We start from the raw sequence: 144,179 nt of genomic DNA, 5'->3' as shown, positions 1-144,179 counted from the left end.
AAGCGACCAGCAAGCAGAGAGAAACGGCGCTACGAATTCTGTGGAGTCCTGCCGGCTGTGCCCTCACTGAGCTCTGGGCTGAGTTCGGGGTAAGGAAGCGGTCCAGTTCTATCCCCCACAACGGAAAGTCCACCAAGGAAGCCAGCGGCCACCATCTTGGAGAGCTGACGTCACCATCGCCAGGTTCCTACAGATTGCAACAATAAAACAGCATGAACAACCAGACTACATATAACTTACTAAATGCAAATAGATGAATACTACGAATAAGTCTATACTCCGCCTAAGCCCTTAAATACCCCAAGTACTCCTGTCTATTTTCTTGTTAATATCCGCCTGCATTTGAGTAACCCCCCAAGGAAGCTAACATATACTAAACTCCATACAATCAAATCACCCGACCTTAACATAAAATCCTAAGTCCAAACCTCAGTTCTCTATATGCCATCAAAATCTGAAGGCCTTTAATGAAACCAATGAATTTACCTTAAATGACAATTAAATCCAACATCTCTAAACATTGTCTCCTAACACAAAGGAGAGATAGTGGAACTATAAAAACCAAAACAAATTTAAAGGAGAAAACAGAAACACAGCAGTCAAACAGAGTTGGAAAGTATCTTGAGCACCATGAAAAAACAAGGGAAAAAAGGAGTACAAACAATGCAGGACAACTTAAATACAAAGGAGAACCTATAGGCACCAGAAAAATGGACCGAGAAAGAAGTCAAGGCATACCTAATTCCGATGGATTGGAATCTTAGAGAAGACTTTAGACAGCAAGTTCAAACAATGAAAGTATATTTTGAGAGTTCCGGCAGAGAGCGTGGTGAGAAACGGGAGTGCGGCCTGCTCCCCCGGGCCCTCTGGGACCCCCGGCCCCAGGCCGGTGGGTGCGCTGGGGGGCCCGAGGACAGGACACGGCCTCTCCTGCAGATCCCCGGAGCTCCTGCTGCGAGTGCCCACTGGCTGGCCCTGGCTGTGAAGGACTGGTGAACCTGCCATCCAGATGGATGACCTGATGGTGGCGGCGACCTGTCGGGCCCCGGACCCCGAGGGCTGCCGGGTCTCCTGGCTCAATCGTGCCCGTCCCAGCTGAAGCCGCCACCTGGGACGTGGCGCCTTTGGGTGGCGGCGGGCGTGGCATGGCGAGAAGAATGGCGGCCGCCCAAACGCCGCGGAGGCCGGCAGGGGCTTCAAGGTCCCAAGAAGGAGGATGGACGCCTGAAAGCTCGACCACGCATTGGACAGCGGAGCCGCACAGACCAGGGCTCTCCGTGAGCGCTCAGTGCCGGCTCCTCGAGACCGCACCTTGTCTCGGCCAACAAAGACCGGAACCGTCCTGGAAGGTGAGCGAAGCCCCGGAAGACGACGACGGGTGGAACGGTTAGCGGCCTCGGGCGGTTGGTGTTCGTTTTACCAAAGAGAGAAACGGTAGTCACAAGCTGCATCTACCCAGTTGGAAACGCCCGCCACCCTTTGGGGAGATTTCCTGGCCCTTTGTAAAAGGCCTGTGTATATAATATGAAAAAGCTGCTCTCAACTTGCCCCCCAACCTTTTAAAACCTGTGCTGCATCTGGACATTCTAAATGTAAAGAGGATGCCTGACGCATGATAGAGTTAGAAAATAACGTCTTGTAAATGTCCCTTTGTTTGAAAAAATCAGAAATGTTTTCTGGAAGTGACTTTGAAATGAATTTGTTAGACCACCTCTAGGAGCGACACTTGTCCACGTTTGTTCAGTGGGTTGTTGGACATGGAGAAGACTGACCATGAGAAGGAGGTCCTGTGCCAGACTGGTTTTACGTAAAAGACATTTTTCATATAATAACCATTGTTTTGCGTGTGCATTTTATTACTCATTAGTGTATATATATTTGAAAATGCTAAATATTTTTTTTTAATATCTAGGTTTTCTAGATGTTCTAAAGTGCCTGATATATGTTAAAAGTAGAAGTGGTAAAATATATGACACATTTTGTAAATTTATTTTGTTAAAATTCTTATGAAATGGTTTCTTTTTTTTTTGGGGGGGGGGTGCAATAGCCAAACCCCTGTTGAATAGTACAGTTGTGCGCTGGTCCTGGGGAGCACCGTGCCAGTGTGCTTACCGAGAGCCAAGAGTTGTCTGGGTTTTGTTTTACTTTGCTGTGTACATAGTGTATATAAAGGACAAATGAGTCCTCCTAATCTACATCTAGCCTTTCTAGATGTTAAAGAGGTTGCCAGTGTATGACAAAGTAGAATTAGTAAACCAGTTTTGAATATTTTGTGTTAAAATTCCTAGGAAAGATTGTCTTCTGAAAATTTTGAGCATTATAGCCCACTGGGTCAGTGAAGGGCCAGAATGCTCATATTTTGAAGACATTTTCAAATTAGAACTATTGTTACATGTGTGCAGTGTATTCAAGACTGTCATGTACATAGTGGACAAATTGAGTCCTTACTTGAAACATCTAGTCTTGTCTAGATGTTTAGAAGTGCCCGATGTATGTTAAACGTAGAGGTAGTAAAATATCACTTTGTAAATATCTTTTTGCTAAAATTCATATGAAATAGTCTTTTGGGAATGGAACTATTAAACCACCTCTGTGAGCGGTATAGTACTGTCTGTATTTGCTCAGTGATTTGGAGGAGGTGGGAGGGAAGCAATTGCAAAAGGTTAGTGTGTTCATATTTGGACATTTTCAGACATCAGTTTTCTATGTTTTGTGCATTTTGTTTTTGCTGTGTATATAGTGTATATAATGGACAAATAAGTCCCAATTTTGTAACATCTAGTCTCTAGATGTTAAAGAGGTTGCCAGTGTATGACCAAGTAGTTAGTAAAATTAGAACATTTTGTACATTTTTTTGTTGAAATTCATAGGAAAGCTTGTCCTCTGTAAAAAGACTTTTGGATATGGATTTGTTCGACCATCTCTAAGTGTTACATATGCCTGTACTTGTCCACTGGACTGAAAACAGAAGGAAATGAGGAGGGAGAGGTTCAAGGACAAAATGGTCATATTAGAAGATACCTCATATTTAACCATTGCTACGCGTGCAATTTTATTTACCAGTGCTGTGTGAATAGTGGACAGGGTCTTATGTGGAATATCTAGTCCTTCTATATATTTAGAAGTGCTTGATATATTTAAAAGTAAAAGTAGTAGAATTGAAACTTTTTGTAAATAGCTTTTAAAAACTGATGAGAAATTTTGTGTTTGGATTTGTTAAACCACCACTTAACAGAATACTGTCTGTTGTACTTGTTGATTGGGTTGAGGGAGGTGGGAGGGAAGAAGTTGCAAAAGGTGTTTAACATTGTTAGAGTGTGCTAGAAAACTTCAGCTTACCCATTGCCTTGTACCGTGCATTTCATTTAACTTTGCTGTACTGTATATATTGTATATATATTGGACAAAGGAGTCCTAATTTTATAATATCTAGTCTCTAGATATTAAAGAGGTTGCCAATGTATGACAAAAGTAGAGTTAGTAAACTCACACATTTTTTACACTTTGTGTTAAAATTCATAGAAAGGCAGTCTTCTGAAAAGGACTTTTGGAAATGAAATTGTAACATCATATCATGTGACACTCAGATGTGATACATGTGACAAAAGGAGAAAGAAGTAGAAGAAATGAAGGATTCTAGGCCAGAATGATCCTACTTAGAAGACACTTTCAGATATAACCATTGTTACATGTGTGTAGTTTATTTAACACTACTATGTACATAGTGGACAAACTTAAGTCCTTATTTGAAACATCTAGTCTTTCTAGATGTTTAGAAGTGCACAAAGTATGTTAAAAGTAGAGGTAGTAAATAAAACATTTTGTTATATATCTTTTTTTAAAATTCATGAGGAAATAACTGTCTTTTGGAAATGGAATGATCAAAACACTTCTCTGAACAGTACATATTATATCTGTGCTGGTTCAGGGAGGAAGAAGGAAAAGAAAATATAAAGGGCTTTATACCAGTGTATTTTCTGTGAAGCAGAATTGACCATTGTCCCTTATATTTGTGGGTTTTGTTTTACTATTCTGTGTAAATAGTGTATATAAAGGACAAATGAGTCCTAATTTACATCTAGTCTATCTAGATGCTAAAGAGGTTGCCAGTGTATGACAAAAGTAGAGTTAGTAAACACACTGAGTACATGTTGTTATATTCATAGGAAAGACTATAATTAAAACCAGTTAGAAAGTGAAATTTGTTAAAAGTCATCTCTAAGCATTACAGATGCATATACTGACCCATTGGTTGATAAGACTAGAAGGGGAAGGGTTCTAGGCCAGAATGTTACTGTTTGGAAGACACTTTCAAATTCTAGCCTTTAAAAAAAGGGGTGGGGGGAGTTTTGCTTGAAAGTATAGCCTTTGTTAAGTAAGTGTTGCAGTTTATTCAGTGCTACTGTATGTAGAGTTGGAAACTTAAGTCCTTGTTGGGAACATCTAGTGTTTCTAGATGTTGAAAAGTGCACAACACATGGGAAAAGTAGAGAGCTAAAGTAATGCCCTTTAAGTATGTTTTGTTGCTACTTAGGAATGGTTGCCATTTAGGGGAATGGAATTGTTGAACTTGATGTCTTGGAGGGTAGGTTGAAGGTTCACTGGGTCGGGGGTAGGGGAAGGAGAAAGTATGCATAGAGAAGCAATGGGTGCCCTTTAGATTAGTTCAGATTGTCTAGCCATTGTTATATGTGCATTTTAGTTAATATTGCTGGGTATTAAAGGATAAGTCCTAATGCCCAAAGTTTGTTAACAATAGCAAAATAATCCCTATATAAATGTCCTTTTGTTAGTTTTTAGAAAGAACTGTCTTCTGAGAGTGACCCTTGTTAATCCAGCTCTTGGAGCTAGGGATAGTCCTGAATTTAGTCACTGGAGTGGTGAAGAGGGAGAAGAGGAAGGGGGAGGGGAAGTGCTCTTTGCTAAAGTCTCCATATTTGGAAGACAGGTTTAGATTATAACCATATATCTATATGTACATTTTTGGTAAATTGTGTTTTTGTGCACAAAGTTCATACTTCATTTCACAATATCTAAGCTTTCTAGATGCTTGAGGTGACAGTGAATCATAAAAAGTAGTGCTAGTGAATTAGCCAACTTGTAAATATCTTTTTGTTATAATTGATAGAAAAGATGCATCTTGGACATGGAATTGTTTTATCTGTGAGCATTGTGTATCAGGACTTGTTCATTAGGCTGGCAGCAGAGGGGCACAGGGAAACACAGAAAGATGGAAGCAAGTGCTCAAAGATTTACATTTTGATGTAAGCCACTGGTGTGTGTGCATCTTCTGGCTGTACTATAGGAATATTTTAATTCACTGGGAACATGCATTATTGCTAATATTTTAGTAGTAGAAATCTGTTAATGAAACAAGCTTGGTGTATTCTGTTGCTGTTTCATTTTAAATTGAGCATTAAGGGAATGAATTGTTTTAGTTGTAACTCTGCCAATATGTCTATCTAGAGGCCTGTTGCCATTTCTGTCTTCAGTGAAATTTTTGTCCCCAAGAAAGGATAACAGATTGAGTTGGTGTAGTGTATTCTTGGTTATCAAAAAATACTCATGTAGCTTCGGGATTTTGAATTGGTGAATATTCATGATGTGTGGAAAAGCACACACCACAATCTCAATCACACAAAATGGGATATTGTGTATATATGCATACAACCTAGAGGGACACGTCCAACTAAGCTTCTTGTGACTGGATGACTTTGTTCTTTGCTTGTGTGTGTGTGTGTGTTTTTTTTTCCTGTAATGTACAATTTACTTTTAAAAAATAAAAATTATTTTAAAAACCTGTAAAAAAAAAAGAAAGTATATTTTGAAATCAAAATAAATAAGCAAATTCAAATGTCAAAGAACGAGCTCTATCAGGAAATAGAGATTTAAAAACAAACCAAACAGTAATCCTAGAAATGCAGGAAACCATAAACCAAATTAAAAACTCAAACGAGAATATTACAAATAGACTAGATCAAGTAGAAGCCTGAACATCAGATAATGAAGACAAAGTTTATCAACTTGAAAAGAATATAGTCAACACAGAAAGGATGCTTAAAAGATGAGCAATTTTTTCAAGAGATATGGGATGTCATAAAAAAAAAAAAAAAAAAAAAAACCTGAGAGTCATTGGGATAGAAGAAGGCATAGAGGTTCCAACCAAAGGAATGAACAATCTATTGAATGAAATAATCCTAGAAAACTTCCCAGATATGAAAGATGGGGAATGGATTGCCAAATCCTGGAAGCCTACAGGACCCCAAACATTCAAAACCGTGATAGACCAACTCCAAGACACATAATTATGAAGATATCCAACATACAGAACAAGGAGAGAATATTAAAAGCTATGAGAGAAAGGAGGCAGATTACATTCAGGGGTAAACCAATTAGGTTAACAGCTGATTTTTCATCACAGACGTTGAAAGCGAGAAGATCCTGGAACAACGTATTTCCAACGCTAAAAAATAATGAATTCCAACCAAGAATACTGTATCCAGCAAAATTAAGCTTCAGATTTGACAATGATATTAAAATATTTCATGATAAACAAAAGTTAAAAGAATTCACAGCCAGAAAACCAGCACTGCATGGCATCTTGAGCAAAACACTACAAGAAGAGGAATTGAAAAACAGCACCCCAAACTAACAGTGGGGGGTAACTCAGTAAAGGGAAGGAAAAAAAAATAACCAAAAAGGAAAAACTAGCCATATTAAATAAAATAAATAAACAAGCATGTCGGGTAGTACTAACCATATTTCAATAGTAACCTTAAACATTAATGGTTTAAATTCACCAATTAAGAGACATAGGCTAATAACCTGGATTAAAAAAACAAATCCAAAATCATGCTGCCTTCAGGAGACTCATATGATAGGAAAAGACATACACAGACTGAAGGTGAAAGGTTGGGGAAAATCATACCACTCACATGGTCCCCCGAAGCAAGCAGGAGTGGCCATACTCATATCGAATAAAATCAACTTCAAACCTAAGTTAATCAAAAGGGATAAAAAGGACACTACATACTATTAAAAGGAACCATCCACCAACAAGACATAACAATTATCAATATATATGCACCAAACAATGGTGCTGCAACATTCATAAAACAAACTCTCCTCAAGTTCAAGAGTCAAATAGATCACAACACAATAATTATGGGTGACTTCAACACACCGCTCTCTCCATTGGACAGATCCTCCAGACAAAAGCTGAATAAAGAAACTATAGAACTCAATAACACAATCAATAACCTAGACTTAACCGACATATATAGAATATATCAACCATCATCAAGTGGATACACGTTCTTCTCAGCAGCACATGGATCCTTCTCAAAGATAGACCATATATTATGCCATAGGACAACTATTAGTAAATATAAATGTGTGGAGATAATATCATGCAACTTATCTGATTACAATGGAATGAAACTGGAAATCAATGATAAAAGAAGGAAGGAAAAATCATACATCTCATGGAAAATGAACAATATGTTAATGAATGATCAATGGGTTACAAAAGACATAAAGGAGGAAATCAAAAAATTCTTGGAGATGAATGAAAATATAGACACAACATATCGGAATCTATGGGACACAATGAAAGCAGTTTGAAGAGGGAAATTCATTTTCTGGAGGTCATTCCTCAAAAAATGAAAAAAATCAACAAATAAATGAGCTCACACTTCATCTCAAAGCCCTAGAAAAGGAAGAGCAAAACAACAGCAAATGTAGTAGAAGGCAAGAAATAATTAAAATCAGAGCGGAAATCAACGAAATTGAAACAACAACAAAAAACACTAAAAACACAGTTTTCCAGAAGCCGAGGGGACACAGAATAGGAGGTATTGCCCAGGCCCAGTGTGGGATGCCCTCGCTCACCCCAGACAGTCCCTAGGAATGTGGGGCTCCCCATACAGGGCCAGAGAGGTGGCCTCCTTCTCCCAGAAACCACCCAAAGGCCCACAGCTGGACCTCAGTCAGCCTGTGGGATGGATTGTCACCTGGGAGGACAGCACTGATTTTCTGCTTACTATTCCTAATTCTTTCTAATGTGTTGGTTAGTGGGGTGTCCTCGGGTGTCACAGGTCCTCCAGGACCCCTTTCTTTTCTTTTTCTCCCATACTTTCTCTCTCCTTGTCTCCCTCCTCTTCCTCTCTGACATTTGGGTCCTGCTCAGACCTGCCCTGTGGAGGCAGCTCCTTCCTTGGAACCAGGCTTTATGGCCACTTAACAACTGGTACAGCCGCTGAGGACCATGTCCCGCCCAGCTTTCTGTCAGCCAGGCCACACCCAGCAGGAAGCAGGGAGGGAATGAGCCGGGTGCATCGTTGCTTTGTTGCTTAAGGACTTTAAAAAAAAATAAGATAAAATTCACATAATACAGAATTAAAATAGGGTTTTATCACATTCACAGAGTGATGCAAACACTGCCTCTATCAAGTTCCAAAACTGTGGCGCTTGGCCCTGGCAACCTCTGATCTATGTTATTTTTCTCTAGATTTCCCAATTCTTGTATATTTTGCAGAAATGGAATCATGTCATATCTGACCTCCTGTGTGGTTTATTTCACTTAGCATAATGTTTTCAAGGTTTATCTAATCATAGGATGTGTTAGTACTTCATTCATATTCATGGTTGAGTAATATTCCATTGTATGGATATACCACAATTGTTTATCCATTTGATTGTTTTTGAACTTTTGGATTATTTCCCCCTTTTCAGTGAACATTTGTGAAAAATAATTTTTTGAGGGGGAAAGTTCCTATTTTTATTATTTATTCATATGATAATTTTGTGGTTAGCTTTTTGGGGGGATTTCTAGACTTCCTTACCATATTGCTGTGCAGAAATTGATCATGTGTTTAAAGGACTCAAGTTGCATCCTGAAGTCTTCTGCCTATAGTCCTGCCAGGTATTATCTGAGTGAAAGCATTTAGAGTCTTGAAATGTGCCCTAACTGTTCAGCAGTGAAACCCTGGATGGACCATGAAGGAGAGTTTGGTGCAGCATAGGACAGGGGTGGAAAGTCAAGCCTCAGCCACCCCTCCATCCACTGATTCACCGTCCACTGATTCACCATCCATTGATTCACCATCCACTGATTTACCATCCACTGATTCACTGTCCACTGATTCACCATCCACTGATTCATTGGTAGAATGTCTATCACATAACTACCTCACACCAGTCCCTTTACTGGACATGGGAAGAGGTGCATAAGGTATAGGTGATTCCTGAAGAGGCTTATGACCTTGGGATGGGGGAAACAGACACACAAATGACAATCAGCCCATGCGTGGTGGCCTCCACCTGTAATCCCAGCTCCTCAGGAGGCTGAGGCAGAGATCATCTAGCTCATTTCTGGGAAGGTAAACCAAGGGACAGTGAACAAGGGTCTCTTCTGGGGACAGGGCTGGGTCAGGGATGTGGTTCTGCTCGCCTCTGTAACTTGAGAGCCCAGCACATAGTAGGTGCTTAGTTTTGCCTGGCACATAGTAGTCACTTAGTAAACGACTGTCAGTTGTGTGGATTCATGTTTCCAGGGAGGGACCTGACCTTTAGTTTTCTGCCCTTCTCTGTGGTGGTGATTGGTTCTCATCATGGGTGAATACAAAACAAAGGTGATTCTCAGTTTTTGAGTGTGATCCTTCATCTTCTGACCTTCCTCCCCCATCACTGTGCCAAGGAGGATTCCAGCTCCCGTTCACATGACAATGCACAGCCATCAGTACATAAGTGTTGCTCTGAAAAACGGGGAGAGAACTGGCCGGCCAGCTGCAGGTCTGTTTATTTAAAAGGGAAAACTCCCCGGCAGGTGAGCGAGGGCCTCCCGGCCTCCCTTCCTCCCATCTTCGCTCTGGGTTCTGCACCAGGATCTGGTGCCCAGGGCTCTCCCAGGCCCCGGGTCGCCTCACAGAATGAGCCTGGCAGGGGATGGGGAGCTCCTGGCAGGGACGGGTGCTCCCCACTGGCCCAGGCAGGACCTCTGCTATGTGCGAGGAGGCCATGTGTGTACCCCAGCCTCAGCCCGGTTGGCTTTTCTCGGCCTATTTCGTCCCTGCCGCAGTACCACGGACGGGACCTTGGCTTCCCCAGGGGTGGGTGTGACCAGAGTTGGGGACTGACTGCTGGGGACAGGGGCCCTGGCAGCCTGGGTTCCTTTCCGGCCCTGTGGGGACCCTGGACAGCAGACTCCCTCACTGGCCTTGATTTTCTCTTCTGAAAAATGGGGCCACTGCAGTGCGAAGGAGAGACGGCCTTGGGGGGAACTCACTGCAGCCTTCATGCACCCACCCCCAGGTCACCCAGTCCCACTCACCACCATGCAGACCCAGCCACCGCCCCTCAGCTGTCCTCCTGTCCGTCCCCAGGTCCACCCTTTCACCCCACCCACATGGACCCAGTCACACACCCACTGCTTCACCCACTCACGCCCATCCATCTGGCCATCCATCAGTCCATCTGTCTGTCCATCCACCCATCCATCCGTCTACCCACCCATTTGTCCACTCAGCCGTCCACCTTCTCCCTTCTCTCATCCGCCCGCCATGCCATCCCCAACCTTCTTCCCCGCCCACCCCCGGGGTTTGTAAGGTGACCCCAGCCCTGGCTGTCCCATTTTACAGATGGAGGAGCCTCCATCGCAGGAGAAATGACAAAGAGCTCAGGGTCACTGTCAGGACCCCCGTTGGCTGTCCTGCCTCGGGTGACCAGTGCCTCTGAGGGGCCTGCTCTCTGGGAGACGATCTCTCTGGGCACCTGTGGTCAGGGGGAATGACAGGCTACAAACGACGAACAACGTAGCGCTCAAGGTGGGTCTGGCCTGTGGCACCGTTTGGTGAGCACCTACTGTGTGTTCTCCAGGTCTGATGGGACTGTCCCCATTCTACAGAGGAGGGGATCAAGTCTCTGAGAGGCCAAGTGATGGGACAGAGCCCGGGCCCCAGACCAGAGGGTGGGACTCTAAATTCCTCTTGTCTCGGCTCTGCCACTTGGGTCCTGGTTTCTGCCCTGCCACTGCACACAGTGTGGCCTCAGGACACGTGAAACCTCAGTGTCCCCGTATGTCCTGAGAGTTGCCTGCACGGTTTCTGGGGTTGACCGCAGAAGAAGAGGGGAGAACAGGAGCCAGGGGTCGCCACAGCCCTCGGTGACCCCGCTCACTCACTCGTTCAAGAAACACAATGTGCCCTGCACTCCTACTGTGTGCCTGCCTGAAGCTCAGCATTGGGAACACAGAGGTGACAAAGAGGGACAAAGGCTTCCATTCTCTGGGGAGGAAACAGTAGCCAAGCCCACACTTATGTTCAGCGATGGGATGGTGACAAGACTTCTATGAGAAGGGGACAGCGTCAGGAGGGCGGAGGAGACAGCCCTCCAGGAGGACATGCTGCTTGGTCTCAGGACTGACCCCATCAGGAGAAGAGCCTGGTGTCAGGGCTGCAGGGAACAGAGGACCAGGCAGAGGGAACAGTGAGTTCCAAGGGCTGGTGTGGAGTCAGCCTGCTGGGGACATGGAACTGGGGTTGGGGACCTTGCCAGCCTCTGCTTGGGACTTCTCCACGTGGCTCCTGTGACACCACATTGACTCTGGTCATTAATGACAGTGGCATCCCTCCTGCTCTCTGGGAGAGTTGAGCTGCAACTCTGCCTTATAGTTCTCCTTTCCTCCAACGACCTGTGTTTCAAAATTATGTCCCCAAATCCAGAGGCCTCTGGGGACCAGGTATATTTCTCCAAATCCCAATAAATAAACATAGTCAATCCATGGACTCCAGGGGGTTATGGGCCACTCTGCCAGGGAACTCGGCGGGTCACCCCGCAGGGCCGGGCTGAGTTATGGGGGCACTTGAAGCCTCATGATGGGTAATGGCTCCATGGTAGATTGCTCGACTAGCACGTGCAATGCCCTGGGTTCAAGTCTAAGTACCACATAAAAATAAATAAGTAGAATAAAGGTATTGTGTCTGACTACAACTAAAAACAGAATATTTTAGAAAGTCTCCTTTTAAGGTGTTCACGCTGTTGATTCTTGTCCATTTTCTCTAAAGCCGGGACTCTCTCCTGACGGTCTGGCTCCTGACTGTCTTGTCCGCACCTGGCACACAGCCTGGCCCACACAGGGTGCTCCGTGGATGGGGTGGGACCAACCTGATGTCCTCACTCCTGTCCTTCCAAGGGTTGTGCAGGTGGGTCCTGATCATTGTCACACAGGGACAGCAGTGACAGTGCCGTTGGGTCCCCTCCAAGCTCAGAGATAGTTAGTAATGAACTGATTCATTTCAGGAGGGGTGGAATTGGGCTGGGGACAGAGACGTGAATCAGGGCATCAGGCCTGGGAAGGCTGACCTGGACCCAGGTGCCCATTTTGCCCAAAGCACAGGGTCGACGGACTGGAGGGACCAGGACCCCTCTCCAGGCTGACCTCTGTGCTGCAAGGGGCTTCATGTTGGGGGGCATCATAATTTCTTACAAAGAATAGAAAATGGGGGTGGGTGGGGGAGAGGAGCCACAGACCGAAGCCAACGGAACCCTTCATTTCCGTTTCCACCCGAGTCCCTGGAGGGTGTGTGTTCCCTTTCTATTTTCTTTTGCACCTGACCTGGCCTACATAGGGCTGGGGATGTGGCTCAAGCAGTAGCGTGCTCGCCTGGCATGCGTGAGGCCCGGGTTCGATCCTCAGCACCACCTACAAACAAAGATGTTGTGTCTGCCGAAAAATAAATAAATAAATAAATATTAAAAAATTCTCTGTCTCTCTCTCTCTCACTCTCTCTCTCTTAAAAAAAAAAAGAATTGGCCTACATTGCACATGTCCTTAGAATTCATGGGAGGCTTATTTAAAGGTAAGAGACGGTCATACTTTAGATATGAGTTGTCTCTGGAAAGCTCAGGTATAAGACAATGCAGGAAAGTTTTGAGGTGAAATGATTGGGTTTTGAGAGCTTAATCCTAATGAGTGCATTAATCCACTGGTATGGACTAACTGGATGGTAACTGTAGCAAGTAGGGTAGACCTAGAAGTAGTCAATCAGAGGGGGCATGCCTTTGGGGTTCATAGTTTGTCGCTGCTGAGCAGAGTTCTCTCTCTGCTTCCTCATTGTCGTATGCTGAGCTGCTTTCCCACTCCCTACACTTCCCCCACTCTGTTCTGCCTCACCTTGGCCCCAGAGCTATGGAGTTGGTGGTCATTGCAGTGAGACCTGAAACTATGAGCTACATAAACTTGTCCTGCTCTAATTGTTGTTAGATTTTTTTGGTCACAGTGATGTAAAAGGCAACTAAAACACAGACTAATTTATCCAGCAGGGAATATTCATGGCAGTACAGCATTTGAGATATGGCCTGGGTATTTCTAGCTGCTTTTAGCCTGATATACCATGGGGCTCAGGAGCAAAAGCCAGCATAGAAAGATTTAAAATACTTGCAGGTTCTCCAGAAAAGAAAACTTTGTAATGTTGGGGCCAAGGATGGTGTGGTTGGTAAAGAGATTAGTTCCATTACACAGAAGCCACCTTTAGGCATCTCAGGAATGGGAAGGACACCACCCTTAGCAGGCTCAATGACTTGTGGAGAGATTATCAGGGTGCCCTGCTTGCAAAAGGCAGCCTCAGAATCCTATGTCCAGATTCTTTTTGCTGTGTAACTAACATCATATGGGCTCACAGAGGCCATGGTCTAGGTGGGTCTGGCTACTGTCCTCATTCCCAGCTGACCTTGGTATTGTCCATGTGATGCTGGTTATCAGGCTTACAGAGTGAAGAGTTGAGGAGTTGTGAAAGTTTGCATTCATACTTCAGAGGAAAGGCTGGCGACCAGGATGTGCATATCACATTCAGAGTGCAACCCAGTAACCCCAGAAAAAGTGATTTATCAAACTATGAGAGTGGAGCCAGTGTTGTGGTGGAGAGCTCAGTAGGTGAGCAGTGGCAGGCCTATGAACACCTGCTCAGGTAAGTGAAAGTGAGTGAGCACAGAAGCTCTGGGGAGTGGTCCCACATCAGACCAGGCTGGAGGGTAAGGAGGCTCAAGCTCTAGGGGAGCCATATTACACCACCAGGTGCCCTAGTTTCCCACCTGGAGCACTAGACTTAATGGAGCACTAGACTTAACGTGTGCCCTGCTGTGCTTTTTCAGTTTCCTCCTTACTACTGTCCTCTTCTTCCCTTTGGGGCTAGTTGTGTTTCCCCTGCGTAGTTGTATCTTTGAAATGTGTTAACTTTCTTTTTGATTATTAATGAGGATTGCAGCCAATGCAGCTACAAAAGGTTTGATTCTGCTGCTTTGCTTCCACTCATGATAGTCAGCAACTGAAGAGGCAGAGAGGAGGGAGAGGAAAAGGCTTCATTGGGAACAATTCAGCATTTCAGAGATGAATGGCTAGCTCCTGGTTTCATCTTGCTTAGTACTTCTGAGTGAAAGTGTATACAGTGTGTTATGTGGAATCGTCCTCTCAGTCTTGGGCAGGTGGACACAAGCACAGTTTACTAGTGTTGACAGACTGTCCTTTAGAGGGGTCTGGGGTCATGGCTCAGTGGTAGAGAGCTTGCCTGGAATGTGTGAGGCACAGGGGTCAATTCTTAGAACCATATATAAATCAATAAATATTCATAGACAACTAAAAATATATATTAAAAAATGTCACTAAGGAGTTGGGGATGTGGCTCAAGTGGTAGCGCACTCGCCTGGCATGTGTGCAGCGCTAGGTTCGATCCTCAGCACCACATAAAAATAAAGATGTTGTGTCTGCCCAAAACTAATAAATAAATATTAGAAAATTCTCTCTCTCTCTCTCTCTCTCTCTCTCTCTCTCTCTCTCTCTCTCTCTCTCTCTCAAAAAACTTATTTAAAGAAGTTGGGATTCTGTGGGTTATATCTGAGTCCAGTGGACCCTGACACATCCCAGACCTGTGAATCTAAGATAATGTGATTTTTTATATGCTTGCAATTCTGAAGGTGTGTGTGTCTGGTTTCCCTCCTAGCCAGTGTCTTCTGTACACTTCTGCCAATACCTTTTAATTTGGACATTTCCTGTGATATAGTAAGGTGGAGTGCCCAGTGCAAGGGCCCTTTTAACTGACTTTAGTGCTTTTGACTGACTCTATGGTTAGTCATTAAGATAGGGTTGAGGGTGTGGGGAGAAAAGAAAGCTATACTCATGAATTAAAAAGAAGAGAATGGCAGAAAAAAAAAAAAAAAAACGTTCAATTCAGGGTTCAGCGTCACTGTGTTCCCTTGAGTCTCAGAAGAGACTTTGGAAAAAAAACTATTGAGAATGCACTGTTGATATTTGTGGACTCTTGGAGTCCAAATGCTTGTTTATTTATTTATTTTTAATTATTTATTGCTGTGAGACAGACATGAGCTTTTGGGGACAAGGGATAGATGTTCTGGTTAACATTTGGTGTTCCTCAAAGGCTCACCTCTTAAACATCTGGTTCCCAGCTGAAGTCATTATTGGGAGGTGTTGGAAGCTTGTGGAAAGTGGGGCCCATTTGATGAAAATTACCTCATTGAGGATGTGCCACTGATGGGGTACTGGGGCCCTAATGCACTTCTGTCTCTGTCTCTCTCTGCCTCCTAGCAGCCATGAGGTGGTCAGTTTTCCTATGCCATACACTCTTGGCCAGATGTTCTGCTTTGCTACAGGTCCAGAGGTAAGAGGGCCAAGTGACCATGGACTCTAATCTCTGAAATCATGAGCCAAAATAAATCTCTGCTCCTTTGAATGTGGTGATCTCAGGTATATTATCACAGGTTTGGAAAGTGATTAGGACAGCTGCTGTCCAAAATATAAGAGGCCCCAGACCTTCCTCTAACCAGATTCACCTCTTCTGTCTGAATGTAACACAGAAAAGCTGACAATTTACTCACTAATTTTTTGAGCAACAAACATGCCAATAATATCTTCAAGTTAGAATTTGGGCATGTAAGGATGCCAAAGGCCTCTTGTGTGAGAACACTGCAGACCTCATTCAGAAATTGGAGCTGATGTGGCTTAGGGGGGAGCCCAGGTGAACAAGCCCAGCCCTGGCATGGGAACACACATCGCACAATGGTCTGGCTTTCCAGCTAGAAGACATCCATCTGGGCTGACGGTGGATACTCAAAAGAATCTATTTGGGGTGATTCTCTCTTTTAGAAACCCCTTAAATGTCCCAGAGTACCTTCATCTCCAGAAGCATTATCAGAGAGTACTCTCTTATTATTTGAAGGGTTTTTCTCTATATTGAGCAGTTATTGAGTGGCTGGCAAGTATCTTTCAGTTTTATAGGATGGAATGTGCTCTTTCCTTTGCACTTTTATATTTTCTTACATTTTCACCAACAAGGTATGTGCCTGAAATCTGCATCTTTACCCCTCTACCTCTGTGTGCAGGGCCCACAAGATAATATCCTTGAACTGGGTGTGTCAGTGTTCAGATTATGTATGTAATGTTCTGTGTGTGTGTGTGTGTGTGTGTGTGTGTGTGTGTGAGAGAGAGAGAGAGAGAGAGAGAGAGAGACAGAGAGGGAGAGAGAGAGAGAGAGAGAGAGAGAGAGAGAGAGAGAGAGAGAGAGAGAACACAAGAACTTGTCCCTCTAGCACCAGGACTTTGTGCTTTCATGTGTTTCATGTGTATAGGTATGGAAAGGATATGAAACAAGACACCATAAATTCTCTTGTGTGGGACTGTTTGGTTGTCATGTGTAAATATTTTCTGAGTGATTTCTTTGGTCAGTGTTGGCTGAGTACCTTTCTGGCAGGACATGTGTTTAGGGTTTTAGTGGTGCGTCTGTAGGTGTTGTTGGCATTGTGGACTATTGTGAACATGACTATTGTGAATGCATTTGAGAGGAGTTAGGATGTTGTCTTACTATTATGTGTTGGATCTGTGCATTTTCAGATTTTAGAATGTATGTGTATGTTCATGATGTCTACGTCAGAATTTAGGGTCATAATCTTTGGTGTTCAGAGATTTGGAGAGAATGGAATCATGGGGTATGTTGGGGTGTTTGGAATTATGTATGTGTGGCCCATAGATGTGTATAGATTCTGTTGATAATGTCTCAAGTGGACTGCTGTGTATTTTTTTGTTTAGGGCTTTGAGGTGATCATGTTATTCTTGGGAATGGAGGGGTATCCTTTGTGAGTATGTAGGAAGAGTTAGCAGTGTCTGTACATCTGAGATTTGTTGTTGAACTTCATATTCTGAGGCATTCTGTGTATGTGCAACATAGAGGTGATTGTATATGTTTTCATTTGAGAATACAAATTGTTGTCATGTTAATAAGTAATTTGTTTGCTCCATTCAGTTACTGAGGGAGTGTTTGTGTGATTGCTTTTTGGGTGATACTGATTGATGTGTGGTCTAAAGATATGTGTATCTGAAGCACACCAGATACTCTCAACCAAAAGACCCTTGCCATAATTAAGCTTCTTCTCTTGTCAGATCAGCAGCAAGTATGCAAAGGTTACTGTGGTTGGTAGCTTCCTCTTTCTTGTAAATGCCAGATTTTTTTTTTTTTTTTTTTTTGTAAATACATGTGAAACCTCTGTCTGGCCTAGAGAATGGAATGAAAAACACTTGTCAAGTGAATCTTCAAGCCCTTTTCCCCCATGGGACATAAAAGTCAAAATATTTTGAAATTATCTGTCCATAGAATGTTTCAGGCATGAAACACACTCTGGACTGGTTGGCAATAGCCAATAAACCTGCTTTCTGAAAATCCCTCTGGTATCCAGCCTCTTCAGTCCTACTTCATATCTATTTTAAGTGTTTCTTGGAGGCGACTGGAATATGCATGAGACTTTGTAAGGAAGGTTATTGATTGGAATTGTTTGGATTTTGCTGTGTATTTGTTTTAATTTGGGCATGAGAAACTCTGGGTTTACATTCAGGCATCTGGAAGATAGGAAGTTTATGCTATTGAGGATTTTCAGAGCTCCACAGTGTTGTATGCTGTTGACTGAGTATGTCAGAAAGTATGAGCAGTTTTGTACATTAATAGTGAGTTCTGTGCCCTTTAATAGTGAGAGAGTGGCTGCATGTACTTTGGGTCTGTGGGAGTACTGTGGATTTGTAGATTCAGATGGACACGTGTGTTCCCAGACTTGTATAATCTAGGACTGTGAATGTATTTAGGAAGTGTGATGGCTGAGTATTCATTCTCAAACTGTAGATGGGTAGTGTGTGTTTCCACTGGGAGAATATAGGAGTTATATTTATATGGGAATACAAGTTAGGAGGATTGGGTACTGACAGTGTATATGGGTTATTATGACATGGTGGGACTTGTGAATAATTATTAAGAAGAGTGTTTGAATGGAGTATTTTGGTGAATACATTTGATATTCACAAAATATTGATTTTTAATTGAATTTAATTTTTTGTTTAGGGAAGGGTGTGACATTAGAGTGCAGGGTAAAATATGTGTATTAAGGCCACACATGTGTTATGTATGTATTTGGGAAATGACAATGAGTAGATTGTAGGTGACATCATTGTTGTGTACATTTGGAAAGGGTTGGGAAACTTTATGTGTTTTGGGGAGTTAGTGTTTGCATATAAAGTGATTCTGGGAATATGGACTCATGTTTATGTGTGTATGTTGGTGGTTGTACCTGTGTCATTTAGGGTTAAGGATGTTACATTTTTGTAATCAGGGTATTTCTGGTTGCACTCAATCTTGTAGAAGTTCAAAGAGATTTTTGTGTATATTGTATTTCTGATGAGAGGATCAAGTCTGTGAGATTTTCCAGAGTACTTAGGGTTTTGTTTATGTGACTTCTGGTAACAAATAGGGTTTATTTTGTGTGTGTGTGTGTGTGTAGGGGGGTTGTATGTTGTATTTCAGTGTGCATGTATACTCAGTGTTTGGTTATATCATGTGCATGCCTTCAGGAAGTGTAGAGTATATAGAAATGTATAAGCCTGCATTTGGAAAAGTATTCATTATAGTTGCATGTCCGTCAGTACGTGGGTGATAACAGGCATGTGTATTTGTGGGTATGTATAGAGTATATATTTTTTTTTTTTAGAAAGGAAGTGGTGGTGTGTGTATTCAGGGAAAGAAGGGATAAAGGTGATTTATGCATCTGTGTTTTCGGTGGGATGGCAGTGAGTTGTGGGTCATGCACCTGTTTCTAAATGTGAGGTGTTTAATGATATCTGTGGTGGAAGGGGTTGTAATGAGTGTGCATCTTTACATGTACGTGCCTCAGCAAGAGGTGTTCACAGGTCCCTGTGGCTGGGAGGCATGTGTGCATCTGTGGCTAAAGGGGATGGCAGGAACACATTGGTGATGGCAAGCCTTTCCCAAGTGCACTGATGCTTGTTCCTGTTGATCTGGAGCTCCAACAGTGATTTCTGTGTTCTCATTATTATCTGACATCTGTCTACATTAGTTGTGGTGGTGGGTGGATGTGCCTCTTGGATCCTGGGCTGGTGGATGGGAGCTGATCAGGGATGGTCCCTCAGGAGTGGTGGGGGGAGCTTTTCCTCCAAGATGTGAGGTATGGCCATTGTGGTTCAAAGGGACTGACTCTGGAAGGAAACTGCCAGGAGTTTCACAGATCCAAGGACAATTGTTGAGGGAGATGTTTGTTTGTTCACCTGTTTCATCCCCCCTTGCATTTTTCCCTCTGCCAAGACAAAGACAGAGACCCTAAGCACAAGTCTCCACAGGGCCCTCCCAGCTTGTTGGTGTCCTTGGCCCATATGTGCACATGACTGGCCTCATGGTGTGCATGCTCTGGCAATATCATGAGCTCTATAATTATTACACCACTGCAACTCAGTCAGATTAGGAGAGGAGTTAAAAACTGTCTGTACAATGATACTTGCTTTAAATTTTCCTGAGGAGCTACCTTCTTTGTATTCTTTATTTCTTGGCATGACCAAGTGAGTGATCCATCTTTTCAACCTGAATGATCCTTTCACATTTCTACTCATAGAGAACTTCCTTCTGATCAGTTTCTACTAGTGGAGAATTTACTTGGTTTTTATTTGTGTGGAAATAAGCAGAATGAGTTTAATTTTATATACATTTTCAAATATTCACAGCAAAGTTTTGCCATGTCAGCTATTTGGGAAGGCACATCAGTGGTGTCCATTACACTTATTTTTCCATTCTTTTGAAAGCAGCATGCAGCCACAGAACTTTTCTCATCTTGCAAAATCGAAGCTCATTTGTTAGACAGTAATCATCAATTTCCCTCATGCTCTAAGAAGTCACCATTCTCCTTTCTGTATTATTTTAATTACTCTGTGTACTGTACTTCATATAAGTAGGATCGTACAGTCTGTATTCTCAAGGTCCATCCTTACTCTACTATCAGCCAGGATTTTCTTTGTTTTTTAGACCAAATAATACTTCATCATGTACTACACGTAAAAAAATCTTCCTTGGGATAGGAAAAAGGCAAAATTGTAGAATGAAATTGACCATACTATCCTATATACATATATGAAGAGACCACAGTAAGTTTTATTTTTATGTATATCTGTAAAGCACGAGTTAAGAAAACTATAAATACATGGATGGAAGACCAGTATAGAAGAAGAAATGAAACTGGGTCAGGGAGGAAGGGAGGGAAAGGGCAAGTTCTCGAGACTGACTTGGAACAAACTATATTCCATGCTTATGTATAACTATAATGCACAGCTAAAAATAAAAATATTCTTCCTCAATGTACCCTTGAGTATAATAAATAATCCTGTAGTAATTAAAAGCATATAAATATCTCTTCAAAAGAAATAGAATTGAAGGGTCATTTGAATGATCCTTTTGATAATTTGGGGAACCACCAATTAGTTTCCCATAGAGCCTGCACTACTTTGCATTCTAACCCACTAGGGTTCTGGCTCCATCACATTCTCAGCAGCACTGGTGATTTCTGTTTTATTTGTGGTGGTGGGTGGATGTGCCTCTTTTTTTCTGGACTGGAGAATGGGAGCTGATCAGGGATTTTTCTGTTTTCTGTTTCTTTCTGTTTCATCATGTGTTTGAAGCTGGATCTCATTGTGATTTTGATTTCTCCACTTATTATTGATATTGAACATCTTCCCATGTGCTTCTCAGCCATTTGCATATCTTCTTTGGAGAAACATCTGTGGAAGTCATTTGCCCATTTTAATATTGGTTTGTTGTTTTCTTCTTATTGAGGTATAAGGGCTCTTTATATCATAGATCTTAAATTCTAATCACAAATATAATTTTCAAATGCTTTCTTGCAATTAGTGAGTCATGTTTTCACGAATGACTGTGTCGATTGATGAATCAAAGTTTTGGGGGTTGATGTAGTTCAGTTTGATTCTTCCTTTTGGTGCCTGTGCTTTTGATGAGCTGTTCAAAAAGTCCCTGTCAAAATCCCTTGTCATGGTCTTTTTCTCTTGTGTGTTATGAGTTTTATATTTCGGATCTTACATTTAGGTCCTCTATTTATGTTGAGTTAATTTTAGTCCATGGTGTCAGATAAGGGCCCAACTTCCTTGTTTGATGTGTTGCTATCTATTCAGTTTTCTCAACAGTATTTGTGGAAAATACTGTCCATTTCCATGGAATGCTGTTGTCAGAAATCACTTGAGAACTTTTTTTTTTTCATTTCTGAATTTCTTACCATGTTTTATTAATCAACATTTCTATCTTTTGTGTTTGTATGACTGGTAACTTTATAACATGGAGTTTTGAAATTATGACAGGTTAGACCACCAATTTTGTTCTTGTTCAAAATGTTTCTGAACTTGGTTGTTTTCACATTCCCTATCATTATAGGAGGGAATTTTAAATTTTTGCAATGAATAATCTCTGCATCATGTACAACAAGACTGGGATCTTAATTAGAATAAGATGTATTCCATGTTTTTATGAATAAATCAAAATATTCTCCACTTTCATGTAAAATGAATAAGAGTAAATAAAAATATGAAATAAAAATGGTATTCATAAAAAAAAAGAAGTTAGGAATTTTTTTAGGGATGGAACAGAAACTGTAGATTTCTTTGGATAGTGTTGATATGTTAACAAGTTTAAGTGTTCCTGCCTATGATCATTTGATATCTTTCACTTTTTGGTGTTATTCTAAGTTTCATTGCTTGTTTTAAAGTCTTCACGTTTGATCTACTTGATTGGGTAGTATTACATTGGGTCTAGTATTACATTTTATTTTACTTGTCAGATGAAATTGTTTTCTTGATTTTCTTTCCATATATTTTTTATTATTAGTGTATAGAAACACAGTTTAGGTGTGTGGGGTTTTGTATTGGCACCTTTGCTGAATTTATTCATTGTGGTGATTATTTTCTTGGAATCTTGAGATTCTCCAGATATAACTTTATCTCACTTATGAACAGAGGTTATTATACTTCTACCATTCCATTTGGCATGTCCTCTGCCTGTACTTCTTGCAGATTGATCTGGCCAGGATTTCCAATATGTTAAAAATAACAAGTGAAAGCATGTAAATTTGTCTTCTTTCCATTTTGGGAGGAAAATATTTTGTTTTTTGATTATTTAATGTATTAGAAGGTCATTTCTTATGTGTGATCTTTATTTTGTTGTTGTTTGCATTTTTCTTTTTTTTCAGTATCAAGAATTGCATTCATGGTCTTACATATGCTAGGCTTGCATTCTCCCAACCACAGAACTAAATCCTGACCCTTTTAAAAATGTTGAGACAGAATCTGGTCAAGGGGTTCAGGGTGGTTTAGAACTTATGTGTTTTCTGCCTTGGACTTTGAATAGCTGGGATTACAGGTATACACCATATCATCCAGCTGTTTTTTTTTTCTTCTATTTCTAGTTGTTTTCAACTTCTAATCATGAAAGCTTTTCTTGCAAGATGGATGCAATGACAAGGTTTGTAGTTCAAGGTTCTTTGTGAACAGATAATTGAAGGAGACACTCACTAGACAGAGCATGAGGAGTTACTGAAGTGAGAGTACACTGCTTTAGACAAGGGCAGTGGGCTCACCCATGGGAATGGGAGGCCTTGAGGCAGAGAAGGAACTGGGAAGCTGGCTTTGACAAATAAAGAGACCAGATCTGGGATGCTAAAGTTAGTGATAGGATATGACTATCACTCCATAGGATATGACTACAACTGACTTTGGCAAATAAAAATTTCTATCAACAGAGAATGCTGATAGAAATTTTGTTTCTGTAGCTTCATTGGGAACTTGACTAATTTTACATGAGATTAAGTAGAAGACATTGTTTAATACTGCCCTACTTCTCAAATTAGAAGCCTACTGACTGCTGGGGGTAGATTTTTTATGTGTTATGATATGGTGTATACCTGTTATCCCAGCTATTCAAAGTCCAAGGCAGAAAACACAACCACTTATATGCTAGCTACTGCAGGGCTTGGAACACCTCATTTGACCAAAGAATCCCTTTTCGAACTAAATGGAGGTCAGGAGCCTTACCAGAAATAGGTGAGAGACTTAATCCAAAATTACTGTTCTTTTCTGTAATTTTAGTTTTGGATGGACATATGGGATCTTTATTTAGTTTCATGGGGTGCTGAGAATCTAATCCACAGCCTCACACAGTGCCAAGAGGTTGATTCAGACACATCCCTTCACAAAGCATTTTACCAAAGAGCCACAGGCGAGGCCCCTTCATTTCCATTTTGAAACTGTTTTCTTGAGGCTTCACAAAGGGGTGGTCTGAGGCGAAGACCTTTCTGTCATGCAGGGGAATTGAACAATAGGTAAGAAAACAGCCTGGGGACAGACTTTTCCACAAGATGAACACTAGGGCATTGACAGCTCCTGATCATGCTACTTAGGTTGCTATGTAGCCAAGTAGGGATTCTCCACTGAGACCCTTACCGGTCACACTGATTTCTGAGTTTTCTGAGATGCTTGGCTTTCCTTTCAACAATCCAGGACATGGCCATTTCACAGAGCTTGGAGCTGGTGCATATTTTGGACACAAAACCACGAGCCCCTTCTGGAGAGTGGCCAAAATTCAGGAAAAATACAGGAACTTAGGAACATAGTAGGTGTTGCCCATCTGCAAAGCAAGCAGCAATCTATTCATATATTCACCAGGATGAGTGCTGGGAAGCTTTCCACTGATGCATTCTGTTTCTCAATTCTTTGTTTCCAGAGACTCAGTAAAAACTACCTGAGATCAGTCTTTGGAAGGGCACAGCCAAGAGTAGGAGAGATTAAAGGCTCAGTCACTGTAATCTCCTCTGCCACCTACAAGGTTGTGAACTGCTGAGCATTTTCCATTCCAGTATGTATTCACAGATATTCTTCTTCTTCTCCCTCTAATTGTGTATAACTTGGGGCGATGGTAATGTCAAGGCATTGTTCTGGATGACAGTGGGAAGTGATATTGTGTAGCACATGTTCATATACACATTGGATTGATTTTAATATTTTCTCTTTGAAGTATTGAATCTCTGACCATAACCCATACCCTACTAGACTCTGAGTACTAATCCTCACATATGCATAAGAGCAAACCTAAAATTAAAAAAATGCAGGCAGTTCATAGGAGGAATTGTGTATACTTTGATTTTCCTTTTGCTTTATCAAGGGTGTGTGTTATAACACTAGTCACATTTTCATTCTAATACTTCTGCATGGATCGTCAAATTTAACAAATATATAACTTATGGATTCCCTTTCTCTGTAGGCTGGGTCAGAACATGTATAGTTATATACATATATATTGCCCTTCCTGCTATCACAGGTAAATTCATGTGTGTACTCTGACTTTGGCAAATACAAATTCCATGAACAGATCACTCCCCCCAAACCCCAGGGCAACTGAAAGTTCAACCAATGGTGAGCTCCATAGTTGAACAAGTTTATACATAACCCCATGTAGAGTCAAATGAATATTTTTGTGATCTTTGAATGATATATGTTCCATTTAGAATTTGGATTTGCATATCTATTGCTACTTTTACTTGTATTTAATATATATATATATATATATATATATATATATATATATATATATATATATATATATATATATAATTCTTTGAAATATATATAATTCTTTGAAAGGAGTTTTCTCACCCCTTAATGGTTCCTGAAAGAATCGAGACCCACAGTGCCACCTACTTCATCCTTGGATGGTGGCTAGACCGACACAGTGAAATATTTGAAATTCTCATGACCAGGAAGCACTGGAGATCCATCGGATCTCCTGTTGCTCATCATGAATGAACCAGATAGTGCCTTTATTGACTGGAATTCATGAAAATGGTGTAGAACAGAGATGCCATTGATTTGGAGTCTGCTGGGAACTGGGCCTGGAGCAGTGGAGTGCAGGTGTATGATAAAACACCTGTGGTGGAGCCATGTGGATCTGTCATTGGCTTCCAAATGACATGTGACTGACATGGGGCAGTCAGCAGACCCTTATATGTAAAGGCCTCTTGTTGTGGGGAGAGGCTTTGGGGTGATAATCAGAATCAGATTGCTACTCTAAGTGGGAAAGATGTATGGCATAGCAGCCCAGTTGGTGTTTTCTCTTGCAGAACCTGACTCACCACCTGTGACAGAACTCCCTCCAGTGCTGTGTCCCAGTTTGTTGTAGGGACAAATGAAGCAAGGCACTGAAGATAGCAGGAAACAGTTTTATTTGGCTGCAGCCAGGTTCAGAGAGCACAGCTTTTGCTGTTATCAATCAATCTCTCCAAGTTCAGGGAGTTTCAGAGTTTTATACCCAGCATGTAAATAGAGGGGCTCAGAGGTTTACAGTCTGCAGAAGTTCACATAAAACCAGATTTTTCTTTCACTGTTCTGGGCAAGTTAACCCTTCAAGGACAATACTTGAGAAGAGGAGAACTTCTTCTTCCCTTTCTTCCTCCCTCTGCCAGCTGTTACCATGGAGCCCATTTGTAACTTTTCTTAAAAATGTAGACATCTCTGTGAAGCCCAGATCACAGCCAGAGGCCTTGTTTGCACTTTTCTTCAAAGTACTACACTGGATATATTTGTGAAAATAGTAAGGGGGTGTCCAGCCCCTGGAGTGCTGGTATCTTCCTGGCCAGTGGCCAAGTAAACAGGGCAACACAAAAATAGAAAGTTTATCTACATTGAACTCTTTTGCAGAGACTCTTTGGCTGACAGTCCCTAAATCAGCCATGGTGAAGCGGACTTTTCTGTGGAGAATGGGGGTTCCACTTCATTGGGTCCCCCTCTTCCTCCAGGGAGAAATCTTTTCTGCTGTCCTTTAATAAAGCTTCAACTTTCCACTCTAAACTTGCCTTGACGTGCTTCTCTGGTGGTATACTTCAGCATTGGGAAAGCAAGGCCTCATTACCAGTAAACAGCAGTAACAATAACAGTCAAGGGACAGAGATAATGCCAAAAGTAAAGTCAACATTTAGAATTGAAGATAATAATAATCTTTAGCGATAAGAATTCCTTAATTTAATACTTTAAAAATAATAACAATATGTTGCCAGGGAGCAAATTTGTGACATATGCAGTCAAGGGGAGAAATAAAGAATGTCTATGCATTTCTGCCCCTTTCAATTCTTTATTCACTCAAATTCTTAATACAACTTTACTCTACAGGTTCCTAATGAAGAAAACAACAATCCTTAATGATAGGCACTGCAGTGGAGATAATCAAATAACACCAAGCAATTCTAGATTAATTAATTCCCTGAAAACAATTTTAGATTAATTCTGAACATTGCAAAACAGATTTAATCATGACAGGCTAGTGACAGACATTTCCTCTGAATGCTAAGTTCAAAACTCTCAAGCCTTAGGCTTTATGTCCTGTAGATGCACACTCACTCAGACAGCAGTGGTCAGGTCCCAAATCAAAACAGGCTTTTTCTGGTGGGGAGTGGACGACCAGTTGAGGAGAGGGTCACAGAGAGAAGTTGCAGCTCTCACAAAGGTCCAGACAAGGCAGTAGAGTTTGAGAGCAGGGAGGATCACACAGAGAATAGGAAAATGATGGCAAGTGATGGGATGTCAGTGTAGGTCCTCATCAGGCTCTCCAGCTGGAGTACATACTTGTTTAGGCTGGCTGAATCCCTGTTTATTAGCTCTATTTTTTTATACTATTTTTTTTTACCACACCTTGTAATTATCAGGTGCCATCAGATTTCTCATTTACCCTGAGGTCAGAAATATCTGGTCTGGTGGTCTCCATCCTGATATTCTCACCTTTCACTCTTATCAGGAGAGGAAAGCCTGCCAGAGGCTTTACTCAGTTTATCAGGGTGAGGGGAAGTAATTTGTCTGAGGCCATATTAGAGGGCTCTGTGGGTGTGCCTGGTGATAAATGACCTCTAATAATGACCTCAGGTTTCAAAATGGAGTTTTTTTTAAAGGGAGTGAGAAACTGATGTGACTCCATTTTTGAGAAACCAGCCTCTACCTCAGAGCAAAGCCTGTCCAAAGGGGGGAGTTACCCTTGTCCATGGAAAAACTCAGAGTGTTCCTAGGCATATACCCACCCTGCTGAGTTGTTTGTCTGTGAATAACTGGAGAGATCTTCCATGCCAAGTGATCCTTACTCAGTTGCACTAGGTTAGGACCCATAGCAACCCCCTAGCTACCACAAAAAGCATGAGACACAGAAAATACCTGAAACACCAGGTGACCTTCCCAGTTGTTTTGTTGATTGGTAACATGATTAGGCAAGTTTATCATATACACTCTTGCAACCTCTCATGGCCTAAACCAATCAGTTCAAATGTATCCACAACTTGAACTAACCAATCACCCTTACACAACTTGTTCCTGCCAATGAATGTGCTAATCAATGTTAAGAGTTGTTGTTTGACTTTTCTGTGATGTGAAATGATTGGCTGTGTGATGTTGTGATGCATACAATATCCCCAAAAATCTATTAATCCTCAATGAATTAAGGGTCAAGACTCATTCTTTGGGACCACTGTATCTGAAATGGTTGTGAGTCCAGGCTTGAGCTTACAATGAACACTCTTGTGTGACTGCATCAAAATCAGCTCCTGGAGGTCTATTGGGGACCCATGAATCTGGCATTACAGGAGTTGCTTAGGCTCAGGCCTAAGGCCATTCTCACACAACCCCTTTCACCTTGACAGCTCTTCTGCAGATAAACAGAAGCCATAACACATAACTCCTGTCTTCATAAACTTGATCTCTTGAGTACAGTGTCATTTCAAGTTCTGGGTTTAAAAAGACATATTCATTTTCTTTGATGTTTTCAATAAATCACACAGAATTCTTAGAAATGCCTTGGAAGGATAACAATGTTATATTGCAAAACTTCATGAACTTCCAAATTGCTTGCTGTGTGTGACTGACCAGTATGTGAAAGGCCTTGGGAATATATGAATATATTATGAATATAATAGAGAGAACTCTTGAGACTTTTTTTCTTACTGTACACACATCCTGAGGCCAAATGAGGCTGTTTACCAGAGGTCATTTCTCAAAGAAGAGATAATGATCATAAAGGAATAAATTAACCAATATATTATAAATAAATCTAATATGTATTTGATTAAAATTGAGGACATATATGGTCATGCCAAATGGTTTGCTGAATCATTTCAATTACAGTTATTTAGATATTTTAATGTTTTGCTTACTATCTGCATTAGAGACATCGTTGACCTGCAATTCAGGAAAACTGTTAATTCTAGCACTGAATTTATCAGGTTTTCACACTTTGATATATTACTTATTGCCATAGGATCTCTTGTTTCTCAATGTGTATATTTATAAATTTACACATTCTAGAAGGTTTTAGAAAGATAAAAGAAATTATGTATTAAAAGAGTAGTTTAAAAAGCTCTTTAATATACCCTTGCTATGGTTATTAAATAGCATTTTCTTTTTAAGAATGTATTAACCTGGGGCTGGGAATGTGGCTCAAGCAGTAGCGCACTTGCCTGGCATGCATGCAGCCCGGGTTCGATCCTCAGCACCACATACAAACAAAGATGTTGTGTCCACCGAAAACTAAAAAATAAATATTAAAATTCTCTCTCTCTCCCTCTCTCTTTTTAAAAAAAAGAATGTATTAACCAGCAATATGTATACAACAATAACATAATAAATAAATATGGTACAAACAAATAAACATAAATTAATAAATGTTATATGATTTATTTTATAATAATATTGGTAAAATATACCCAGAGGTGAAAATAAACATTTGAATAATGATACATGTACATGTCCATTTTTATTATGGTATAGTGAAATACATCTATTTTTGTAATATACTTTTGTTCATGAAAGCATCATAAACATTATTATCAAATATTATTGTAGCTGCACAAAATTAAAAATCCAAATTGTACATGTATCAGTAAATAAATGGCTTTTAGTGACTGAAATTTCTGAGTCTGTTATTGTGAAACACAAATATTCAGTAAAATATGCTCTGAAGAAAACCTCAATTTGAAAGTGTATAAAACATAGAAAGGAGTATTTAGAGTTGTTTTACCATGAGATTAATTTAAAATACTTTTGATACCCAAACAAATACTCTGAAGTTTTTACTCTTAAGAAATACATATGAAAGAGTACAGCAATTCTGTCTCTGAGTAATGCAAGCATAAGAGAAAGATGATAAGAATATTAAGTAAGCCTCAAAAATCTGAGGATCATGAAATAAATAAATTCTTGGCAAGAAAATACCAGAATCAATTTTGATGTAAATTCAAAACTAATTTGCATTCTAATTTACCAAATCTTAATGATTTTATATATTAGAGAAAAGAAGTCAGAATTTTAAGCAAATACTTGAGAAATGGGTGTGCACAACAAGGTTTAACCTCAGAAAATTTTATACATCCCCTGTATCTGTCCATGTGTCTCTCTCACGTCTTTCCATTGTGATATCAAAAAAAAAAAAAAAAAAAAAAATGAAGAACAAGTTTTTGAGTAATTATATTTAGGTCTTAAAAAAGTTAAAGAAAATAATTAGCTCTCTTTATCTATTTTTAGAAGTAATTTGCCTTCGTATTTCTTCAATAATTAATGATTACCCTGTGCTTGTTGCTCATAATACAGAATGTGTAGAACCACCCAGAATGAGAGCACTATTTAAATAATGTCAGAACAAAAAGTGCTACAGAACAGTAGGAACTGAAAAACAAGGCCAAAGCCAGTGCAGGACCACACAGCATTTAGGGCTATATCAAAGTGGAATGGAGTTGGTCTTAAGAGGTCTGACTTCCCTTAGCCAAGACAAAGGACTAGTACATACTGTCTTAAAACATATTTTTCTTCAAATCTTATATTTTTATGGATACATGGTAAGAATCCAGAAGTTAAATGTAAACTAGCAAATTTACATTCATTTCTGGGACACTTTTACTTCTAGTTCTCTAGATTAATTAATTTTAATGCCTTTCACCATGTCCTAATTGATATTCTAGCTATGGTAGATAACTTTTTCTTATTCAACAATTATCAGGTAATTTACAAAGGACTCCATTACAGAATACAGTCATTTTTAAAAATTCATAAAGCAACAGATGAAATTGTTTAAAACACAGACACAGTCATATCACAGGATATAAAGTCTGTGTAGACACCATGGTCTTTATGTTTAGCTCCTAGTTTAAAGAAAGGTTGACTGGCTTGGATGTTTAGTTTTAAACCTTATCTCAAAAAACTTGAAACAACTTCTCCTGTGTCTTTAGACAGGGAGACTGGTGGTAACTCAGGGACAACTGTGGGTTTGGCACCTTTATTCATGATCACTTTTTACTTTGAAGAAAGACTTTAAACTCTTTGAAGATTCACATTCCCACTCAGCAGTAGGGAATTTTATTTTTTCATGTTCTATCTCCCCTTTTCCATATCTCATTTCTCTCATTTTAGAATCATGTTAGGAAAATTTAATCTCCTTGTCCAATCTTCTGTTTTCATTCTGAAGGATCTTTTCAACATTATCTTCCAGGTTTTATAATAGCCATCTATTTAAAAAAAAAATAATCTTGTTCTTAATATACAAATTCTCTGCCTTCATTTTTGAGTTTTGCACCTGGTGAGGTGTGATTCATTGAGTTCAGGTTTGAAAAAATAATCTTTAAGTTATAAAGTTTCAATCATATATATATTAAGATAAAGAAACAGTTTTAAAGTTACCGTATTTGCTATATTTTAAGTACAATAATTTTAAATTAAAATTTTTAAAATACATTAATTTTCTTTCTCATTTGGCAATCCTAATGAAGGCATAATGGCTCATTCTATTTTTACTTATAATTTTATCCTATTAAATATGCCTTTTCATTTATTATTCATGTAAAATTATTAATAGAAATTCATCACTGGTTAAGAGACATGAGTCAGCCAAGAGGCAAGTTAAATAAAAATTTAAGTTTTTCTCCATACACAAAATAACTATCTAAGCATACTTTATGCTGGACAAATCCTTCAAGATGGCAAGTAGCACAAGCAAGTGTGCTGAAGGCTGAAACTGATTCTGAAAGCTAATGCCTCTCCCACAGCACACCATCACAAAGTGAAGATTTCTAAAGTCTGGGAGACTAAGGTGGATATTTTGGAAGAAAACAAGTACTCTTGTGATACTAACAAATTGTAGAGGAAAAATGATTCATAAAACCCATGAAATGCAGGAACCTCAGAGTTCTGAGAACAATCTCAGATGTAAGCCACCCAGTAGACCTGCCTGACCATTAGATTTTGTTCACTTTAGACCTTTTAGAGTGGGAAATAAACATTGATTAAATAAATCACTGAGATGTGAGGTTCTAAACAACATTTATTTTCTCAACTATACAGTCTAAAACATTACTCCTAATGGATTAAAGCACAAGAATCTGGGACATATTTTTCAAGGCTTTTTAATTTTATTAGAATATACATTTAATGTGCCACATTCTTTTCCAAATTTCTTATGTAATTCAAAACTTCTTATGGAACAATATCAAAGATTTGACATTATGCTTGACCATACTTAGGGAGTCCCTTCAAGAACTGTAGAGTCATTCCACTCATGCCAAGATGATATCATATTTACATAAAGAGTGAGTTTTTAGGTTATTTGTGGTATAAGGTACAGATTCTATTCAAAACATTAGCAAAAAGAAAATACAATCATTGTCAGATGAAGTTCTGATATATAAAAATAAAATAACTTAAAAAAATTCCAAGCTGGGCATGGTGGTGAATGCCTGTAACCTTGGTTGGCTCTAGAGATTAAGGCATGAGAATTGCGAGCTCAAACCCAGTCTCAGAAATTCTGCAAGATTCAGTCTCAAAAAACAAAAAAAAAAAAAAAAAGAAAAGAAAGAGCTGGGGTTTGGCTCATTAGTTAAGTACCTGTGGGTTCAATTCCTGATTTAAATAATAATACTAATAATAATTCTAAATGACATCATGAAAAACACAATAAAAATTTGTAACTGAACTTTTTTTGGTGGTAATGGGGATTAATCCCAGGGCCTTGTGCATGTGAGGCCAGCACTCTATCAACTGAGTTATATCCCCAACCCTATAACTGAACATCTTACTAGACTCTAGTTTCCTTCTGTGACTTTTGTGCTTTTGCTATTCCTTCTCTTATTCTATACTTTCTGCCAAATTTTTCTTCAGAAACAAAAAACTCCCTCTTTACACAAATTATCTTCATAAAGGAAAATTTCTGGACATCTTCACCCCTTTGGTAAGGATTGTCAAGTCTTCTATTATGAGTTAAAAACTCTATCCTGTTCCTTAATTCGGTACTTCTGCCTGTTTTTCTGTCCTTTTGTTTAAAATTGTGATTTATAACTGCATAGTTACAATTATGGTTTACATTGCTTCCTTGCCTTAGAAAAATTAAGCCTTTTGCACACTTATCTCTAAATCCCAATACTCATGCTTTGATTTTTCTTTGTGTTCAGGTACATCACCAAGGTGGTTACAGGTCTTAATGCAAGCAGTTTCTGTTTGATCTGGTCCTGGCTTCCTCCTCCCATGTATGGTGCTCAAATTTTTTGTGCTTGGTGAGACTTTTAGTGAGGTTACATCTCATATACCAGTTTTGATGTAATGAGATGTCTTTTTGCAAATGTGGTGGATGTGATAAGTGGATGTGATATTGGGACTTCATGGAGATAAGTGACTGCAGTGTCTACCTGTCCTGCTATGAGGTCTTCTTCATGGTATAAAAACATTGTCTTATCCCTTGTTTACAAAACTTGAATTGATGGAGTATACAAACCAAGCTTCATGTAGTTCTGATCTCAAAAGTTATGACCACTACATGTCTACATTGTATAGAGCACTTGCTTTTTTTCAGGGCTACTTTACTTTAGAGAACTCTGAAAAATTCTTTTATAACACATAAGTAAAGAAAACAGGGCTGGGGATGTGGCTCAAGTGGTAGTGCGCTTGCCTGGCATGCGTGCGGCGGCCCGGGTTCTATCCTCAGCACCACATACAAACAAAGATGTTGTGTCCGCCAAAAACTAAAAAAAAAAAAAAAAATTAAAATTCTCTCTCTTGAAAAAGAAAACAATATTGGGCATGTTCAAATTTTCCAGAAAAATCTGAGAGCAATTATTAATGACTGACTGATAATCACACTGAGATTCCCAGAGTTAAGTGATATATCATAGTTTATAAAGTTACTAAGTGAGAAAAGCTAAGATTCAAATGAAATATAGCTAAGGTTTTACACCTAAAAATACTATAATATTCACAAATTCTTACACCTAATACATTATGAGGCAAGGCTATTACTTTATTGGCTTCTCCATTTAATATTTTCATTTTAGAAACATTTTATTAGTAGAAATAATAGTATTTCTGATGATAAATATATAAGAAAATATTCAACACCTTCAACATCCACAATGTTCAATAGAAACCATGTAGAATTTTTATACCTTTATATCAGATTTTTAGAAAAAGCATTTATAATCTGATAGTTAAAACCTTTTTTAAAATTGTGCTACTATAAACATTGTTGTAGCTGCATTCTTGTAGTATGCTGTGATGCCCTTCAGTATATGAATTGATAAAGAAAATGTTCTTTTTGTACAAAATGGGATAATGCTCATCATTAAAGAGAATGAAATCATGGCATATGCAGGTAAATGGATGGAGCTGAAGAATATTATGCTAAGTGAAGTAAGACAATCCCCCCAAACCAAATGCTGAATGTTTTCTCTGACATAAAATTGCTGATATGTAATGGAAAGGAGGGAGAAGCATGGGAGGAATAGACAAACTATAGATGAGGCAGTGGGGAGGAAGGGGAAGAAAGGGAGCATGGGGATAGGAAAGTGGTGGAATTAGATGGATGTCATTACCCTAAGTACATGTATGAAGACATGAATGGTGTGACTCTGTTGTGTACAAGAGATATGAAATATTGTACTCTATTTGTGTAATATGAATTACAATGCATTCTACTCTCTTTTATAACAAATTAGAATAAAATCTAAAAATTACGTTATAAAAGATTGTGAGCAAATTCAGAGGAAATAAAATATTTAAATACAAAAATAAAAAAGCATGTTTATATATGTTGAAATGTTTTATATATTCCATTGTGGAGTTTGTAATACTCAAGAATAACTGTAACATATTATGAAAAAAAGCAAATACTTTTGAAGCAACTAAAATATATTAATTTATTAAAAAAGTAATATATTGTCTCATTTAAATCTATTCTTTGAGTGAGAGAGAGAAAAACAGAATACAAAGAGTGATTAAGAAAGTAAAACAAAATAGGTAGAAGTGGAAAACTAAATATACAAATGAAGAAAGAAGTCTTAAGTACTAGAGAATCCGTGCTAAAAATAAGAAAATTAATGAATGCATGATAAGACTGTGAGGAATGACAGATTATTTATCCTCTGATAAATCTCTGAAAACTTATTTTCTTAGGATAAAGATAACATATGAAACTATTTCTCACAAGTTTAGACATGATTTTGAAATTACTTATTCATGAAAGTTTATTAAATAATATCAATACTAGATACTTCCTGGAATTTTTCTCCAAGTCGATGAAATATTTTATATATTTTAGAATATGTATGTGCATGTGCACTCTAGAACACTATGTATAAATGTATATATGTTTTATCTAAGGTTAACTTTTATATGTATGTGAAATAATTTGATTATTTTATATTTTTCTAAATATAATGGTAAATAAAATATTTTTTGTAGAAAATATAATGTGAGTGATCTGTTTATTTTAAAGTGTCTGAATTTTTTTTACATAACTGGCTTTGTGAAGCCAGTCATTTCTATATTTTAAATAAAAGGTGTGTTTGAGGGGGCTGGGGATGTGGCTCAAGAAGTAGCGTGCTCGCCTGGCATGCGCACGGCCCTGGGTTCTATCCTCAGCACCACGTACAAATAAAGATGTTGTGTCCACAAAAACTAAAAAAAAAAATATTAAATCTCTCTCTCTCTCTCTCTCTCTCTCTCTCTGTCTCAAAAAAAAAGATGTGTTTGAATAAAAGCATTTTAAGAAAGCCTCCACTCAATGATGAATAAAATTCCCTATTAAAGAGTATTAGCCATTTTTATTTTTTTAGTAGAAAATGTTTCCCATAAAAAGAAGCAATGGATGTTAGCCCACCACAGTACGCTAAATCACCTTTCACATAAACCTATGGCAGGGATGCTAAGAAGATTATATTTCAAAGCACAATGGATCTCAAACATCAAATAAAACTCTAGGCTTCATGAAACCAAAAGAAAAGATTTTACCAGCACTTTCTATTTACCACAGAGCCTTCTCTCAAAGAAGTAGGCAGTCCTATGCTAAGTATTTGATAGCATACCCTTGGTGTCAACATTTCCTATTCTTCTATAACAATCACTGGAGGTCCAGATTTCCCCTCACAGTCAGAATTCTATTTTCTTCTATAGGGTTTGCTCACAAAGCAAAACAAATAGGAGTTCATGGAAAAGGACTTTTTCACTCATATTTTCCTTACTGTCTTTTTTCTGGAAACAAACAGAAGGCATCTGTCTTCAAAATTGTTTTCACCATAGTTTACTACAATTTTCTAATCCCAATATTGGACTGCAGGAATCTCTTTTGTGAGAGCCAGTGTTGAGGGTCTTCTGCTGCCAAACAGAGGCCTCAGAAGCCATGCGGAATGTGGATGAGCCATGTCATGTCTTGTGAGCTGCATGGCTTACACATTTGCTTTCCAAAGGAGTCAACCTGATGTGAAAGGTCCTGTATTATATAAAATATGATTTTCTTTGAAATTGGCCATCTTTATTCAGCTCAGCTAGTGTGCTGCTCCTAATGGTCTCTGCATTAATATTAGTGAAACACAAAAGAGCAGTGGGCCTCAACCATTATTTTTCACCTGTTTCAATCCAAATATTCTTCAGGACTACTTCAGGATTTTTTGTATAAAAAGCCCAACCATCTTAAATAGGTTAATATACCAGTGGATTAAAAGGCCCTATTCTTATAGCTTTATGACTCTAATTAGCTTGAATGCTTAAAATTGATTTAAGTTATAAACCATGCTGTTTTGTTGCACTAAATGGTATTGTGTATGTGCATCAAATCACTGTATCAGTGTGAAGTAAATGTATGGATACTTAGATCAAGACAGCAGAGGCATGGGTGAGAAATTCTACACATCAAGAAAGAGCTGACAGACCTGTGTTTGTGCCTGGAGCTGGGAATGTGACTCAATGGTAGAACACTTGCTTAGCATGTTTGAGGCACAGGGTTTCATCTAAGCACTGCATATAAACAAAATAAACAAAATAAAGACCCATCAACATCCAAAAATGTATATAAATAAATAAAGTGCTTAAATACTTTCTCAGAAAGTATTTCTCAGTCTATGCCTTTTTTAAGAAAATAAGAACAAAATGAAATGTTTCACCACTTGTAGAAAAGCTATTACCTTCAATAAAGTGCTGCTTATAAATTTATTTCTTCTTTGTTATCCTGTGAGGAAATTACAACATGTTGAAAATTCAGTTGTATGTTATCAGCCAAAAGAATGATTGAATATCAGAGTTTTTCTTCCTATGCAAAAATCACCACCCTTACTGTTATTGTAGGAGAAATTAATAAACACAGAAAGCTTGGCTATTCTCACAAAGTTTATGTAAACATGTTACTCTAAATTAAATTTATATAATCAATTATGATTTGCTACCAATGCAGATGTCTTGTTACCATTTGGAACACATGAAGAGGTGATGAATTGATCGCTATTTCAGTTTCAAGAGAAACATTTCCTATAAGGGTGTCTGTATTTTGTCAAGAAGATAAAACAAGAACAGTAAGGACTTATTGATTCCTGATCCATGCAAAAATAACTGAGAAAGAAGGGTGATATCACTTAGAAAATGTACACAAGTCTATAAACCACTTTTAAAAAATCATATTAAAAATACATACAAACAACTACAGATCCAGTTAAGAAAAAATCAGCTACTCCAGGCAATAAAACTACAGGAGATATCACAATATCAATACTTGAGAAATAGTGCCACTTGTTATCTGATCCTATCACTCACTGAAACATTACCCAGGAGAGTCAGAGCCAGTATAAACACTCCAAGAACCATTTAGAGCACACTATTCTTTAAGACCTCAGAAGTAAATGTAGCTAGAACCTACTGACATACTAAAATTGCTTATTATCACAAAGGTGAACCAATATATTCTGCTTTACAACTCTCTTGGCAGGCCAGAGAACAGGGTAAATTTATTATCTAAGGCACCATAATGCTCACAAAGATCTCTGTATTATTCATAAGACTGCATATAAATTATATAAAAAAATATTTTTTTCCAGTTTATAACATTGTTTTATACATATCAATACATTATGTTGTGGCCAGCAAAGTACATATTATTACTGACAGCTGTTGATATGATTCAATAAAGCCCCAAGGGGTTTCACTGATAATCCTAAATCACAACTACTTTTCCAAATAAAAAGGTTTTTATTTGGAAAGGTTTAAAAAAAAGGTTTGCAGAAATGTCAGTGGTTCATAAGGAAGAAACTTGGGCAGAAGCCCCAAGAAACCAGTGTAATTTTCTAAGTTTAGTGGGGAGGAGAGTGGGTCTTGTATATTAAAAAATAAGCCCTCTGTAGAAAATGGAGTCTGTCATGTGAAGATTAATAAGTCTAATTTTGGAAAGAGAGTTTCTGTCAGACTTTGCAGTATTTTATTTGGTTTCTTATCTTTCTCTTCCTGTGTCAGATGGTGAAGTGCCTAATTTTAAACCACATTTTGAGATGAATGTCCTTAAAAAAGTTTAGAGATTTTTCTATTGACTTTGAATTCCACTGCAGTTTTCAATTTTGCAAGTCATATTAAAATAGGCAGACTGCATAACCAAATGTTATTCGGATGTCTTCAAATAAATTTAATAATTTCTTTTTTTATTCCATGTACAAAGGAATAATTTAATTACAATGAATAAAAGTTGAGAGTAGTTGGTTCTTTTCATAAAGCAAAATTTTTTAGACATCAAGAACTCCATGAATACAATTTTGAGCTGAAATATGGGTGGACTCCTCCTGCCCCGGCTGGCCCCAGCGCACATCTGGCACACATGTCCACCCAGAAAGTTAAGTCACAGGGGAGCTAGCTTGGCGCCTCTGAGGCCCTGGCTCCGGCTCCCCGCCCCCGGCTCTGGCTCCCCGTCCCAGGCTCCCGCCCCCACCGCTGCTGGCCTGGCTCCCATCCGCAGACTGGCCTGCTCTGCCAGAGCCTCCGCCGCCCTGCCTGCTGCAGCTCCTTCCTGTCAGCCCGTGTCGTGCAGCGGCCCTTGTCCCAGCCCCTGGCGCTGACGTGGGCGGCTGCCTGTGGGGCGGGTCTCCCCTCCTTCTCCTTCTCCTCCTAGAGGTTCAGCTGGTGGTTGCCTCTGACACTCCGCTTCACCTTCACCTTCACACACCCCCAGCACTTCCCGAGTCCTGCCTCCCCTCGCTGCCCTGGGGAGAGCTGGAGCCTAGGCTGTCTCCAACACCGCACCAGTCTGGGCGGCAGGCGCTCGCTTCTCCAGTGGGGGCCGCGCCTGCGCCCCCCCCCCAAGCCCCCCGCCCCCCGCCTCGGCGCTCTCCTCTGGCCTGCACCGGGGGCTGCAGCCTCCCCCCGCCTCGCGCTCCAGGACTCATCTCCCGAGTTCTCCCGAGGCGCTGGAGGCCTCCTTTCACTCCGGGGACTCCGCTTCTCCCCCGCCGCTTCCCGCCCTCCCCACCCCAAACCCCAACTTCCCAGCTCCACGGCGCCTCCAGGAAGCAACTCCCCTTTTCCGCACACTCGGGCAGCGGTGCTCGCACCCAGAAACAGCCCTCTTGGGGGCTCTCAGCTCCTCGGGGCTCCGCGTGGGCACTCACAGCCCTGGGACCCGGAGCCCCCGCCTACTTCCCATCCGCCCTCGCAGCCCCTGGGGAAGGCGCGGTGACTGGCTCCAGTCATCGGTCCCTCAACAAATCATTTTTTCCTCCATTAAAATCATTAGTATTCATTCAACGAATTCTTTTTTGTTATTTTAAAAAAATATATATTTCCCATGAACTGAAAGTATCTCCTGTTAATATTCTAACCTGAGAACATAGTGACCTAAGAAAAGAAAAAAAAAAGACTTTTGTAAAGAAACTAAAATAAAAAATATTTAATTCAATAATAGTTTGCATCTACCTATACTTGGAAACTAATCTTTAACTAAGAAGTCAAAATGAGAAACTTTGTATTAAGGACTATCTAATTTAAGATCTTGGATCTGCTGACAATAGTGTCAAAATGTGAAAAGAAGCACACCTAAAACTTCTGAGTCCAACAATTAAAAACATGAGAGTATAGCAGGCCCTCAATATCAAAGAAAAAAAGGGTCAGAATCTTCTGGTACAGTGCTTTTCTATTATGTGTGAGGTACTGGGTTGAACACTCAGCAGCACATTAAAAAAACAACAAAGAAACAAACTAATAATGATATTATATCCATCTACAGCAACAAATAAAAATTCAAGAAAAAAAGGACTGTGTCTTAGACTTGTGTACCCTCACTACTTGTATATATATATATATATATATATATATATATATATATATATATATAGAGAGAGAGAGAGAGAGAGAGAGAGAGAGAGAGAGAGAGAGAGAGAATAAATTTTTCCTTTGATGCTTTTTCAAGTAACTTATATTACAGGTGTGCATCACAATTCTAGAATCCCCCTACCCTTCTTCTTATTATTATTATTTTGAGTGGCTGTGAATTGCATTAAATGCCTTGGGTTGACTTACTTTGAGGGAGAATTTTCTTCCAATAGTAGGACCTAACCCAGACAGAAGTGCATTGACACTTATCACTGTATATAAGGTTAAAGCAATTTGTGAATAAATATGTATATATTTTTATTTATGGAAATGATATCACAGTTAGTTTAAATTTTTATTTCACTTTTCTGTTCACTGATTTTATGAAAAGCAGCTTGAGGTTTAAACTCATTAGCAATTTCCTTAGGCATCAAGGTCCCCATATCTCTCACCCCTAAAAAGAGACTCACAAGTATAATTTTAAAGTTTTTCTATTCAAATTAAAAATGAAAAACAAAAGTTAGGCACAGTGACATACATCTGTAATCCAAGTGGCTCAGGAGGTGGTTGCAGGAGAACTGTGAGTTCAATGTTACCTTCAGCAAAAAGCAAGGCACTAAGAAACTCAGTAAGACCCTGTCCTTAAATGAAAAAAAAAAAAAAAAAGGAGGAGGAGGAGGAAGAGGAGGAGGAGGAAAAGGAGGAGAAGGAGAAGAAGAAAATAAGAGCTTAAACAAATTGTAACTAAAAACTCTATATTCAATATATTATCACGGATTGACACTATGAATTTATTAATACATACATGCACTTTTGGAAAACCATCTTAATATTCACTATTTACCTGAAGTCTCAGGCATATCTCAGTTTACTGTGTCCAAATTTCACATTGAGAGCTATGGATTCATTGACATCAGCAAGATGAAAGGCCTGAACCACTCATTTTTATGTCCTAGGTGATGGAATACACTTCCTGGACATATTCTCAACAGGGCCAAAGAACAGGAGAGACAGTGCACATTGAGACAGCTGGCAGCTCCAACCCAGAACTGTACAAATGTGGGCATTATTTCTCACTAGATTCTAAGAACAGATTCATTCCCATTTCAGATCCCACATGGTAAACATAAAGAATTGGTGTCACAGGAGGTGGATGGTGCCAGGTCTTCAGATATTTCAGCAGCCCAGACTCTATAATATAAATACATTAAAGGGAAACTTATTTGCAATTTTACCTTGACTCTAGAGGCAGGATTGAGATATTTGGCTTTTATAATTGTGCTAGTATTCAACCAAATTTATAAGGTAGTGGGAGAATATTTTCACAATTAAAGGCATATATGTCTATAAATATTTTTCTATAGTTCAATACAGTTTATTAAGAGAATCAACAAAATTTTAATGAAGAAAAAATAAATCACTGTCTATAAGATGACTGCTGTTTTTCATACAACCTCTGCACATCATGTGATTGAATCTTGGCATCCAGCCTATAGTGAATAAATTAACTAATTATCTGTCACTAATTAACTCATTCTAAAACTTATTAGCTCATATTTTGGATGGTCATCAATTTAGGCTCAGTTCACCTGGAATCTTTGCTGCATATGATTAGCTGATGGTTGGTAAATACACTGAACTTTAGAGTGTAATCTGGCTGTCAATAAAACACCCTGATATTTTTTCCCAAAATAAGTCATGATTTAAAAAGTATTGTGGGCTTGTTCTCATGGAGGTAACAGTGTTCTGAAAGCAAAAACAAAAACATTCAAATGTTTCTTGACCAGATACCTGACTAATACTCTTTCATAGCAAACAGCATTATATAATTCATAAAAAATAATAAGAGACCATATTCAAAGTTTTGGAAACACATTCTACATTTTTCTAGAGTAGGAGTAAAAACATATCATCTACTTTCTGTATATAAATGAAGCTGAAGAATTGTTACATGTTGGCATTTATGATTATTGTACCTTTTATAATAGATGAGGTTCACATAGGTGTTCAGTGTGAAAGAATATTTGCTAAGTCTCACAAGAATATTTGCTAAGTAACTTTACTGGAATTGAGGTTCAACTTAACCTTATCTCAAAGCCAAAACTCACCTCCTCTAGGTTACATGAGTTATCAATATTTTCATATTCTCTTGGATGTTAGATAGTGACACTTGTTGGAGACCAGCTCCAACAGGGGGTCTCAGGAGATGAACGGATGGTGAGGAGTCGGCGAAAGAGGGGTGGAAAAACAACACAGACACCAAAGTGAAGGTGTTGATCCCAATCTTTACTTGTGAAGTTGATCATATATATTTTTCATTTTGGCAGGCTCACAGTACTTTGTAGTTACAAAAGAGGAATCATTATTCAAAGAAACAAAGTATTATGTAGCTACAATTAGAATAGAAGAATGTATCTTGGCTTATGCATAAGCAAGCATTTGTACTTTCAGTTCGCGTTTTGCTTTGAGCTGTTTCTGCTTAGTTAACTTTTAATAATAGTTAGAAATGTCTCAAACTATGGGCCTATACCCTGACTATTCTTTCTTGACTTACTGACTGGAACCGGTGCCATGGTTATGGCAAGTGGTTGACTTGTTATTAATTTTAATCAAACAAGAGTAAGAGCACAAACCATTGTGCACAGGAACAAGAACAAGTTGCCCAGTACTAAGCACTAATCTGTCTTCTTAAGATTAATTTTTTCTTCTCTAGATATTAATTTAATTTTTCAAAAACTTCCTTGACAGGAATACAGGGAGTTTTTCATTAGACATTAACAATTTACGCTCCACAGCTGAATCATTGCATTTAGAGCAAACAGATCTATTCTTTAGAAGTAGTTGCATTAATTGGGAAAGTCATGTTTTATTCCTTCATACTTAATGGTCATATGAGAAATCGCAACTATACTTATTAATGGAATACAAAAACAAATCAGCCCATTTCCAGAAACATACTGTGCTCCTCCAGAGGATGGACACCTTGCACCATCCACCTCAGTAGGGCCTTGCCATTGCCTGAGTCAGGGGAGGGGCGCAGCAGACACTTATTCAAAAGAGCAGAATTTTTGTTTCTTTTGTACCAGAGATCTTACCCAGGGGCATTTTAGCAAAAAGTCACACCTCCAGCCCCATTTTATTTTATTTTATTTTATTTTTTGTACCAGGGATTGAAGCCAGGGGCACTTAACACTGGGCCACATCAACAGCCCTATTTTGTATTATACTTAGAGACAGAGTCTCACTGAGTTGTCTAGGGTCTCACTTTGGCTGAGGGTGACTTTGAATTTACCATCTTCTTGCCTCATTTTCCCATCCTTCTGGGATTATGGTTGTGTGCACCTTGCCCAACACAGTCCTGGCTTAGTTTGTTTGTTTGCTTGCTTTAGTATTTTTTTTTTAATATTTATTTATTTAGTTAGTTAGTTAGTTTTTGGCTGACACAACATCTTTGTTTGTATGTGGTGCTGAGGATAGAACCTGGGCTGCACGCATGCCAGGCGAGCTCACTACCGCTTGAGCCACATCCCCAGCCCTGTTTGCTTTAGTATTTACTCAGTTGCTGAAGCTGTCCTTGAATGTGAAATCTCCCTGCGTAAATCTCCTGAGTCACTGAAATTACAGAAACACATCACCATACCGGTTCTTTTCAGTTCATACAAAGGCAGAATTGGGATGTCAAACAGAAAGACAGCTGTTAAAATCATCCCATCTTAAATGGTGTCCTATTTCCTAATATTTAAACATTGGACTTGTTTTGATACATAATGAGGAAATATTATTTTAATCAGGAGTCTGTTGATTCTCATTTTATCTATACAATTTGTTACAGTTCAAAACTTGATTTAATTTGAAAATATAATTCATCTTGTAAAATTTCTGTGCTTTCTCTGCTTTCTGTTAGAACATTGGTTTCAATGCCTGTGCAAAATTATGATGAATTTACAGCTAGAGAGAACTCTATATAATAAAATATTAATAGTATTAATTTTAATAATATTTTTGTTTAATATTTCTAACTTAGTTAGCAATATGAATAATTGAACTCATAACTCCTCTATCACTGAGTTATACTCCAAGATCTTTTTCTTCTTTGTTTTATGACAGGGCTTTTCTCAGTTGTCAAGGCTAATCTCAAACTTTTGATCCTCAAGCATCAGAATCCTGTATCACCGGTATTGAAGTGCATGACCATGTACATGGCTATTTGGTAACATTCTTAAAGTTGAGTATACAAACTCACCTAATGGTGCATTCCTGTAACTCTACTCCCAAGGATGACGTACTTTTTTTTTTTTTTCTTTTTTTAAACTACTCCCAAGGATGAGGTACTTTTTTTTTCTTTTTTTAAATTCATCCATGGTGACTAAGATGCAGATAATTGCTTTGAGAGAGCATACAACACAAGCCTTAAGTCATAGAATGAAGCATCTATTTCTAGTGAATTAAAAAAATATATCAGATATATAATATTGAGTTGCATAATCACATTTTGTTTGTTAAAATTTATTTCTACAGTAGTCTTATAATACTCTAGATGCTGAAAAACTTCTTAACCTTTAACATTGCTTGGCTTAAATTTATGCACTGCTCTTAGGAAGGAAACCCAAAAGCCTTTTTAATGACAGATGTACTATGGAAAATTGTCCCCACAAAGTTCAGATGCTGTGTAATATCAACTCCCTGAAATCAAAGAAAGGAAATGACTTACATTCTTGGAAAGTGAAGCCACTAGTAGCTTTCTCTGAAAAACTACACCCTGTGGCAACTGGGAGTATTTCATACAAAAACTACATTTAAATAGATGCTTATGAAACCAATAAACAAATATCACTGGGTCCTTGAGGATAAGGGAAGGAATCACACATGGAAAATACAGCAAGAAATGATTTTCCTCTACATTTAGAAGTGCTAGAGCCCAGACTTGAAGTCAAAATCAACCTGAGAATTATAAGTTTGTCTTCCCTGCTGTGGGTAATGCTCAGCTCCTGAGGAAAATGCTGGCAAAACTGATTCCTTGCTAAAATAAAATAAAAACAAAAACTAAAAAAGTAGAAGGGAGTCAATGACCTAATATTTCTTTAGGCACAAAGTACACAAAAATATGGTCCCAAAATTTTGCAAGCTTTCATTTCAACTTTAAAATATACTAGTTTTGATCATTTTCCATCTCTTCATCTTTTAGAAAATGCCCCTCTGTTAGACTCTGCCATCCCGGGACTGGAGGTGTTGTTTTCATTCTTTTGATCTCCCACAGGTGGCCCCAGGTGGTCCTACCTGACAGTGCCTGGCAACCAGCCCAGAGAGTAAACTGGGGGGCTTCTTTGCTGTCGTCTGGCTAAGGTCTGCCAACTCCTCCCAAGACCCACATTCTGCAAGCCATGCCCCAACTCAAATGTCCCCTGAGATCCCTTTTGGACCAGGAGCTCCATACTGGAGTTGGTTTCCCCAATGAGGCACTTTCAGGGTCATGGAGCAGATGCTGAACTCTGGTCCTTTCCAAAATCTGGGCAGCCTGGTCTCCAGGGCACACAGCAGGCAGCACCCACAGCCTCAGGAAAGCGGGCTCCAACGCTGGTCCCTTCACAGTGATGGAGAGCGACAAGTAAGAGCCCTAGAACAGAGTGCCAGAGACACCACCAAGCCTTGGAACCTGCAGAGCCCAGCGATCCAGGGACGAGGCCTGGTGCATGGAGCCCAGAGCACAGCCTGCAGTCAATACAGGCCTCCTGCCATCTCCACAAAGGGGACTGGGAGCTCTAGCTTCCCCTGCTGCCAGGCTTTGCTGCCCTCGGGCCTGTCCTCCCGCCCTGGTGTGGGCGAGCTCCGACTCTGGAGGCAACTTGCTCGCCTGGTGCCCACCCTAGACCCAAGTGAACTAAAAGAAGAAGAAAGACCAAGAGGGGGACACTGCCTTCCCAGGACTGGGGACCTCGAGAAACCCTCTATAAACCCGTCCAGTTCGGCTGACAGGGGACCCAGCCGCCGCCGCCCGGGGCACGGTTCACAGAGAGGCGCTGGGTTCCTTTTCTTCCCTCTAGAAATTCCTGAGCGCCAGGAGTCAGACCCTCCTCAACTGTGGACTTCTTCCTGCTGGCTCCCCATGCCTGCGTCTTCCTTGAGTCTCTCTTAATGATTATGTGACTTTTTGCACCACTTGGGGAGCAAGACAGAACACTTAGCCTCTTTTTTAAAAATAATTTTTAGTTGTGGATGAACACAATACATTTACTTATTTATCTAATATGATGCTGAGGATCGAAACCAGGACCTCACACATGCTAGGTAAGTGCTCTACCACTGAGCCAGGATCCCAGCCCCACTTAGCTCCTTTTGAAACAGATCAACTCTGCATAAAAACAAGCAGGCTGGGGTGAGCAGTCATGATGCTGTTATTTATTTATTTATTCGCCTTGAAAAGCACAGAGTGTTCAGCAACTATTAAGAATGAACAACTGGATAGTGGCTTTGCAGGTTTTTTAGGAAGGCAGATGAGTGCCCAATGCCTGGGATCCATGCGACTTACCTGGAAACTGGGAAAGCACCAAGGTTGATCTTTCTTTGTGCAAGGCTGTCAATCACGAGGCCAATGCAGATATTTGTGACCAGTCAACTACTGAGCCCAGTGCCCAGCTAGGTTTGACTCATTTCTGAGCTGACTCAATTCTTCTGAAATGATTCCTGTTTTCTGCCTCCAGCCAGAAAGTCATCTCAAAATATTGATTAATTTCAGAAGGAGGAAAATAAGGTTCTAATGCTGCCATTCAGGTCCAAGTCTTCTCCAGGGCACCTGATAGGCCTGCTGTGAGCCTCCATCAAAGTGGTCAGGAATTCACTGACAAATTTCAAAGGGGCTGAAATGTCATTACTGTTTGTATAATTTTGGATTGATTAACAATAGCATAACAGACACAAACATGACAAAGGTGGAAGGTATGAAGCAAACCTCTCATTGGCAATCTTTTCTTTATTCAGTATTCAGCAGTAGAGTCAAGCAGTGGTTTACCTAGCATGGCTTATTTGGGGGGCAGAAAATGGCTTAAGTGAGGATCTGAGTTACATAAGCTTCTTTCACCATATCAATTTTCTTTCAGAAGCTTACAACATTCTTATCATGGACACTCATGCCATCCACATCTCCAAATACAATATGTCAAATCTTTCTTTTCTGAAATCTAGATTCTATTTTTTAATGTTTCATAGTCCTGCCAGTAATTATATTTCCCACCTGGGTCTCCTTTTTCCTCTATTTGCTTTCTATTTAAAAATGAAATAAAATAAACAAAGAAAAATTCAAAAAATTATTCTGCATGTCTATATATCTCACATTTCTTTTTGTTTTGAAAACATAGCACTTGGTGGTACTTTACATTCTCTCTAGATCAGCCTGTTCTCTAATTAATAAACCTTGATTAAACTTCCAACATATTCAATGACAACGTATATTTTGTATGTAAAGGGGTGTTGAGATAAATTCTAGCTGTTGTTTCTTTGTTGAGAGCCACAGCCTGTCAGAATGATACCTGGCATTTGCCAGAGGGAATGTTTGAAAGGTTATGCCAGGGAACCATTGAGATGATGATTTGAGTTAAGCTATATCCAATTGCTATGATGCTGGATTGATTGCATTGTATATTTGACCTTTACTGTCAGGCAATGTTGTGGCTCTTGCTGCCTTGGGTGCCCGCTACTTTGAAGTTCTTGCTCTACTTTGGAGTTCTCCTGGGGATTCCCTGAGAGTGCCCATTGATTGGGGAAGTGCCTGAGGAGTGATTTCCAGTGTGGGGGGTTGCTGGAAGGGCCATGTGAGTGGTGTTGGCCAAAAAGCATGTGTGCAATGCTGGTGAGAGTTGAAATAAAGTGTTACTGTTTGAACCTACAAGGCTTTGTGCCCAGACAGACTGCGGCATTTCTTCTTGATGTAAACTGTGAAGTGTATGAAAAATAAGTCCGAGCACATTACTCTAAATCTTTTGTCATTTAAAATGAGAGATCTCAGCCAGAGCAAAGGAACATATACAAAAATACTTGCACCAGCCTGGTTTCAGACCCCCCACACACACTAATGGAGCAGCTGACCCCAAAACAATAGGCCCAGGAAATACCCTATTCACATTCTGGTTGCATGTTAATTACTCAGCTGGGATCAGTGCAGGGAAGTAGGCAAATATCAAAGGTGCCAGTTTAGCTCAAGACATTATCAGCATATTTTCTCAATTACTATTGCTGGGAGTATTGTATTGTGGGTGTAATAATGTAGAATAAAGTAAATCACCAATACCCTGAGTGAGACCTTCCAGAGCCCTGGCCCAACTCTGCTGACCACAGTAATAACTCCACAACTACCAATTGCTCCTAAAAGAAATTTGTTTGTGCACTATTTCAACTTTAACAAATTTTGTTCTAGTTACTATGTTCTGAAGTTTAAAGTTTTAGATGCAAAGGTGACTGGGCATGTGCAAATATCTGTGAACTGCAAACAAATAAATTTGCATTCTTTTTTCTAGGACTTTTATGGACTATGGTTTCCAACAGTCATTCACAAGAGAGGTTAGAAAAAAAATCCCTGTTTATTCCCAAGAAATCTTTACACAACACTTTTACACTGGCTACTTCACATAAACTTGCCTCAGGGATTTAATTCATAAATCAAATGAATTTCCTGCAGCCTGTACAGTGCTGTTGGAATGGCTATTATAATAATGTAAAATTGTCATGAGTGGTGAAACATGCCTGGAATCCTAGAAGTTCAGGAAAATGAGGCAGGAGAATTGGTAGTTTGAAGACAGCCTCATTCACTTAACAAGGCTCCAAGAAACTTAGTGAGAGCCTGTCTCAAAATATAACATAAAAAAGACAGTGAATGTGTATCAGTGGAAAGCACTCCCGGGTTCAATACTCAGCACCAAACCAAAAATTAAAAAAAATAATAATAAAAAAACATAAGGATTCAGGGTACAAAAACATGTAAAAAATGTTGGCAACAGCATACATTTAATAAATATATTTTTGATAAAAGTGTTAAGGTTCTTTAAAAGCCCAAAATAAAAATGCTACATAATACACTAGTAATAATTTGGGGTACTACTACAAGGTTGTACATGCCTGTACTCTCTGTGGCTTAGAAGGGTGAGACAGGAGGATCTCAAGTTAGAGACCAGACTCAAAAACTTGGCAAAGTCCTAAGCATATCAGTAAACCCTGTCTCAATAATAAATAAACAAATAAAAGTGGTGGAGACTGGGTATGTAGTGTAAGGTTCCTGCGAAACGTCGGAGAAAGAGACCACCAAGTGACCACTCATGCAATTGGCAGAAGGGGGATTTATTGAACCAGCATGCTGGGGCTCCATGCCCACTCAAGAAGGGAAAGCAGCCCAGAGCCCCGAGCAGGGGCTGAGCACTGCTTAAGTACACTTTTTGGGGAGGGCGGAGGGCCTTGTATACATCAGAAAAAATCATCATGAGGCACGGGAAAATTGAACAACAACTCCTAAACATGATTGTTTCATTCATTGGCGGGAACAGGTCAGGCTGGAGTGATAGGTCATTCCTAAGGAGGGGGTTACATTTAACCTGATTGGTCCAGGCCCTGCAATGCCTACATGCGACCACACAGAGCCCTTATTAAACAATCCAAATAGTCAGGGGAAATATTTACTGGGCAGTTCCAAGCATTGTCTTAACAGCTACAGAAATTTCAGGTTTTGCAGGTAGGATAGAAACCTAACAATACCTAATCCTTTACATTTTAACTCAGACCTTGCAGCTTAGAAAATTTACAACACCCGGTCTTTTACCCTTTAACTTTTACGCTTTAACTTCAATTTCTTTTACCCTTACAGTAGCACATTGGTAAAATGCCCATGGGTTAATCCCTGGGTTCAATCCTCAGTACCACAAATAAGCAAATAAATAAAATAAAAGAGAGAAAGAAATAGATTGAACTTGCATGTAATTTAAATTCAAAATAAATTTAAAAAAAATATGGGTATATATGTAATGCAATTGAAATCCTTTTGCTGAAGATATTGCTGCACTTCTATTTTTATTGTATCTTCATTCACAGTATCTAATAAAAGGGAACAAATTAAGTGCCTTTTAGAGAAAAGGTATTATCAGAAAATGCCTTCCAGCTGCAGATTATTCAACTAATGCCTTTAGAAACTACACACTTAAAATTAAAACTGGTCCCTAGAAGGCAAGACTCAGATACTGGTGTTTTTAAAGTACTCCAAGATATTTGGTATCTGTGGGCACCTTTTTTCAGACTGTTCTAAAACTCAGAACGAGGTACATATGGGAGGTCAGGATGAAACCACAGTATACAGTAAATTCTTCAATGGGTAATCTTAACTCAGACACTCTAATAGAAGAAACAGTTTTGGAGATAAAACTAGATTCTCTGTTTCACTGATTTCTGGGTTATGGATTCAATCCAAACATATATTAGGAAAGACTTAAGGCTACTGGTTAAAATCTATTTATAATAGGTATTGAAAATATACCAAAGGCTGGGTGTGTTGGTGCAGGCCTGTAATCCCAGTTGCTGGAGAGGCTGAGGCAAAAGGATCAAATTTCAAAACAGCCTTAGCAAAAGTGAGGTGCTAAATGACTCAGTGAAACCTCATCTCTAAATGAAGTAAAAAATAACCCTGAGACTGAGTCTCAGTAGTCCAGTGTTCCTAAATTCAATCTCTAGTATCCACCATAAAAAAATATGTACCAGGGGGCTGGGGCTGGAGCTCAGTGGTAGTGATAGACCCAACCTGATCTTTTCTTAAAATTGGGCATCTCGCCACAAAACCATGAAAAGATAATTTCAGCTTTACTATAAATTACTGCAAATTCTGAACCTGCTTGAAATGTCTTCCCGTGCCTTGAACTCACCCATGCCTGGCTCTCTGACCAGATAGCAGCCCTCTCTGAAACTTAGTGACACCTCATAAATATTGGCCTTCCCTGGCCAGACAACAACTCTCTCTGAGGCTCTAATGGTCCTCATAAATTCTGATGTTGGGGCCAGCAAAAAAATGTAAACTACCATTAGTGTGATGCTTGTCAGAGTTCTGTTATCTGTAACCCCCCTTTGTGTAACTTTCTGGGCTATAAAGCTGGGCTTCAGGAAAGCTGGGGTGGTGTCTTGTTCCCGCCATTTTGGGAGGGAGAGGCAGCCCAGCCGGTCGAAATAATAAGCTTGCTTTAATTTGATTTTAATTGGAGTCGGTGGTCTTTTCTTGCGTCCTGGTCTAACAGTAGCTAACTTGTCTGGCACTTGGCTTAATTCTCAGCACTACATATAAGTAAATAAAATAAAGGTCTATCAACAACTAAAAAAATAGTTTTTTTCATAGTGTACCTATTTGTTGACAGCCTGTGACCTAATTTGCTGTGCACTTTAGTTTTTGAGATGGAAGTTGGCCATGCATGGTGGTGCATGCCTGTAATCTCAGCTGCTTCAGAGGCTGAGATAGGAGGATCCTGAATTTGAAGTCAGTCTCAGCAATGGCGAGAAGCTAAGCAACTCAGTGAAACCCTTTCTCTAAGTAAAAATTTAAAAAATAAGGGTAGGGATGTGGCTCAGTGGTAGAGCGCCCATGACTTCAATCCCTGGTTTTGACTCCCAAAATATGGGACTGGGGATATAGCTCAGCTGGTAGAGTGCTTGCCTTCTAAGTGTGGGGCCCTGGGTTTAATTTCCAGTACAACAAAAAACAAAAAACAAAAAAAGGAAAGAAAGAGAGAGATTGATCTTTCATGTCGTTTGAATTCAAGTTAGTCCCACTTTTATTTTCCTGCCACACCAGAGAAAGGTGCTTACTGAAATGTTTGGAATGTTTCTATGGGTCAGGGCCATTTTAATTAAAAAGGTCTTACATATGAAAACAAAATGAATTGAGGACCTTTATTGGGACACATAAACTACACTACCTCATTTAGAAGAGATTCTTTTTAATGTCACCTAATTTTATTCTGCTTTATTCATATTTAAAAAGCTTGGATTGTTGGTAAAGATGGTGCCTGGAGGGGCTGGGAATGTGGCTCAAGTAGTAGAGCACTCACCTGTCATGCATGCGGCCCAGGTTCCACCCTCAGCACCACCTACAAACAAGATGTTGTGTCCGTTGAAAACTAAAAAAAAAATAAAATAAAAATAAAAGAATTCTTTCTCTCTCCTCTCTCTCTCTCTCTCTCTCTCTCTCTCTCTCTCTCTCTCTCTCTCTCTCTCTCTCTCTCTCTCTCTCTCTCTCTCTCTCTCTCTCTCTCTCTCTCTCTTCAAAAAAAAGATGGTGCCTGGAGCATTTCTCTTCCAGGAGCTCAGGTCCATGACATTGAATAGCGTGAACTTTTAATGGCACAATGGCACACCTCCATATCTCCAAAGTGGCGTGAACTCTCAGCCAATAAAGAAGTAAGAGCCCACTCCCCCCTGCTCCTCCTCATCCCCAATGAGCTCATAAATATCAACACCCTCTCCCTCTCCCTCTCCCCATCCCCCTCCCCCCTCTCCCCCCTTCCCTCTCTCTTCTTCCCCCTTCCCCCTTCTCTTCTGTGACAGGCCTCTCCAGTCCTGCTTGTTGAGTTTATGGAGATTTTCTGCCATTCCTACACAGATGATAAATCAAATCTTTTAAAAATCCTCTCTAGTTCTTGAAGAAAAATGAAATGAAATATGGGAAAATAGTCATTGATAATGTTGAAAGTGGAGTTTTGAGATGAAACAAAATTTCTCACTTTGCCAATTGCATCTGGGTGCTTGTCTCACAAATTTTGAAGAATAAAATCTATTTATTTAAGCAAGTTGAAATAGAACTCCCACCATGTGGGATGGGGAATGATACCAGATAAACTCATTTTTGTGTGCCATCTTAAAAGTTTACAGATGTTTTTCAGCAGACATGGAAAAAAATATTTAAAATAGGTTTTAGAAAAGGCATCCTGACTACCATATGGGTTCATTTTCATCTTTTCCATGACCCATCTTTCCTCTTGCAACTTCACCACGGGACAAAGGACTTTGTTGAAGGTATTCCCAAAAGTGGGCATTAAGGTTTTTTTTTACATTTGAAATAGGCCTTAATGGTGCTCATTAACATATCTCCCAGTTAGCCTCCAGCTGTTTTAGAATGAGGTTCATTATCCTGATTACACTGTAATTTTATTATCCCTTCTATTTTATACTAATTCACTATGAAAAAAGAACCCTAGATTTGAATATGTGAACAGAGAGCTAGAAAATTAGAGGTTAATTCTCAGACCTAGGAAGAGTTAAGCTTAAGTTCTGGAAATTATATTGTTGTTCTGAATTTGTGATACTACTTCCCCTACATTAAAAAAGCTCAGGAGTCATGAGGAGCATTGAGTTAAAATCCAGCATCAGCAACTTAATGAGGCCCTAAGAAATTCAAAGGGACCCTGTCTCCATATAAAAATATTTTAAAAGGGCTGGGGAATGTGATTCAGTGGTGGAACACCCCTGGGTTGAATTATTCCTGGTACCAAAAAGAAAACAAAACACACACACACACACACACACACACACACACACACACACACACACACACATTAAAAAAAAAAAACCCTCCATAACAAGCTCTAAAAGTACAATCTCTCTTGTGCATGGAAACAACAAATGAAGTTGGGGTTCTCTTCAGATAATTATTCCAGTCTTCACCACACAATGTGGGAACATGCTGGACTCATGGCACATGGATGCCCACAAAGGGCTTTAGAGACAAGCTGAAAACACCATACAATTATCGAACAAAATGCCCAGGTTTTTAATTGCTGATCTAAGCTTCACTAGACTAGTAAGGGGGGGGGGGATGGAGGTTGATCTGCCACAGAGACCCACTGAGGAGTCCTGTGAATATGGCCTCAGGCCTGAGCCTACACAACTCTATTTTAAAAATTCTAGTTTCAAACCTGCAGTCTCACCAGGCACACACAAACAGAGCACTCCAGTATGGCCTCAAACAAGTTATTTCCCCTCAACCTGATAAATAGAGTGAAGCCCCTGGCAGGCTCTCCTAGCCTGATAAGAGAGAAAGGCATAAATATCAGGGTGGAGACCACCAGACAAGATGTTTCTGACCCCAGGGTAAATGATAATGATAAACCTGGTGGTAGCTGAAGAAGATTTCAAGGGGGGTCAAAAAGCCCAAAATTTTATGTAAATAATAGAGCTAATGAACAGGGATTCAGCCAGCCAAAACAAGGATGCACTTGAGATGGAGAGCCTGATGAGGACCTGACACCCCATTAGTTGTCTTCATTTCCTGATCCTCTGCATAATACTCACCACTCTCCAACTCTATGCCCTTGTCTGGACCCTGGTGAGAGCTGCAACTTCTCCCTATGATTCTCTCCTCAACCAGTCATCTGCTCCACACTAGGAAAGCCCTGCCTTGGTTTTTGTCATGATCACCCTGGTCTGAGTGAGTTTGCATATGCTGGACATAAAGCCTAAGGCTTGAGACTTTTGAACTTAGCATGCAGAGGGAATGTCTGTAATTAGCCTGTCATTATTACGTGTGCTTTGCAGTGCTTAGAATTAATTTATAATTGTTAGCTCTGAATGGATTATGTCTATTGCAGTACCTAGCATTAAAAATTGTTGTTTTCTTGATTAAGAACCTATAGAGTGAAATTATGTTGAGTAATTGAATGAATAAAGCATTGAAAGGGGCAGAAGTGCATGGAAATTCTTTATTTCTCTCCTGTACTGCATATATCACAATTGTTGCCCCCTCATAACAAGTCCCTAGCCAAAATTTTCATTTTCCACCATTGCCACTCTTGCCAGCTTCAAACAACCTACTTATCCAGTCTCAAGGTAACAAGGCACACTTATCATTTTCTTGCTTTCAGGGTTTTCAGAGTTCTCCCTGTGATTTGTTTTCAGCTTCTTCTTAGCACAGAAATTTAGGCTCCTGATCCATGACAGAAAGCCTACAAAATGATTAAAAGAATGGCACCTAAGGGACTATTGGACAAGTCTTCAGGCACTGACTCCAACCTAAGCCGAGTGGGCCCAGAATCAAGTCCAAAAGGCAAGCTGGTCCATTTTCATTGTTAAAAGACTAAGGATCAGGGCTGGGAATATGAACTTAAATAAAAGAAATTAAAATACTGCTTATAAGATATCTGCTGTTTTCCAGATATTCACTGTACCACATATGATTAAAACCTGACATTTTCCCTCCACTGGGTACATTGTTGTCTATAACTGTATAAGAAGTCACTCTAAAACTTACTAGTTCACATTTGGATTGAACTGCATTCATCTGCAATATTTTTCTGCATATGTTTAGCTGTTAAGATTACTGAACTTCAGAGGGTGATCTGGCTGCCAAAAAAAAAGCACCCTGAATCTTCTTCACATGATATCTCAGAATCTAATAAATTAAGGTGAGCTTGTTCTCATTGAGGAGACAGTGTTCTAAAAGCAAAAGCAAAAACATTAAAAAATATTTCCTGACTAGGTACCTGACTAGTACTCTTTCATAGCCACAACTTTATAAAAGCCATAAAAAAAGAAGAAGAGCCCTGACCCAAACTTTGTAGAATGCATTCTGCATTTGGCTAGAGTAGGAGTAAAATCGCATTACCAAATTTCTGTACACAGATAAGGCTAAAGGACCCATGATATTATGTCACTAATTCTGCCTTTTGTAATAGATGAAGTTAATACAGCTGTTCAGTGTAAAAAATATTTTCAAAATCCCACAAGTACTGTGTGTGTGTGTGTGAGTGTGTGTGTTTATATGAGTGTAGTGCTGGTGGTTAAACTGAGAGAATTAATAATCCTGAGCTATATCCTCAATTTTTTTCTTTTCTTTTTTTTATTTTGAAACAGGATCTTACAAAGATGCTTTGTTGTGTGCCCACATTTTTTAAGTACATACCAAGATCAAATATGCCTGACACAAAGGCAAAACTTACCTCCTTCAGAAGCCATGATTCATCATTATTTTTAAGTAGTGACATTTTTAAGTAGTGACATGTATTCAAAAAGGGGAGGGGGGTTACACACATATGTGGCTCATGTCAGCAATCTTAATAATTTGGGAGACTTAAGCAGAAGAATCACAATATCAAATTCAGCCTAAATAATATGAGAGGGCCCTAAGAAACTAAGCAAGAATTTGTGTGAAAACTAAAAATAAAATAAAATACAATTTAAAAAGCCTGATGATATAGGGGTTTAGGAGAACTACCCTGGGTTAAGTATTCATTCCTCTCCCCTTAAAAAAAAGAAAGAATAAAAAAAAAAGAAAACCAAAATTTTTACATCTGATGAACTTTTTATTCAATGGGGATAATATGTTTGAGAAAAACATCTAAAGCTAATAGCAAGGATTTAAAATAAACTTGGGAAATTGCTGAAAATTGAATTGAAAAATCAAGAACAAGCAATATTTTTAAAATTTCTTATCAGGAGAAATTTGAAAACAGCCATATTTCATTTCAGTCATGATGAAAATGCAGGATGCTATGGAAACTGCAACAAAAGGACTGTATCTGTATCACAAAAGTTTTGTAAATGGACAATATGAAACACTACATTAAAAAAGTGAGGGTGAGACAACATTAAGGCCATATGTGTAATCTAAAATAAATAATATACTAAATCTCCACTATATGAATTTTATCTGAGAGTATGTCTACAAAACAACACAATACCCCTTGCATAAAGCAGAGGATTTGTGATAGTCTCAAATTTAAAATGATTTCACATCTGTGGCTGTTGTGCAGGAGCTTATATCAAAAAAGCAAGGTTTCGGGCTCAAGCAGTTGAATGAAGATGTGAGGAACTTTTGGGATGGTAGGCATGCTACTTTTGAAGGCAGCAATAGCCCATAACCAAACTCTAGCTTCTATCCCTCAGCCCCCCAAATTATTAAAATAGAACTTTTTTTTTATGCAGGTCAGACAAAGAAGGCATATCAACAACATTTTACTGATGTAAGAGCATGCTCACAAACAAATGTTTTTGACCTTGAGTACATAGATTGAATATGAGTGTTTATGACCTTGGTTACTTGCTAAAAATACAGCCCTCTGGAAGCCTGGCCAGGTACTAACATACTTGGTCTTTTTTTGTCCTTAAATGCCTCATGGCATTGAGCATTTTACAACTTCAACTGTAAGGAGCAATGCTAACCTCTCCATTCTTAAGGTGCAACACAGAACGCTGTTTATCTCTAATTCTTACAGACAAAAAATAATAATCTTGCTCTCTTGCCACCTGGGTAAATTATTTTTAAAAGTCCACCAGTTCTGCTTAACAGGTAAAATGGGGTAAACTTGGATACCTGGGCTGGCCATGCCAGTTGTTCACTGGAGCCATTGGCTGCTGTTGTTTCATTTTATGCATCATCCATTGACTGGACTTGAAGGCCTTTATCCTTCTTCTTCTCCACAGACTCAATCATCACAATGGAGAAGGTTGATGGGTATTTTCAAAATACAGAGATCTTACTCTCCTGGATATACTTTGGATTCCTATACTTCTTGATTATTTTGCAATTTCTCATTCTGGTAGTCTCTCCTACACTTGTATCAGTTTTTGCTGTCAGATCTATAGAAACCATTCATCCCATGGCCACAGCAGCTGCACATGACTCATTTGACTACTTCTCCAAATCATCTATGCCACTGCTGCCACTTTTTTCTTTGGCCAAGGGCTGAGGCCTGGGCTTCAGCAGTTCATTGATAGTTCAACTTCCAAGGTTTGTGTTTGCACACAGTGCAGTCAGAATCCTTATTTCTGTTTACAAGGAACTAATCCCACTATGTAACAGCTCTCCACAGGAGTTCACTGTAATTGGACTGAGGCAACAAAGTGTTGTATGCTTCTTTGTGTCCATAGGTGCCACTACTCCCCTAAAAATCTCCATTAATCTATCAGGACTGAGATATCTCTCACCTGCAAATATCCTAAAGACTATGCGAGTTGCTGTGTGGGAGTTGAGACCCAGGATGTAAAATTTTGGTCTCTAGCAATTGAGAGATGTGAGGAAGAGTTGGAAGTGTAGTCATGCTTATGCAGAGGTAACAATAGCTCCAGGTAGCCCAGAGCATTCAGCCCTCAGAATCCTGCATCATTCCATAGGCCCTTTCATATATAGGCCAGAAAACAAAGGTGCATGATCAATATTTTACATAGTGAAGACATGCTCAGAAAAAAAAATGTTTATGACAATTAATGTATACACTTAATCAAGGTATTTGTTACTTAAATAAATGATAATAATACTTATAATAATCATCATCATAATAATAACAATAACCTTTTGGAAGCATCAACAACAGAATAGCTATAGCCATGTTTGGCCTTTCCAATGATCCACTCTTATAGGTTTCATCATCAAAAAATCTACACACCTGAAGTCTTCTGCAATGATCTATTAGCAAGGAGGTAAGAGCTCTGCATCCACAGGCTTCAAAAAATATGCTGTATTGTGATATGACTAGAACACAATCCCCCTGTCTAGGATTACTAAAAGCCATCTCCAGATGGTATCGAAACAAGCTCATCATTCTTGCAACTTATCATTGATCAACTGCTGTGTGGCTGCATCTAAAGATATCATATGTATTGAAGTCATACTGATATTATTATATGGCAGAAACCCATTCCTGTGCTTCTGATAACAAACCAACTGCTATGTGATTTTGCAACACAACTTTTTGTATTTGATATTTTTCTTGATTAACTAGAGTTAGAGCCTGCTTTAAAAGATTTAAGGTTTGGTTGTGTACTCTGTATCTTATTCACCAAGGTTACATAAAAATAAAGAAAATAACTCATCCTCATGAGTTTAAAATTTTATTTATCATATAGTCTTCTCTTTAGCTATAAGCACACCATAATTTTCCATAGGCTGTATGGTTTGAACCTAGTATCCTAATAATGCCAGAAGAAAAACCAGAAGTTCAAACATATTGAGTAACATTTTCAAATTAAATCAAGTTTAGGCAGTAAAAAATTGTCTGGATAAAATGGAGATCAACAGACTGTTGACTATAATAGATAATGTTACCTTCAGTATACATTGAAATATGGGTTTCAATATTTAAACCTTAGGAATTAAGCCAGAATTAATAAAGGGGTGATTATAACAGCTGCTTCTCTGCTTATCATTTCAATTTTGCCTATTCAAAAAACCAAGAAACAAGAGCCAATATCGTAATGTATGTCTGCAATTTCAGTGACTTAAGAGGCTGAGGAAGAAGGATTTTAAGTTCAAGGCTAGACTCAGCAACTCAGTGGGGCCTTAAGCATCTTAGCTTGGCTTGTCTTTAAAAACAAATGGGCTGGAGATGTGATTTATGATAAAGTGTTCTGAGAAGAAGGGTGCTTTTTTTGGCAACCATATCTCCCTCTGAAGTTCAGTAACCTTACCAACTATCACCTAATGCAGTAAAAAGATCCCATATGAACCCAGGCTTAATTGATGATAAGCCCACACTTGAGACAATAATTTTTATACGGTTTCTTCTTATTCAGTGATAGATATCTACTTCACTAAACATGGGCTGAATGCCAGGATTCAATCACATGTGGAACAGAAGTTATGTGAAAAACATAATGTGCCTTATAGGTACTGGTTAAATTTTTATTAATTTAAATATAAACTTTAATCTCTTGACAGGCTTTATTGAATCATATGGAAATATGTATAGACTTCTATTCCTTTAATGTTTGATGATATTCTCAGAGTACCCCATACTAAAGAAGAAAATTGAAATAACAACCCTGCATTAGGCTAAATACAAAACTGCAAAATAATTTTTTTAAAATGTCTAGACTCTAGTTTCTGGGTTACTGATGATCTGATTACCTAGAGTCTTCTCTCCAGGTATATCAACCTCTTTTGGTTAAAGTATGCTATCTAAAATGAAAATGGACCCGTGCCCAGAATCCTGTGAGAAACAGTTTCCACTTTTGTACACTTCTGAGTTGTAGATGGCTTCTCTCTCAAAGTGCAGAGTCTCTCCTGTTCTTTGGCCCTGAGAGAATGTTGTTTGGTATGTTTATTCCATAACCTATGACACAGAACTGAGTTGTCCATTTTTTTCACCTTGCTGAGGTCAGGGTATTTATGAATCTCAAACATAGAATATAGCTGTGGTGAACATAGATATCCCTGAGACGTCAAGAGTGAATTTTAGGATGAAGCTTGAAAAATACATTTATTTATTAGTCAATTTATATTTTCAAAAATAATAATATTTTGGATATAGTGGTTTAAATTATTAAATTGATTTAACCTGTCCTTCTTAATTTTTATTATGAATACTAGAAATTTTTAAATTATACTAATGCATTATATTGTTTTTCCCTCTGGGAAAATATTAATGCCTTAGGACATTGCTTAGAAGGTTAAAATAAAATTTGCTTTCTCATAAGACCAGACAGAACAAAAGTTAAATGAAATTTTAAAGTAATTTTGATAAAATTTTTATTCATAAAAATATATATTTTGGGTGTGTGGGAGATCTTGCCTCTTGGTTTTATTTTCCCCATTGGGTTTCTCCCCACTGAAATTAAGTTTTCATCACATGAGAAGAACATCATATAGTCTTTTACCTTTCCCCCTCTCACTAAGGTGTGTCTGTAGAGTTTAAGAGTGGTGAGGATAATACAAATTATGAGAAGTGATGAGATGTCATTCCAAGTCCTCATCAGCCTCCCGAGCTCAAGTGCATTTTTTATTGAGCTGGCTGAACATCTGTTCATTTGCTCTACTCTTTATACTAAATTTTGCAGCTTTTTTACCCTTTTTTCAATCCTTGTTAGTTACCACCAGATTTTTCCATGACATCATTTACTCTAGGGCCAGAAACATCTGGTCTGGTGGTCTGCACCTTGGTCTTCTCCCCCTTCCCTCTTATTAGGTGAGGACAACCTGCCAGAGGCCTCACTCTGTTTATGGTGAGGGGAAGTGATTTGTTTATGTCTGAAGGCAATACTTCAGGGCTTCTTTAGGCATGCCTGGTGGGACTGCATGTTTCAAACTGAAGTTTTTAAAATGGAGTTTTTTTTAGGCCAGGCCTAAGGCCATCCTCACAATAGTGTAGTTAATTTGTCCAAAATTAAGGTGTTTTTTGTTTGTTTCTTTAATGTATTTGTCCTCAAGTGAATTTTTTTCATTTTTCTTCTTTTTTTTTTGGTACCAGGTATTTAACTCAGGGGCACTGAGATACATCCCCAGTCCTTTTTTTGTATTTATTTAGAGAGAGGGTCTCAGTTAGTTGCTTAGTGCCTTGTTTTTGCTGATGGTAGCTTTGAACTCATGATACCCATGTATAATTCTTCTGTGCCACAGGGGTTATGGCCTGTGCCACCAAGTTTGCTTTCAACTGAGCTTTTAAATATGTAAAACCACTTTATTAAAGTGACATTTAGAAGCATTCCTAATATTCACGCAAACTCCTTAGACCTGGTATGGCAGGAAATAAAAGTGGAACTGGACTTTAATTTAAATAACAAGAAAGTTGAATTGCAAGGGCTTAATTAGAACACAGATAATTAGAAGGTTACAGGCCATAGCACTCTTGTACTTGTTTAAAATAATTTTTTTCTTAGTTGTGGATGAACAAAATATATTTTATTATTATTATTATTATTATTATTATTATTATTATTATTATTGTTGTTGTTGTTATTAATGTGGGTCCAGTATCAAACAGACTGCCTCATGCATACTATCCAAGTACTCTACTACTGAGCAACAACCCTAAATCCTTACCTGGTATTTTTTAAAATATTTATTTATATTTAATTTTTTTATATGGGACGCTGAGAATTAAGCTCACGGCCTCATATATGCTAGGCAAGCACTGTACCACTGAGCCACACCTTCAGCTCTTTCCTGGTACTTTTTAAATACCTGTTTTACATAAATTTTAATTAGTAGCTTTAACCCTTTTCCAACATCTGTTTGGATTAAATCAATAACCTAGAAATCAGTGAAGCAAAGTCTAGTTTTATCTCAAACTCTGATTTTACTTCCTCTTTCTTCCCCAGACCAGACACCTTATCACAGTGTCTGAATTAAGATTCTCCCTTGAAGAATTTACTGTATGTTGTCCACATTCCAAACTCCAAAATTTACGTATTCCTTAATTTTGGAAAAGTCTTACAGAATTTTTCCGGAGGTACCAAAATTTCTTGGAGTACTCAGAAAAATCTGTATCTGAGTCTTGCCTTTTAGGGAGCAGTTTAAATTATAAGTATGCAGCCTTTAAGGCAAGTAGATGGATGATCTGCAGCTGGAAGAAACCTTTTAATCAATACCTTGCATCTAAAAGGCACTTAATTTGATTCCTTTTATTAGATACTGTGAATAAACCTACAATAAAAATGGAAGTGAAGTAATATCTTTAACAAAAGTGTTCCAATTTCTTTAGATATTTATCCAGAATTATAATTACTGGGTTATAGGGCATTTTTTAAACCAAGAATTGTTATTGTTATTTATTTTTACTTATTTAGGCACTTTACCACTGTGTTACATCCCTATTTTTTTTTAATAAGACAGGATATCACTGAGTCACTTAAGCCATTGCCAAGTTTCTGAGGCTGGTCTTGCCTTTAAGTTCCTCCTGTTTCATCCTCCCAAGCCACTGAGAGTACAGACATTCACAATGATACCCTGCTTCAAAAAAAATTATTATTAGTGGATTATATGGCATTTTTATTTTGAGCTCTTAAGAACAATTATAGGGGCTGGGAATGTGGCTCAAGCGGTAGTGCACTTGCCTGGCATTCTTGTGGCACTGGGTTTTATCCTCAGCACCACGTACAAATAAAGATGTTGTGTCTGCCGAAAACTAAAATGAATAAATAAATATTAAAATTCTCTCTCTCTCTCTCTCTCTCTCTCTCTCTCTCTCTCTCTCTCTCTCTCTCAAAAAAGAACTGTAAGGGTCCCGCAAAACGTCAGAGAAAGAGACCACCAAGTGACCACTCATGCAATTGGCAGAAGGGGGATTTATTGAACCAGCATGCTGCGGCTCCGTGCCCACTCAAGAAGGGAAAGCAGCCCAGAGCCCCGAGCAGGGGCTGAGCACTGCTTAAGTACACTTTTTGGGGAGGGCGGAGGGCCTTGTATACATCAGAAAAAATCAACATGAGGCGCGGGAAAATTGAACAACAACTCCTAAACATGATTAGTTCATTCATTGGCGGGAACAGGTCAGGCTGGAGTGATAGGTCATTCCTAAGGAGGGGGTTACATTTAACCTGATTGGTCCAGGCCCTGCAATGCCTACATGCGACCACACAGAGCCCTTATTAAACAACCAAATAGTCAGGGGAAATATTTACTGGGCAGTTCCAAGCATTGTCTTAACAGCTACAGAAATTTCAGGGTTTGCAGGTAGCATAGAAACCTAACAATACCTAATCCTTTACATTTTAACTCAGACCTTGCAGCTTAGAAACTTTACAACACCCGGTCTTTTACCCTTTAACTTTTACACTTTAACTTCAATTTCTTTTACCCTTACAGAACCATGAAATTTTTTTCAAAAGTATCTTTATTAACTTTATATTGTAACCAAAATTTTTATCTATGCATATAGACCTATACTCTGGAGTCCCTACTATCTTTCAGATATTTGTTTTGTTTGGTGTGGTTTGGTGCTAGGAATTGAACTCCGTGGGTGCTTACCACTGAGTTATGTCTCCAGTCCTTTTTTTTTTTTTTTTTTTTTTGAGACAGGTGATATATCACTAATATCTCAATAAGTTGCTTATAGCCTTTCTATGTTGTTAAGGCTGTCCTTCAAATCACAATCCTCCTGACTTGGCTCTCCAGCCTCTAGTATATTTGCCACCACACCTAGCTCTTTTAGATTATTATAATAACGTTTTCAACAACACCGCCCAGGCTACAGAAAATCTCTTTGACTGATGCATTTTATCCCTGAGGAAAGTTCACATGAAGTAGCCAATGTAGGACTATTCTGTAAAGATTTGTTGGAATTAACAGGGATCATTGTTTTTTAAGCTCCTTTCTGAACAGCTGTTTGGTATCATAGTTCATAAAAGTGCTGGGAAAAGGATGTAAATTCATTTGTTTGAAATCTACAGAGATTTACATTAGGTTAATCACCTTTTGTTCTAGAGTTTGGAACTTCAGTACATAGTAAGGTAAATAAAATATGTTAAAGTTGAGATATTCAGTACACACATTGACACACACACATCCACACACACACACACACACACATGCACACACAAACTTTCTAGGAGCAATTGGTAGTTCTGGCATTATTACTAGTGTATCCAGGACATAGTAACATAAACAAAATATGTTAAATGTGAAACATTCAATACACACATACACACACCCACACACACACAAAAAAAACTTTTTCTAGGAGGAATTGGTAGTTCTGGCCTTATTACTAGTGTATCAGGGTTAGGCAGGATTCAGGAAGTGCTAAAATCTCACTCAGGCTTAGAATAGTTTACTGGAGTCCTCCCTATTTCACCTATAATACAAGCTAGAGTGAACTTCATCTGTCAGCAACAGCAATTGGGAAAATATGCTGGCAGATTTTTTTTGAGATAAATTGACAGCTTTGATATTTGGGTATTTTTGTGTCTTGGTCACAGCTGATGAAACACTTGTGAAAAATTTTATGGCTCCTAGATATCACCATTTTTTTTGTATCATTTCTTTCATATTTCATTCTTTTTTTTTTCTTTTTTGTGGTGCTAGAGATTGAACCCAGGGCCTTGTGCATACAAGGCAAGCACTCTAAAAACTGAGCAACATCCTCAGCCCCTCTCTCACATTTCTGTTCACTAGAGGTGATGATGGTAATTGGGAATTTTGTCCCAAATGTTGTACATTACTTAAGACCGGACTAATATCCAATGTATCTAAATCTCTCTACTCATTCATGATTTTGCCAAAGAGATACTCACAGTAGTTTTTTTTTTTTCCTTAAATTTATCTATAGATGGAGGGAGAGTGTCTCATTTAATATTCTGCTTTATTTTCAACATCATTCCCTGTTAATATTTGCTTTTTATAGTGTTGCTAAGTTTGGAACTATCTTGCACATTCTGCACACACACTCTAACAGTGAACTTTGCCTCTATGTCCCAATTCTAACTTTAGGTTGGATAGATTCATTCATTCACGTCTAATGTTATTTTTCATATGGTCCATTTTACATATGCATTTCTATTGCTCTTAACAATTCTATTGATCTACATATGGTTTCAGATTTGTTTTATATTATGATATATTGGTCTGTATTATTGCAATATAGTTTCATAATATACATTAAATGTGTCTCATAACAATAACTATATTATTATTTTTTTTTATTAAAGGTTTTGGGGTATTTTACATATATTTTATTTCTAAGATAATTTTTTGGTCCCTTCTTTCTTTTCTTTTATTTGGTACTTGGAATTAAACTCAGGGGAATTGAGCCACAGCCCCAAACATATTTTGTATGACATTTAGACACGGTATCTCACTGAATTGCTTAGGGCCTCACTTTTGCTGATGCTGGCTTTGAGCTCACAATACACCTCCCAAGGTACTGGGATTACAATTGTGGACCAACAGGTCCAGCTCTCTCCTTGTATTTAAAGAAAAACATGCTAAAATTTTGATAGTAAAATATTATATATTAAATTGAGTTAAAATAATTGTCTTTGTAATGATTAGTTTTATTTACACACATTCTATTTTATGTGCTTTTGTACATTTTTATTTTGTTTGTGATAAGTTCCACATATTTTCCTTGAAATCCATTATACATGTGATGTATTGAACAGATGTAACTTCAGGATAATACTTATGTGGTATTTTGTACTCTAATTAAACCAAAAATCTTTCTGGGATCCAGAACCATTTTTTCTCAAACTTTATTATTTTTATTTTTCTGAATCACCTCCTGTTTCCTCCTAGGCCACACATTTCTACTGTATTGACAAGTATAGCTCTAGTCTTATGCTATCACATACTTGTACACTGTCGTTGTACACACATAGTATAATTTCTACAGGTCTAAGCTGCTTGGTGAGAAATACATATATATATAGTTTTCATGATGAAATAACAGCAATTTCTACTCCATCTTTAGTTCATGATAATTTGTTCTGTGTCCTCATGAATACACTGTATTCTTTTTGTTGTTTTTGTTTCTTACTGGAAATTTAAATCAGGGGCACACAGAGACTGGGTCACACATAGTTGCTTAGGGCCTTGCTATGATTCTGAGGCTGGCTTTAAACTCAGGATTATCTTGCCTTAGCCTTACAATCCATTGGGATTAGAGGTGTATGTCATGGAACCTGGTTCTATTTTATTTTTATATTGAAATATATATTACTTCTGATAATAATTTATTCTTGATATTAAGAAAGCATAGAATACCATTTTCCCCCACAAATAACTCCCCCTTTTTTTGGAAAAGATGTCAATTTTTTTGGAAAAGATGTCAATAGTGCTAGGTGTATAATTTATTAATGTCTAAATGGCAAGTTTATTATTATTATTATTATTATTATTATGCTATGTATTAGTTACAAAACTTTATCTCTTCATATTATTATAAGGTATATACTCTTTTCTATAACTTTATAGCATATATCATTGTGTATCAAAATGACCTTTTGGGGGTTGGGAGGTGAGGGGAGGGATCATGGGGTTAAAAATGATGGTGGAATATGATGTATATTGTTATATAAAGTATATGTATGAAGAAGTGAATTCATGTAAATATAATTTGTATAAAACCAGAGAAATGAAAAATTGTGCTGTATATGTGTAATAAGAATTGTAATGCATTCTGTTATCATATATAATTAAAAAATATTTAAAAATTAAAGATAAATGATGGCATTATGTTCTTTGTATTTTATGAAGTACAAAATGTATCCTGAACATTTGGTAATACATAAACCTAGATGTAGGTATTTATAGTGTTGTCAGAAAAATTAAATAAATACTGTAGAGTTCATTTTTTGCAATGTATACTCATAATTATATGAGATGCATTTTGTACATATACATGTATACTACCATTATATATAATTAAAAATGATTACTACATCTCACATTAACTACATTTATTTCAAATTAATTTGTCTTTTGAAGGCACTGATATATGACACTCCTTGATATGTACACTTGGTGTGTCCTCAAATTTGTCAATTTTATGTATTATGCTCTTTCCTTTATTCTCCTTTTTATAGAATTTATTTTTCCAAATTATTGAGATTAATAAATTTTAAACAATTCAGTATAACAGTGCAGTCTGTAGATTTTCTTTTTTAACCTAAGACAAAATACATCCCAATTTTAATAGGCTTATTGTTATGTAAATGACTTTTAAAAAGCTGTATATATAGCACCCTTACCTGACCTTACTCTGGACTATTGATATCTGGGTGGAGGGGATCTCAAAGTGATCCATGGAAAAGGCAGAACAGGGATGGATCAAGATGTGACCTTGGTGGATACTGAGTATGTAGTAGTGAGTATTCATGAAAAAGTATTGGTGGAATAGGTACAGGTAGAGAAAAAAGTGCTGTGAAGGAAAGAGAGAAAGAATGACCAACTCAAGAGTTCAGATTTAAAAAGTCTAATGGTGGATCAATGGTAGTATGAGGGTAAAGGGTAGTTTCTTTGGAGGCAGAAGTAAGGTAGAAGTGAAAGAAAAAGGTAACTCTGGCACAGTCCCCAAGAGAAAGAGTCAAATGAACACTACCCTCTCTCTCTCTCTCTCTCTCTCTCTCTCTCTCTCTATATATATATATATATATATATATATATATATATATTGCTAACTTCTATAACATTAGATTAAAGTCAGCCAGCCTCAGCAATTTAGTGAGGCTCTATGAAAATCAGTGAAACCCTTTTTCTTTATAGAATATTTTATTAAATGCTGAGAGTGTTTCTTAGTAAAAGAGCATATCTGATTTCAATTTGTCATATGAGAGAGAGAGAGAGAGAGAGAGAGAGAGAGAGAGAGAGAGAGAGAGAGATCTTGCAAAAATTAAAAACATTAATCAGTGACACTGTTAGTTGCCGCAGTCTGCCTGGGCACAAAATCACGAGCCACTCACAGCCTTGTAGATTCAAACAGCAATTCTTTATTCCTGAACTGTCACCAGCACTCTACACGCAGGTTCTGGGGAAAAAGCACTTCCACTGGGCTCTGCATCCCAAAATACTCTCTGAATCCCGCGAGAACTCAAAGGGAACTCAAGGAGCGGGCGGGGGCCTGAGGCAGCAGGATACGTCCTAGTCCCAGCAGGGTCCTCCTTAAACCTGGAACTGCCCTAAACCCAAGGAGCAGGCGCCTGAGGCAGCAGGATACTCCATTTCCCAGCAGGATACACCCTAAACCTGGACCCACCCTAATCCAGCAGGATTCTCCCTAAACCCGGATCCATCCTTGTCCTTGAGCAGGGTCACCTTACTCAAACATACATGCAATGTCACTGCAAATGACCTGGGTCCAAGGCAAGCCCATTTCCACAATGGAGAGTCCTCTGTCTAAGCAACATGGGGTAAGCTGACAAGGAAATTGCCATGAGTCATTCTTACTTTGCTATGGGTCTCAGCAGTTAGTGTCAAGGATTAAATAATTTAAACGTAATAGTGAGCTAGTTGGAAAACTCATCTAGGTTATTAACTACTGCTTGTGAAGTTAGTCTACTCTCCAAAATATAAAAGTTAGAGAGAAATTCTTTATTAAAGTGTATATAAGAAAAAAGAGGAGTTTTGACACAGCTTTTAGATGACCCAGACTGGGTCAACTTTAGCAGGTGATTAGGGTTCTGCAAAGATGATAAATCCTTGAGATATTTGGAATAATGTGATTTTATCTAGTCTTCATAAATGAAGATTGAGGTCTAATATAAATCAGGCTTGGTAAAGGAAAAACATTTCAATGAAAAGTAAATGTATGAATAAACACATAAAACAATATTTAACCAAAAGTCAACATTCAGAATATTTATGCAATTATGTAATCACCAGTAATGTAAAAACAATGACAACTAAAGAAAAAGTGAATTAATAAAAAACAAATAAATAATGTAATGAATGAATTAATTAATGAATAGCTAACAAGTGCAAAGATGTAATGTGACTGGAATTGTCAAAGTCAGCTTGTAGCCATGAAAAAGTGTAAAGGTACATAGAGATGGTGTTTTACTACTTACTGAGACATACCCTATGAACTATAAATTCCACTCCTAGGTGGGAAGAGTTAAACACAGAACCCATTCACCTGGCTCTCTCACTTGGGAACTGTGCAAAAAATTACCTTTTTCTTTCCCTCAAATTTTATTGCTGCTTCCAAGAACACTACCCTCTATATTCACGCTATCATTGTAGACTTGTAGCATGTGAACCCCTCTACTGTTCAAGTTTTTCTTCTTTTTTTCATTGCTCTTTTTCTCCCTACCCCCATATCATCCACCAATACTTCTTTTGTATAGCAAAATCTACATACTCAGCAATCACCAGTCTTATATCTTACTATATCAATTTCCTACCTTGTGCATGACCACTTTGAGATCCCCTCCATGAAAACATCAATAGTCCAAAGTGATCAGAATGGGGGTAAAAATTGCAGAATATTAAATGTCAGTTACACAACAAGAAAGCTATAAAAAGTGGGCTTCATTTAAAGTTGAAAATAAAAAGAAAATCTTTAGACTTCACTAGTTAAAATAAAGGATCAAAAATTTATGAGTCTCAATAATTTGAATTATACTTGTGAGTCACGTTTTTGGGGGAAGGGATATAAGAACATTGCTGAAGAGTTTAAAGTTCAAACTGTTTTTTTTATGAGACAAAGAATAGAAAAATTTAAAAAATATATTAAAGTAATTGTGATATCATTTTCATAAAAATATATATACATATTTATTCACAAATTGCTTTAACCTTATAAACAGTTATAAGTGTCAATACATTTCTCGCTGGGCGAGGTCCTATTATTGGAAGAAAACTTTGCCTTAAAATAACCCCATACAGAGGCATTTAATGCAATTAACAGGCCTTAAATAATAATAATAATAATAATAATAATAATAATAAGAAGAAGAAGAAGAAGAAGAAGAAGAAGAAGAAAAGAAGAAGAAGAAGAAGAAGAAGAAGAAGTAAGGTGGGGAGGATTTAAGGTTGTGAAGAATACCTGTAATATAAGTTACTTGAAAAGACATCACAGGAGAATTTTATACATTTTCTGAAGACATATATGTATATATTATTTATAAAAAGTGTTTATGAGTTCTGTAGTGAGGGTGCACAAGTCCAATACAAATTTTTTTTTCTTGAATTTTTTTTGTTGTAGATGGACACAGTATCATTAGCAGTTTCTTTGTTGGCTTTTTTTAATATTTAGTTTTAGTTTTTGGCGGACACAACTTCTTTGTTTGTATGTGGTGCTGAGGATTGAACCTGGGCCGCCTGCATGCCAGGCGAGTGTGCTACAGCTTGAACGACATCCCCCTCTTGGGTGCCTTTTTAATACGGTGCTTCGAGTTCAACCAAGTACCTCATGCATGCTAGGGATGTTCTCTACAACTGATCCATAAACCTAGTCCCCAAAGTCCGTTGCTTAATGTATTTTTTTGGTGGGAGTGTATGTGTGTAGTGCAGGGGATTGAATCCATGGCCTTATATAAGCAAAACAAGCACTCTACTGACTAAGCTATATTCTCAGCCCTGATCTGTAGTCGGTTAACAATGACAATGGAGCAGCCTGTCATTTAGACTTTGATTCTGTGCCCACTTGGCTCAGGTTGGAGGCAGTGCCTGAAGCCTTGACCAATCAGTCACTTAGGTGAGAACTGTCCAATCGTCAGCCAGCCAGTGATGAGGGGGAGGGCTTCCACAATCCTCTGTTCCCTTGGTGTCTGGAACCCGCCATTTTTTCAATCTTTTTGTAGCTTCTGTCCTGGATCCAGAGCCCAGGTGTCTGTGCTATGCAGAATCTGAAAAAAAACCACAGGGAGAACGCTGAGAACCTTGAGAGCCAGGAGATGGTAAGTGTGCCTTGTTATATTGAGACTGCTTAGGAAGGTGGCTTAAAGCTGACAGGAGTGGCAATGGTGGAAACTGGCAGTCATGGTTAGGGACTCCTCCTGGTTCTCTCCAGAGTCTTGTGGCCAGAGGGTCTCTCTGTGGTATCTTAGCCTTCACCTCCCTCTGACTAGTCTAGTGAGGCTTAGATCAGCAGTTGAAAACCTGGGCATTTTGTTCCATAATTGTATGGTGTTTTCAGCTTCTTTCTAAAGCCCTTTGTGGGATTCCATGTGCCATGAGTCCAGCATGTCTCCAGATTGCATGGTGAAGACTGAGATAATTATCAAGAGAGAACTCCAAATCCATTTATTGTATTTATGCATGAGAGAAGCTGTTAATTTTAGGGCTTGTCACTCATCAGGGTTTGTTTGTTTGTTTATTTATTTTATTATTATTATTATTATTATTATTATTATTATTATTATTATTATTATTATTTGTGTGTGTATTGTTGTTTTTTTTTTTTTTTTTTGGTACCAGAAATTCAACCCAGAGGTGTTCATCCACTGATTCACATTCCCACCCCTTTTTTAAATATTTTTATTTAGAGACAGGGTCCCTTTGAATTTCTTAGGGCCTCACAAATTTGATGATAGTGGCTTTTAACTCATTCTCTTCATGAGTCCTGAGATTTTTAAATGTAGCAAAAGCAGTATCTCAAATCCAAAACAAAAATCTGAAATCCAGAACTTCAGTTTAGCTCCCCATAGGTCTCAGAATAAACCCCTAGTTTTCTAGTTCTCTGTTCACATATGCAAATCTAGGGTTCTCTTTTCACAGGGAATAAGTATAAAATAGAATAGATAGTATAATGACCATGTAATGTGGATAATGGGCCTCACTCAAACACACCTGGTGGCTAACTGAAAGATGTTAATGAGCACCATTAAGGCGTATTTCAAATGTAAAAGGCCTTGAAGCCTTCAACAAAGTCCTTTGTCCCAGGGGTGATTCCTGATTGAATTTGAAGAAAAAAGGATGGGTCACAGAAAGAATGAAAGTGAACCCATATGGTAGTCAGGATGCCTTTTCCAAAGCCTATTCTAAATGCATTATGCCCCATGTTCTGCCCAAAACTATCTGTAAACTTCTAAGATGGTACAGAAAAATGAGTTTTTTGTTTTTTTTTTTTTCTGGTATCATTCCTCATACCACATGGTGGGCATTCTATTTCTTCTTGCTTAAATAGATTTTTTTTCTTCAAAATTTATGAGACAAGCACCCAGATTCAATTGGCAAACTGAGAAATTTTGGTTCATCTCAAAAATCCACTTTCAGCATTATGGATCATTATTTTCCCATGTTTTATTTCAAAGGTATGCATCATTTATAATGTTTTTCTTCAAGAACTGGAGGACATTTTTAAAAGATTTTAATTTACAATTCTGAGATTTTCTCATGAGAAGAAAGCAGAATAAAATTAGGTGACATTAAAAAGAATGAATCTCTCCTAAATGAGGTTTATGTGTCCCAATTAAGGATTTTTAAAAACTGTAATGGGTCATCAATTGAGGGTTTATGTATTTATTAATTTGTTTATTTATTTATGGTCAGACAATATGGGGTTGTGGCTCAGTGATAAAGCACACACCTAGCACGTGCAAGGTCTTGGGTTCGATCTCAGCACCACATAAAAATAAGTAAATAAAAATAAATAAATAAATAACCCACAGAAACATTCCAAATATTTCAAGAAACCCTTTTATTCTGGTGTGGCAGGAAAAAATAAAAGTGGGACTAACTTGAATTTAAATTACATGCAATTTCAGTCTCTCTCTCTCTCTCTCTCTCTCTCTCTCTCTCTCTCTGTACTGGGGATTGACCCCAGGGCCTCATGCTTAGAAGGCAAGCACTCTACAAGCTGACTATTTACTCAGCCCCATTTTTTGGGGGTGGGAGACCAGGGATTGAAGTCAGCGGCACTCTATCACTGAGCCACATCCCTACCCCTATTTTGTATTTTATTTAGAGACAGGGTTTCACTGAGTTGCTTAGTCCCTCACCATTGATGAGACTGGTTTTGAATTCATGATCCTTATGTCTCAGTCTTATAAACAGATGATATTACAGGAATGCATCACCATGCCTGGCCAACTTCAATCTTTTTTTTTTTTTTTTTTTTTTTTTAAGAGAGAGTGTGTGTGACAGAGAGAGAGAGAGGGAGAGAGAGAGAATTTTTTTTAATATTTATTTTTTAATTTTTCGGCAGACACAACATCTTTGTTTGTATGTGGTGCTGAGGATTGAATCTGGGCTGCACGCATGCCACGCGAGCCCACCACCGCTTGAGCCACATCCCCAGCCCCAACCAACATCAATCTTAAGGGCTAAAGTACACACAAATTAGATCAAAGTCCATGTCAATATCTTGGTACTATATATATAAAGTTGTTGATAGACCTTCTATTTTATTTACTTATATGTGGAGCTGAGAATTGATTCCAGTGCCTCACATGTGCCAGACAAGTGAGCTCCACTAAGCCCCAGCCCCCTGGTACTTTTTTTATGGGGGATATTGGAGATTGAACTCAGGAACACTTGACTACTAAGACAAATCCCCAGGATTTTTTTTTTTTTTTTTTTTTTTTTAGAGACAGGATCTCACTGAGTTTCTTAGCACCTCGATTCTGCTAAGGCTAGCTTTGAACTTTTGATAATTCTTCCTCAGCCTCTTCAGCAACTGGGATTACAGGCTTGAACCAACACACCCAGCCCCTGATACATTTATAATAACTGTTTTATGTAGATTTTAACCAGTAGCCTTAACTTTTTTTCTAATATATATTTGATATCAATACATAACCCAGAAATCAGTGAAACAGAATCTATTTTTTATCTCCAACACTGCTTTTGGTTATGTCAGTGTCTGAGTTTAGATTCTCCATTAGAGAATTTATTATGTCTTGTGTTCTCATTCTGACCTCCCATAGGACCTAGTTCTGAGTTTTAGAATATCTGAAACAAGGTTCCCAGAGATTCCAAATTTTTTGGAGTATTTATAAAACACCACTCTCTGAGTCTTGCCTTCTAGGGACCAGTTTGAATTTTAAGTGTGTAGCTTTTGAAGGGATGGACTAATTGGATGCTTTGCAGCGGGAAGACATTTTCTGATATACTTTCTATCTAAAAGATACTTTATTTGTTTTCTTTTATTAGATACTGTGAATAAAGGTACAATAAAAATAGATATGTGGCAATACATTTAGCAAAAGGATTTCATTTTTTTACATATATACCCAGAGTTATTATTACTAGATTTTATGGCATTTTTTTTTTTACCGAGAATTATTATTTATATCTTTTATTTATTTAAATACTGGAGATTAACCCCAGGGCACTTTACCAGTGTGCTATATACCCAGTCTCCAACACTTTTATTTATTTATTTATTTTTGAGAGAGGTTTTTACTGATTTTCTTAGGACCTTGCCAAGTTCTTGAGGCTGGACTTTAACTTGAGAATGAATCCCTAGTTTTCTACCTCTTATTCTCCTAAGCTACTGGGAGTACAGGCATGTACTATTTTGCACTGCTACCCCAAATTATTACTAGTGGATTATGTGGCATTTTTATTTTGGGCTTTAAAGAACCTTAACACTTTTATAAAAATATATTTATTAAATTTATATTGTCACCAACATTTTTACATATTTGTGTACCCTGGAATCCCTATTAATTATGAGATATTTGCTTGGTTTTGTATGGTTTGGTGCTGAGTATTGAACCCAGATGTGCATACCACTGAGATACATCCACATTCTTTTTCATGTTATATTTTGAGACAGGCTCTCATTAAGTTGATTGTAGTCTTATTATGTTACTGAGGCTGTCTTTGTACTAACAATTTTCCTGTGTCATTTTCCATAGATTCTAGGAATTTCAGGCATATGCCACCATACATGACAATTTTAGATTTTTATAATAGCCATTCCAACAGCACTGCATAAGCTGAATAAAATCTATTTGATTAATGCATTAAATCCCTGAGGCAATTTTATGTGAAGTAGCCAGTGTAGGAGTGTTGTGTAAAGATTAGCAAGGATTGTGGAATGTGATAGACATTATTATCTAAAGTACATATATGGGGATGGGGATGTGGCTTATGTGGTAGTGCACTCACCTGGCATGCGTGCGGCCGGGGTTCGATCCTCAGCACCACATACAAACAAAGATGTTGTGTCCGCCGAACACTAAAAAAGAAAAAATATTAAATTTTCTCTCTCTCTCTCTCTTTAAAAAAGATAAAGTACATATATGAAGACAGGAATTGATATGAACATAGTTTATATACAAACAGAGGTATGAAAAATTGTTCTATATGTGTAATAAGAATTGCGATGCATTCCACTATCTTGTATTTAAAAAATAAAACAAACAAACAAAAAACTCTATATGTTTTTCTGAGAATCAAACTCAGTGCTTTGCACATTCTAGCAAAGTAGTCTACAACTCAGACACAACTCTAGCGCATGTACCCAGCTTTTTATACTCTCTTTGTAGTAATCAGAAACAACTTTAAAAATTAAAATTGCATTTATATCACTTTTTCTAGTACAGTAATGTATTACTAACTAAAATTATTCTTAGTATTTTTTAAAAATAATCTAATGGATGACTGTTATTTTTTCCAGATATTATTTTATCACTTCTTTAGGGTTTGGTGAATGGTCTTTTTTTTTCAGAATATAGATGTCTTCTTTTATCAAATGGGTCCATGCTAACTGTGTTGAAAATAGTGATTCTAAAAGTTCACACAATCTACACATTTCCAAGACTATAGGGGAAAGGGAAAGACAATATTCACAACCAAGAAACCATTTCCCATGGAAGCATAGTATCAGTGTCCAACCTGGAGTGTAATCCAGATCTTTCAGTGGTAAGGTTGTTTAAGAACCACAACGATAGGTTTTTGAGATCCTCTAAAGTACACTGAATGGCTTTAAATCACTTACCTTTCTTCAAAATAAAATTTCTGCTACCTACTTAAAAAATAAAGCACTATGAATGAGAAAGGTGAATGAGACTTAAGTTCTATGGAGGTACTGAGGTGGACCTTTAATTATAGTTTATACATAGTCAAATAAGAACGGCCTTAGAGTTGTCTTATCTTTTCCAAGACATGATATGGAATCCTTAGATGAACTGACATGAAAAATGAAAATGCATTTCAGAGAAGTGATATCACAGAAATTTTCATGGTAGAATCTTGGAAATGTTTGAAAAATATATTCATATACATATGCATTTCTATAGAAAAAAAATAAGTGATAAGTACATGATTATGAGGGTAAATTCAGTGTGCCTCATGCATTGTAGGTTGAAGGTAATGATAAAGTAGTAACTGAGGAGATCCAGAACTCTATAATTGTGAGAGACATTAATAGCAATTTAGAAAAAGAAAATATAGTCAAATCCCTTTAGATTTGCCTATGTCCTCTGTTCCTCTTATGAATTTGATTCTGTCAAATGAGATTATGTGGGTATGGTACTCTCTGAATTTATGTTTTCTTTTGTTTTTAGGATTATGTCAGGTAGGTCATGTCTTAAACTCACTTTGGGGGCCCTTTTACCTCCTGTTTTGGACTGCAGAGCAGAGACTCACCTCACTCATTCTGTGCAATGGATTGACTTTTGTCAATCTTTGCAAACAATAGTTGGAAGAACAAGCATATTGGAGGGTCTTTCATATCCTATAATATGGTTGTCAGACCCTGTGGGTTAAAGAGTAGTTACTTGCTATATTAGAAACATCTTCCCTATGAGAAGGGCTTATCTATATTTTTTTTTTGGAAGCCCCATAAAAACAGAAGAGAAGCATTTATGGTTACAAACAAAGGAATGCCAGAAGCCATTAGATAGGAGAAAATACAAAAAAATAAAATCTTCTCATAGAGCTTTTAGAGGTAAAAAGTTTATTTCTGTTTTGTGCAAGAAAACTAAAATTTCTCTTTGGCCTGACAATATTTTGATGTTTTAAACTTGCTTGCAATTTCTACCTGTGTTTTGAATTCACCTATGCCTGGCTATCCCTTACCAGATAACAACCCTCTATAAAACCTTACGGGTGCCTCATAAATTCTGGCTCCCACTGACCAAATAACAATTCTCTCTAAATCTCAGTGGCAGCTCATGAATTCTAATGTCTGGAGCTGAATTTATTTTCTACCTTGAAATGTTAGCCATGTAGATCCTTAACCTGCTATTTGCCTTTGTACTATGATTGTCAAAATCTTGTTACCTGTACGTACCTTAGACACCCACCTCCTTTGTAACTTTTGTGCTGTAAAAACTTTTTCTGAAGATCAGGGGGATGATCTCTAGCATAGAATCTTGTAAGAGACAGTCCTGGCCAGTTTTTGTGTACACAATACTATCTTGATTTAATTTGATTTAAAATTTGAGTTGGTGGTCTTTTCTTTGTGTTTTGGTTTAACATTAACCTTTTTTTTTAAACTTCACTGTAAATAAAACCAAAGAACACAACAGAACTCCTGTAAATGAGCCAGGTGCATACAAATAGTCATTCTTTACTGAAAGCACAGTATTCATTATAGAAATGATATAAGCTTAAAAATTAAAAGATATCTCAAATATCAAGGGAGTTTAGGATTTAGAAATTTTTTCTTTCAGTATATAGTTAGTAAAATAGGACAAAAGAGAAAATGTGAAGCATAAATATATTAAGTGATATGTGAAAAAATCACCAAAATATTTATTACAAAAAATCATATCTACAGAAAAATGGTTCAAAAAAGCAGTCTTTTTGTCAGGAATAAACATTTGGACAGGAATGGAAGTTTTGGTTCTCTTTTTAAGTAATTTTACTCCTAGTGAATAATCTTTACACTATTTCTACATTTTACTGGTTGGAATTAATTATAATTCATATATCTACAAAAAAGGTACTGAATGCAGAAAAATATTATTGCTCATGTTTAAATCACCTGCATTATCTGATCTTTCCCTTTTTAAACCAAAAATCTGCATAAAACCATCTCTTAATAAATATCTCTATCTCTCTATATTAGCAGCAACTGAGTTATAAAATTTGCTATGATAACTTGTCTCTTCATATACTTAAAGACTATGAATTTGCTGCTTAGCACTTAGGTATAATTATCTATAATGTTCTCTATTTATTTATGTCTCTATGCCAAGTTTTATACCAAGCTCTTAGTATGTGCTTTAATTACTCTGTGTAGCAATGTAGGATTTATGTCTTATTTGTGACACTTTGTTCCCAGAACTGTGTCTAAAGGGAAATATATACAAAATGATTATCCAGGAAAAAAATCTATCTAATATTATATTTTATTTTATATTTATTTATATGTTTATGATTACATATTTTTATTATTTAGAAACACACTTTGGTATGAAACTACTGTGATACTAATGTATTTTGGCTTGAATTGGTTGTGAGAAACAAACTAAAAAGACATTTCTCTGTGTTGGTTGGTGATTTCTGCAACCTTAGGAACCTAGTGAATAATAGCAGAAATAAATAAGTAACTATCTAGTTTGAGGCAGAACCACCAAACTAGATGATGTTTTGCTTCTGCTATTTATCTTGATTATTAGAAACATACCTTTAAATTTACATGGAACACTTTTGGAATTCTGTTCCGTTAGTTCTTCTAAAAAAATCAATGAAAGTGAAAAATAATGCAGGAAAGATAAATAATTAATTTCAAACAATTCATTTCTTAAAATAAATATTTTTTTTCAAATCACAAAAAATACTGAAATGTTAGAAAAGTTAAAAGCTTTAGAAATATCCTAAGGCAATTTCTCTTTTGCTCAGAACAGTAGACTATGTCTCCAACTCATTCTTCTCTAGAATTGGACTGTGTGCAAATATGAAAAAAAAAATTGCTAAGATGCCCTACATGTCTTATAAGTTTTAAAATCCTGACAGGAGCTCAAATCTGCCATTTTTCTACTTTACAAAATACAAAATCTTAAATTTGTATACTTAACAAACATTTGCAGAAGTGTAATTCAAAATGACCTAAAAAAATGAAAAAAACATTATTGAAGGACTGACACACTGATCATGAGGGACTTATAATATTGAATCCCTTATATTAAATTTCTTTTTATCATTGTCAAAATTTTCCACGTTTATATTATCAATATATTAATCAAAATTTTTATGGATTTAATAACAAATATCTAATTTCCTATTTTATTCAGTCTTCTAAAAATCAGTAGTAATTAATATTAATAATTTAATTCTCATACTTGCTAAAGTATGCAACATATATTTTAAAAGCTATAGCCATAGCAAGTAAAAAATCCAGCCTAATTTCCTTTTAAGATTTGGAGCCATCTCATCATAAAGGCATGAAAAGTTAATTTCTGCTTCATTATAAATTTTTGTGATTTGTAAACTTGCTTGAAATCCCTACCAATGCCTTGAACTCACCCATGTCTGGTTTTCCTTGATGAGATAACAACTCTCCCTGAAACTTTAGTGATGACTCATAAATTCTGGCTTTCTCTGACCAAATAACAACTCACTCTGAAACTTTAGTGGTGCATCATAAATTCTGATGTTGTGATCTAAATTTGCTCCCTAAGTGCTAAACAATTAAGACCATAAACCTACTAAGTGTCTTTGTATTATGCTTGTGAAAATCCTGTTGTTTGTGTAAGTTCTCAAGTCACCCCCCTTTTGTAACTTTTTGTGCTATAAACCTACAGTCCTAGAGAACTGGAGTGCTGAATTCTTTTCCCATGGGTTTCAGGAGAGATTGTTCCCCTGAGACCAAGATCAATGTAAGAACCAAAGAGGTTTTTATTGCAATCTAGGTCAGTCCTCCACACACACAGCAACTGGTGGTTTAGAGGACCTGAGCCTGGGGTTTTCAGCAGATTTATAACTATTTGGGGAAGGCAGGTACCCCACATACATCATAGCATCTCTTAGCAAATCATCACACACCTTGGGAAAATCATAAACAACTCTAAAATATGATTAGCACATTCACTGGTGGGAACAAGTTGGGTAAGCATGATTGGTTAGTACAAGATGGGGATTCATTTGAACAGATTGGCTTAGGCCATGAGGGGAGTATATTCTGCACTATATGGTTTCCCAAAATGTTATCAACCACCATAAACTACTGGAAGTGTCATTTGGAATCCCAGGAATTTTCCCTTCTCATGCTGATTGGTGGCTGCCAGGGGGTTGCTATGGATCCTCACCTAGCCTGACTGAGTCAGGGACACCAGGCACAGCAGATCTTTCCTGTTATTTGTAGATAAACAACTCAGCCTGGTGGGTATGAGCCTAGGAGTGCTTGGGTGTGTCTTTCCAAGGATAAGAGTCATGCACTCTTCTTTGGACAATCTTTGCTCTGAGGTAGAGGCTGGTTTCTAACCTTTACCTTATGTATTTTTATGTTTGTTTTTAGCTGTAGCTGGACACAATACCTTTATTTCACTTATTTATTTTTATGTAGTACTGAGGATCGAACCCAGGATCTTGCACATGGGAGGTGAGCACTCTGCTGCTCAGCCACAATCCCAGTCCCTTATGTGTTGTTTTTATTGGGCACTTTTTCTTTAGGGGTTTTCTTCCCAGTTCAAAGTTCAACCTGTCACCTAAAAAGAACAGAGATCAAAAAAATAAATATATAAAATTTGATAATTATTGTCATTATTTTATATTAAATCCTGAATAATATACAAGCATATAAAATCCATAAACTCAAATTACTTTATATGTGTAAGGGTCCCGCAAAACGCCGGAGAAAGAGACCACCAAGTGACAACTCATGCAATTGGCAGAAGGGGGATTTATTGAACCAGCATGCTGGGGCTCCGTGCCCACTCAAGAAGGGAAAGCAGCCAGAGCCCCGAGCAGGGGCTGAGCACTGCTTAAGTACACTTTTTGGGGAGGGCGGAGGGCTTTGTATACATCAGAACAAATCATCATGAGGCGCGGGAAAATTGAACAACAACTCCTAAACATGATTGGTTCATTCATTGGCGGGAACAGGTCAGGCTGGAGTGATAGGTCATTCCTAAGGAGGGGGTTACATTTAAACTGACTGGTCCAGGCCCTGCAATGCCTATGTGCGACCACACAGAGCCCTATACAACCAAATAGTCAGGGGAAATATTTACTGGGCAGTTCTAAGCATTGTCTTAACAGCTACAGAAATTTCGGGTTTTGCAGGTAGCATAGAAACCTAACAATACCTCCTTTACATTTTAACTCAGACCTTCCTTGCAGCTTAGAAACTTTTACAACACCTGGTCTTTTACCCTTTAACTTTTATGCTTTAACTTCAATTTATTTTACCCTTACATTTGTAAGTTTAAATGAAAATGTTCTGTTGGTTGGGTTAGTTCCCACTTATGGGAAACAAACTTGCCTTAAAATAACAGCAGCCTGAGACTCTGGGGTACATTTCTCAGATTAAAAAAAAAAAAAAAGCACTCAAAGACCTGAGATTCTAGCCTTTATTCATGCCTGGATTGGATAATATTCCCTGTCACTCAAAAAATTGTTCACTTCTCTCAGATTCAATGTTCATGATCTGAAGCCCTTTCCAATCAAGAGCATTTTGTGGGAATTGTCCAAAATTGTCCTGTGTCATCAGGGAGGGTGGGCTTTTCACTTCTTATCTCCTGAGTCCTCCATTTTTGCCATCTGTAGTCTCACACTTCAGAGTCACATGTTGTTCTGCTTTGCAGAAACTGAGGATCCCAAGTAGCCCTACTTCTGAGAACCAGGAAATGGTGAGTGTGCATTGGCCTAGCAAGGGAGGCTGGTGGAGAAAGTCTATTGGAACCACAAGACTGGCTGTGTTGAAAGCAGGAGCTAGCAGATTGGGACTCTGGGCAGTCTCTGGAGTCTGCAGGCTTAACTCCTCCACTGGGCCACTATTTCCTCAGTCCTACTGGCCAACCAGATGGGGAACATGTCAGTGGCAGAGACTCTGCTGCCTTCCTTATGCTCAAAGGGCATCCTCAGAATCTGCATAAAATACTATGTGGCAGGTGTGTTCCTGCAGCCCAATGTCTTATCAGATGCTGGAGATTGACAGGTGGAATAATTATCAAAATTAAATCTCCAAGTTCCATTTTCCTGCAGGAGAGGAGCTGTCATTTTGGGGTACCTAATTTCCTTTTGAGCTAGCTAATTTTCATTTTGACGTTCTTTTATTTTTAATTTGTTCATTATTATTATTTTGTTAAAGTTAGGTGAACTCAGGGATACTGTACTACTTAGCCATATCCTTGGTAGTGAACCCAGATTTATAGATAGGTAGTTAGTGTAGTTAGGCAAATTGGGTCTAATATCCAGTAAAATCAATAATGAATACCGTATTGAGAATGGAGTCCAGGATAGCAGGAATTGAAAATGTCCCCAAGGCCCTGAGCCCATCCCTAGGAAATTTTAATGAAGCAGCTCACAGCTAACATGGAGATGCTAATCCAAAAGCCCTTCCAGCCCAAATTACTCCTTTAGCCCACCTGTCCTCCACACTTTGGGACTTCCCACCTACATTCCAACACTGCAAGATAAGAGAACAAAGGACAGGAATGTGACAGGAATGTGGGATAGTTGAAGGAAGACCTTAGCTATAAAAAAGCTAAAAAGACCTTAGTTTAAAAAAAATCCCTTTCATGGATTTTACCTCTTTGGTCCCCTTTTTCTTCTGGGGAGAAGTCTTTTCTACTGTCCTTTAATAAAGCTTCTACTTTCCACTCTAAACGTGCCTTTGTGCACTTCTCTGGTGTTATACTTCAGCATTGGGGAAGCAAGGACTCTTCATCAGTAAACAGCCCTAACAGGTTTAAATTTATTTTGAGAAAGGCCCTAGCTAAGTTGCTGAGATCATTTTTGTTATGGTTTGATTTATCTAGAATTTGCTATTGCAATAAAGCATACTGTTTTTACATACATATGTATTCATATGGGGATCTTATTTATATTGTGATTTTTTATTATTGCAATATTATAATTTCACAATATATATGAATAGTAGGCCATGATAAGTTCTTTTTTGCTCTTATAATTGAAAAGGTTTTTGGCTAAAGTTACATATAACTTTGTAGATGAATTTTAAAAATTTATGCTTTGGTTTCTTCATTTAAAGTAAAGCTTGATGATTTTTTTTTTATTATTGCATTATTCTTGCATTTAATAGTCAGGTTTATTTTGACATAACAATAAAACATGAAATATAATTTGCTCCCCTTCAGTATCCAGTAGTTCCCCTTTCTCTATTCTCCTATTTTCTTCTATCGTATATTTATATAAAGTTTTTTGAATTATTGCTTTATAGAATACACATAAAAGTAGACTTCACTGTGATATATTCATATTTGTACATAGAAGTTTTGGTGAGATATATTGTCGGTTAATTTGGGGGAAAATTATCACCTTGGTAATGGTGAGTTTCAATATTTACATGGGATGTAAAATTCAGTCTTTTATGTGCTTTTTGTGACTCTTATTTTCTCATAAGTTCTACATATTTTGTTTCTAAAAATGTACACATGTGAAATACCACTTGCATAAGGCACCTATGTAAAATTTATACATAGTGTTTTATGCTCTTTTTTAAACTGGATATATTATGAAATGTTACTGGCCCCAGTGACCATTTTTCCTACAGATTATTATTTGTCTCTTCCAAGATGTATATTGTATTGAGCCATGCCCTTGGGCTCCAAGTGTTTGGATGAGTACCATTGCATACTTACATGTTATCATGATCACATATGCTCTAATTTCAGTAAGTCTCTGTGATGGGGAGTATCATGTATATTCAATAGCAAAATAGTTTCCACAAATAGATACTAATTTAAACTCCTTTTGAGTTAATGATTATTAATTTATTTTAAATGTTCATCAATATTACTTAATTTTTCTCATGATGGGTTTTTATTTTTTGTTTCTTAAATTTCTAAAGATTTTGAATTTTTATACTTAATAAACATATCTCATGTATAAATTTGAAGTTCAAACTTCTGTCTTTTATATATTTTTGCCTTAAAAGATGAGAAAAGGATCCAAAAATGCAGCTAGAGATTGATTTCAAATCAATAAAAACATTTAAATTATTTTTTTAAAATTGACTTTTTTTTTACTCATTTATTATAGGTTTCTTGTATAATTGTAAGGGTAGATTATTTAAAGTGGATTCTAGGGCTTATCTTTGTTAATTACTACAGGAAAAATAAATAAGAAATTTCTCTACACTATGGCTGCAGGAAAATGAATAAATTTCTTTAAAATCATATGGTAATAAAATTGTTAAATGACTCCTTAAATTTTTTTTTTCTGTAATATTTTTGGCAGTGAATCATGAATTCTATTATCTGGACTTTGAAATTTAATATAAAATCATATGGAATAAATTTGGCCAATCCTATAAATATCCATCCATAATTTGTTGTTTATCTAATGACATGTTGTGGAGATAGCAACTAATGAACATATTTATTTTTAGAAATAGTTACTTTTTTGCTTTTCAGTTTCTTATAAGCCTTTTAGATTTATTTCCTTTATTTCCTTACTGGGCCACTGATGTTTTTTTTTTTTGTTTTTTTTTTTTTTTTTTTTTTTAATCTCGAGACATTTACCCTTCTAAGAAATCTGTCCTGTGAGCTCTGTTTCTGAAGAGTTTCTTAATATGAAAGAAAAAATGTATTTATGTTGCCCCTGAAATATATTTTCAATGCACTCTCTTCAAAATGGAGAGAAAATAATATTTCCCCAGACTGACATCCCTGTGTCAGGAGCTGACAATACATTGATGGTCTTTGAAGAAATTTCATACAGTTCTGTCTCTGGGTAGTTTTCTGTGGGCTGCTGAATTGCCATTTAGTATCCAGATACCCATGTTTTTTCATCTGTACTATGGGAATAATTTTAGAGGGCACAGATGAATAATGCTCTTCATGAGGCTATGAATTACCTGTATGTTCTGTAGTGCACAGCTGACAAAGCCCCTGGAATACACTGTGCAGATTCTATTTGGTTAACCATTATCTGCCACTCACATAAATTTTCTTTCAAAAGCTTGTAATAACCTTTTCACTTTAGGCATCCATGTCATCCACATTCCAAAGTATAAAAGTTTGAATCTTTCTTTTCTGAATTCCAGGTTCCATTTCTCTTGTGGTTCAATGTGGTACAAATAATTATGTTCTTTTTTTCTTTCTCTTACACTGTGTTTCTAATAAAAATGTTCTCTGCTCTAAACCTATATTTCCCATGTCCAGCTATGTTTAGAAAATGACATAGATAATTATATTTGATAATTTATAAGAACTGAGAATAATTCTTGCTCGTGTTTCCCTTCATTAGAAACTGAACCAGAAGTGTTCTTGGTACTGAAAAGGGAGGACCATAACCAATCATATATAAAAAAAATGTTGATTAATTGTATATTCTCTTCTAAAAACTCTCTGTTCAGATCCTTGGCCCATTTCTTGATTGGGTTATTATCATCATCATCATCATCACTATTAGTATTATTTTCTTAGTCTTTTGAGTTCTTTATGTAACCTAGAGATTAGTGCTCTATCTGATATGTGAGTGGTAAAATATTCCTCCTAAAATGTAGGCTTTGTCTTCACCTCACAGATTGTTTCTTTTGCTGAGAATAAACTTTTTAGTTTGATTCTATCCCATTTATTGATTATTTGTTTTAATTCTTGTGCTATCAGTGTCTTATTGAAGAAATTGGGGTCTAATTCCCACATGATGAAGATTAGAGCCTGTATTTTATTCCATTAGACAAAGAGTATCTGGGTTAATTCCTAGGTTCTTGATACAATTGGAGTTGAGTTTTGTGCATGGTGAGAGATGGTGGTTTGTTGAAGAGGCTATCTTTTCTCCAGTGCATGTTTTGACCCCTTTGTCTAATATATAATAATTATAATTTTGTGGGTTAGTCTCTGTGACCTCTATTCTTTACCATTCGTCTGCTGTATTTTTTTTTTTCAAATGCAATGCTGTTTTTGTTACCATTGCTCTGTAGTATGGTTTAAGGTCTGGTATAGTGATGCCACCTGCTTCACTCTTTCTGCTAAGGGTTACTTTAGCTATTCTTGGTCTCTTATTTTTCCAGATAAATTTCATTGTTGCTTTTTCTATATCTATATGGAATGCCATTATGATTTGGATCAGAATTGCAGTAAATCTGTATAGTGCTTTGGTAGTACTGTCATTTTGATAATATTAATTGTGCCTATAGATGAGCAAAGTAGATCTTTCCATCTTTTAAGGTCTTTTTTGATTTTTTTTTCTTTAGGTTTCCGTAGTTTTTCTTGTATAGACCCTTTACCTCTTTCATTAAGTTGATCCCCAAGTATCTTTTTTTTGAAGTTATTGTAAATGGGATAGTTTTCTTCATTTCTTTCTCAGAAGATTTTTCACTGATATACAGAAATGCCTTTGATTTATGGATGTTGATTTTATATCCTGCTACTTTGCTAAATTTATTTACTAGATCTAGAAGTTTTCTGGTGGAGCTTTTGAGTCTTCTAGGTATATAATCATATCTGGCATTTGCAGGTAAATGGATGGCATTGGAGAAGATAATGCTAAGTGATGTTAGCCAATTCAAAAAAAAATTGCCAAATATAAGGAGGCTGACTCATAATGGGGTAGGGAGGGGGAGCATGAGAGAAATAGATGGATTCTCAATAAAGAAGAGGGGTGGGATGAAAAGAAAGGGGACATGGGATTTGCAAGAATGGTGGAAGGTGATAGAGACCATAATCAAAAGTACATGTACGAAGACACAAATTTGTATCACCATACTTTATATACAACCAGAGATATGAAAAATTGTGTTCTATACAAGAAATAAGAATTGTAATGCTTCTGTTGTCATTTCTTTAAAAAAATTGATAGAAATATGAAAAAAATTGTTCATAAATTATATACACTAAATATGTTCATTATATATATATATATATATATATATATATATATATATATATATATATATGTATATATATATATCCTCATATATGTTTATATTTAGATCTAGGGAAATGCAAGTCTCTTTCCTGAATTTTTAAAAATCAATTAATTTATTAATTTGTTCTAACTTGCTAATAGAGCAGAATACATTTCACTTCATAGTACACAAATGGAGCACAAACTTTTATTTCTCTTGTTGTACAGAAAGTATAGTTACAAAACCCATGTAACTCTACTTTGTGTATAACAAGATTTTCATCTCATTCCGCCATCTATAACATCTCCCATCACCTCCCTCCCCTTTGTCTTATTCAAAGTTTCTTCATTTCTTCCATGCTACCTTCCACTTCCCTCGTTGTGGATCACCATCCACTTAGCAGACAAAACCTTAGGTCTTTGGTTTAGGAGGATTGGCTTACTTGCCTTAACATGATACTCTCCAATTCCATCCATTTATTTCCCAATTCCATAATTTTATTCTCTTTTAATGCTCAGTATTATTCCACTGTGTAAATAGACCATATTTTCTTTATCCATTCATCTATTGAAGAGCATATAGATTGGTTCTATAGTTTACCTATTGTGAATTGTTTTGCTATGAACATTGATGTGGATATGCCTCTGTATTATGCGGTTTTTAGCTCTTGTTGGTCTAAACTGAGGAGTTGGGTAGCTGGGTAAATTTTGGTTTCTTTCCAAATTTTCTAAGGAATCTCCTTATTCTTTTCCAGATTGGTGTCACAAATTTCACATTGTTACAGTGGGGCTTTTTCCTCACATCCTCACCAACATAATTCATCTTCATTTCAAGCTCACTTTCTTAAGGGGATTTCATCATAGAAATAAAAAGAAAATGTTATAGACAGGCCATTGGATCTAAGGCCATGTCATAAAAATAAAGAATATTCCATTAGTCAATTTAAATAATAGACTCAAATCTTTGGATCTGGGGGAAATATATATATATATATATATATATATATATATATAATACAAACACACACACACACACACACACACACACACACCATACACTTTCTGGTGAAATCTCCTTGCCCTGACTCAGGGCAGTTTCTCTCTAGTTTTTTTATATCTCAGGAGAAATATTGGTTAAAAAAAAAAATAAATGTATCATTCACCTGTAGAATCAAAAGAAGTGATCATGTCCTTCATCTTCCTGAACTCATAACTCTCAAATATGGTTCTGTGAACTGAGATTTTCTGGAGTCTTGACATAGTTTTGAGGGTGCTGTTCCAAAAATACATATACTTTACTAATAATATTTTAAATACATAATGGTAATTTTCACATAGTGGAAATTATGGGTTATACTATAAAATTTTATACTATAAAATTTTACTTTTTATATGAATTCTAAAAAAATAATTATCTTTCCACCTCATATAATTTTAATGTTCAATCTGTTTCCATACAAGAAAAGTTAACTGAAATTTTACAGGATTGTCACTGTATTATTTCCATCCATAAATAATATATTTACATATATAATCTACACATTCAAAAGGCCTCATATGCAAGTTTAAATGCAAATGCTTTTCTGGGTTGGCTGGATTTTACTTCTCCAAGGATACCTTGCCATAAATTTGATGCAGCCTAAGGATCTGGATTTCAATTCCCAGATCCTCAAAATAAAATAAATGAATAAATAAATAAGTGTACAGACAAGACCCTACAATTGTGACATCATTTATTTCTGGATTTGAGGTTATATCCTGACTCTCAAAAAACTCACTAGGTTCAGATTGAGCATATGAAGACATAAGTTGTGTCCAATCAGGACTCCTTATATAAGCATTGTCCAATCTACACATATTCAGTAAAGAGAAGCAAGTTTTGACCATCTGGTGTCAAGTCTGCCAGAGTGGGTATCCACTTCTAGGCTTCCTCACTTATGTTCAGTGAACCTGATTTTTTTTCTCCTGTATAGGTACTTTGTGATTTATAGAGAGGACATGTGGTTCCTAAAAATACAGTAAATGATGAGTGTGCAGTGAAATCCTGAGACTGGATGGTGAGTCTGGTTGAAACTGGCTGCACTGACTATGGTGGGAACTGGCAATGGTTGGCTAGAATCCCTGGTGTAATCTTTGGTTTCTGCATTCCTGTGTCTTCTTCTGAGAAAGGTCAGCCATGAATTTCCACTGGCCAGTCAACTGGATCATATATTAACAGTAGACACTGGAAGTCCTATAGTATCCTATAGAATGTCTTCAGCCCCTACCTTAAATTCTATGTGAGAACATTTGTGGCAATATTTCTGAATCTTCTCAGATTGTGTTGTGGATTCTGGAGTGAGGAGATCATCATAATCACAAATCCATGTGTTTTTTCCTCCAGGAGCGGGGTGAGATACTCTATAGGTATCTCAGTTTTTCTTTCCTCCTGAATTCATTCTCCTTCTTTTTGGAGATTGTGGTATTGTGGATTGAGCCACAGGTACTGTACCACTTTGCTACATACCTGGTACTTTTAATTTTTTTTTTTATCTTCAGACAGTTGCTGAGTGTGATTTTAAATTTATGCCCCAGTATTGTGAGTTGCATTTATATATAAAATTTTAGCTTTCTGTTCAATGACAACTTCCCCCTTTTCCAATATTATCAGTTACATTTTTGCAGTATTATCAGTTATTTTACCCATATTATATTTCAAATGAACATGGTATTTTCAATTGTTATACCAAAAACTGCATGAGACTTTAAAATATTTTTTTCTCTCTGGGTGCAATGATACATGCATATTAATTCCAGAGACTCAAGTGGGCTAAGTCAGTAAGATTGCAATTTCCACTTAAACATCAGGAACTTAGGTAGACTAATTAGACAATTAGAAAAACCTGTCTCAAAATTTTAAAACATGGCTGGGTATGTACAAAGTAAAGAAGAATCACTTGATCTTGGAAAAATCATGTGTTTCTACTCTTCCTTTCTGTCTCCAAAGTCAGACAACCTGTCAGAGTGTCTTTATGCTCATTTGTGAAATGTATATGAGAGCATTCTCATTCCATACTCTGGTATTTTCCTGGAACTGTGTTTCAGAACTATGTAATATGAGGTTGCCACAGCTGGCACATCTAATGCCTCTCATAAGTCCAGACCAGTACTTGGGGCTTTTCTTGTTCAAGAGCAGTATAAATGTAGAGAGCTTAGTTTCTCAAAGAAATAACTTATAGAACTCTCAACTTCCATTTTTTTAAAATGTCTTCACTAATTTTGTAGTCTAGCACATTGTTTCTTCCATATTCATATAATTGGAGTACTATTTACTTTTCCACTTTTTGAGAGTAGCCATTCTAACAGCTGTGCTCATGCAGAAGATCTTATAATTGGATGGTGAACTAAAATTCTGATGCAAGCTTTTTAGATTCCAGGGTGCCTTATGCTCACTGGAAAAAAATTGATATGCACCTATTTTAGAAATAAAGAGGGATCTGTGATTTAACCATTTTTCTTCACTAATATTCGAGATTTTAGCCCATTACAATGTTTGCACACCAATGTGAAAACACTTCTTTTTGTTCTAGGGAGATTTGCACTGGCACAGTTACCAGTGTTTTCAATGCTTTGAGGTTTCATATGTAGTCCATTGAATGGAAAAAGTTAATATCGGGACAAATTACTTACAGAAAGAATTGGTTAGGTCTGGTATTATTAGTAAAGTGAGCTGGGTGAGAGAGATCAGGAAGTGCTAAACTGCCACTTGGGCTTTCAGTGGTGGTCTGTATTTCTCTGTTAATATTTTGGTACTGTCTAGATAAAAGTTCAACTGCCAGCAACAGCTATTTGCATTTTTAGAAAATGTTGTCAAATCCCTCTCAGGGATTAAGGGGTTCCCTTAAGATTTAACACCTCTTCCACTCTGGTCTAATGGAATAAAGCCCATGGATCTTGCATGGCCATAGAAAACCACTTATTTTTTTCCTTCCTGGAGTAAATACTCATGTACTCATGTATATCTCATTCCTTCCTCTGTGTGTACAGATAAATTAGCATTTAAACTACAGGGAATTTAGAGTTAAATAATATATTTCAAACCCAAATCAATCTTCCTTTATTTATATTAACACTGGATTTGGGCATTTGTTCCAGTAATTTTGCATATTGCTCAAATTAGGAAAATCTTCAAGTGCATTCTACTTATGTCTTTTTTTTAAAGAGAGAGAGAGAGAGAGAGAGAGAGAGAGAGAGAGAGAGAGAGAGAGAGAGAGTTTTTAATATTTATTTTTTAGTTTTCGGAAGACACAAAATCTTTGTTTGTATGTGGTGCTGAGGATCGAACCCGGGCTGCACGCATGCCAGGTGAGCGTGCTACCACTTGAGCCACATCCACAGCCCCTCTACTTATGTCTTGCTCGATATATTTTTTTTTCAGTTTTCCAATTTGTGTGCCTCTAATTCCTTTACAGTTTTAGATGGACTCAAAACAGGAGTATATATTTATTTGGTGTATCCATAAATGGAGGGAGGCTTATATTCTGCTTTTATTTATTTTTATTTTATTTTTTAAAATTATCTCTCTTTATATCTGCTGTTTGGTGGATGCTTGTGTATAATTCCAGTGTCACACACATTCCGCATACAAGTCGCTTTTGTAATCTATGCCTTTTATTCTCACATCTACCTTGAGGTTGGATTGTAGCATCCACTCACATTAAATATTTTATTGATATGTTTTGATTTATACACTTATAATAATTAACAGTAAAAAGATATTTGTATACATATGAATTGCCCTAAGTTGTTTTCTGTATTGTGATTTCTTTATCTTAAAATTACTACACTGTTGTAATATTATAACATGCATTAGTGTCAGGTAATGATCACTAGTACATTTGCTCTTATATATGAGAGAGTTCTTGTCTAATTTTATATACATTCAACTTTCCAGGAAAATTTTAGAAGTTTTTGCTTTGATTTCTTCTTTAACAAAAAGCTAAGAATGGTAAAGTTATGACCAGTTTTTATTAAAGAGTACCTTGAGAAAAGTGATCATTTGTATAATAGTTTTATCCTTTGTAAATATGTTGAATATTTGAGTCTTTTATGTTCTTTTCTGTATTTTTATTTTCTCAAATACTGCATATTCTTTTGTAAACATACTTGCATATGAAATGCAACATTCATGTGACATCAGCATAAAATATACATGGTATTTTATTGTATTTGTCAAACTGGATATAATACATCAACAAATATTCTAGCTCCTAGAAATTACATTTTACAAAATTTAATAATTATTTCTTCCTCTTTATCCATGCCCCTTGGTTTCAACTCTGGAAGAATGTGGCTGTATTCTCATGTACAGTTGCTGTAATTTTAGTCTATGATTACTGTGTGGGTGTATCATATACATATGATTACAAAACAGTTTCTACAAATGGATAATAAAAGCTTTAATTATTATTTTCCTTTTTTTGTGAATGCATTTATTCCACATATTCATCAATACTATTCAATTCATCTATATGATGTGATTTTATTCAATGTTATCTAATTTCCAAAGATTTTGAGTTTTTATGATTATTGAACACTTAGATATATCCTTTTTATTGTGACTCTTCAAGAATTTTTTGTTTTTCTTTTGCAATCTGTTGTATTTGTTCTTCTTATAAGCATTTGATTATATGTGAGGAAATTAGGGTTTTTTTCCCTTGTCAGTTTTGCAGCTTTTAATGTAATCATTTGATGAATACATTTTTTGTATTAATATTTTGTAATCCATAAGTTTAAGTCTGTTATATTATATAATTTTGAAAAAAAAATATTTTTTTTCTTTTGTGATATTAGGAATTCAACCAAGGTGTCTTAATGCTGAGCATATTCTCAGCTCTGTTTTAAATTTTATTTCCAGATGGGGTTTGCTCAATAACTTCAGTTGGCCTTAAATTTTGAACTTCATGCCTTAGACTCCAGAATAGTAGATATTTCAGGTGTACACCACCATATGAACCCTATATTTTGTATATAAACTTTTGAGCTTTGTACTTTCTTATACATTTCAGTATTATTTATTAATAACTTATATTCTGCATTACTGTGTCAAAATATGTTGTTATGATTTATGAGTGAAGGGATAAAATAGCATTTTATTATCACACTCTTTTCCCAATATCCTAGCATGTTTTAAGAGTTTTGTTGTCGGTGTTTTCTGTAGTTCCACCATTTATATTATTATGAGGTTTACCCTGATTGATTTTACTTCATAACATCAATCATGTGGCATCATGGTATTTTGGTCAGCAGTAGACTTTATGTACAACCATGGATCTAGCAAATATCTTAGCCATGTACTAGTCTATACCATCTAGATTCTGTCATTGCACTCAGAGAATTGGAAAATTGCAGAAGACTCTTATGATAAATTTTCCAGAGTGTATTTCCATAAAGTGAGAAATCATTATATATGCCTATATTTGCAATTACACACTGTATAATTGATATATTTTTATTTTTTTTAATTTTCAAATTTGCTAGTGCTTTTTTAATTGTATCTGCTTTTTTAAAATTTGTATTGAAGATTGAATGCAGGGGTGCTTAACAATAAAGCCACATCCTCAGTCCATTTTTTATATTTTATTTAGAGACAGAGTATTGCTGAGTTGCTAAGTGCCTCATTAAGTTGCTCAATACAACATATATAAGACAATATTATATATAATATTGTCTTATAATTTATGATCCATTTTTCTTATGCTCCTTAGTCACTGGAACTACAGTTGTCCATCACTAGACTGGGCTCATTTGCTATTTAAAAGCACCAACATTGATACTGGTTACTGTATTATGTTTATCTTTGATAGCTTCTAATTTTTCTCTTTTGCTTAGACTTTCTTTACTTTTAGTTTTTAAATTTTACTTTTTAGGGGCTGGGGATGTGGCTCAAGAGGTAGCTCACTTGCCTGGCATGCGTGTGGCCTGGGTTTGATCCTTAGCACCACATACAAACAAAGATGTTGTGTCCACCGATAACTAAAAAATAAATATTAAAAAAATAACTTTTTATTGGGATGGATGATTTGATAATAAATCCTAGCCATTTTATGGCTTATACTATTTTTGTGTATGTTTTATTTTCACCTCAGTAAAAAATGAATTCCAATTTTTCCAGCTGTATGGAGGTCTAAGTGAAACATAATAACCTGTATGAATATTGTTAAAGAAATGGAACCACAATTTTACCCAGTTTTTTGACTGCACTGTATATGCCCAAAGGACTTAAAATCAGCGTACTACATTGACACAGCCACATTTATGTTTATAGCAGCACAATTCACAATAGCTAAGCTATAAAACCAACCATTCAATGATGAAATGGGTCCATTCAATGATGACAGGACAAAAAACTGTTGCTTATGTACACAATAAACTATGAATTGGCCATAAAGAAGAATGACTTTATGACATTTGCCAGGAAATGGATGAATCTGGAGATTTTATGTTAAGTAAAACAAACCATTTCTTTAAGAGCAAAAGTTGAAAGTTATTGCTGATATGTGAAATCTAAAGCTCATAAAGTGGGGAAGGGTAAGAAAAGAAGATCAGTAGATTGCACAATGGTAAACAAAATATAAATAAATGAATAAATAAATAAATAAAAGGGACAAGGATAAAAATATAAAAGATATATATCTGTAAGTGAATCCTACCATTGTAACCACCAATAAGAACAAGATTTTAATTAGGATAAGACATATCACATGCTTTCATAATATCATAAAAATCGATTTTACTGTCAGGTAGAACTAGAAAGAACAAATAAAAAAGAAATTATTTGTTTTAAGAGCTATACGTATATTCTATTATAAATATACAATATAAACATCGATCAAAGTTTGTATATATATATATATATATATATATATATATATATATATATATATATATATATTTTGTATGTTAATAGATGTTAAAATTATAGAAAGGATAATTCAAACAGGATTGTTGTTGCTATTTTTTATATTAATAACACACATAAAAAACATAAAATGTTTGAACTTAAATAAACTGTTAAATATTTCCATTAAGTGGTCTGTCTACCTTGTTGCATTTCAAAATTTCTCTTATACCATTGATGTTGGAGTTACTAGAGATCTCACTACACATTCAGAATAGCTAGCTCTATTAGAGAAATAACAAATAAGATTCTACACACTAGTAAATCTCTGATTAGTGGTTGTACAATTAAAATTTGAGGGTTCCCGTTCTTAATTACCATGATTTTCTCATCTGAAAAATATGTATAATTTAGATCAAGACATAAAAATGAAAAATATATATTTATTTTTGTGATAATGCCTGAGTTTTATATTGTGTTTCATAAATATGGTGTATGTATACTTCTTTGAACTTCAATCACTTTTTCTGCAGAAGTGCACTACCTACATGATAGTCTACTAACTCTCATTTAAACTTTAATTACATTACAGACTGTGCAAATGTTCATGTGGTCAATGTGTTATTTATTTACCTATTCTTATTTTAGGAACTGTTAACATTTATGGATATAGCCATTGATTTTACTGAAGAGGAGTGGGAATGCCTTCAGCCTGCTCAGAAAAAATTATATAGAGATGTGATGCTAGAGAATTATAGAAACTTTGCCTTCCTGGGTAAGTTTAATTTCCCTTTAAAATTATTAACTACTAATTATTATTTAATTTACTTCTGTTGCAGAGTATCTTATGGGAACTTCTCTATAAGAATGAGTTTCAGATTTGTGTTTCAAAGAAAAAGGGCATAAGGGCATTTTTAGTACAGATATTCTTCACTTTAGATAAGTAGTACCTAGTATAATTTAGTGATGTAAACTACTGTACACATAGCAGGGGACACAATTGAGTCATTCAAATGTCAAGGAGAAAACCAAACTGAAAAATGTTGAAAGAGTAGTTATCCAGCAGAAGAAATTTTCAGAAGCTTAGGTTTATTTATTTTGATTGTAATCATTGAACACATACTGCCCTATATTTATCACATTTTCAAATTCCTTGGTGTTCTCTGTTTTCTTCTTTAGTGATGTCCCAGTTTATTCAGATTAACCATCAAAACTTACCTTTTGTTGTAAGGGCCAGCATGATCTGTTTCATATCTTCTTGTAAGGAAACTTTTAAAGAAGCAAAGAGAAGAGAGAGACACACACAGTGAAAAGGAAAAAAGAAAAAAAAATAACTGGCCACACCTCTTAACAGCTGCACATATAATACTCCAAAATTACATACCTTCTGATATCATGAATACATTCTAACCCAGGTTTTCTTTAAACCCAAGTGCTAGCTAACCAATATTAGGAACAGTTAATACAAATATAGAGCCCCTTCTCCCTAAGGACATTACCACAGAAACTAGATAGTGCACCTGTAGAGTTGTCTTAATAGCTTCAGGGAGAAACTGTTGGGCATTACAATTTTGGGACTCAGGGTGCCAGTTACAATCACTCCAACACTTTCCTGTCTCTTCCAAGGTCAGAATACATAATACCTCCCCTCTTTTTAAAGGCCTTTTGAATAAATAATATTACTTATCTCCGTAATGCTGGTGGGGGCAAAAAATAGGGCAGACATAGAAAACAGCAAGTTCCAACATCAGTAAACATCCACCTATGAATATTTTTGACCCAGATGAAATTGAGTAAACATGAAGTTAACCAATCCAACAAGTCCAAAATCCATCATCTTGTTCAACCTTATTAATGATATCTTTAAGGTAATCTAAGTCTTTTGAAATAAAATTACTATTATAACTTAAATTGAAGGAACACATGTTATTAAACTTCTGATATCCTTTATGATGTAACAATAACAGACAATCAGTTGCAGCATGAATGTCAAGTATGGCTTGACAATGTTGTTTTTGTTCTTCATTAAGCATATTTACATCCATGGAGGCATGACTAATACTGTTTATGATAGCATAGGCGAGTTTCATAGAAGTTTTATAAGCCCCTAGAGCTAGTCCAGGTAAACCCACTAAGGAGAATGTCAACCTATTAAATTCTGCCTTAGAGAGAAGCTTCACTGAATCATCACTTTTTTATCAAGAGGAATAGATCTTATATGTATAAATTGCACAGGATGGTGACCTATTAAATACTATGTGGATGGTAAGGACACATTATTCTGCTAAGACAACAATGAGACATTTTTGCAGGTATATAACAATTTTATGCAAGTGAGTTAAGATATTGTAATGGGTTCTAGAAGTTCAGGATCTGACAGTACTGATTTTCCCAGAGCTGGTGTACAGAAACAGAGCAAAATTGTTATTAAGACCAAAGCATTTACAGAGTTTTGTGTGAGTTTATCAATCAAAGCAGTAACAAAGTTATCTAGAGTACATTCTAACCCCATTTTAGCCAACACCTGTTGTGCTGAGGCTGTTAATGGTTTTATATCCCCCGCCCAGTAACTAGAATTAACTAGAATTCATGTATCTTGGGGTCCTATTTTAATGATTCTCCTCTTTTGAGAAGAATGATTATTCTCTTGTTTGGATGAACTCTTATCTTCCAGGGTTAAATGAAAATTAGAAATCAGCTTGTGAAGTCCCTGATGTACATTTATAATTGCTATTTTTCATGCATGAAGGTAGAGTCCAAACAGGACATGTTGGCATAAGAGTAGCAGTTTATGCTTTTCCCCACATGATCAAAGGCATAGGATCTTGTCATGCTGGTCAGATGGAACCTCATATATTACATAATTTTTTTAGTAATGGCTTTTTTGAGAATAAAATGTCTATTCAATGCAGATGACCAATTTTGTGTATTAACTTTATGTTGTATATTGAGCACATTACCTGTAAATAAAACAATATTTAATGCATATTAATAAAAGAGAGGCTAGATCTTTCTTTGTTTCTGTTTTAAAAGGCAAGTATTAGGATACAATTTGCTCACTCAACAAAGCTCGTCCAAAAGAATAATGAGAAATTTCTTGATTTAAAACTATATCTCATTGATTAAAAATTATGCAAAAGGATGAGATGTAAAGGCAGGAGCATTATCCATCTTTAAACAAATAGGGCCTCTAGGAGCAGATCATGTTTGGTTTCTTTCCATGCTGTCTGCTGGAACTGACTTGACATTTGCTTTTTTTAGATTCGATTCTGTTAGTATTTTTTTTTCTTTTGTTTTGTGTTTTCAAATAATGCATTAGTAATCATAAATATTTTGAAGTGAATGAATCATTATAATTTTATTTTGTGATTTTTTAATATTTTTTATTTTTTTTAAATTTTGATTAGTGATTTAATTTCTGGATCATTGTTTTTTTATTGTGGTATGCTTGGCTTCTTTTCACACTTCCTATATATATAGGAAATGTGAAAATATATGTGGAGTCTTTGACTATAATATTAACTCTACACAAAACACAGTATATATACATATATAACACTTCTCTTTATATATTCTTTAGATTTTTAATTTTTACAGTATTGTACAAGTTGCTTAGACTTTTCTTAAACTTGGTACTGCTTGATAAGCCTATCCCATATTGGTAGAATTTCAGATTTGCACACTAGTAATGCCCCTCTCATTTTTTCTTAAAGAATTATTCACATAAACATTGTGCTCATTGATGTTAATATTTTTCAATTTCACTCCCTAAACTTTTTTTGAATAGTGATTTAGTGTTCTTTGAGTAATTCATAACTGTCCGTCTCCTTATGTTAAATTCTTAATGTTTTTTTTTTTTTCTTTTTTGTCACTTGGATTTAGCCATGCTTATCTTTGTTTATATTTGCTGTACTATTTTTTATTTGTTCATTAAAGGAGCCATCAGTAGATTATATAGTCCATTTTTGGGAAAAAAGTATAAAAACGTTTAAATAAATAAAAATAGGCAAGAACAGTGCTGCATCCTTGTAATATTTGCTAATTGGGAGGCCATGAAAAAGTACTTCATTTGAGAGAAGTCACAGAAATTTAGAAACGACATGGCTCTAACAATTTTAAAAAAGACTTGTGTTGTAGTTTGTGATATAGAATTTTGGGGGGTAATCTCAAGCATTACACATGAAACATTAAAAGTTGGATGACCTAAAGATCCAGAATTGCCAGTACTAAATATGTATCCATGAACAATTAAATCAGAAAATTGAAGAGATACTTCTGCTTTTGTGTTTAGTGCAAACATTTTTCTCAGTATTAAAGCTAGGGTCTAAATGTGTGTGCCCATCAATGTCGAATGTGTAAAAATATGTACATATATACTATTATTATTTAGTTATAAAATATTTTGTCTCTTAAAGTGTTATAAGAAATATATGCAGGACTTTGAATTAAGTGAAAGGTGGCAGGCAGATATTAAGTTGTAGGAGCATTTGATTCACATGTGGAACTCCGAAATTAAGTGAGCAAAATTTTGCTCACCAGGTACTGTGTTTTGTGTAGGGTTGATATTATAGTGAAAGTCTCCATATTTTTATTTATTGAGCATAATAGGGTCAAGAGTTTTATTTTACCACACAGTGAGTGTATTATGTTCTTCATAAATACTAGTAGAAGGAATATAATACCTTGTAAGAACAAAATTGATAATTATATGAAATAATGATTGTGTTAATTCATTCTATTTAGTCATTTTACCTTGTATATATAGTATAAAATACCATGATATATTTATAGATAAACAAAGTTGTATTTGTCAATAAAGGAAATTCTCATATCACATGAATGTAAAAATATAAAAATCAATTTAATATACTTGACTCTCATGTGTTGAATTCATCCAAGTATTATGGCCATAGGCTATGCAAGGTTTTTATAGTCTTTTAAAAAATGTTTTTTATGATAAATTTTATAGACATATTTGTGTATATTTCTTAGTAAATTTTTTGTTCATATTTCTTTTTAAGAGTCCATTGCCTCTTTACACTTGTTGAATATTTATGGAATTATCACTCAAATTCTGCTAGTTATTTTCATGTCTCTATGTCATGGTAGACAAAAAACATTTTTTGGACATTCTTTAAAAAAGCCAGAAATGTTTGTATATGTTTTACATTTCTCTTGTTCTACTGACAGTGAAGGTAGCTGGTAAATATTTCCTAAATACACAATACTATCTTATTAAGGAAAAAAGGCTGTTAATGATACTTTTCTACACTTTATTATATTATTCTTCTTTATGATGTACTCCTCTTGGATACTGTGGTCTATACAAGAATTTTGGTAATATTCTCAATGTAATTTTTTCTGTACATTTTTTATTCAACTAATATATATTTTGAATTTATGGTGACTTTGGACTTACTAATATGCTACACTCCTGATGTACTTATTTTACCTTAATTTCATGTTACGTAGGCAAAATATATTTATCCCAGTCTAATAGGTATTGTTTTTATTTTTGTTTATTTCAGCCATGACTCCTAATCATACCCAAGTATATTCACCAGAAAAGGGCCTAAAACATATATTTCATGAAGTGATAAGTGCAAAATATAGAAGTTGTGATCTTGAATATTTACCAAAAAAGAAAATAGGGAAAACTCCAAGTGAGAGTGAACACCAGAAATCATATAAAAAATCAGGCCTTGTTCTCCACCAGAGAATTTATACTGGAGAGAAGCCCTACCAATATAAAGAATGTGGCAAAGCTTTTAGTAAAAAAAAAGGTCTTATTTACCACAGAGGAAACCACAATGGAGAAAAGCCCTACAAATGTAAAGTATGTGCCAAAGCTTTTGGTCGAAAATCACACCTTATTCGCCACAGAAGAACTCACACTGGAGAGAAGCCCTACACATGTAAAGATTGTGGCAAAGCTTTTGGTCAAAAATCAGACCTTATTTGCCACAGGAGAACTCACACTGGAGAGACACCCTACAATTGTAAAGAATGTGGCAAAGCTTTTGGTCGAAAATCACACCTTATTCGCCACAGGAGAACTCACACTGGAGAGAAGCCCTACACATGTAAAGATTGTGGCAAAGCTTTTGGTCAAAAATCAGACCTTATTTGCCACAGAAGAACTCACACTGGAGAGAAGCCCTACAAATGTAAAGAATGTGGCAAAGCTTTTGGTCAAAAATCACACCTTATTCGCCACAGGAGAACTCACACTGTAGAGAAGCCCTACAAATGTAAAGATTGTGGCCAAGCTTTTGTTGAAAAATCAGAACTTATTTACCACAGCAGATATCACACTGGAGAGAAGCCCTACAAATGTCAAGACTGTGGCAAAGCTTTTGGTCGAAAATCAAGCATTATTTGCCACAGAAGAACTCACAATGGAGAGAAGCCCTACAAATGTAAAGATTGTGGCAAAGCTTTTTGTTACAAATCAAGCCTTATTTGCCACAGGAGAATTCACACTGGAGAGAAGCCCTACAAATGTAAAGACTGTGGCAAAGCTTTTGGTCAAAAATCAAGCCTTATATGCCACAGGAGAACTCACACTGGAGAGAAGCCCTACAAATGTAATGATTGTGGCAAAGCTTTTGGTCGAAAATCAGACCTTATTTGCCACAGGAGAACTCACAATGGAGAAAAGCCCTACAAATGTAAAGATTGTGGCCAAGCTTTTTGTTACAAATCAAGCCTTATTTGCCACAGGAGAATTCACAGTGGAGAGAAGCCCTACAAATGTAAAGACTGTGGCAAAGCTTTTGGTCGAAAATCAGTCCTAATTTACCACAGCAGATCTCACACTGGAGAGAAGCCCTACAAATGTAAAGACTGTGGCAAAGCTTTTGGTCAAAAATCAAGCCTTATATGCCACAGGAGAACTCACACTGGAGAGAAGCCCTACAAATGTAAAGATTGTGGCAAAGCTTTTGGTCAAAAATCACACCTTATTTGCCACAGCAGAACTCACACTGGAGAGAAGCCTTACAAATGTACAGAATGTGGCAAAGCTTTTGGTCAAAAATCAAGCCTTATTCACCACAGCAAAACTCACACTGGAGAGAAGCCCTACAAATGTAAAGAATGTGGAAAAGCTTTTGGTCAAAAAATAGACCTTATTCATCACAGCAGAACTCACTGGAGAGAAGTCCTACAAATGTAAAGAATGTGGGGCTGGGGTTGTGGTTCAGTTGTAGAGTGCTAGCCTCGCATATGTGAGATCCTGGCTTTGATCCTCAGCACCACATTAAAATAAATAAGTGAAATAACGGTATTGTGTCCAACTAAAACTAAAAAATAAACATAAAAAAAGAGAGTAAACCTTATTAACAACAGAATTTATACAGAAAAGAACCTCTACAAATTGAAAAAAAAATGCAGCAAAGCTTTTAATAAGAAATCAATTATTTTCACCACTAGGCTACTTATTCTGGAAAGAAGACATATAAATGTAGAGAATGTAGAAACATTTTAAATTATGTATCATAAATTACAAGACATCAGAGAAAGCACATTGGAGAGAAGCTATAAAAATGAGACCATTGTACCATTACTCTAAGACAGGGACAACATTTAATCCTCATCACAATAACCATAGCATAGAGAATGTTTTGAAATGTGAAAATTGACAATGTGACAATGCCTCCAAAATTTATTCACCAATACTCAGAACCTGTGGATAAGTACTGGTTAGAAAAGAAACAAATGGAAAAAAAAAATAGCTACATGTTTCTTAAACACTGCTTATTTTTGGAAAATTCATTGTGCCCAGAAACCCTAAAAAGTTAAATAATATATCCAAAATGTATTTAAATTTTAAATTCATTGAACATCTGAAAACTTATACTAGTAGTGAACATTGAACAGATTTTGTCCAAAATATATGCCTTATATAACAGTGTAACATTTATAATAAATGTGAGAGTATAGTAAAGTTATTATCTATATATTACACCTTGATGTATACATCAAGGATCAGTAAAATACAGAACCCATTTAAGTTTAGAAAACAAGTAGTTGTCTTTAGCTTTTGCTTAAATTTATTAAGCATTATCAAGTTATTTTGTAGAAATAACAGTCATAAATATCATACATGCATAGTGAAGAAACGTCATCTTTGAAAGAATATAATTGTTATTCTAAATCAAAAATTACTATTTTCACTTTTGAATACTGAGAAAAGAATTATATGAAATCTATTTTTTATGTTTAACACTCAAGTGTAATATTTTAAACTTTAATTTTTTGTTGTATTTCAGTTTACGTTTAGGTATTTTTATACACTGAGCCACATTCTTAAGCCCTCTCTCCAGTTTTTCAAATTTTGAGACTGTATTGCTAAGTTGCTTGAAACCACACTAAGTTGCTGAGGCTGAATTTAAACTTCTAAAACTACTCAGCTTCCCAATTTGCTTGGATTACAAGCATGGACCATCATGCCAGGTTTACAGTGCATCTTTTTCACCTATATTTACCTTATGAATGCAATATGTCTTTATAACTGAATATTTGTTTATATGTTAACACTCATGTATTGCATCCTGTTGTTAAATGACAGATATAATAGTGTTCCACTTGACTAAATGTTCTATGTAACAGTAAAACATACTGTTGAGTAAATAATACTCTAGCATCTGTTAATACTTTTACACATTTTTAATAAACTTAATGTGGAATACAATTTGCATAAGTCAGATCATTATTTTTTTCTGTTTGTATTTAGGGTGAAATTAAGAGTTATAAGAAGGATATAAATATAGGAAAATTAGCCCCAGATTTTCATATCTTGAATTATAAATTTTAAAATTTTAACTTTTTAACATTTTAACATTTCCTAGTGATTTTAATAGACTGAATTTCCACAAACTTAAAGGTAGCTCATTCAGGAGAGAAGAGCTTTATCTTTCTTGTGTGCATAATGGTCTTCTAGATTTCATCCTCATTGGAGACTTTTCATTTTTCTGTGAATGAGGTCAATGATCAGTGTTTTCATGTACATTAGTAAATTCTGACATCCTTGTTATTCTATAGGTAGTGTTATTTCAGGGCAGGAATTAGAGAAATGGATGTGGAGTCAAGGTTGAGTGAGTCCTTATACTTATGACAAAATAATAAATGAGCTATGTTTTATAGTCTGATTTTCTGAGGACCAAGTAGTAAGAGGTAAACTGAGAAGGTTGTATGTAAAGATTATGTTTCTTATCATAAAATGTTGACTTTTCAGCTACAATAGGGTAAAAGCTTCTTATTCACAGAATCCATACAAAAATCATATTGAATATCATTCACAATTTTATAAACATTACATATAATTCATGAAGAACAAAGTTTACAGCAACATATGCTTAAGAAGAAGGTCTGAAGAAATTTTACACTCGCCAATATAGACATATTCATACCAATTTAATTATACATGAAACTACACTAAATGAGAAGAAAAATCAATTACATCAACACACAATGATATAGAAATAAAAACTTGTAAATACTTAAGCAAGAGACCAATACTGGATGAAGTGTGTTTTCCAATGCTAGGGAAAAATGGACATATAATCAGTTAAAGGTAATTGAAGAAAGATAAGTTACCCACTTGTAGCTACAACATCATTTGAAAGAAAAAGTGTCACAAAGTAAGCAAAGATTATTCACTTCCATTTGTATGCTTTGTAATATTTTCCAAAAGTATTCTGCTTATTTTATTGCAGTCAAATTGGGAAACAATCCAGAAAGTTAAAAAAGACAAGTATTGCTCTTCTGGTTTTAAAAGCAAGAAAAGGAATAGAGTGAGATTTATTGAGCTAGAAAAATTTACTCGTTAGAGTTAAAAAAAAAAAAAAAGAACTGAGATTACCAGAGTCTAAGTATAATGTATTTCAGCCTTCCCTGGCTGCACAGGGAATTTTTGCTTAACAAAGAATTTGTTCACGAATGTACGCTTAAAGAACATTTCTGTTTTTAGCCAGTCTTTTTCATTAATCACAATTATGTACCTTTCAACAGTTTCCAGCCACAAAAATACACAATTTAAGAAATCTTCTGGTTCATCCTCCATATATTCTTCCACAATATTCACTGGACAAGATAATATAAACCTTTTGTCAGCTCCATCAAGGCATTCACTTCTACTAATTTTAAGGCCAAACATATAGTGCATAGAAAAGTATGATACATGGAACAACATAATTTTACTTAGTAAAAATAATTTTTTTTTTCATGAAAAATGTATCCCAACTCCTTTGTCTTGGGATTACATTAGAAAAACTATGAGGTAATTATACTGTGTATTATGACCTTAGGCTATGAGCCTTAAAATTACCTTAAAATACAAAATATATATATATTTATGTTTATTTTTAAATATAGTTTTTATATTTCAAATATTCAAATTCCACAGCAATCAATGATACAAAAATATGAGAAAAACAACTGCAGTTTGATATCTCATCATGACATTTCAATACCTGCTGTAGATTGCCTGTGGCTTCCACTTTTAATTTTAAAAAAATAATGATTTTTCCATACAATTTGGGTGAAGTGGAGGTTAAAATCTCCTGCATTGTTTTCCTGAGCAAGCCATCATACTTGAAACAACTGAAACCCAAATCAAAATATGTTTACTCTACATTCTAATTATATCAGTTCTTAACTCATCTAGCATAAAACAAATCTACGTTCTTCTGGTTGAATATCTTGAGCTCAAAGATATGTTACCTGGGAGCTAAAAAAAGTATGACCTAAATGAAGAGATCTTTTTTGCATAAGGCAAATTGCACTTTTTGTATTTGTTTTTTCTGCCTGTGAAGATCTACATTTATTTTCCTACAATGGTATTATGATTGATGGTGACTTGTGTGATTACAGGAAGCTTAAAATGTGTGTTTGAGTCCTTTCCCTGGTAAAAAATACTATAATTTGTACTCTAATAGGAGACTCAAAATGGTGCTAGAAAAACCTATTTTTTAATCTGCCTCTTTATTCATGGTTTTCTAATGGTTTTGATCTAGTCAGTTCAGACCATTTCTGATTAATGGGTGTCATCAAGATGTAAATTCCCACTATAATCATTAGCAATGAGACAATTCTTCCCATTAAAAATAAAAACATTCTCATAGAGTCTTTGCTATATTCTAAGGAACAACTCTTGCTTTTTCTTTACTAAAAAAAAAATAAATTCAACATATTTGAGTCCCAAAGTAAATGGCAATACATTAACCTAAGCACCATGAGGAACATAAAAAATAAAAGATATCACCTTTGAAATATAAAAACAAATAAGAATCAGAAATGCTAAGCTATTACCATCTAAACTATACAAGTGCTTTTAAAATGTAATCTTAGATGTTCTACTCACTCTCATAGTAAGATGCCTTAGACTCAAAGATATTTAATCACTCACTAAAGTCACTCAGTGAATTCATAACAGTTCTTATTCTAAAGCTTTTACAGATTTTTTTTGATAATACATTGCAAAGTCTCACCTGTCTTCTTTAGAAATAAGACACAGAAGTTGTTTTAGTCTGTTTTATAATGTTATAGAAAAATAGCAGAAAAAGGCCAATGTATAAAAAGAGATATAAATGCATAAAAATATTTTCTGAGAGGCTGGGGTTGTGGCTCAGTGGCAGACTGCTCACTTGTCACATGAAAGAAGCACTACATAAAAATGAATAAATAAATAAAATAAAGGTATTGTGTCCAACTACAACTTATAAATAAATAAAAATATTTTTTGAGTACATAGTTCTGAAGATTTAAGTGCACTGTACCAGAATCTTCTCAGCTCCTGTGACAGCTCCTTCACCTGCATTACACATGAGGTGGCATTATGGTGAGGGCTCATTTGAGAGTTAGAGAGAACATAATGAGACAGGAAGTCAGAGAAATTCAGAAAAAAAAAGACTTGCTCTTTTGTAACAACTGGCTTTAATAAGAACTATGTTGTGCCCCATGAAAGTTACATTAGCCCTTTCCAAGAGCATCTCCCCCAATGATCTCACCACAATTTACTAGATCTCACTACTTAAACATTCCACTATTTTCCAACTCTTTCCCTTTGAAGCTAAGTTCCAAACACACGAGCATTTGGGGGACATACTCAAATCATAATGAAAGTAATACGAGAAATACAATGGTAAAAATGAGACATAGAATGTGATTTCTTAGTAGTTATAAAGATTATAGGTACTGCAATAAAATGCTTTAGAGTATAGAAATTATTTTAAGTTGATATTTTATTTTAAAGACAATAGGAAATTTAATTAAATTACTTTTTGAAGAATGAATGAATTTGAATGTGACAAGACTAATGGGCTAGGTATATTAAAATAAGGGAAAAGTCTGTGCAAAAACTCAATGAATGTTTAGTAAACCATGCCTAGGTATAAAAAGAGAATGCTGGGCTTTCTGATTATGCTATATCAAGCCAAAAGTTTACTGGCTAAAATCTGGTGGCCCTCAAACCAGAACAAATATTCCTATAAAAGATGCAGTGGACATCAGTCTCAAGAGCTTCCTACTTAAAATATCTGCTTCCAAAGACTGCATAATTCATAGAAATTCTCAGGAGTATTATATTTCTTTCAATTTCAATTTTTAGCTTTCTGTATAGTTACCGCACCATCTCATGGCCAGATCAATATTTTCTTGAACTTCTTCATATATTAATATATACACTATCGCAGATATGTTTGTTTCTAGATTGTCAGGGATCCCTCCTAGTGAATTCTGAGATGTGTGAGAGGTTGAACAAGCATAGAAATTTGCTTATGAAAAATAAGCCATGTTGTAGGTGGGAAGTAAAAGGAGAAAAGATGCAAAAGTCCTCATCTGAATTTGTATGTGCTGATACTACACAAGGTTATTCCAATGATGTCTGGTTTGGGTTAAGGAAGCAACTTTTCTTATACATTATGACACAAAGTTCATCAAATATCATTGTTACAGACTTTTTAAGAACACCTAAATTTTATTAGTAATTTCTACATTGAAAAACTACTGTTACCTTTAAACAAAACTATCCATTTCAATAAATCTGAAATAGTTCTTTAATATTGCAAAACAGAAAATTGATGGCATTATTCACTGAATGCCAATATTTTCCAGTAACACCTCACACCACAATATATGTGCCTTATATAGTTTAACACCTATAGGGATTCTTAACACAATGGATAGATAATTAAAGTAAAGAGTTAAATGAGACTCAGAAACAACTAATTATAGTAAAAATTATTATTACCTTATTTCAAATACCAGTGCACCCTTTTGCATTTTTTTTCCCAAAAGTTAATTTTTTAACCTTTGGTATGATATTTCACTTTATTTAAATACCATGATAAATAGTTCTGTTTTTTATATGTACTCTCTGATGCATCTCAAATATATTTGCATACCCCAAGACCTTAGCAGATTTCTATACACATTATTCACTAGAGAAACAGTAGTTACTTCTGAAATCTATACTGCTCTTTTCAAATGAGGTCTTGCAGTTTTTTAAAAAATATCTGAATTTAGCTACAAATTATTGAATATTATAACAATCTTACTATGTGAGTAAGATGTGGGTATGATGAACCAATAATAAATAAAAATTGCATGCTGCATTGTTAGTAATTCTCCATTTTTTTTTTTTTTTTCAAAAACAGACACTCTGATGTGTGGTTTTTGTCAACTATTATATAATTAATGAATGAAGCTCAGTAAATTAATAATTGGAACTACATACTTGCTTAGGGTGACTATCATTCATTGTTAAAAACCTTTACCTATATAAAATTTTAATACTGTATGTACCATTGTGATATAATGGAATTTTGATAAAATTTACATTAATAATGCTAAAGTCTTTCATTGAGTTTTATATCAGTTTATGAAATCAACTTACTATATGTGATTTCCTCAATTCAAAGTGTCTTATGCTTTAAGAAACTGTTGGGCAATGCAAATTAAAGTTAACATTCTAATATCAAGAGCAGAAGCACCATAGGAAAGATAAAAACAAATAATTGGGAGATTCCACCATTATAGATGTAATTTTCTCAACATCTTTTCAATGTACCTAACCCACTATTGATACCAAAATTAATGAGCAAACTCTTCTCATGCTGATTGTGCATGATGCTATTATATAAAATGAAAACAAGCAAATGTGTCAGAGATGCATTTTACAACATTAGTTGAAAATACAATTGCTTGTTCAGTATCTCACTGACCCCAGCAAATACCTTCTCTGTGTGCAAGATAAATGGGTAAAAATTTTTAAAAATCAAGTAAAATTTATGTTAAAGAATAGCAACTATTTTTTAATAAGGAAAATGCTAATGTCTTTTGAAACAACATGACAATAAGCTGTGCCCTATCACATAAAGGAAAGCAACAATTCTGGTAAACTTCTTCATTTTATTCTTTGAATATGCCAAGTATTCTTTGGCAAACTTCCACATATATTGTTTTAATTTCACAGGTGTAAATTATATCTGGTTTCCTCTAAATTGCTACTTATTTAATATAAATTTGTTGATAAATTATTTCTGCATGTGCTGATAGTGAAATATAGTGAGAAATGGAAGTCATTTAAAGCTCTATGAATTGCAATCCCAGAATGCTGGGAGGAAACTGTATATAATCATGAGAAACATATTGAGTACTATGAATTTGTTCCAGATATTTATTTCCCTTAGTATCCACTTTTCACATAAACTTGTGCTTTTAAATGAAGCTGACTATTAAATATCATAGAAAAGGCCATCAGAGTAACCAGAAGAAGAAGTTTAAAAGAGAAAAAGTCAAATCATAAACATCTGGTTGAAACAAGAACTGGCAAACTGTTGGATCTTAGCTTTTGACTTTACTAAATTTTCTCCTATCATTTTTTTTTATTATGACTAAGAGGAAGGTACTTCTATTAAAACCATGACCAGAAAAATTTATAGCAATTTGTTTTTCTAAAACATGGATAAAATTGACATGCTAACTCAGGATAGAATCTAATGAGTAAATCTTGTTATGGTAAGAAAAAAAAGTATAACTACCCAACATGAATATTGGCCTTTTCAAGAAAATAATATTAGGGTGAAAACCAATTTGGTAAGATAGTATTGAATATTTTATATCAAAGAAAAGGCAGAAATATTTAAAATAATTTTGATTATTAGATGCATGTAAAAAAAAAAGTAGTGTCCAAGCCTGATGTGGTGGTACATTCCTGTAATCCCAAATATCATAGAGGCTGAGGCAGAAGGATCACAACTTCAAGGCAGCCTTGGTAACTAAGTGAGACCAAGTCTCAAAATAAAATATCAAAAAATTTTGTATATATATGAGTGATAAAGCACCCCGAGTTAAATCCCCAGTGCCATATAAAACAGTAGTTTTCAAAATTTACACCCAAATCAGCAGCCTACACTCTATCTGCAAGTATGTAATGTTTTAAAAGGAAACTAAATTTAGCCATACCTACTACTAGTTGTCTGATTATATTGATCATAATCTTGAAATATATACATAGAAGACCCTTCACAATGTTTTATGTGTTCCCATTATTTTTTTCTAATTGCAATGAGAAAGGGAGGAAAACCAATTTAACTTATGGGGCCACTTCTTTTTCTTCAGGCCTAATGAATCAAATATTAAAAGGATTTAGCATTTAATTGATTATCGTTTATGATATGTGTTCTGTGATTTCTTGCTTAATCTACATTGGAAACTTTATTATTTCTGAGTATCAGCATCTGTACAGGCCACCACACCCCACTCTATTTTTTAATAGTTACAAGTCCCTGTGTTCATGCTTCCTCAGTTAGTTATTCTCTTTTAAAAATAATTATGTGTTGAATTCTTTGTCTACAGAAAATTTATGAAGGTTAAAAACCCTTAAGCATTTTCACAAGTTTGACTTTAAGATAGTTTTCATCACAAAACACACACCAGAAGTAAGAATAATTTTTTTCTCTAATTTATTAGCCTTTCTGACATCCAATATCAGGACATGAATGCTGCACATGGAGGGATGTTCTTACCATCAAGTACAATCAATACTACTTTCTTCAATCCCATTAAATTTTACAAAAAGTGCACATTTTACTGTATTTCATATACAGAACTTGGCTTTCCATTATTTGTGTTTAGTGCATTTTAACTTTCTTTTTTCATCACTTTGTTTTTCCTGTATTTTCTAATATTCAGTTTTTTTGTGGTGAGAAAAAATAGATCACTAGAATCTTCTAACTTTTGCTACATTCAATCACTTGACTATTCACTAGCTAATATTTCTATTAAATGATCATTTTAAAGGTAGGACTGAGGTATGCTAACAAAACTGTTTTCAAGGTCTACTGCAGAATCAGCATAACTTTCTTGAGCTCTGCAGTTAAAACCACTGTTTCTGTCCAAAAACTCTGCTCCCTTTTTTAAAATTTTTTCTTCTATATTGAGTAACTCTTTATGAAATGAAGCATGGAAAATAGCTTTTTAGGTTTTTATTATTTATGAAAAATCTATTTTTATTTATCATTGATGGACAATCTGCTTCATTTTAGAATACTACCTGCTTCATTTTGAATACTATTTTTCCTTTAAATCTTGAGGTTATTCTGTATTTATCATCTATAATCCATCTTTAAGGATAAATACTTGGGTTTTATTCTTGCTTTCTTGATGCTGACCATGGTTTTTCATTTCAGGATATTTTCTTTGTTTTAAGCATAGCTACTTGAGAAAATATGGAGATATATTTAGCATATTTAAATTTTATTTTCTTGATTAAAGCACTAAATAAAAATAAAATATTTCCAGACCTAATTTTCTTTTCAGTATATACATGTAGGAAAATGGATAAAATATGAAAAACAATATATCTGTTTTTCAGACACCAAAAACAGGCATAGCAGGTGAGTGAAACCATAAGCAATAAGTGCAGACTGGTTAGGCGAACTATAACTTTCTTTTAAAAATGGTTCTTAATAAGTGCATTTTGATAAAATGCTGTTAAAACTTATGGGTACAGGATAAGTAAAAATAATCAAAGTATACCACTGTAAGAAATACTTGAGGTCTGGCACCTGAGAGAAGACTGTGGGGGAAACTTCATGTTGCGATAGGAAAGAATCCCCCACTTTCTCTTCACCCTCTCACCCACTTAACCTCACCAGAAACCACCAAGACGCCCAGAATAAAAGGTCTCAAGTTTAATAGTCACACTCTTTCCAACTACAAAAAGCAGTTAAAATTCAACTGAACAAAGAAGCTAATGTGCAAAGTTAAGGGGATCTGAGACATCATATAAAAAGTTAGGTTAAAAATAATTCTGTTTTTTATTTTGTGTGTGTGTGTGTGTGTGTGTGTGTGTGTGTGTTTTGTTTTGTTCCAAGGGTGTGGCTATTCCTTGGTCACCTGAACTCAGCAAAGAAACTGTTATTTTGATGAAGTGTTAGTGGGTGACCCACATTAAAAAAATGTTAAAAATTTTTTAAAAACCCTAATTACCAAAAAAAAAAAAAATGTTGCTACTTTCTCCCTCTACATTTTGCTTTTTAAAGTATCTATTTAAAAAATTCCTTTTTTCGTTTTAGGTGGACACAATATCTTCATTTTTATTTATTTTTTTTAACATGGTGCTGAGAATGGAACTCAGTGCAGCACGCTACTACTTGAGCCATATCCCCAGCCCTAAAGTATCTTTTCTAAGTTTTGATTTTTATTTTTAATCCTGAAAAGTAGACAGTAAAACAGCTTCTGGAAGAATTTACAACCAAGTGCATGAGGGTCTGGGAAGCTGAGAGTCTGAAGTAGGGCTGGGAGGAGCAGACCGGAAGTATGACTAAGGAGCAGACTTCCCTTAGTCACTGGAGGCCAAATATAACTAAAAAGAGACAAAAATCAATAAGTGTTTGTAAACCAGGAAATGACACAGATTATCAACTTAATATCAGTTATAAAAATTTCATGTAATCAAGAAAATAGAGAAATCATGAACAGGATTAGAAAAATAATAGGTGTAATTTTTATTTTTAGAAGCTTATTGGTGATACATAAAAAATAAAGATGAATTTTATGTTTTGATTTTAAATGGAAGGCAGAGAGATATGGAAGTCATATAGTACTTCACAAACTTTACTTTGGTTACAAAAGTATAATCAATTGATAAATTCTACTTATTTTGCTCTCTATCTTCCTTGGCATTTCACCTGAGGTCACAGAGTGACCAATAACTAAGCAAATAAGTAACCAAGAAGATAGTCACTGAAGTTACACTCTTTCTCAGAAAACCCCAATCAATTTCAGAGCAAAGGTGTGATACAACACCTATTCATTTCCTTATTTGGGAAAAGGTCCCTTTTGTGAATCAGATAGAAGAGGAAATTGGCCAACCTCTATCAAAATATTACTAGAAATAAATATGAGTTATCTTCATTTAGAAGTAAAGTGAAATAAAATAACACCATTGTAGAGTATCCTTCAGGATTACCCTTGAAAAATAAAAAATGAAAAAAAAAAAAAAAAAAAAAAAAACTCTTTCTAAAGAGCAGAATACTTGGCAGCACACTTCATCCTTAATTTCACATGGAAAAAGAAGTTACCTCAGGTAAGAAGGTACATAACAAGGTACATAAAATAATAGGAAGAAATCAAGACTTGGTCAATGGTTTAGAAGAAACTTATGAAGACTATAAAATTTGGGGGGGTACAGTAATAAGGATGGATCTCTGAGAGAGACAATGCAGTGTAAATATCATAAGATTTCATGCTATCACATACCAAAGCACATACATCGTGGACATTGTACAAGACAAACAAGTTGACAACCTGACTTGGCCAGTTGTTTTTATCCAGCCTCTGATGCTGCACAGGATGAATGAGGACTGAGTACCATAGTGGTTTCCAGTCACCGTATTTTATCTATCAAATGCTTCTTCCAAATATCTAGCCAGCTAGGAGGAGAGGTCTATCTCTAGGTTCTTGTTACAGCATCATTCTTTTCATCATTCTCTCATAATAAATTAACAAGTGGACATCTTTTAATGCAGAAATAATTTTAACCAGAAAAACCCAAACTTTTTTTTTAAATTTTGCTTTTACAGACAATAAATGCTAAGCAAGTAACACTAATAAAGTGTCAATACATCATGCCTAAAATTGAATCAGACTACACTTAACAAAAATAATGATATTACTATTGGTCTATGACCATGGGATCCACTGTATTATCATCTAAAAAAGAAACAAAAAGCTGCTGGCCTGGTAGAATTCTGCAACAGGTGATGGTGTTGCTAACACTTCTTAAATTTCACATCATTATATCAGTTTGTGCTACCAAGAGACACACTATATAGATCCAGGAACCAGAGTGTCAAATTTTAAGAGTCTTAACTCACCATCACTCCTACTAATGCTCTTGGCAATTATATTTTCTTACGCCATGCCTCTGCATCCTCCACTCTTAGAAATCCTAATTATTTAAGAGGACACTTTTCCAACAGGATGTCTAACAAAATTCCAACTAAAATTTAAACTGCATTTGAGGACTCTAAATTCTATGTACTAAGAAAACAGAAAGCAAGAGGAGAAATTACAACCCTAGCTAGGTGAATTCACTCTCCTCACCAGAAGGACATTGATTCCATGTTGCAATGCTAAGCAAGTACCACTAATAAAGTGCCAATACATCATGCCTAAAATTGGTTCAGACCACACTTAACAAAGATAAAAATATTACTATTGGTCTATGAACATGGTATCCACTGTATCCAAATATAAAAGTCTATTGTATATTTGAAGATAAAAATCAGATGATTCAATTTGAAAACAGATGATCCAATTCTCTACTTTTTAGTATTTACTTTCCATACAGGAATTGTAAAAGTATCAGTGCAGGAGTTGTATCTTGAGAAAATTATAGTAAGGAGCCTCAAATGATTTGGGGATGAGTATAGAGACCAAAGGAAGTATGTTTAGTGGATCTGAAATGAACAGCAGAAGAGACACAAGATGACCATTAATTTGACATTCAGTCTACACAGCTGTCAAAACTGTAATTAATTGCACTGTTTTCCATTCTCATAAGTTTTCTTCAGGAATAGAGTCTCACCAGTACCATAAACTAAGTAAAGAACTTAGACTGAAAAATGAGATTTTTGTGGTGTCACTATAGGGAACTATGCTTTATGGCACCATTAGGACTGAAGGATTCATTTCCCAGACAATTGCTGAAAGTGGTCTTTTCAAAATATTTTCATTAGTAGAAGATCGTTTTTCTGGCTATTACCATTTAAGGCTTCCTAAACTCAAGATTGTTTGAGACTCATGTAAATCACACTCCATGTCTCAAGTAGGAAATATATAAGAGTGCAATACAGATCCATAATTTCACTTTGAGTAAGCAGAAGCCTCCTTTGAGATTAGACTGCAAACCCAGATTCTGTGTGCCCAAATATGCTTTCTTCCCTTTATTTCCATTGTGCTGATCTGAAGCACACTAACTTATGGACTTCCAAGATGCCTAGTCATGGTCTTAATCCACCTCCTGGGAAGCCCTAATTAGAACTCAAATGCATCCTTCATCTACTTCCAGACTTTCTGTTTTCCAGAAGTTCTTGGAAGTCTTTTGTCACTGGAGATTACCTCCTCTTTTCATTGTGGATGTTTATCTCATTTTATGCTTCTCTTTTACTGTTACTTTAATTTATTGTCAGTAAAATAGACTTGTATATATTTTTTAAAGAGAGAGGAGAGAGAGAGAGAGAGAGAGAGAGAGAGAGAGAGAGAGAGAGAATTTTTAATATTTATTTTTTAGTTATTGGCGGACATAACATCTTTGTATGTGGTGCTGAGGATCGAACCCGGGCTGCACACATGCCAGACCAGCGCGCTACTGCTTGAGCCACATCCCCAGCCCCAGACTTGTATATTTGAAGATCCAGATCTCTAAATAAAATGGTTAGCTTAGTTTATGGGCTTATAATACACAATCAAAAATGTTCAATACATTTTAATATGAATTTAGATCCATGATTAAAATTGGAGGAAATAAAATAGGCTTCATTAGGATGTAATTCTGCACTACAAAATTTCATTGTTTTTAACAAAGGATAAGAATTTTGGAAAATAACATGACAACAAGAAAAAGAATCACTATTTTTTATATATAGTTGGGCTTGAAAGAGAATAATTATGTTACTATAAATTGATGATATAATATAAAACAAAAAGCTTTATAACCAAGTTCTGTTTATTTTTGACAAAACATATTTGAAGCAAAAATACCAAATCCATGAATCTCCTCAAAATACTATACAGTGAATAGCATTTCTACACAAATCATGTAATTTTTATGATATTATGTAAATTTTCTAGACATAGATGTAGAAGTTAAATACACTAATATTATTTCTCAAGGCACATTTATTCTGAAGCACAGTTCCATAAATCTGCAAATACAATTAAATTTTACTTATTATACACAGATCAGTACCTCAAAAATTACCAAATACCTGGATATATTTTCTTTGACAGCTTTCTATTTCCTAGACAATAAGGTCAGCTTTAATATAATATATCTCCTACCTTTTCAGTGACACAGAATTTTTAAATTTTAAGTAAACTTCTCGTATAGGCTCAAAATTCACCATATAACTATGGTACTAATGAATTAGTGATGGATGTTACAAGAAAATTTCTTAGTTCTTTTAAGAGAATTTTTTGAAATGAAACACTATATGAACACATGATCCTTCAAACAAATTATGATAATGCATGCACAGCAATAAATTTGGAATAAAGAAGGTATATATATTTATTAGCTACAGGACTTTGAAAAAACATGCTTTGGACCTAAAAGACAGTTATTTTGCTTTGTAATTGTAGCATTATTATAGCTGTGTGAGGAGTTTTAGGTCTATGTTTTTGTTTTGTGATCTCATGTGCTTCATTTATTCAGATGTATTAATGTAATATATGCTTATATGAGTTATATGCCTCTTTCTAATTATAGAATATATTTTTAGAAACTCTTGGTAATCATACAGTTTCTAAATTAGAGAGCAATTACCATGCAAGCTAGAAAATGCACAGTGGCTTAAAGAAATCCTCATCCCAGAGTCCAGCCTTAGAGTTTTCACATTGTTGATGATCAATAAATTTATATGTTTCATAAAGTTAAGATCTGTTTAATCTTAAAGTAAAGAAATAGGAAGCCAGAGAGGTGCTTCTTCACAGATATCAAGCTGTCATTACTGGGAAACCCAAGAAAAAGTCCTAGAGGGCAGTCTGTCCCTCTGATTGAGGTAGTTATGTAAAATTCAAGTCCTGCTTTTCTTCCCCACAACTTTGGCTTTCCTGTGTCACCTTGTTCTTTGTGTGTTTCAGTGACCAGAGAATGAGATAGGTTCGCAATTATTTGTTCATGCTAAAGACAAAAAACAAACAAACAAGTGAAAAAAGAACTAAAAAACAACTGAGTTTGTGAAAACATCAGAAATTTAAGTACAGTTATCAGGATAGGGTGAGATTCCACTGACCTAAATGTTCCTTTAAGAAAAATTAGAATCAGACATTTCCATTGTGACAGAAATGAGAAAGGGCATATATGTATGTATATAGTCACATATATATATACACACATGAAACTAATACATAAAGAACGAATGAACACAAATATTCCTCCTCTAAACTTGGAAATTATATTCCTGTGTATTTTTAATCCAGGAATGGGTAATTACTAGTACATTCATTGATTTTCAAAAATATTCCGTGTGCTTCCAAACCCTTTTATCATGATCCTCTCGTTTGCCATTTCCTAACTTAAAGAGTACACGGTGTGGACATTTTTAATCTTTTGAGTTAAATCGGATCCAAAGACTTTATGATAAATATAAGTAGTTTATGGCATTGTGATATTGCCCTCTATGAAATGAATTTTTTAACATAGAATATCATTTCCTTCTGAAATTTAAAAAAACTTATAATTACTCAAAGTATAGAATTCACATCAATAGTAGTTCTATTTTATTTTATAATATTACAAAAGCAAGTTTATAAATAAAAAAATGCTAAATTACAGATGGGGATATGGCTCAGTGGTGGAGCACTTGCCTAGCATGTGTGAGGTCCTGAGTTTTATCCTCAGCACCACATAAAAATAAAATAAAGTTTATAAAATATCAAGGTAAAACTCATGTCTTCTTTTATAATATGTATACAAATAAGTAATTTTTAAAATCTCTAGATGACATTCCATATTTAAGTTGTATCACTAGAACTCATTAAAGTTAGAACAAATGGAAAACTAAAATTAATCATTTTTCCCTATTAAAAAAATGACTCATTTTAGAGGATATAAATTAAAGAAGCAAACGTTGTTAGAACAAAATATCTTCAGTGAACCATACAGAACACAGTTTTCTGGATTAAGTAAAACCTATCCTATTATTAGGGATAGATGTGGATTCACCCAACACATATTTTTCTCACTTCAGTTATCACCCTCTAATATCCTCCAGGTGACATTCCAATATTATTACCAAATTATGTCTGAATTATATAATGGCAACTGTGTTCCCACTATACACAGCTTTCTTATAGATTCAGAATTACCATATATTATCAAAATAGTTCTTGATATAATCTCATGTTGAGGTTTTCTGTGGTAGTATGTTACTTTGATTTCATTTTTCTCTTCTTGATTAAGCAGTAGGAACATATTGAAAACTCTACAATTTTCAGTGAATTGAAATGGAAGGATTGCACAAAAGTAAAGAATTGCAACCATCTGAAAAAATGAATCTCAATGTAGTAGGAGTGCACACCAATGTATTTTTTTAGTGCTGTCTTTTGACCATTTACTACCCGACCTAATGCCTTTAATATATCATCTAAGATGACACAGAGAAGCATGCCCTCTAAGGCGATATTTTTATTTGTATTTATAATTTTTTATTGAGTTAAAATGTTACCTTGATGCTAAATCTGATCATCTTGTATGACATATACAGAGTCTTATTACATATATTCTAGAGGTATTGTGTATGAAAGAAGAACACATATGGATGTGTTTCTGAAATTAAAAGTCCTCAGTAGAAATTCTGGCCATTGTTTTAATTATGCAGTTCCTGATATATGTGATTTAATAGATTTAAATCTTTTATTTTAATAATGGCTACATATGTTTTTGCTTCAAATTGTTTTCATAAAGTTAAAATATTCTAGCAATATGTGTAGAAAGCTCGTTGGCAGTATTTTAGGCCTGTCTTTGAATCCCCAATGTAGCTATCCACCTTGCATATATGTTATTATCATGACCAGAAAAAATATCTTAAGTGACCAAATTCCAACTATTGAATATCAGTAGAAATATTTTATTATTGTCTTCTCCTCAGTCATCTGGAATAAAGGTGGTAATTCAAGTCACAGTTTAGATAGACTCAAAGTCATTCAATTGTAAGGTTTTTAATTAAAGATCAAGAATTTGACCCAAGCGTAAAAGATAAACTTCCATAAAATCCCAATATTCATCTGCTTGAAGGAAGCAGAATGTGTTTCTTCAGTAAAGAAACCATACATAAAATTGATACAGAAAATTTGATGTTAATCTGATGGAATATTTTCTATAAAAGGCATGTTGTGTTTTAAGTCAAGTGTCTGAAATAGTAGGTATGTGTTTTAAGTTGTTTCAAGCCACATATTTAAAAACACCAGTCATCAGGGCTAAGATTGTGGCTCAGTGGTATAGTTTTTGCCTAGCACATGTGAGAAACTGTGTTCAATCCTCAACACCACATAAAAAATAAAATAAAGTTTAAAAAAGATTTGAAAAAAATAGCAGTTATCAGAAAACCATGTGGATGAGGCTAAATTGTTCCATGACTCTTTAGACCTTTTTAGATATAAAAGACATAACAATAAGAGAAACCAAAATAGTGAAACGTTTATGAACATAGGATACCATTTTAAAATCTGAGGTAATGTAGATATTTGGTTAAAACATCAAAGTGTTGATTTCTGTTTATTTTAATTTTTAACTGGAATCTACTATTTGTACTTGGATATGAGACCCAGTATTGTAACTCAACATGTGTATATAGTGTGTAATTATCAGATCAGGGTAATTTTCATCTCATTAAAATTATTCTTTGTTTAAAACCTGCAAATTTCTTGCTATTTTGTTTTGTTTAAGAAGTTATTATAGAACATAATCACCTTATTGTGCTTTAAAATCTAAGACTTACTTTCTGGTCTTAACTTTTTTTGACACTTCTTACACAAAATCAGTCTCTTTCTCATTCTTATCATAAATCTAGTTAGCACTTCTGTTTTCAGTTTCTGTGTAATCAACTTTTCAGCTTCAACACATGAATGCCACATGCAGTATTTGTGGGAAAATAAATGTCATTACTAGGAAAAATAAAATATTATCCTCAATAAATAATTTGGGAAATTGGCATAATTCTCTGCATTCACTCATTCAGTGTTTTGAACTTGTCTCTAATAATAAATTTGGAAAAAGAATAAAAATATATAAATCAAATATACATATGTTTTCAAGATCTTATGGGTCACATTTGGTCAATGAGAGTAAGTTTTGTGACATTTATTTTTATAAAAATGGCATATGCTAATTCTTATAAATTTATTTATAATAAGTGTATATATTATATGTAAGTTTTTGTATTGTGAATTTAAATAGATCTATATTTCCATGGAATAAATAACTTTAAAATTTGTATTAGAGTTGGCTCAGTAACACAGGCCTGTCATTCCAGTGAATGTGGAGGCTGAGGCAGGAGTATTAAGAGTTCAAAGCCAGCCTCATTAACTTGGTGAGGTCCTGAGAAACAATTTAATCCTGTATCAAAATAATAATAAAAAAAAACAAGAAAGAAAAGAGGACTCAGACCCAGTGGCACACACCTGTAATCCCAGTGGCTCAGAAGGCTGAGGCAGAAGGATTATGAGTTCATAGTCAGCCTCAACAATGGTGATGAACTAAGAAAATTAGTGAGACTCTAAATAAAATACAAAATGAGGCTGGTGATGTTGCTCAGTGGTGGAGTATCCAAGAGTTCAATCTCAGAAGGGCCAAATAAAATAAATAAATAAAAAGTGCTGGGGATGAGTGGGCCTGTGGTTCAGTGGTAATACAATTGAATTGCATGGCATGTGTGAGGCACTGGGTTTGATTCTCAGAACCACATATAAATAAACAAAATAAAATTCTATCAACAAAGAAAAAATATTTTAAAAAACTGGAGGTGTATCTCAGTGGGTAATCACCCAAATGCACTCACCCTGTATCCCTTCTCCACCTGGGATGCCCACCCTGACACATGTGAAAGAACAATATCTCAGCCTGGCCACCTATCCAGCAGTTTTCCTTTAACAGCCCATGAGGACCCATTCCTCACTTGATGCCCATCCTTTCACGCCACTGTGTGACTATGCACTGGGCCTACACTAAGCCACCCAAGCACAACTGTTTGTTAAGGTCCAGGTGCAGGTATCCCTAATTCATTCCACTGGGACGTTATATTTTATAAAATGGGTTTCTAATACTTCAAAATGACAGGTTTAGGGCTGAAAGTACAGTTCAGTAGTAAAACGAGTGTTTCCCATGTGCCTGGCTCTGGGTTCCTCTGCCACACGACGGGCGTGAGCTTCATGAAAGAAGATTCAGTGCATAAGAAATTGCTAGAGAGTTTTAAATTAAAGAGACAGACTCTCATACCTTTAATGCAGCTCTGAGATGGCTTCTCCTAGCTCCTGCCTCCAGCCACCTAATCTGTTGTTGAGGTTTACAGAAGAGACTAGCGAGAGAGGGAGAGCATGCCAGGGAGTGAGATTTTATTGGGCAACAAAAAAATTCAAGGGAAAATACCAGCCAATGAAGGATAAGGGGATCAGCATCTCAAGGTCAGGGCTGGCAATTGGGTCTTCAGGTCAGTGGCCAGGCACATCTGTGCATGAACAAGCCCTCGGACCTGGGAAAGGGTGGGGAAGGCTTTTTAACACAGGCTGTGTTTAAGCGCCTCTCACCCAGCCAGGGAGGTAACTCAAATCACATGTAAGAATGGCCTCCTACAGGATCCAACTCCAGCATGTAAAAAAAAGCCAGGCAGGCCTGGTGGCACATGCCTATAATCCCAGTGACTATAGAGGCTGAGGCAGGAGGCTCAAAAGTCTAATGTCAGCTTCAGCAATGTAGTGAAGCCCTAAAAATCTTAGATAGACACTGTCTATAAACTATAAAAAGGGTTGGGGATGGTTGTTCAGTGCTTAAGAAATCCTAGATTCAGTTCCCACAACCAAAAAACAGAACCAAACTCAAACTAAAAATGAAAAACAAACTGTATTCCCCAATATTATTTGCAGGTAGGGGTCTCTATGATTCTGTGCTGGCCAATGAGATATCAGTGGAAGCCACTGGGCCTCTTAGATCTTTGTTTTTTTCCTTCTTCCCTTTCCCCTGATTGCTGCATTGAATGGACTGCAGAATGAAAAACAGAAAGGGTTCTGAGGCATGATGGCATAGCTGGATAGCCATAGCAGCCCAGACTGCCAACCACTGGGCTTTTTGATTTTCAAGTAAAAGGAAATCTTTTTCAGTATTTGATGGGTACATTTTTCTAGCAGTGGAAAGACAGATGCATTGATTTTTCTCCTTGTTCTACTTTCTGTTCATTGTCCTCAGGTTCAGGAACAATGCAGGTCAAAAGAACCAGCCATCTTTGTCACCAATTCTTTTTCAGGTCTCTGGGGATGGAGTGGAAGTACAACACAAAACCTCTACAGTACCTAATCTGAGCCCTTGGGACAGAGTTAGTCCTGAGTCATCTCCAGGATCCCTCATCTGTCCCAGAATGTTCACAGAGAGTGAGTATATTTCCTCTTGTTGCCAACACTCAAGTCCAAAATCCCAGGACTCCCATGGCTCTCCTGAGAACTGTTCCACAACAGACTAACACTGGTCCCAATCTCAATTCCTGCACTGATGGGACATTGGGAAAGTGATTTTAAGCAAGCCATAGTGTTCCCAATTTTGAAGTGGGTCGTCTCCAAAAAAGACTTGAATCTAAATGAACACAGAAGGAAGAAGCCTGGGTCCAAGGACTGAAGATGAACCCTGCCTCCAGAGAAACCTAGGATTTTAAAAGATTTCCAATTAAAGTGAGGTGGCAGGTAAAGTATAGACCTTGACATAAAACAATAGGCTGAGAGCAAAATGTCAGATGTGGGCAAAGACGTATGTGCGAGAGACTGATGTTTCACAGCCTCCACAACAGGTAAAAATGAATGCTAAAATTGTAATATGTAACATAAGAAAAAGGAACCACATTTTTTTCTTTTTTATTTCTTTTATTTTTTTTTTGTACAAGTGTTTGAAACTAGGGGAACATAACCACTGAGCCTCATCCTCAGATTTTTTAATGGTATTTTTTAGCTTTTGAGACACATTTTTAATCACAATATTGGGGTATTCTTATATCAAACAAGCATTTTTATCACAAAATAAATATGTCATGTTAGCAGCTACTTCTCTTTTACTGATTTTGTTTTTTTCTTTCCATAAATTCAAGTGAAAATGCTGTTTTTTGTGGTGAGCCGCTTCTGCCGTTTCTGCAGACTATGGTCGCCATTACGAGATGGCGCTGGCTCCGCTGTGGTATGTGACAAACAACTCCTTATCTGAGAGAGTTGGCACATGATTTTTCACCACCCTGTGAGAGAGTTCCACGCGGCAGCTTTGCATTGGGGCTTGGGATGCTTTATTAAGGCTGGGAGGGCATCCGGGAAGAAGAGAAGAAGAAAGTATAATAAATATCAAGGGCCCGAATAAAACTACTGAGAGAAGATTTCGGAGTTGCGTCTTCCTTGCGGGCAAGGGGTCGCGACAAGTGGTGCCGAGACCCGGGAAAATCAGAACTCTCAGTAGTCAGGGGTGGTGCACCGGTTAGTCCCAGGTAAGTGGGATCCGCGATCAAAGCGGGGTCAGTCCCCAGGTAAGGGGGATCCGCGATTAAAGCGGGGTCAGTCCCCAGGTAAGGGGGATCCGCGATTAAAGCGGGGTTAGTCCCAGGTAAGTGGGATACGCGAAGAAAGTGGGGCAACTCCTCTGTCTGTAATGAAAGAGGAAGCCTTGCATTTTATTGCAGCCGCGCCGTGTACTTTTGCGTCTACTTTCGCTTTTGCTTTCTGTGTCTCTTTCGCTGTGTCAGTGTGTTTTTGTTGTCTGTATTTTTTTTGTCGTTGTGTCATGGGTGCCACATCTTCAAGTCCGCTTCTTCTGGCCCTAGATGGCCTGTTACGTTCCAAGGGACTGGAAGTGAAGCATAGTACACTACAGAGATTTTTACAAAAGGTAGATGTCGCTGCACCGTGGTTTGCATTTTCGGGCAGCCTTACTGTGCCTAGTTGGGATAAATTAGGCAAAGATCTTGATTTTGCATCTGAGCACGGCATGTTAGAGGGTGGGGTGATACCCCTTTGGAAAATGGTCCGTGGTTGCCTTACGGATGGCAGATGCCAGGAAGCACTTGCTAAAGGACAGGAGGTTTTAGAGCGATTACATGAGGAAAAGTCGGAGACGACAGAAAGCGAAGTGACTCGAGAAGAGGGGAGTGTGCGGAGCATGACACGGGGGAGGAGACGGTTGTATCCAGATCTCAGTACGCTGCGTACACCCCCATGCGAAAGTGGGTCAGAGGAGGAGGAGGATGAGGAGGAAGAGCTCGGGAGGCTGTCTTGTCAGCTAGGGAGTTTAGCTACAGAAGAAGGGAACAAAAAGAAACAGGAGCTCAGGAAAAACGATCCCCCGGATCCACCGCCGTATGGTGGAGGCACTTCGGGGAGAGCTTTCCATGCCCAAACATGGAGGGCTGTTCACGCTGAGATGGGTCTTGCTTATCCAGTTTTTCAGGATGACAACAGGGGAAGAGTCCATGAACCCTTAGATTTTAAAATTGTAAAGACCCTGGCGGAGTCTGTGCGCACTTATGGGGTGGATGCCGCTTTCACACTGACTCAGGTGGAGAATCTATCTAGATACTGTATGACTCCCTCTGATTGGGCTAGCCTTGTTCGGGCTTGCGTTTCCCCGGGTAAATATCTGGACTGGAGAGCATTCGTGCTAGAGGGCGCAATAGAGCAGGCCGCCCAAAACCATGCGGCGGGACATCCCCATTGGGACAAGGATATGCTTTTAGGGCAGGGTAGATTTGCAAATCAACAGACAGGATTTCCTCTTGAGGCATATGATCAAATTAACAACATTTGCATTCGGGCATGGAAGTCGCTTCCAAATAGAGGAGAGGTGTCTGGTAATTTGACCAAGATTCTACAAGGCCCTACAGAACCCTTTTCAGATTTTGTAGCAAGGATGGTGGATGCCGCTGGAAAGATTTTTGGGGATCCTGATAGAGCCATGCCCCTTATCAAGCAATTGGTCTTTGAGCAGTGCACTAAGGAATGTAAAGCAGCAATCACTCCTTATAAAAATAAGGGCATAGAAGCATGGATGAAAGTGTGTAGAGAGATTGGAGGACCTTTAACTAATGCAGGTCTTGCAGCTGCTGTCCTTCGGATGGCAAAAGGGGGCAGTCCTGGTGCCGGAACATGCTTCCATTGTGGTCAACCTGGTCATTTCAGACGTGAATGTCCTAAAAAAGATAATTTTACTGGACCCCCTCGCGGTGGCCCTTCCAATGGCCTTCGTCAACCGGGGCTGTGTCCAAAATGTAAAAAGGGAAAGCATTGGGCAAAAGAGTGTAGATCAGTGTGGGACATCTATGGACAGCCTGTTTCAGCTGGGCCAAAAAACGGCCGAAGGGGCCCCCGACCTCAGGGCCCACAAATATATGGGGCAATGGAGAATGTCACACCCAAACCCGAGACATGGCCATCTCTACGCCATCCCATGAGACGCGGAGAGCCACTACAGGTGCCGCGGGATTGGACCTCTGTTCCACCTCTAGACTCGTACTAACACCTAAGATGGGAGTCCAATTGGTGGAAACTAAATTCAAAGGACCTTTACCACCTGGCACTGTAGGCTTGCTAATTGGACGTGCATCCTCTATATTACAAGGTCTTCATGTCTTTCCTGGAGTCATTAGTCCTGATACTGTAGGATCAGTAAAGGTTATGGTGGAAGCTCCAAAGGGTATTGTGTCCATTTCCCCAGGAGACCGGATTGCTCAATTGCTAATTCTACCCAGTCTGCATACCCGCTTTCCTGCTGATTCTTTTTCAAGGACAAGTGATGAGATTGGAGTCACTGGAGGGAATTCTGTTTATTTGTCCTTAGATATGAATGACCGTCCTACTTTAACCTTAACCATAGAAGGCAAATCAATTTTGGGATTGCTAGATACTGGAGCAGATCGTAGTATAATAGCACAAAAGGACTGGTCAAAGGGGTGGCCGGTGCAGCTCTCAGATCAATCACTAAGAGGTTTGGGATATGCCCAAGCCCCTCAAATCAGCTGTAGACATCTATCTTGGAAGGACCCAGAAGGACACAATGGCACCTTTCAGCCTTATGTACTTGATTTACCTATCTCTTTATGGGGTCGTGATCTGATGAAAGACATGGGGTTTACTCTTAGTAATGACTATTCTCCGGTGTCTCAACAGATTATGCAAAATATGGGGTATAGGCCAGGTCTAGGACTAGGAAAACACCTACAGGGGTGTAGGCATCCTGTGCAAGGTCATCAAAAGCTTAACAGATTTGGTCTGGGTTTTTCCTAGGGGCCACTGGGGCTCAAATACCCATAACATGGCTCACCGAGGAGCCTGTTTGGGTGCCTCAGTGGCCTCTTCCCTCGGTTAAATTGGCAGCGGCCCATAATTTAATTAAAGAACAACTAAACTTGGGTCACATCCAACCTTCTACTTCTCCATGGAATACTCCCATATTTGTTATTAGGAAAAAATCAGGAAAGTGGCGCCTACTACATGATTTACGAGCAGTTAATGCTCAAATGCAACTTATGGGGCCCATTCAAAGAGGGCTACCTCTGCTCTCCTCTATTCCTCAGGGCTGGCATATTATTGCTATTGACATTAAAGACTGTTTCTTTTCTATTCCTTTGCATCCTAAAGACTCACAACGTTTTGCTTTCACCCTTCCCTCGTGTAACCACGAGGAGCCAGATCTTAGGTTTGAGTGGGTAGTGTTGCCACAGGGAATGGCTAATAGTCCCACGATGTGCCAGATATATGTGGGGAAGGCACTTGCACCTCTCAGACGTAAGTATCCCTTCATCAGGATTATTCATTATATGGATGATGTGTTATTGGCCGCTAAATTAGAACAGATAGTTAATGAGGCCTATAAAGACTTAGTAAAGCTGTTAGCTCAATATGGGCTACATATTGCACCTAAAAAGGTTCAAACGGGGAATTCTATTGAGTATTTGGGAGCAATAATTGGGTATGATAAACTAAAACCACAAAAAATCACCATAAGAACTCAAGATCTCCAAACTCTGAATGATTTTCAAAAACTGTTGGGAGATATTAATTGGATAAGGGGATATTTACATATTCCTAATGGTGTGCTCCAGCCTTTGTATGCTACCCTTAAGGGTGATCCAGATCTTGCTTCTCCTCGTAGCCTCACTAAAGAGGCTAGAGCGGCCCTTACAACAGTAGAAGAAGCTATACAACATGCTACTCTATACAGGCTCCAAAATGATAAATCTTTCCAGTTATGTGTGCTTGCCACTATGCGGCAGCCTACTGGAGTACTGTGGCAAGATGGGCCTTTACTATGGATCCATCCACATATATCCCCAGGAAAATCTTTAGAATACTATCCTGATGCTGTTGCAGCGTTAGCACTTAAAGGGATTCACCAAAGCATTCAATTTTTTGGACAATCACCTTCTTCTCTTATTATACCCTATACTAAGGCTCAACTTAATGTTTTGTGTGCTACTCTAGACAACTGGGCTATTCTATGTTGCTCGTTTCAAGGGGCTATTGATAATCATTACCCTTCCCATCCATTACTCCATTTTGTTAAAGAACATCCCATCATTTTCCCTAAGGTAACTTCACCCAATCCAATTCCGGGGGCTGTTAATATTTTCACTGATGGTTCCAAGTCTGGAATGGGAGCTTATGTAATTAATGATTCTCCCCCTGTTCAGCATCAATTTGCTCCTGGTAATCCACAATGGGTTGAATTGCAAATTGTTATTGAGGTTTTTAAACAGTGTTCTTTTCCTTTTAATCTTATCTCGGACTCCATTTATGTGGTACAAGCACTCAAAGTCCTGGAGGCCGTGGGAGCTATTAGTAATGCCCATAATGTATCTGCTTACTTTAATCAGCTTCAACAACTTATCTGTAGCCGCACTGCTCCCTTTTATCCAATGCACATACGGGCTCATACTTCTCTTCCTGGTCCGTTATCACAGGGTAATGCCTGTGCGGACTCAGCCACTAGAGGCCAGTTGATATGCTTGGCTTCCTCCTTAGAGGGGGCTAAATTATTTCACCAAAATTTCCATGTTAATGCTTTAACGCTGCGCAGGCGTTTTTCCATTTCAAGAGCGGATGCTCGTCAGATAGTATTACAATGTCCTCATTGTGTCACATTTCTTCATCCCCCTACTTATGGAGTGAACCCACGGGGATTAAAACCATTGGTTGTCTGGCAAATGGATGTGACGCACATACCTGACTTTGGTAACCTCAAGTATGTACATGTTTCTGTTGATACGTGCTCTGGAGTTATTCATGCCTCTGCTTTGTCGGGAGAGAAGGCACGTAATGTTATCACTCATTGCCTAGAAGCATGGGCAGCATGGGGTGCTCCTGCATCCCTTAAGACTGATAATGGACCTGCTTATACTGGCAGACAATTTACATCTTTTTGTTCTACCATGGGAGTGCAACTTACTCATGGTCTGCCTTACAATCCTCAAGGACAAGGCATTGTTGAGCGTGCTCATCGCACTTTAAAGGAAACTTTACAAAAACAAAAAGGGGGAATAGGAGCTGAACACACTCCTAAAGAACGCCTGTCCTTAGCTCTCTTTACCATTAATTTTTTAAATTTGGATATTCATGGTCGCTCTGTGGCTGATAGACATGTGTCCCCTCAGCCCTCTGTGATTGGTTATGTTAAGTGGAAGGATGTTCTTACAGGCCAATGGAACGGCCCCGACCCCGTGCTGACATGGGCACGAGGATCTGTATGTGTTTTTCCCCAGGATCGCACGGAGCCGTTGTGGGTCCCTGAACGCCTGACAAGAAGAGTCTTGACATCAACCGACCAGCAACAAGAGATACCACAGCAACCCTGTGATGAGGATCTTCACTCTGCTACGTGCTCTGGTTCTGGTGCTGGTGCCGATGGCACAGACGACACCAATGCAGTGGTGGGCAGTGGCACGGGCTTGGCCAATGCCGATGCCGGTTCATGGTAGTTCTAGTGTCCTCCCCACTCTTTTCTCTACCTCATGTGAGATGTCTGCTCCCTGTGCCTCTCCTAGAGGGGACGTGGAAAGCATTTTTAATCGATCTCAGGTTAATCTCACAGGAGTTTTTTGTTTCAGCCTTGGAAACGCTAATTGCATTAGCCTTAAGACCAAAAATCTGACTAACTGGGAGGACCCATTGCGGTCCAAGCAGGTCTCAGGGAGTATTATTAATGCTGTACTGAGCCAAGTAGTTTCGGGGAAGCAATCAGGTTCAGGGACCCCTGTAAATAGCTCTGCTTTAAACATAACTACCTTGGCCATGATCTCCAAGGTACTAATCCCAGTGCCTCCTTCTTCTAATAGTACTTACAATGCCACTCATTTCAAGGCCTCTCCTTACTGTACCCCTAATCTTGGTTTCCCTCCAACATTTACGCCTTGTCAGGATCATTCTTGGGAGAAACTTCAAGTTACTAAGGGTTTCTCCTTTTCCCCCTCTCTTAAGAGGTATGTTTATAATTTTAACCATAGTGCCAACTCCTCTACAGGAGTAGGTTGGTCCTGGTTTCAATGGCTGATTTCCAATGAGAAGGGGGCTTCAGCTGATATTTCTGCATTGGCTCAATTGCTAGGAGCCAAAACCTGGCTGGCTAATGTTTCTGGCACTGTTAGGAAAAGTGAACGAGGTAATAGGCTCACATCTGTTTCGCTCAACTCTTTGCTACATAATGCTACATTGCCTCCTGCAATGGTCTGCGTCCAATCCCCGTTCTTGCTCCTTTTGGCTAACAATACCTCGTCGGGGATGCTGGATTGTTCTAGTGTTACCTGTCTCTTATCTGAGTGTTGGAATGGTTCTTGGACTGTAGCAGTGGTTATGAAAATTCCAACCTTTGTCCCTATCCCAGTCACTGCGGACCCAGATAAATTCCCCATTGTTGAACTACTCAGAGTCCGCAGAGATTTTGGAATTACGGCAGCTATAGTGACAGCTGTGGCAGTGTCTGCTGCTGCAGCAGTTACAGCTGGAGTAGCCATGGCCAGTCAAGTACAAACTGCTGCCACTATTAATCAAGTTGTTCAACAAACTTCCACTATACTTGAATCCCAAAATTCAATTAATCAACATATTTTGTCAGGGATTTTAGCTGCCAACCAAAGGATAGATTTACTCCAAGCTCAGGTAGAAGAATTGGCTGACTTAGTGCTTTTGGGTTGTGTTGATCAACGTGCACATTTATGTATAACCTCTGTCAGATTTAATGATTCCAGAAATGCCTCCCGCATCATCGGGGAATATCTATCCGGAACCTGGTCCTTGGCAGCAGAAAACTTGATCCAGTCTCAACTAACTCAGATTGCTGTCTTGAACAGTACCCGTATCGAACCAGTGACTTTGGGTCAATTCACCGATTGGATATCTTCTGCTTTTTCCTTCTTCAAAGAGTGGGTGGGAGTAGGCATTTTTGGTGCAATGTGTTGCTTCAGTGTTATACTTTGTTTGTGGTTTCTCTGTCGCCTTAAAACTCGCCATGCACAAGAAAAGGCTATGATCATACAAGCTCTTGCAGCTTTAGAAAATGGCAACTCACCTCAAGTCTGGCTTGCGCATCTTAAACAGTAAACCTTTGTCATGGTCGTTGCACCCCAAGTTATTATAACATTGCACTGGGATCGACATGACTTTCCTTATTATTCTCTTAGTGTTGGAAAGCCCTTGCACTCTGCCGGTCTTGCTGCCATTGCACGCAGATGGGTTTCCACACTAGTGCTTTACTATCGCTTTAAAGTCCGTGCCTTTCTTTCAGGGTGCTGTCAACTTGTTTGTCATTAATACAGCCACAGTTCAGCCTCAGCTATCCCCCTTCGTCCACCATCGTCACGATACAGGATGCGAGGCAAGGCACTGCACTTGAGTGATCCTTGACGTGGACCTCAAGGAGAGCATGTCCTATTGCATGCGGGTTAGACGCGTCCACGCCCCGCCCCACGAAAAAAGGCGTCGGCTGATATGGCCTCGGATCTGGGGAAGGCGCCTCCTTAGGACTGAGCCATACTATGCAGCCACTTCTGCACAGTGGGATAGGACCTCTACTCTCGCCTGTATTGTTTTAATAAAACAGAAAAGGGGGAACTGTGGTGAGCCGCTTCTGCCGTTTCTGCAGACTATGGTCGCCATTACGAGATGGCGCTGGCTCCGCTGTGGTATGTGACAAACAACTCCTTATCTGAGAGAGTTGGCACATGATTTTTCACCACCCTGTGAGAGAGTTCCACGCGGCAGCTTTGCATTGGGGCTTGGGATGCTTTATTAAGGCTGGGAGGGCATCCGGGAAGAAGAGAAGAAGAAAGTATAATAAATATCAAGGGCCCGAATAAAACTACTGAGAGAAGATTTCGGAGTTGCGTCTTCCTTGCGGGCAAGGGGTCGCGACAGTTTTTTTCATATTTAATAACTTTTTATAATTTTAACCATTATTTTTTTTTGTTTTTATGTGGTGTTGATATAACCCAGCACCTCGTGTGCACTAGGCAAGCACTCTCCCACTGAACCACAAACCCAGCCCACATTTAACCTCATTTTAATCAAATTATTTTCTTTCTTTCTACCCATCCTTGTTTTTTTTATTCACCCTCCAATCTATGTGACTAAAAATTCCTGGGAAATGATACTGCCTAATGTTAATTCTGGTGTTTGGGGCACTGGGTTTTGGCAAGATTTCCACCCCTTGCCCAGTTTTGCAGTATTATGCTGTATATTTTGAATTCTTTATAGAAGCCTTTAGCATTTTTGTGGAACAATGAAATAAGTTTCCCAAAGTATGGCACTATTTTTGAAAGGTTTGGAGATATTGAATGACATGATGAGAAAAGCACCTGGCATAGTGTGGTTGTGTGATTCTGAGAGGACACAAATTTCTTTGTGAGATCACAAATGGTGTTCTTACCTAGAATGTCCTTTCCTTTGCTCTTTAGCATACTTCAATTTATCCTTTAATACCTAGTTGAATGTGAAGAATTTGTACTCCCAGCCAATACCTATACCCAGCCTACTGGACCCCTTCTCTTTGTTGTTTTGCACAACAAAGCAACAGCAGGAAGGCTTTCAGTGTGCTCATATAGCAATGGGGTTCAGTGAGAACTGTAAATGGATTTTGGCCACTGAAATCACCTGGCAAAACCCAGCTCCTGGTTTTATTAAACTTTGCTATCAGGGCTGGGGATGTGGCTCAAGCGGTAGCGCGCTCGCCTGGCATGCGTGCTATCCTCAGCACCACATACAAACAAAGATGTTGTGTCCGCCGAGAACTAAAAAATAAATATTAAAAAAATTCTCTCTCTCTCTCTCTCTCTCTCTCTCTCTCTCCCTCTCCCACTCTCTCTTTAAAAAAAAAAAAAAAAACTTTGCTATCAGATTCCTTGACCTCCCCAGTGTCATTTTTCTTAAAAAAATAAATCACCTAGTTCAGTTTCTGCAGCTTGAAGCCCAAGTCCCCAACTGCTTCCCTGTCTCTACAGCATTGTGTCAGGTTGTCAGAATAAACCATAGTTATACAGAAGTCATTATAAAGAGGCTTTCTCTTCTGAGACTGAACCTTGAAAAAGATGGCCATGACCAGATACCTATGCTTCCTCATTCTGAGATGCCCCAGGCTGGCTGGAGAAGAGATCACAGATGACTCTTGTTTGCCAAATAGCTGTGCCCATCCTGTGCTGAAAGGGGGAGAGAAGGTGCTGAAGGCCACAGAGCTTAAAAAAAATCAGAAGGGCATGTCCTTTGAAAACATGCTTTTTAAATCTGGCTGGGCTCTTTCACAAATAGGGCAGGGACATTGCTAGTTGCTGTACAGTGCCTCTTCTGCATCCATAATACAAAGACAGTGCTGAAAACATGCTCACATTTATGCAAAAAAGTATTATCATCAGTTGGAATTCTGTAAATGGAGATACTCTGTGGTTAGCAGAGTGGTTCAAGGTGAACCATTGAAGATGTGGGGTTCAAATGTGACCAGAGCCCAAAGGTAATTGTCCCTTAGACTCAGTGGTGTCACAACCATGGATATCTCAGCAATATCTCTTTCATTCATTTCAGATGGAGTTTTCAAGGAGCAGTGGAGAGGCCAGGTGACAGTGAGGCTGGTGTAGGAGTGAACTTGATGGAAAACCATGGCTAATGAAGAAGAGCAGAGCCATTTGGTATGCTAGTGGATGCTGGTGGAATTGGGCCAAGCCAGACTGCAAAGGTTCCAGGGCTAGAGGGAAAAACCTGCAATCCCAGAGTGTTAAATATGTCATCGGAGGATGAGTCATGTGGACAGAATGCAGAGGATCAAATTGGTGGAGTGGGCGTGGCTCTCAAAACAATGGAGGTAAGAGGCCAGATGCTGGGTGGCACCTATGAAAAAAGTGGAGAGGACCTTGTGGGCAGAGCTGGTGAGGCAGAGTCAGCCTGAGTGAATGGAGCCCAACTTGTAAGAACAGTGGGTGGGGAGAAGCAGGGGAAGCACGTGGGAGGCAGCACCCTACCCAGGACCCCTTAGGTGAGCACAGCCTAGGAACCAGGAGGCACAGTAATGCAGGAGCAGAGGGCATGGTGGGTGCATCCACAGGAGGCAAATGGAGTCAGGAGAGGCATCCATCCGGTAATTCTGTCAGGATTCACTGTGGACCCAGAGGGGAAGCAGGGTCTTTGGCCTCTGAGATAGTAATGTGACCTCAATGTCTGTTCCATTGGGGGCCTCAGTTTCCCCTCTTACCCACTGAGGCAATGGAGGGAGGCTGAAGATGCCATGGCACAGCCTTTCTTTCTTCCTCCCACTCATTGGATGCTGTGCACTTTCTATATTTTCAGGTTGGTTGGGTCCCATGGGGTTTCTTGAAGGGGTCCTTGGGATATCGCCTGAGACACTTTGTTTTTGGGGAACAATAATTTTTTTTCCTGTGTGTTCACAGAGACTTCTCTTGGTGCCTGCTGTTTACATATTGAGACCCTGAAGTCCAGAGAGGGTAAGCCTGTGATGCAGCCGTCACTTGCTGGAGTCTGATCTGGATCGCACAGTCCCCTTCACTCACTCACTCACAGGCAGGGGTTTCATAGCACCTGGACAATAAAAAAAGCATTGATGAGGGAAGAGGCCTTGGCTCTTTCCAGGTGCTACTTTGGGACACTCCCTAAGTCTGTAAAGTGGGACACAAAGTGACATCTGACTCTCAGGCTGGTGTAAGGCCAAGTTCCAGCTTCATGATTCTCTAAAAGGCAATTTGCAATGGATGGGGCAGGGGATATATTTTGACAGTATTATCATTTAGTATTTTTTTAAAACATTCATTTTTTAGTTGTAGGTAGACACAATACATTTATTTTATTTTTATGTTATGGTGAGGCTTGAACCCAATGCCTCATGCATAATAGACGAACACTCTACCTCTAGGCAAAACCACAGCCTTCATTAATTTTATATATGGAAACATAACTCCTTGTAAAAAAAAAAAAAAAAAAAAAAAAAAAAAAAAAAAAAAAAAACTATAGTACCAGGCTCTGTCCTAGGCAGAGAGGACACAGACATGAACAAAACAGCAAGGAATCTCTGCTCTCATTTTTGTGGGGGCTACCATTCCCCTGGACTGACCCAAGAATTCAGGCACTAAAGAGACATGAAGTACTGACCCCCTTTAGGCATCTGATCTAATGTTACCATCCATGGCAATGTTTACCTTCTCAATTATTCTAAAACACACCCTTCTCCATATCATTTAGCTGCCCCAATCCTTTCCTAGCTGTGAGATAAAGGTCTCCTTAAAGATCCCTTCCTTGCTTGCTTCTCCAGTTGCATCTCCTCACCCCTCTTTTAGGTTTCAAGAATCCCTGTCTCATCCCTACTTGTACTTACTGCTCTGCGTAATGTGGGTACTTTCCCATTGTTAGAAGTGCTAATTCCTAATTAGACACTAGATGGTATCAGAACTGTACTTTTGACATTTTTCTATCTTCCACCAGAGTATCTGCCTACTTATTGGCTGGCTTGGTTAAGAAATACTTTAGAAAACTCTTCAGTACTTGCTTTACAAGCAGCTTTTTATTTTTTTTTTTGTACAAATCTTCATTAATTGTATGTATGAAATTAATCATCCAGCTATGAAAGGGAGTATTACACTAACTACCCAGTGTATATGTGTGTGTGTGTGTGTGTGTGAGTATATATATATATATATATATATACTCACACACACATACACACACATATATTTTTTTTCAAAATTTATTCAGAAGTGGGATAAGGATTTCAATTCAATCATGGCCTCCTTCTACACCTGTTGTGCCTGGAATGTTTCAGGAGTCCTTACTAATATTGCAGGTATTTCTTTCTATTTTCTATGCTGTGATTATTAAAAGCCATTAAATAGAATAAATATATCTCAGAGATGCCAAGTGTTATCTCACTTGTAGTTGTTCATTGGGCATCTGTAGGCCTAAGTGAATATTCAGAGCTTTTTGGCAAAAGCATTCCTGTATGGAGCAGAAAAACCACATGAGGCAGGAAAAAGTGTGTTAGTCTTGAAGAAGGCTTTTGTGTTGATGTTTGTGATTTCTTCTTGATATCCACATAAGGTGAGAGGAGAGGACTGGGAAGAAAATGAATATTTGGAAGGCAGGGGAATGTGAAAAATACTGCAATGAGACTGAGCATGACTCAGGTTTGGGTGAAGATATATAAGTACAGGGAGCATTTCTCTGAGCTGGGAACACACCTATATTTAGCCACGGAGAAGGAAATAATATGAAGAAGACAGAGTGTGGGCATTCAGTTAAGGAGATAGAAAACCAGGAAAATGTAATGACATGAATTTCTGGAAGAGGTGATTTTAAAAAGAAAGGCAGAACCTCTTGTTCTAAAAAACACTAAAAAGTGAGCCACAGGGTGACAAAGGAGGGACCTTGAGTTTTGGTGCCATAGGGGTTTCTGATAATCTCAGTGGAACCTCTGTCCTCAGGTGGTGGGAATTGAAGCCAAATTGAAGATTTATGGAAAAAATAAGGTCAGCATAGTGAAGGCAATAGCTGGAGGTCATTTTTCTGGTTGTTTACAATGAGATAAAGGGAGACTCAACCAGGTGTTAACATTTATGTTCTCAGAGATGTGGGGAGAGTTCATTCCTGCAAATGTTTGTTTTTGACTGCAGAAATCTTTTTTCTATTACCATGTTTATCACCTACACCTTAGAGTTGATTTTTTAGAAGTAATATGGAAGCCCAATAGTAATTTCTGGAGAGTACAAAGGGTGCTGGGGCAGGGCAATCAATGAAAGTAGAAGATAGATAATTAGATATGATCACTGTGTACCATGCATTTGGAAATATTATGCTCAACTCCATTAACATGTGCAGTAAATATTTGTTAATTAAAAACAAATTAAAACTAATTATTCTATTTGATCACTGAAAGGTAGGCACTCAACACTGAGGAAGAGAGTATCCTTATGGTTTGTTTCCTGCTTGTGAAAATGGTCATTGTTAGTCACCTATAAAGATAATGGATTAAATAATTTTGGAAGAAATCGTACGGTTTTGAAGTGCCTTGTTGTCACAGCATGATGAGGTTATCTGATGGTCACTGAAATATTTGAAGTGCTACAGTCCATCCACTGTCAAGGTAGTTTGTGCCAAGTTCATCCTTTGGGACTGTAATATTTTACTTATTTTTTCACTATTTGTTGCAATCAAGTCACTGAATCTGCCCACCCATAAAATGACAAAGATACTAAGCTCCACATGCAGGATGGGATGCTATTCTCCTGTATTGTTTTGAACTCTTGTATATGAAAGATTTTTTTCCCATCATTTTTATCAATGTAGTCAATATTTCTCAGTAAATATACATTTATTTGTTGCTTTCACTTATAATTTAATATTAATTTTTTTTATTTTATTGCTCATATTTTCCAGCTTTCAATCTTTCAGGATTTTTACTTTAGTTCTTATGTCATTTATCAGGAATTCACATGTGGGAAACCTTGAGAGACTCTCCTCCTACTCTTCATTCTCTTCCTCCTTCATATGTTAAGGCTCATTTTTTTTTTAAATTTATCTTTCATGATGCTAGAATCACCACTTTCTCCAGGGAAATATACACCTTTTTACTGGTATTTTTAGGGCAACTTGTGTAATTTGTCAGGACCAATGCAAAATGAAAACTTAGACTCCCTGTCTAAAAGCAGGTGACCTCTACCATTGACATCATGCCACAGAAATCTATTTCTTTCTTCTGTGATCTCTTCATATGTCATTGTACAATTTGTCTTTTAATTGTCCTTCTTACTACAGAATTTTAAATTATTAGCAAGACTTCTAACATTCATCTTTTTGTATGCCATATCAATTCTAAATGCAAACTTATGAGAAAGTCACATTGGAGAGCTTACACATCCATGTTGTGTTCATTAATACCAAAGCAGTGAATATGTTACACAGAACCAGTGCAATTGCATTTATTACACCCTGATAACTGTGAACAATTTCTCCAGCTGGTTTGTTAATGAGTTTGAAAGAGCTGGGAGAAAAGTGACTGTGGATTACCCTGCTTTCCCTATCCCTTCACATCCTCAGCTGGAAAGTTGGGTTAACACAGTGAAATACCTTGAGTGACAAAGCTGTCTTCTTTCTATATTTGAATCTAATTCTGGTTCGACATTAATGTGTGTCCTACCTGGGTTTCATCATGCTCCCTTTTTTTTTTATACTTGTGGATAGGACATGGTCACTTTGTACCCAACTCTCTCTTAGCTCCCATATTTCCGTGGCCCACTGGAATTTGTGATAATGGGAATGAAAACTCAATGTTTATGAAGTGTCCAAAAGCACTATACCTGCAGGTTACATTTATGTGCTGTGTTTATACCTGTGGTCCATTGCCTTCTTGGAATTTACTTTTGAAAAATAAGTAGTAAGATAAAATCAATAAAAATTATGATAGCAACAGTGAATATTCAATCAAGAACAGGTCCACTTTGAGCAGGAATCCTGACTGTGTAGGAAGAGCATCATGGGGCTAGTCCTCCTTTCCCTGCCTTCTGGCTTCAACACTCTCTTCATCATCTTTCCCTCCCTCAGTCCCTTGTATCCTCCCTTCCTCCCTTGCACAATAGTAAGAACACTAAGTAGGATATATGTACTCTGAAAACATGTAAGTGAACATTATACTATTGTAAAGTGTAACTACAGAATTATGCTGCAAATATCTAGAAATTGTTTATCTTATGCAATTAAAATTTTATATCCATCGAAGAGCAGCACCACATTTTACCCTAACCACATTTCTTTGCAACCAGCATGCTACTCTCTGTTTATATTTATATATTGCAACTAGAGATTGAACCCACAGCACTTAATTACTGAGTCACTTCCCCAGAGTTTTATTTATTTATTTATTTATTTTAATTTAGAGTCTGGGTCTCATTCAGTTGCTTAGGGCCTGGCTAACGTGATGAGGCTGGTTTTTAACTTGTGGTCCTCCCACGTCAGCTTCTCAAATCACTGATATTCAAGGTATGTCCCACTGTACCCAGCTCACTTAATGGTTTTTCATAGGGATATTTTGTGTTTCAGATTTTATACTCTTCTCAGGTGATGTGTCAGTCATTTCTCTCATTCCAACAGTTGAATCTCTTCGCTGTTCATGCTTTACTGTGCTGTGTAGAAGCTTTTGGTTTAATGGAATTATACTTCTCTGTTCATGGTTCTCTTCCCTGTCCTTTTATTGTCATAGCAAAAGGACCATTACCTAGAGCTATCTTGTAAAGTGTTTCTTCTGTGTTTTCTTTGTATGTTTTGCTCACAAACTTATGCTCTTCTTTCTTTTTTTCTATTTTAGATTAAAAATAGCAACTTCATCTGCTTGTGTTGTATGGCATGATATTTTAATACATATAACACTGTGTAGTGATCATATTTGTCACCTTAGTAGGATGGGAAGAGATTGGTAAATGGGACCCCAGTACTGTCTTCCAGGAATTATACAGGCTCACCTCTCACTTTACATTTTCTCCTCTTTGAGTTGATGTTTGATATGATGTAAGATAAATTTTTGTTTTCTTTCTTCCCTGTGCAGATATTGAGTGTCCTCAGCACCATCTGTTAAAGAGACTAACTATCCTTTATTCATTCTGTATTATTGGCCCCATTCTCAAAGATGATTGTGCAGTGAATGTCTGGGCTTACCCTTGTTCTCTTTTCTGTGCATTGGTCTATATGTTGCTTTCTATTTCAGTAAAACAGTGTTTTAATTATTGTATTTTGTAATTTATTTGATTCTATCTTTTTGGCATTTGTTAAAATTAGCTATACATAACAGTATAATGCATTGACACAGCATACATAAATGGAGTATAACTTCATATTTTTTTCTTTTTGTACATGATGCAGAATTACACCAGTCATGTAATTGCATAAGCATGCAGGGTAATAATATCTGATCCATTTCATGATCCTTCAAAACCGCATACATCTTTCCCTCCCTTACTAACCTCTCTATAAATCAAAGTGTATTTATTCTTCCCTAGTGCCTTCCATTGTGAATTAGCATCTGCACATCAGATAAAATATTAAGCCTTTGAAATTTTGTTATTGGTTTATTTAGCTTAGCATGGTATTCTCAAGTTATATATGCCAGCAAGTGGCATAATTTTATTATTTCTAGGGTTGAGTAATATTCCATACACACACACACACACACACACACACAACACACACACAAACACACAAACATACAGCCACACAGGCTAATCTATCTGTGTGTGGCTGTATGTTTGTTTGTGTGTGTGTGTGTATATATATATATATATATATATATATATATATATATATATATATATATATATATATATAAATGTTATATTATTTATATTATATATAACATTTTATTTATTCATTTATATGTTGAAGGATACCTAGGTTGGTTCCGTAGCTTAGCTATTGTGAATACATTGATATGGCACAAGCAATGTATGAGTGTACCTTTGCCTCCCACATTCTCATGAACAATATTATTGCTTGTATTCTTGATAATTGCCATTATGACTGCAGTGAAATAAAATATTGAAATAGCTTTTATTTGCATTTTTCTAATTGCTAAAGATGATGGTCTTTTTAATGTGTTTGTTGATCAATTGTATTTCTTCTTTTGTGAAGTGTCTTTTCAGTTCCTTCATCCATTTGTTGATGGGTTATGTCTCTTTTTTTTTGGCAATAAGTTTGTTGAGTTCTTTATATATCTTGGAGATTTCTGCTCTATTTGATGTGTTTGTGCTAAGGATTTATTCTCCCATTCTGTAGGCTCTCTCTTCATGTTATAGATTGATTCCTTTGCAGAGAATAAGCTTCTTAGTTTGAATCCATCACATTTTTTGATTCCTAATTTTACTGTTTGTGTTTTAGGAGTCTTGTTCAAGAAGTCAGGTCCTAAGCTAACAGGATGAGGATGTGGACATTTTTTTTTTGTTAGGGTCTCCATTCTCATGTCTAAATCTTTTATCTACTTTGAGTTGATTTTTGAGCACAGTGAGATATAGAAGTTTAATTTCATCTTTCTACATATGGATTTCCAGTTTTCCCAGCACCAACTGTTGAAGAGGCTTTCTTTTCTCCAATTTATGTTTTTTTCACCTTTGTCTAGTATGGATTGGTCTATATGTCTTTTGGTACTTTTTTTTTTTTTTTTTTTTTTTTTTACTATGTCTCTGTAGTATAGTTTAAGGTCTAGTATTGTGATGCCTACTGATTCACTCATTTTGTTGAGAATTGCTTTGGCTATTGTGGCTCTCCTATTTTTTCAAATGAATTTCATGATTGCTTTTTATAGTTTTATGAAGAATGTCATTGGGAGATTAAAAGGAATTGCATTGAATCTCTATAACTATTTTGTTAGTATCACCATTTTGACTATGATCATTCTGCCTATACAAGAGTATGTAACATCTTTACATTTTCTCAGATCTTCAATTTCTATCTTTAGTGTTCTGTGGTATTCATTGTAGAGGTATTTTACCTCTTTTTTAGTTTGATTCCCAAGTATTTTATTTTATTCTTTCTTTTTCTTTTTGAGGCCATTGTTAATGGGGTGGTTTTCCTAATTTGTTTTTACATTGGATTCATTGCTTCATTGCCGCAGTCCGGCTGCAGCAAACTAGCGGGGGGGGGGGGTGGGTGGGTGATGAACAACTTGTGTACATTGATACAGCAGGAATGGGAGCTGTTTACTGTAGGACAGGAGCGGTATTTATACATTCCACACAGCTTATCTTATTAGCATAAACTAGATACAGCAGTCAACCAATAAGGAATCTCCACACTTAATGGCTTGCTTTTGTTACTTCACAAACCACTTCCTCTGGCATTTTGCCAGGCGCCATCCAGCCTTGTTTACAGACTCTAGCATTTCTCTGGCAAAATGCCAGGTGCCATCCTGACTTGTTTACAGACTCAAACACTTCATTATAAAAATTCATTTGCTTTCTGAGTGTTTATTTCATGTTATACTATTTTACTAAATTTATTAGTCAAGAAAGTTTTCAGGTGAAATTTTTTGGATTTTCTAAATATAGAAGCATGTCATTAGCAAATAGTGATAGTTTGATTTCCTATTTTTCTATTCATTATCTTTAATTCTTTCTTCTAATTGTTTTGGATAGAGCTTCAAGGATGATGTTGAATAAAATGACAAAAAAAGGCATCTTTTTGCTTTTTTTCAATTTTAGAGGGAATTCTTTAATTTTTTCTCCCTTAATAATAATGTTTCTGAGGAGCCCCCCACAGAAGGGCCAGGCACAGAGCCCACTGGCAGGGTGGGCCCAGGACTGACTGGGCAGGGGAGCGGGTGGGAGACCCCAGGACAAAGGCCCTGGCCACCCTCCCCCAGCGGAGACAGCCTTTGGTGCAGCAGAGGGTGGAAACACTTTTCTATGGTGATGAGGCACTGAGAAGCCTGGGCAATAGCGTCAGTGGCAGTGGCAGCAACTTTGTGTCCCTGGCCCACTTGTCCCTGAGGCGCCAAGATGGGCAGCAGGCAGCGTGGTGAAGAATGATGCCCTGAAGCTGAGCCTGAAGGAACAGGTGCCAGCAGAGCCAACTCTGCCCCCCCATCTGCAAACTGCACACACAACAGGTGCCCCCTGACAGCCTGCTCTCCAGCCCTACCTGAGGCTGCTGAAGCTCTCCTCTCCTGAGCTCGAGTGCCTCATCATCCAGACCAATGGGCTGGTTACCACTACACGGAGGAGCACACAGTTCTTCTACCCCAAGATGTTGGCCAACGAGAAGCAGGAGTTCACCGAGGAGTTTGTCAAGGCCCTGGAGGATTTGGAAAAGCAGCACCAGCTTGGCGAGTGTGCAGCCCCACTGCTGCTGCTGCTGCTGCTGCTGCAGCCTCTGCAAGAGGACCCTCTGTCAGGCATCAGGCGCCATACCCTCACCCCCCAGCTGACATCGGTCTTCAGGAACCTGAGCAGCTACAGGGGTGGGGCGGGGGGTGCTGCAAATGTCCCCTTCACCTCCAATTCCGTTCCCTTCTCCCCGTCACTGCCGCCCCCCCCGCCCCACCCCGCGCACTGGGGCTGCCATGCCTAGCTGTGCTCAAGGATGAGCCACAGAAGGTGCCCGACTTGCCAAGCTTCAGCGAGAGCCTGTGGATATCGCTCATCGACATGGGCACATAGTAACACATCCAGGCTGAGAGCAATTGGCTGCTCAACTGCATTGCAGCCTCCAAGTGCCCCAAGGGCAAACTGGAGCATCTCTCCCTGGAGGAGAAAGTGAAGAGGTCAAGAGCCAGAACAGGACCTGGAGTCCACCAGGAGCCTGCTGACTGAGCAGGTGGCGCAGCTCAAGCAGAACGTCCTCAGCCATGTCAACAGTGGCTGCCAGCTGCTGCCCCAGCATCAGGTGCCCTTGTACAGAGCCCAAGCACTGGGTGCATGCGCGGCCCCCCTCCTTGAGGGGCGGGCTCACAAGGGGAGGGAGATGGCCTGAGCGCCCTGGACTTGGGAGGGTGCAACCCTGGCGACCACCTCCCCGAGGGTGCCCAGGACTCGGAGAGGGCCCGGTCCCCAGGGATCCCCATGGGTGCCCTGGGCTTGACAAGCTGGACCCCCTGCTCCTTTAGGGGGGTGGAGTCCATGACCTCCACCCCCCCCGCCTCTTTTCCCTGCGCTGCTGCCAGGTGTTGCACAAACCCGCAGGTTGCCCCTTCCTACACACCACTGCGGAAGGGGTCTCTATGGGGCACAGCCTCCAGGCTGCCTTTTCTTTTTCTGTTTTGCTTTTGGGAAAGAGAAGAACAGAGTGTTAGATTCTGCACCATTTATGTTTCTATTCGTGAACAAATGGTTGTGTGTCCCTGTGTGTTTCCTTGTGTTTTTTTTTTTAAAGAAATGGGAAAAAGAAAAAAAAAAATATTAAGCCTTTTCCTTGCTCTCACTACCCACTTTTGTCCTTCCAACACCCCTCCTCCCTGCCCTTTTTGTTCTTTGTTTTTGTTTTGCTAGGAGTCCACATTCCTGTTTGTAAACCTTTGTTCCCTGTTTTCTGTTTTCAGTAAAGTCTCCTTACTCCAAAAAGAAGAAGAAGGAAGAGGAGGAGGAGAAGGAAGAGGAGGAGGAGGAGGAGGAGGAGGAGGAGGAGGAGGAGGAGGAGGAGGAGGAGGAGGAGGAGAATATTGTCCATGTGTTTACCATAGATAGCTTTTATAGTATTAAGACATATTTCTATTATACATAGTTTTCTAGTGTTTTGACTATGTATTTAGTCAAATGTTTTTTTTTCTGCATTTATTGAGATAATTTTTTTTT

General features: G+C 37.1%; 1 protein-coding gene and 1 pseudogene across 1 annotated transcript; both read left to right on the top strand.

Annotated features, from left to right (window-relative positions):
• Positions 1 to 45,470: 45,470 nt before the first annotated feature.
• On the top strand, positions 45,471 to 102,055 carry LOC139707869 (zinc finger protein 271-like; the record flags this gene model as incomplete). The annotated part of the gene is made up of 2 exons (XM_071619778.1): positions 45,471 to 46,060; positions 100,552 to 102,055. Coding segments are annotated over exons 1-2 (2,094 nt in total), but the record flags the coding sequence as incomplete, so codon positions are not given.
• Positions 102,056 to 123,499: 21,444 nt separating this feature from the next.
• LOC139707868 (endogenous retrovirus group K member 5 Gag polyprotein-like) lies at positions 123,500 to 144,108 on the top strand (annotated as a pseudogene).
• The last annotated feature ends 71 nt before the right edge of the window (positions 144,109 to 144,179 follow it).

Source organism: Marmota flaviventris, chromosome 12 (genome assembly GCF_047511675.1).
Source record: "Marmota flaviventris isolate mMarFla1 chromosome 12, mMarFla1.hap1, whole genome shotgun sequence".
NCBI lineage: Eukaryota > Metazoa > Chordata > Mammalia > Rodentia > Sciuridae > Marmota > Marmota flaviventris.
Note: the sequence above shows the minus strand (reverse complement) of the source record. Positions and strands in the feature narration are given on the sequence as shown.